The sequence below is a fragment of the Nicotiana tomentosiformis genome, chromosome 12, assembly GCF_000390325.3.
Source record: "Nicotiana tomentosiformis chromosome 12, ASM39032v3, whole genome shotgun sequence".
In the NCBI taxonomy this organism is placed as follows: domain Eukaryota; kingdom Viridiplantae; phylum Streptophyta; class Magnoliopsida; order Solanales; family Solanaceae; genus Nicotiana; species Nicotiana tomentosiformis.
This window is the reverse complement of record NC_090823.1, coordinates 12,009,343-12,153,521: the sequence shown is the minus strand read 5'-3', so window position 1 is coordinate 12,153,521 and position 144,179 is coordinate 12,009,343. Positions and strand designations below refer to the sequence as shown.

General features: G+C 36.9%; 3 protein-coding genes, 2 long non-coding RNA genes and 8 pseudogenes across 5 annotated transcripts; all 13 read right to left on the bottom strand.

Moving 5' to 3' along the window:
• Positions 1-2,390: 2,390 nt before the first annotated feature.
• LOC104117053 (mitogen-activated protein kinase kinase kinase 20-like) lies at positions 2,391-9,840 on the bottom strand (annotated as a pseudogene).
• Positions 9,841-25,699: 15,859 nt separating this feature from the next.
• On the bottom strand, positions 25,700-26,639 carry LOC138903523 (mitogen-activated protein kinase kinase kinase 20-like). The gene has a single exon (XM_070191787.1). It carries the CDS (start codon positions 26,611-26,613, stop codon positions 25,702-25,704), a length of 912 nt encoding a protein of 303 aa, XP_070047888.1. The 5' UTR covers positions 26,614-26,639; the 3' UTR covers positions 25,700-25,701.
• Positions 26,640-37,726: 11,087 nt separating this feature from the next.
• Positions 37,727-38,089, bottom strand: LOC104118021 (mitogen-activated protein kinase kinase kinase 20). The gene has a single exon (XM_009629182.2). The coding sequence runs from the start codon at positions 38,087-38,089 to the stop codon at positions 37,727-37,729; it is 363 nt and encodes a 120-aa protein (XP_009627477.2).
• A 10,130-nt stretch (positions 38,090-48,219) lies between these two features.
• Positions 48,220-54,926, bottom strand: LOC138903735 (mitogen-activated protein kinase kinase kinase 20-like; annotated as a pseudogene).
• On the bottom strand, positions 48,567-53,743 carry LOC138903631 (phosphoribulokinase, chloroplastic-like; annotated as a pseudogene).
• Positions 54,927-66,263: 11,337 nt separating the features above from the next.
• On the bottom strand, positions 66,264-72,904 carry LOC138903515 (mitogen-activated protein kinase kinase kinase 20-like; annotated as a pseudogene).
• On the bottom strand, positions 66,445-71,716 carry LOC138903630 (phosphoribulokinase, chloroplastic-like; annotated as a pseudogene).
• Positions 72,905-84,238: 11,334 nt separating the features above from the next.
• On the bottom strand, positions 84,239-90,874 carry LOC138903514 (mitogen-activated protein kinase kinase kinase 20-like; annotated as a pseudogene).
• On the bottom strand, positions 84,420-89,691 carry LOC138903629 (phosphoribulokinase, chloroplastic-like; annotated as a pseudogene).
• A 15,191-nt stretch (positions 90,875-106,065) lies between the features above and the next one.
• On the bottom strand, positions 106,066-107,488 carry LOC108946806 (uncharacterized). The gene is made up of 3 exons (XR_001971163.3): positions 107,233-107,488; positions 106,385-106,434; positions 106,066-106,295 (listed from the first exon to the last, which is right to left on the bottom strand). It is a non-coding gene; the product is annotated as an uncharacterized lncRNA (long non-coding RNA).
• Positions 107,489-108,188: 700 nt separating this feature from the next.
• LOC104105978 (mitogen-activated protein kinase kinase kinase 20-like) lies at positions 108,189-109,921 on the bottom strand (annotated as a pseudogene).
• A 609-nt stretch (positions 109,922-110,530) lies between these two features.
• LOC138903697 (uncharacterized) lies at positions 110,531-111,403 on the bottom strand. The gene is made up of 2 exons (XR_011413038.1): positions 110,860-111,403; positions 110,531-110,770 (listed from the first exon to the last, which is right to left on the bottom strand). It is a non-coding gene; the product is annotated as an uncharacterized lncRNA (long non-coding RNA).
• Positions 111,404-112,020: 617 nt separating this feature from the next.
• On the bottom strand, positions 112,021-112,932 carry LOC138902238 (mitogen-activated protein kinase kinase kinase 20-like). Its single transcript, XM_070190084.1, has one exon. The coding sequence runs from the start codon at positions 112,930-112,932 to the stop codon at positions 112,021-112,023; it is 912 nt and encodes a 303-aa protein (XP_070046185.1).
• Between the last annotated feature and the right edge of the window lie 31,247 nt (positions 112,933-144,179).

Here is a 144,179-nt window from a genome sequence, read left to right as displayed (position 1 = left end):
TTTCATATCACAACTGCACGGACAATTCACGTGTCAATTATCATTATCATTTCATCACAGCACCTCGTGAGATTTAAAATAATACTTGCTTTGCCATTTTGACATGAAACATGTGATGTGAATACCTTTGTTTGCTAGTAAGTCCCAAACAAAGGATAAAAGGACATGAATTATATATTTTTTTTCTATTCAGAAGGGACTTACGTTGAATCTAGTGAAAGTTCTATTTTTTTTGTCCGATTTCTGTAGCGCCAAAAGCTTTATCAAATATGCATCATTGTCATGCCGATTGATAGTTGAGAAATACTATTTCCCGGACAGACCTTTATACGTTAGGCCTATTTTTCACTATTGAAAGACATGGTTTAATGTACCATATGAATTTTTCTATCATTTAGTTAATTATGCAAAAATAAAACAAATTGGGTCAAGTCTCAAGCATCAATTGGAGAAAGAATTACAAGAAAATACACGTGACTTCATACCATAACAAAAAATGGCCCATGTTTTTAAGTTTTACCCGACCTAGCCCATATTGTACATATTTTAAAAGCATTAGCAAATTCAAAATCTGTGTTCTTACAACCATTGCTTCTTAAAGCTATGGAGTTAAATCTATGTTCTCACAATCATTGCTTTCACTCTCTCTCTCTTCTTCTCACATCTTCTACATATGCTATAAGGGGCCATGTATTTTGTGCCTCCCTCGTTGTGTCACCTGGTTGCAATGTAAGAAAACTGAAGAGTAGAAGTCCATCATTAAAGGCAATTCAAAGCTTTGCTTTCGAAAATATTTTTTGAGTTTGTTAGTTGTTTGGATTGGATGTTGTTCCAATTGATTGAAAATGTCAAAAGGAGTTCAAAATTTAAATTTGAAGTGATTTGGAGTAGATTTGAGCAATATTTGAGTTAAATTTCAAAAAAGACACAAGGAAGAAGACGAAGTCAATTTTTTGTATAATTATGTATAATCTTGTATAATAGTGTATATGATTATATAAACACATCTTATACACTATTATACACTTTTATATACCTTTATACAAGCGTCTATAGACAAACTTCTTCCACGATTTTCAATTGCAATTCTTGTTCAAAACCAGTCCAAATCTCCATTAAGTGACTTCAAATTTTATATACAACCTCCATTTTTGCTTTATTTTTATCATGTGGGGCCCACTTTCTTCTTCTCCAATCAAGGCATAGTCACCGGCACTCTTCCGCCATCATCACAAACTCATCACCACCCTCATGCTATCACCCCAACAAGAACAACACCAAATACACCATTCAATAACCCATAAAATTAAACAGTATTATGATTTTTATGGCAGCCATGAAAATATAGGATAAGCGAATAAAAGAGGCATTATTGTTTTCGATTCTAATATCCGATCAAATTAGACAAGCGGGTGATTGAATCGTCACCAATGTTTCCATGAATATGACCGGGCCTTAACCCTAGTTTGCAATCGTTGAGCCATAAGTGTAATCTGTCAAAACTTGGACGGATTGGATTGTCAATCTAGGAAAAGCACAAATTAACATAACTTAAGGTTGGGTCATTTTAAACTTATACATATAGTCCAAATTAATCAATAAGAAAAATTTGTCGAGTGAATTCAAAGTTGTTCAGTCTACATAATCTCATCAAACATAGAAGGTAGAAACTCTACCCTAAGCAAGGTCAATAGCTGCAGTGAAAACTCCATTTTTAGAAGGTAGAAACTCCCTTATAAGCCATCCAACTTGTGATCCAAAATAAAAAAGAAAGAAAAATAATGCCTTGGAGTGCGAGATAGATATTCGAAGCCAACTTTGAGTCTCTTTATGTATTTTGCCTATTTTTAATATCATGATACTTTTTTTTCTTTTCTAATCTATGTTGTCACTCACAATACACAATACAATAAATCATATAGATTGGTTGTGGTCACTATACAATTCTACCACGATGGCTAACTTTGGCAGCAGCTGTAGTTTGGTGTAGAAAGTGCTAGATAAACTTTGGCTTCAGGATCCTATTGCTAGAGGAAAAGCCACTATATATAGGTTTGAGCCATTGTGCTAATGCAGATGGAAAATATGTTACCATCTAGCCTCCATCAGAGAATGATCGTTGCTTTTATAAATCTGCAAGATATGTTGAAATAAAAATGTACTCACTGTTAGCAAAAATCTGCCTTTTTATACAGATTGTTCAATACTACAGAAAATATAAACACAAAATTATTTTTGTTTAATACAAGGGGCTGCACCTGATTTCTCGTTTTCTCACAGGTTGCCTACGTACCCCGGGCTAAGCTTCTATGGGGATCAAGCCCTAACGTAGTTCTTTATATTACTATAATTCTTTACATTTGTATACTCATTCTAATCAAAACTGATAATCAGCATCCTTCTAGTAGCTTTCTTCTTTTGTCGGATCTGCAATTCAACAACTTCATTGGTTTTAGCTTATCCATCTCCGTTACAGAAATTGACAATCAAAGGATCACTTTCACCGGCACAGATGTCGAATAAACAAAAACGGGTTGAGTTCCTTTTTCCTTGTATGCTCACGAACAACAACATTATCATTAGATGAAAGAAATGGATGCTTTCATAGCATATCAGCAGTCCATCGCGATCTCGGCTCCTTAACAAGACACTTTTTCAGAAAATCTTCATCCTCTTTTGACAGTCTTTTGTTCTGCAAATCCGGTGATCCCATTCCAATTTTGCACAATAGATAAACAACGTTGTTAGCTTCACTGCAATCCCATACTGTCTTCCCTGTAACCATCTCAAAAACAGTGCATCCGAAAGCCCAAATATCAGCTTCAGGTCCGTATTCGTTATCAAGAACTGATTCTGGCGCCATGTACATAGGTGTTCCTTTGAGTCCGTGCTTTCTTTTCTGACTCTTTACTCCTCCAACCTTCTTCGCGAACCCGAAATCAGCAATTTTGGCAACTTTATCAGTACCAACAAGAAGAATGTTATCTGGTTTAATGTCACGGTGAACAAAACCTCTTCCATGAATATGACTAAGCCCCAATAGAATCGATTTCGCGTACTGTTTTACCTCAAAATCTTGCAACCCGTGCCTTGAATTTTGACCAATCCGATCAGCTAAACTTCCAGCAGACGTACGGAAGATTGATAAGTCTAAGTAAATAATTCGTGAAATTAGTATTCTTTGTTCTAGCTCTCCTAGGAATATTCTACCTTGCCAAAAAGAAAAAAGACACTATAAACAAAAATATTGCTAGGGTATACTATAAACTATGCATTTTGTTATAGTATTTTTTATGAAATAGTTATTTATTTATTTATTCAATTCAATAAAATTTTATTTTAAATAGATCATGTATTTGTTGTGTGTGCTTTGCATATATAGTAGATGATTTAGTGTATATAATTGAGCTTATACACGGAAGATTAAATCATCGGTTCTTATTAGTCATAAAGTTTAATGTCACAATTTATTGACAAAGTTGCACAAACCGTCGGAATGGCATTGTAGCACAAGATTAAATATAATTTATCTTGATTATGAGAATGATTTAATTCCAACTTCTTGTACTTATACTCTAAATCTTGATATAATTATTATTAGTTGTGCATGTTATTTATTGTTTTGATTTATTAAAAGCAAGATTCTTTAACAAGCCTGATAAATTGGACAATAGTAATATAGGGAGAAATTCAAAAATAGTCAGATTTACAAGTGGTCATTCAAAAATAGCCACAATTTCAAAAGTAATCGAAATTTAGCCACTTTTCATGTAAAGATAATATACTGGAACTCCAGTATATTATACTGGAGGTCCAGCATAAGTATACCCTAACTCTAGTATATTTATACTGGAGTTCCAGTATAATATACTGGACTTCCAGCATAATATACTGGAGTTCCAGTATAATATACCGATCCAGCATAATATGCTAAAAGTTTATACACAGTTGCTCCAATCTCCAGTATATCATACTGGAACTTTCCGCGTGTTGGAGTTCCAGCATAAAATGATGGAAGTTCATACACAGGTACATCGATCTCCAGTATATTATGCTGAAACTTTCCGTGTTACAGCAAAATAGTGACTAATTTTCAATGACTTTGCAAACGCTGGCTATTTTTGAATAACCAGTCCAAAAACTGGCTAACCCGTGCTATTTTTACTAGCAATATACTTACATTGACAAAATAATAATTAGTTGATAGAATCCATATCTTGACTTTGAGATTGATAATATACCTTTTTGAAAGCTTATAAAGTTTTATGGATAAACCCGCCCAGTGAATTTTGTATCCAGGGCATAAAATAGGCTAATCAAATGTCTAAAGGTAGCAATCGATATATAAATTAAATTGTCAGTAATTTAAATTGATTGATTAATATCTGAATCTTAACACGAGGAGTTAAATGAGATTTTATGAAAGAATTTTGAAATTAAACTAAGGAGTACAATTACGAATTTTTAGTGAAATAATTCACAATTTACTACGGTTGAAGTTAATTTCAAATTTTCAAAATTAATTCCATAATAGGGAGCCTTGTTAATTAAATTCTATGGTCCCTACTGTTTTGACCTTGTGCGTGTATATATACATGGGTTTTTCTGCCGCAGGGATGGCCGAATTTTTGGTGCTTTTTTTCCTCAAATTTCGCTCATACTAAATTTATTCTTTCCAGATACTATTTGAGTAATACAGTAGAAGACTACGAGACGTTAGGAGATTGTGATCGTGTTGGTCATGGCATTTTGATTAAGTTGTTCTGGAATTGGAGGCTAACGTAAAAGACGTACTTAGTTCACGCTTCAAGAGGTAACTCGTGTAAACTCCATATGTGCTAATTGTTCAATTTACACGTGAACTTTCTAACGGGATCAAGCCAAAACGTAGTTCTTTACATTTGTATAATTCCAATCAAAATTGATAATCAGCATCCTTCCGGTAACTTTCTTCTTTTGTTGGATCTGCAATTCAACAACTTCATTGGTTTTAGCTTATCCATCTCCGTACTATTGCGAAAATCATCAATCAATCGATCACTTCCTCTAGCAATTTCTATAAACAAAAGTGGGTTGAGTTTCTTTTTTCTTGTCTGCTCAGATGAAAGGAAAGGATGCTTCAATAGCATATCAGCAGTCCATAGCGATCTCGGCTCCTTAACAAGATACTTTTTTTAAAAATCTTCAACTTCTTTTGACAAACCTTTGTTCTTCAAATCCGGTGATCCCATTCAAATTTTGCACAATAGATAAACAACGTCGTCAGCTTCACTTCAATCCGACATTGTCTTCCCTGTAACCATCTCAAAGCCAGTGCACCCAAAAGCCCAAATATCGGCTTCAGGTCCGTACTCGTTATGAAGAACTGATTATGGTGCTATGTACATAGGTGTTCCCTTGAGTCCGCTCTTTATTTTCTGACTCCTCACTCCAACCTTCTTCGTGAACCCAAAATCAACAATTTTGGCAACTTCGCGAATGTTATCCCGTTTAATATCAAGGTGAACGAAACCTCTCCCGTGAATATCACCAAGCCCCAAGAGAATCGATTTCACGTACTGCCTTACCTCAAAATCATGCAACCCTTTACCTGAATTTGATTGTCATTTTGTGCGGAAGAAGCTTGAGATGGTTTGATTTCTCTTCATTTCATCTCCTCTTCATCTCAACTGGCCGATATTTTCACTAAATCCTTGTCTGGTGTTCCACACAATCTTGTTGGAAGTTCTCTCACCCCAAAGCTTGAGGGGGTGTTAGCATAGATGGCACAATTGATAGACGTGCTGAAGTCCCAACATAGTAGCAATCCCAATATGTAAAGGCCCACTGTTTATTTGGTTGTATTCTTTTTGTATAAGGACCGGGTATTACACTTGTACAAATACCTTTTTAATAATGAATGAAGCTCATATTTCTTTCCAGATATTTCTCTCTCGAACATTCTAGGGTTCGTCTAACCGAAATCCTTCAATTTCTCTCTTTTCATTTGCAAATCTCACATGGTATCAGAGCGAACGTTGTTGGTTCACTACAAGAAAATAAGGCTATGACGATATTTTAAAAATGTCACCATAGATCACATAAATGTCACAAAATGCTTAACTGACATTTATTTTACACTTAAAACAAATGTCGGAAATTTCGATGTCGGGAATTTTTCGACATTTAAATTAGTGTCGTAAACTAATTAGTGACATTTGTTTTACGACATGTTGTCAAATGTCAATGAGATGTACTCTCGACTCATCTTGCTTGCGACATAAAATAGAAATGTCGGAAAATATGTCTCGTCAATAGTTTTTCTGTTTTTGGTTTCTATATTAAAATAATATAATGAATTTTAAAATTTTTCATGATGAAATAATCATTTGATATTTCAGAACACCATACACCACAAAAATAAAACAAATAGCCACTTCTGCATACTCTTTTTGTAATGAACTACAAACTGTAATTATCAAAATATTGTAAGCAACATAGTAATACATAATTGTTCTCAAACAAATGTAAATTTTTTTTGGGATATTGTCGTCGCCTTGCGGAAGGCCGCTCTATCGTTTCAAGTTAAGTATCAATAATACCTAAGGTTTTGAAATATGGCATTTATTGTTACGACGATTCGTGCGTTGTTATCGCACAGTGTTTATGTAATAGTAGAATGCCTGTCTATGTGTCTGGGCAGTAAAACGACAAGAAAGAAGGTTTTCTCAGTACATGATTCAGAGGTTCCGTGTTTTAATGCGAGCGGAGAAAAGGCAATCGGACTATGAATGTTTAGGTTTGGGGTTGATGGAGTAACGAGCTTGATATTTTTGAGTATGGTAGAGTTCTCAATTTTGATGTGGTGTCATCGCCTTGTAACAGATGGAACTAGCTAGTGGGTGTTATTAGTAGGGGTTTTATTTTGGGGGTTTGACTAAACTCCGTAATTTGATGCAATTTATAGAGGTTCGAGTAACCTCCTCAGTATAACTGCCACAAATTAAACCTTTTTTTGTAGTGGTTTTGGAAATTGAAATAGCTCCATTACGTCATTTATGACTTGTGTGCAAAATTTGAAGTCATTCCGGATTGATTTGATACGTTTCAGCGCAAATATATAGAAGTTGGAAGATTTGAAAACTCATAATTCGATTCGAGGCGCAATTCATTATTTCGGCATTTTTTTATGTGATTTGAAGCCTCGACTAAGTTTGTATCACGTTTTGGGACATGTTGGTATGATTTGACGGGGTCCCAAGGGATTTGGGTGTATTTTTGGATCATTGGTTGAGAGACTAGTAAAGTTAAGAAATTTGAGAGTTTGACCATGGTCAATATCGGGTTAAGATGACCTTTTTTCAGTATTTGGAGTGCGCAAGAAGGTCCGTAGCATGTTTTATGATTGAAATTCATATATGATTTGTGTCCGGGAGATTCCGGATGAGTTTCGGGGTGGTTTCGGATCATTTCGATGAAGTTTGCGTTTATTGATTTATGGTGAGGTACTGTTCATTCGCAATTGCGAACGCTTTATCGCAATTGCGATGATTTTGGATTTTAGTGAAGTTCACAATTGCGAACAATTTATCGATTTTATTGAAGTTCGCAATTGCGAGCACTCTTCATTCGCAAAAGCGAATTTTTGTTCGCAAATGCGAACTTGGGCAGAAACTTAAGGATTGAAAATCTGTCATTTCTTCATTTTCGATTGGGATTTTTGGAGCTCCGTTTTTGGGCGATTTTAAGGATTTCTTCATGACCTCGACCGGGGTAAGTGTTCTATACCAGAAAGTGATTATATGTAACGACCCAACCTGTCGTTTCGACTTTAAGAACCCCGTTCCCTTAAATAAAACTCCCTGAATCTCTAAAATAAGTTAAGATCGTCTATAGTCTAGGCGAATAATAATCAGCAATAGGGGACAAGATCTATTTCTAAACTTAGTTTCAAGCATTTTTTATCTTGCTCGTGCCGTGTTGGAGAATATTACTCAAAACCAAATCTTCCATAATAACCGACTTTCCGTCATAACACTGGAACAACATCGAAAGGGGTTCTTGATTGATCGGCTAGCTAGAAGCCTTCCTTGAAACAGATCGTTACCCAAGTTGTGTATCCAGTAGCACAATCTAGGTCACTGATCTATAAATCCAAACTTGTTGAACCTGTAACTCGTTAAAACATAAACAAACAAAAAGATAAATAATACCCCCCTCTTGTGAAAAAAGATAGCTAACAAGTTGATAATAATCCTAAAATTCAGAATACCTTGTTATGTCCTTCCCCAATTTCATATTTTTTTGGCTTTTGCAAATGGAAATCTGGATGTTTTCAAGGAATCCCAAATCAATCGTGAGAAAGGGTTGAGGAAAGGTGAGAGGCGGTTAGGGTTTTGAAAGAAAAGAATTAGAGTGAGGCCTTTATTAAGAGTTCCTAATTTGTTTTTCAGTAATAGTCTTAAAATTTTCTTAATATCCATCTATCACATTTAAGTTACAAATGCGGTAAATTTTTCATTTTTAGTTCTAAATGTCACTAAATTGTACTTTATTGTGATTTAAGATCAAAATCAAAATTATTATTTTTGTTATCATTTTTTTACACAATTCTATCATTATTGTTATGTCAATATTTTAAACAAGCTTTTTATCGACATTTACTATCACTAATTAAATATAAAAAATGACTTTTTTTCTTGTACAAAGTACGATTTAACAATTAAAAAATATAGTAAAATTTTCAACATTAGATGTTGTATACGGTCGAAATCGGGCATGTCAGATATCTTAGGCACGAGGAGCTGCCCCGAGGGTAAGCTCGCAATAAACCAGGCTCGAGCTCAATGGCAAAGTACGGATCACGAAGTTCGAAGTGCTCGCTGAAGATTGAGACCGAGCATAATCGACTTCGAGTAAGGCATAATAACGGAATGATGAGATATTAGCAACCGACCGAAGATCTCGGAATAAATCCTGGAACAAATCAAATCAAGCGGTTATTGACGCCAATCATATGATTTGTTTTCGTTATTATATTTGTACCTTATTTAGGAGTCCTCTACTATATAAAGAGGGACCACATTTATTTATAAGGGGCATTGATTCACTGATAAAGATATATAAAAATACTACTCTCTATTTTACTTACTATCCATTACTGTTCATCATTGTTTATCCTCTATTCTTTACTGTTCTTCTTACCCAACCTCGAGACCATCTTGAATTGAGGTCGAAAGCATTGCTAGAACACTGGTTTAATTTATTTTACTATTCAGATTATCTATTCAATTCCTTGTTTGTCAATTGGTATTGGATTAAATCACGTATCCTTAAAACCACTAAATAAGTTTAATTGTTAATCGGAGTGGGTGGTCGATAGTGAACCGACGAGACTCGGTCTTGTTTAAAAAGTAGCGGAGGAGGATCACGATCCCCCACAACGATGGATGGATTTGCCAGAGGCACACATCATACCTCTTGCAAAAGTCTAGAATGATCGGGTCCATCAGGCCTAGTGTGAAGGGATAAGTATAAACACTTAAGTACCCCTCCACGTGGGTAGTAACGGCTTCCTCGGGCCCAAATACTACTACGTTCTTGCCTTCCCAATTGCAGTCCTTACGAACTATGAGAAGAATATCTTCAGTCACAGAACATATGTACCTCGAGACTCCTTCACCTTGGTCCTGTTTGCATGAACGCTTTCAAGGGAGGCTCGGCAGCGGGTTCATTAGCAACCACAACAAGGGAAGCCATATCGAGGGCGACCACTTCAGGGCCAACTGCTTCAGGACCAACGGGCGGTTGAGAAGATGAAGAGGCAACTTTTTGAGGAAATGTTTTCGATGGTTTGGCCATTGTCATCTGGGGGAGTGTTTGAAAATTTGAATAAAGAATGCAAAATTTCGGAAAAATGGGTTTTGAAGATGAAGAACACAATATGAAGATTTGAAGAAAATTTGGGGGAAAATCTGGAGATTACTATAGAAATTGAAGAACAAGGACGAAGATATGAAGGTTTGAAGAAGGTTTGATGATGACTGTAAAGCTCGAAGGTAGTACTTTAGTCAAAAAGTAGAAAAAGAACAAAGGAGGGAAGCTTTTATAGGGAAACAACTGACGCTGCGCATTCGAGGCAACCTGCCGATGAGTGACACGTATCCGAAATCAGAACGATGCGACTGACGGGACGGTTCAGCTCCCTCGTCGTAACGTACGAAGGAAGGAACCGGAGTCATCTGTCGTTTTCCATCGTTTTGGCAAGCCTACTCTCTAAGAAACAAGGGGATTATTTGTATACGGGTAAAACCGAGTCCAATGAGCACCCCGGTTTCCCAGTGAGGCAAACGGAGCAGGAACATGACCGTAAGGAATCGGAGTCAGAGCGAGGAGCCCCTCATATCGGAGCTCGAGCAAAACACCTGTCCTCGGGAGCATCGGGACCACATCCTCCGGGTCCGGTTCGAGCCTCAAGACTTTGGAGAGAAATACCAAATAGCTGCACCTGACTAACAAAGGTCCGTGATGTCCGTGACCAACTGGATATCACGGAGTGTACCTCGGCCCGTATCGGTAGAAAATCAGTGATTAGCAAAACGGAAGATTTTTACCTTTCTTAGAATTGTACGTAGGGTAAAACTCACCTACTATATAAAGGGAAAAGCTTATTATTCATAGAATACATTGTAACATGCATACCAAGGCAATTTACTCCTATTCTCTATGTTTCTAAAAGTTATTCAAAGTTCTTATTTTTGTTCATAAGTTCCTCATAAGTGCAAGCTCAGAACCGAAGGCAGGTTCCTCGTTGAGCCATTAACAGAGATCGGGATCACTCTTATCATTGGTTTGACCATTTATTACGTCTTTCATTTTCTTAATCTAATGTTATTAATCACTTGAATTAAATTAATTCACATATTCTTAAAACCTCATATAAATTTAATTGTTATCCGTTTTTAAGGGTAAACAATATCAATGTAAGTGAGCGATAAAACTTGAGCTCCTAAACAGGATAAAGGATAACAGTTAAGTTTCAATTGCTAGCGTTAAACATTGAGCAAATCTTAATCCCAAAGCGCATTTAGCTAGAAGTAGTGCGATACCAAAAATTAAAATAGCGATTAGGTAATGTGACTCATAAAGCGCAATCAAAAAATGCCACTCATTAATAATCACGATATATCGCAATTCGGGTACTATAAATGCAATTTCCAATTGAGACTTATACGCCGCAATCTCCTAATGCGACTTATAGGTCGCAATTGAGAATTGCGACTTATAATCCTAGCGACTTAGGAAGGTATTAACCAACCAACTGTCAGGACATACATTGGACATTCATAAACCTAAGAATTTAGTAACAACAAAAGAAGAAGAAGAAGAAGAAGAAGAAGAAGAAGAAGAAGAAGAAGAAGAAGAAGAAAAGAAGAAGAAGAAAAACAAAAAGAGATCATGGAGAAGAAGCTGATTAATGCAAATCTAATTTTTTTTCCAAAAAAAAATAAAAAAAGCCAGTCTGGTGCACAAGGTATTCTATGTTCACGCAGGGTTCGGAAAAAGGTCGTACCCAAAGGGATATGATGTAGACAACCTACCCTAATAGATACATTAGTGGTTATTTCCATGGCTCGAACCAATGACCTATAGGTCACACGGATACAACTTTACCTTTGTTCCAAAGCTCCCGTTTTATTATTTTTTTCGAATACAAATTTATTGGATAGAAGGAAAATATGACATTCTTTTTGACAATTTTACAGAATGGATTATTGCCAAGCATATGAAAACTTGTTTGAGATTTCTTAGTGAACTAATTGATTCTGACATGATCCAAGAAAATAAATAGAACATGACTCTACAATACATTGGAAATAATGTACGACAATTGCTAGCCAAATTTACTTGGCAAAAAGCTTCTTTGTACAGATTGTTCAATTATAAAGAGAACTAACACACAATTGTTTTTGTTTAATACAAGGGGCTGGACCTTATCATCTTTTGTTTCTAACAGGCTGCCTCAGTACCCCCAAACTAATCTCCTAACGGGATCAAGCCAGTTATTTGAATGCCACGTGCAATATACTATAAAGTAAAATAAAGAAAACTACAAAATATAAACGAGGAAAATAATTTTATTTGATTGCAAAGACAGTTATGTTAGGCTATGCTGCTATCATTATGGTTTATTTCTTCTTTTCTGACCACTTTTGCAATAGCTCAAGTGGGTTCAATTATAATTTTTATATAATATTTACGCTGCTTTAGTCACATTTTATACATATATATATAGTATTTTTTTTTATGAAGCGGGGTCGATTGAACCCGCTTAGCACCACGTGGGTCCTCCCTAGGTCTTAATTCCAAAGCCACACCAAAAAATTAAAATCGCGAATAAGTAATGCAACTCATGAATAATCATGATACCTATACATCTATATATCGCAGTTCGGAGACTTATAAATGCAATTGCCAACTGTGACCTATAATTGGAATCGATTGATGCAATTGACAAATGCAACTTATACCTCGTAACTGGAGAATGCATTTAACAAATGCGATTTATAAATCGCAATTGTGGCATATGCAACTTATGGCCTGTATTATTGTTGAGCACTTGCGTCTATTCTTTCCATTATGGTTTATTCTTACGTCTCATTCTCCAAATTTGGTGATTGCTTGGGCAAGTGGTTGCACATGAAATGATTGGACATTCATATCATAAATTAAGTGATTCACAAATATATATTGTACTTTAATTTGAGAAGTGTAAGCTAGTACGTGCAAAAGAAATATGCTGGGTATACCGTGTTGATTTGCCATTTTGACATGAAACATGTGATGTGAATACCTTTGTTTGCTAGTAAGTCCCAAACAAAGGATAAAAGGACATGAATTATATATATATATTTTTCTATTCAGAAGGGACTTGTGTGAAAGTTCTATTTTTTTTTCTTTTCCCATTTCTGTAGCGCCAAAAGCTTTATCAAATATGCATCATTGTCCTGTCGATTGATAGTTGAAAGACATCGTTTAATGTACCATATGAATTTTTCTCTCATTTAGTTAATTATGCAAAAATAAAACAAATTGGGTCAAGTCTCAAGCATAAATTGGAAGATTGACAAGATGAAGTAAATAATCCATTCAAGTATTCTTTGTTCTAGATGCGTGGGAGTTGTTTGGTGATAAAGGTATTCTACCTTAACAAAAAATATGTCGTTTTTGTAATCTATAACTTTGGTGATAAACAAACATTTTCTCCCTTTAATCAAATTTTAAAAATGCTTATTTTATCCTAAATATAATGATAACCCTCGACTTTCTATTTTTCTGGAAAAATATATAAAGAGACACTTAAAATTGGTTTCAAATGTCTATCTTACACTCCAACTCACTCAATGATCAAGTAGATATATTTCAACTTGGCACAAGTGTGTTTCGTGGACACCCCGAGCTGACATGGCAAAATGATTGATTTTCACACAACTTTGGATGCGTGAAAGCTCCTTAAATTATATTTTTTGCTTTATTTTTTTCATGTGGGGCCCACTTTCTTCTTCTCCAATCAAGGCATAGTCACCAGCACTCTTCTGCCATCATCACAAACTCATCACCACCCTCACGCTATCACCCCAACAAGAACAGTACCAAATACACCATTCAGTAACCCATAAAATTAAACAGTATTATGATTTTTATGGCAGCCATGGAAATAGAGGATAAGCGAATAGAAGAAGCATTATTGTTTTTTATTCTAATATCCGATCGAATTAGACAAGCAGCTGATTGAATCGTCGCTAATATTTCCATGAATCTGACCGGGCCTTAACCCCAGTTTGCAAGTGCAAGAACTGTGGAATCCTTCGTCGTATTGTCAGAATCATCAGCACCACCGATTTGTATTATGTGGTGGCGATGAAACGAGAACGGCGACGAGTAATTAGATGACGATGCAACATTTCGATGAATTATTGAAGCAAATGATGAATTTTCTAAAAATAATGAAAATGAAATTGAATAGAGATGATGAGTTTTCTATAAAAAAAAAAAAAAGAATGGAAGTGAAATTGAATAGAAAATGAGGGTTATAGTATTTGGTGGAAATTTGTGGAGAAGAAGAAAGAGGTTGGGCGGTGAAGGAGATGGCAGAGAGAATTTTCTAACGTTTTTATTTTTCTTTTTAAATTAAATGTCTTCTTCTTTTTATAAAATTACACGCATCAATTTTTTATTTGTCACTTTTCCATGTCATATGTGATTGTAAATCGCGATAAAAAATTTACGAGATGGGGGTGTCCACGAGACACGCATGTGCCAAGTTGAAGTGTACTTGATCATTGAGTAAGTTGGAGTGTGAAATAGATATATCAAGCCAACTTTAAGTGTCTCTTTATGCATGTATTTTGCCTATTTTTTAATATCATGATACTTCTTTTCTTTTCTAATCTATGTTGTCACTCACAATACACAATACAACAAATCATATAGAATGATTGTTGTCACTATACAATTCTACCACGATGGCTAACTTTGGCAGCAGCTGTAGTTTGTAATAACTATTAACTCGTGTGATGGGAGAAAATTTTGGTGTAGAAAGTGCTAGTTTAATTTTGGCTTCATGTTCCCATTGCTAGAGGAAATGCCACTATATCTAAGGTTTAAGCCATTTTGCTAATGCAATGACAAATATGTCACCATCTAGCCTACATCAGAGAATGATCATTGCTTTTGTAAACCATGTCAATTGCTTTGGATAGCTGTTTAGTAATTAGGCCTCCTTTTGTTTCCTTAGTTACAATAACTTTGTAGGAACCAATTGCTGAATTTACTTGGCAAAACTTAATCTTTTGTCGCTTGAAGAAAGAATTTTCATGTTTTGCACACATTAAAAATAGAATGTAGTCACTATTAGCAAAATTCTATTTGCAAAATAGCCTCTCCTTCAAGAGAACAAATTGATTGTTTCATGATCTAAGAAGAAGATACAACATATAAATCTGCAAGATATGTTGAAAAAGAGAATGTACTCACTGTTAGCAAATAACTGCCTTTTTGTACAGATTGTTCAATACTACCAGAAAATATAAGCACAAAATTGTTTTTGTTTAATACAAGGGGCTGCACCTGATCTCTTTTTTTCTAACAGGCTGCCTACGTACCCCGAACTAATCTCCTATTTAGAGTTGGTTTTAGCTTTAAAAGAAAGCACCGCTCATTATCTATAAATAGGACAACTTTGAAGAATTGTTCTATGCTCATTGATACAAGTCTTTGAAAGACTTAAGCACATAAGAGTGGTTTTTGAGAGAGAAGAGAGAAGAAAAGTATTTGTTTTGCTGCAGATTTGTTTATTCCGACCAGCCAATTTCAAATCATCTTTCCCGATTCGTTAACCGTTGGATCGGGCTGACATTTTGACTGAGTATTCGTAATATTTTGATCTTAGATTTGAAAGGTGGAGGTCTGAGTTGGACCCTGTAACTTATGATTTTGAGCCTCAAACAGCAGTTACTTTTTTGGGGATTCTCCTCTTTGTTCAGTTGATTTGTTATTGCTATTGTTGCTCCGTGTTTGGAACTTGTTGTGTAGTCAATTTAGAGAACTTTTGTAACCCTCTTATTGTTATAGTGCAATTTTTTGGATCTTTCTGATCCCGTGATTTTTACCTTCGATTTGAAGGGTTTTCCACGTTAAAATTTGGTATTCTTTATTTTCTTTATTTTCGGGTTTGCCTCTTCCTCGACATAATAATATCAGAGCCTTGGTTATTTATCCGAGTTTTTACGGAATGGAGCCGAATATGAGCGGATGGTATGTTTAAATATGAGAAATTATAATGTTTGGAGAAACAAGATGAAAGTTTGTTGTTCGTGAAAAAGATGTATCTACCAGATTTTGCAACTCATAAACCCGAGACTACATCTGATGAAGATTGGGATTTCAAGCACCAACAAGTATGTGGACATTAGGGGTGTACAAATCGAACCAAAAAACCGCACCAAACCGCAAAGTCAAACCAAACCGATTAAAAATTCCGACTTGGTTTGGTTTGATTTGGTTTGGTATTGAGTAAAAAAATCTGAACCAGCCCGACATATAAATATATAATTTTTATATATACTTTTAAGATTTTATATAAAATTTTCTTTAAAATATATCTAGAAATATTTGGGATTCTCTTGCGGGATATAGATTTTAATAGAATATGAAATGCTCCATATTTATTGACCTTAAATAATGGGTTGTATGATCACTTTCTTATCAAGTGTTACTGAAATGCGTCTATCTCTTTATTCTTCCATATTCATATCATATGTTAAGATCTATTAAATTCTTATATCTTTTTCGAATGTGAAGTGATTATTAATATTTATGTATCATATTGATTTTTATGTTTAATTACTAAATTCGGTTAACCTAAAAGTGTACATCAACGAAAAATTATTGTTAGACAACTAAACAAATAACTATTATGTGTTACTAATAGAATTCTCCCATAAGAATATTTTAATCGATAATATGTTTGTCAATTTTTTTTATATTTTTACTAAATATATATTTACTTATCAAATATTTAACAAAGTAAGATTGAAATAATATTTAAGTAACAAAAAAACCCGAAAACCCAAAAAACCCGACAAAACCAAACCAATCCAAACTGATATAGTTGGTTTGGTTTGGTTTTGCTAAAAATCGAACCAACCCACTCCACGTACACCCCTTGTGGACATATGCGACAATGGGTTGAATAATATTCACAACCATATTGTGAATGAGACATATGCGATATCATTGTGGAAAAAGTTTGAGACTCTTTATGTTTCAAAAACTGGGAACAACAAGTTGTTCCTACTAAAGCAATTGACGACATTTAAATACAAGGAGGGCAGTCCTATCCTTGATCATATAAATGATTTTCAGGGTGTCCTTGATCATCTGTCTGGAATGGGAGTTAACTTTGATGATGAGGTACAAGGACTTTGGCTTCTTAATACTCTGCCAGACTCTTGGGAAATTCTTCATATTTCTTTGACAAATTCAGCTCCTGGAGGTAAGGTAACCATGGAATATGCAAAGAGTGGTGTGTTGAACGAGGAAGTAAGGAGAAAATCTGAGGTTCGTCCTCACAAGCAGATATCTTGGTTACAGAAGACCGGTAGAGAGATAGAACAAGAGGTTTGAGGAATAGAGGTAAAAATAGAATTATGTCAAGGTCCAAATACCATAATATTACATGCAACCATTGTGGAAAGAAAGGACACATCAAAAGGCTTTGCTACAAGTTGAAGCAAGAGAATAATGTTTCTGCTATTGTTCGAGATGAACTTCTTTTTTCTTATGATGAAAATGTCATCAATTTGGTATCCCATGAGATGAGTTGGATAGTAGATTCTGGAGCTACATCACATGTCACACCAAGGAAAGACTTTTTCTCATCTTATACTCAAGTTGACTCTGGAGTATTAAAAATGGGCAATGCAGTGAAGTTAAGATGTTTGGTGTTGGCACAGTTTGTTTGAAAACTAATAATAGTTCAACGTTACTTTTTCAAGATGTCAAGCATGCTCCAGACTTTTCTTTTAATTTGATCTCCCCAGGAAGATTAGACAATGAAGGTTACCATAATGCCCTCTTTAATAGCCAATGAAAGCTCACCAAGGGCTCGTTAGTAGTGGCTTGAAGAGTCAAGTATTCTCATCTATATGTGACACAAGACTCTATTCTTAATCATTCCATAAATCTGGTGAAAAGTGACACTTTATCAGAATTGTGGCATAGAAGATTGAGTCATATGAGCGAGAGAGGGATAACGTGTTTGGCTAAGAAGAGTTTGCTTTCTGGGGTGAAATAAGCAAAGCTGGAAAGGTGTATCCATTGTTTAGCTGGCAAACAGAAAAGAGTTTCCTTCCATAGCCATCCTCCTTCAAGAAAGCCCGATTTATTAGAGTTAGTACACTTTGATTTGTGTGGTCCTTTTAAAGTAAAGTCAAAAGGTGGCACTTTACTTTGTGACGTTCTTTGATGATCATTCTCGCAAGCTCTAGGTGTATCCTTTAAAATAAAAAGATCAAACACTCGGCGTGTTTAAGGAATTTAAGGCCTTAGCTGAGAGACGGACGAGGAAGAAATTAAAATATATTCGCACAGACAATAGTGGTGAATATTGTGGTCCCTTTGATAACTATTACAAGGAACAAGGAAATCGTCATAAGAAAACTCCACCCAAGACGCCTCAATTGAATGGTTTGGCAGAGAGGATAAATAAAACTCTAGTTGAGAGAGTTAGATGCTTGCTTTCAGAAGTTAAACTTCCAAATACATTTTGAGCGGAAGCACTTAACACTGTTGCATATGTTATCAATTTGCCTCCTGCTGTTGCTTTGGATGGTGATGTCCTAGACAGAGTTTGGTTTGCCAAAGATCTTTATTATGATCACCTGAGAGTTTTGGGTGTAAAGCTTGTGTGCATGTTCCTAAAGATGAGAGATCGAAACTGGATTTCAAAACTAAGCATTGCATCTTTATCGGTTATGGTCAAGATGAGTTTGGGCATCATTTTTATGATCATGTTGACAATAAACTTATTACAAGTCGTGATGCAATATTCTTTGAAGACCAGACTATTGAAGATATTGACAAAGCTGAGAAGATAGATTCTCAGAGTAATGAAAGCTTAGTTGATATTGATCCAGTTTCTATTGCTAAGCAACCTATTGTACATGAAGGAACCCAAGACAATAATGAAGATAATGATCAAGATCAAAATGATCATCATGGTGTAGATATTATGGATGCTCCAGTTGATGAAGTTGTGGTTGATCAGCAATCAATTCCTGCTCAGGTAACTACTTCGAATGCTCCTGAAACCTCTCTTAGAAGATCTACAAGGGAGAAGCAAAATATTCATGAGCTATCCTCCTGATGAGTATGTACTTTTGACTGACATGGGAGAATCTGAGAATTATGATGAAGCCATGCAAGATACTCACAAAGATAAGTGGATAGAAGCCATGGAAGATAAGATGAAGTCACTCCATGAGAATGTCACATATGAGTTAGCGAAATTGCCGAAAGATAAGAAAGCTTTATCAAACAAATAGATATTTAGAGTAGGGCAGATAACCATACCTCTGCGCCCAGGTACAAGGCGAGGTTAGTTGTTAAAGGTTTTGGCCAAAAGAAGGGAGTTGACTTTGATGAAATTATCTCCCCCTATTGTGAAGATGCTTTCTATTCGTGTGGTTCTAGGCTTAGCCGCAAGTCTAGATTTAGAGGTTGAGCAGATGAATGTCAAGACTACTTTTTTTCATGGTGATTTAGATGAGGAGATTTATATGGAGCAGCCTGAGGGTTTTGTAATTAATGGAAAAGAAAACTATGTCTGCAAATTGAAAAAGAGCTTGTATGGATTGAAACAAGCTCCAAGGCAATGGTATTTGAAGTTTGAATATGTCATAGAAAAACAAGGGTACAAGAAAACTTCTTCAGACCACTATGTATTCTTCCAGAAGTTCTCTAATGATGATTTTATTATCTTATTGCTTTATGTAGATGATATGCTTATTGTTGGCAATAATAAATCCATAATTACAGTCTTTAAGAAGCAGTTGAGCAAATCGTTTGCGATGAGGGACTTGGGGCCAGCAAAAAAAACCTTGGGCACTCAAATCTACCAACACAGAGATAAAAAGGAGCTATTTTTGTCCCAAAATAAATACATTGAGAAGGTACTCAAGAGGTTCAATATGACAGATGCAAAAGTGGTTAGTACTCCTCTTGCTCTATACTTCAAATTGAGTATTAGTTAGAGTCCATCTACTGGAGAAAAAAGGATATGTCTCGTATTCCTTACTCTTCTTCCATTGGTAGCTTGATGTATGCTATGGTTTGCACTAGATCATATATTGCACATGTCGTTGGTACTGTTAGCAGATACCTTTCTAATCTTGGAAAAGAACATTAGGATGCAGTAAAATGGATACTAACTACTATAACCACCTCACTAACCAATCACGTGTATTATTAACTAACTAACTCCGTGATCGAGGGATATAGTGATGCAAATTGGATCAATGGATCATCTGAAGTTAAATCCACAAGTGGATATGTTTTCACAATTGGGGGTGGAGCAGTGTCTTGGAAATCATCCAAACAAATGTGCATCGTCCGTTTTACAATGAAATCTGAATTCATAGCTTTAGATAAGGCCGGTGAAGAAGCTGAATGGCTCCGGAATTTCTTGGAAGATATTCCATTTTGGCCCAAACCTTTGGCATCTATTTGTATACATTGTGATAGTCAAGCGGCAATAGGCAGGGCAGGGAGCATTATGTATAACGGAAAATCTTGTCATATACGACGGAGACACAATACTATTAGACAACTACTCTCTAGTGGTGTTATCACAATTGGCTACATAAAGTCAAGAGATAACGTGTCAGATTCACTTACAAAAGGCCTTTCTAGAGAGGCAGTTGAAAGATCATCAAAAGGGAATGGGGTTAAGGTCTAAGACAAGTCATCATGACGGTAACTCTACCTAGCAGACTGGAGATCCCACGAGCTAGGTTCAAATAGATCAAACAAAGTTATGAATGACAGTTCAACATTGTCAAATAACTCAACCCATTCTCGTGATGAAGACAATGCTCAGAAATCGAGGTAAAGCATTAAGGCTTTTTGATGAGTCAACAAAGCTTAAAGGTTTTTTAATAATTTGCTAAGTCTGGCAGGATATGACCAGATAGTGTGTCTATAGGATTACACGTTTAGAAATCACCTATGAGAGTGTGAAGTGTAAACCGCTTCAAGGAGAATGAAAGTAAAGGCCCATTCTCTAAGCACTCATGAAACCAGGCGGTGTTCATGGCTGAAACGAACACAACCGTGAGAACCATAGATGGTTAAGGATTGATCGTGTGACTTATGTTGTCTAGGTATACAACAAAGCTCGACGGTTCAAAGATATCAAATCTACCGATTGACCGAGTATATCCGATATAAGTTCACTACGGAAAGTTCAAAGGGAAACCTACTTATCCAGATGCAATTAATTCTTGCATGTAAAACACACATGTGTCCGTGCATTCCTTTATTTTATAGCCATTCCCCATTCATGTGGGGGATTATTGGGATTTTAAGCTTGTGTAGCTTAAAGAGGGTGGATGAAAAATGGAGGAAAAATGAAATATTTGAGTTTCCCTTGGCAAAGGGACATTGTCCCATATCGGAGAAAGAAAAGGCTTTTGATGGGTATTTATATAATTGCTCTTCTTCTAGCTCTTAAAGAGTTAAGAAGAAGGCAAGCCTCGCGCCGTCGTCGTCGTCGCTCGCTCAGCTCGGCTTCGGCTTCGGCTTCGGAATTAACGAAAAATTCAATCCGGAATAACCCGCGACCCGGTTCGGTCAGGCCCGTTTTCTTTCCCGGATTATTTTAAATACATTTTTCCGTAATATTTCAAACAACCCTGTTCCAACATCCATGGCTGTTTCTGAAAGGCTGCAAACCTTTTCAGAAACAATGCCAGCAACTCTATAAATAGAGTTTGAATCCCAGAATCTTTCCTTACGAAATTTTCTGAGGTTCTTCTTCTTCTTCTGCACAAAAAAATTTCAGTGTGTTTTACAGCCTTCGAGTGGCTTGCTGTTCACCGGTGTTTTGGTACTAACACTCCGGTGAGTTAAATCATTCTATCCTGGGAGGATATATTCCAGCACCTCGGGTACTTGAGGGGAATAATTTCCTTAAGGACACACTGTGTATTCAGTGGGCTCGATTTATTCCTATACTGTTTTTTTTTTCAGAATCTATTTCGTTAAACAAGTATTACTAACTTTCTGTTTTATTTTTTCAGAAAGTTTAATTGTTTATTACAGCAATACAAAATTATAACAAATTAACCTGCACAAAAACATATTGTCCGACAAGGCCGTGATAATTGAATAGAAGGGTCACTAAAGAACCCTCTCATTATAGTGTTCTTCACGAGAAAAAGTTTATCCCAGTTCTCTTTTTCTACATATAGTATACATAAATATATGTTTCTGCATGTATTCAAAAGAAGAAGAGGAAGAATAAAATGAATAAAGCTAGAAAGAAAAAGTGATTAATTTTTTTTTGAATCTGGGCATCCCGAAATGCATTTTCTTTACCTTTCTTTTTGATTTCCGTTTCTTCACCAAGCTATGTCTTTTTTATGCTTAACATTCTTGCTTCTATCATTTTATTTCTTTATTTTATCTGGAAAGATATACACAACAGTGTGCACTGAAAATTTTAAATCTTTTTTGCCTAAAAGTTTCTTCGTTTGCCTTTTATCGACAACTGTATGTAATATTATGACAACTCGAGCTGTCTTAACTTGGGTTTCTTCTCAATCGCAAGTGGAATTTTTTTTTTTTTAATTTTAGGGCTTGGGTTTCTGATTGAGAAAACTACCCTATGTAGCCCCTCAAAATTTTAATAGTCCATGTTTTTGCACATTGACACAAAATAGCCCTTTGGTCCAAACATATTACATCTAATAGCCCGAAATATCTATTTTGTATATTTATTGTATAGTGACAGTTTATTTTGTATATTTGTTGTATAGTGACAGTCTATTTTATATAGTGACAGTATATTTTATATAGTGACAGTATATTTTGTTTATTTTTTTGTATAGTGACAGTCTATTTAGTATATATTTTGTATAGTGACAGTTTATTTTGTATATATTTTGTATAGTGATAGTCTATTGTATATAAATTGTATAGTGGCAGTCTATTTAGTATATTTTTGTATAGTGACAGTATATTTTCTATATTGTTTGTATAGTGACAGTCTATTTTAGTATATATTTTATATAGTGACAGTCTATTTTGTACATATTTTGTATAGTGACAACCTATTGTATATAAATTGTATAGTGACAGTCTATTTCTGTATAACTTTTTGTTTCAATACTACTAATTCACTGCTAAACCAATCCTATATTTTGTATAGTGACAGTCTATTTAGTATATTTTTTATATAATGACAATTTATTTTTGTATATATTCACTATACAAATTTTTGTTTCAATACTACTAAGAACCAATTTTTTTGGTTTCAATACTACTAATTCACTTGGTTTATTTCAAAAGGACTGAATTTTTATAGGCTAAAGAGAAAATTAAATATGCAAGATCCATCAATTTATACACAAATAAAACCACAATTTCCAGAGCAAGAACACTTGAAATGTCCAAGATGTGATTCACCAAATACAAAATTCTGTTATTACAACAATTATAATCTTTCTCAGCCACGTCACTTTTGTAAGAGTTGTCGTAGGTATTGGACCAAAGGTGGTACTCTTAGGAATATTCCAGTTGGTGGTGGTTCTCGTAAGAACACAAAAATGTTCTTCTTCATCCAATAAGAAAATTTCCTCCTCAACGACGTCGTCTTCAGTTTAATCTTCAAAACCTGATCAGATAACAAATCCAAAACCAGAGCCATTTGGTATACCTGCAATTCCAGCTTTTGATCAGAACCTTAGTAGAGTGATTGGTATGACTAATGGGCAATTCAGTTCAAATGGTACACGTCAAAATGGGAGTAATACAAATGGATATTTGGGATAACAACGGCTTCTTCGGCTGAGAAAAATGCGTATGATCGCTGAGAGAAGGAAGTTATAGTTTTGAGTGGCAGTGATATTGGGCTAGCCTTTTAATTTGTTTTGGGCTGTTAATTGTATGGTTTATTTTGTGGCTAGCTATTGTCATTAGTTTTTCCCGGATGGCTACAAACACTACTAGAAATTCGGCAAAAATCGACCAAGGTTGACCGACCAACTTTGGTCTGTCAAAAAACCGACCAAAGTTGGTCGGTTTTTTAAAATATTTTTTTAAAATATTTTTTTAAAATTTTTTTTTTATGAAACCGACCAACTTTGGTCGGTTTTTTTTGGCGCAAAAATGCGGGAAACTATTTTTGAGTCCCGCGAAATTTATATTTCAAGAAACCGACCAACTTTGGTCGATTTTTCTATTAAAACAAATAAAAATTAATATTAAAAAAACCGACCAAAATTGGTCGGTTAATTCGGCGGGTCATTTAAAAAAATCAACCAACTTTGGTCGGTAATTTTACTTTTTAATAAAACCGACCAACTTTGGTGCCAATTGATACCCATTGGAGACGGGTGACAATGTATATCATACTCTATTACAAGCGTGACAACAATTTCAATTTTAGTTCTTTATAGCCTATTTCGTTTGCTAATGTTAGCCCTTGTTTGATACGGAATAGTTTTAATTTGCAGCGAGACGTAAGGCAGGCTTCATCTTGCTTGAGTGTCCGAGCATCTACTTATCTTGATCATTTCTAAAAATCTCACCAAATTAAAAGCACCATTTTCAAATTGAGTCTTGATATTACCGTGTCTTTGGAGATTCTTCCATCTTTTCTACCTTTTGGCACATCCCAAGTAGGAGCTCCAGACTGGACAAAATATATATGCCCAATAAATAATTTCACATTAGTAGAGAAGTAATATTGCTTTTCTTTTTTGGTTTGCTAGGAATGGTTTTTATGGTAATATCATGTTTATTTTTATTTGCCAGCAATGAATAGTTTAGCAATAGATATATAGAACTTACAAGAGCAACAGCATCCCTAGCAGCGAGAGCTAAAATATCAGCACAAGAGACCACTCCAGGGCACAAATCCTCAATTTGTTTCTTAACAGCGTCTATGACATAGAATGCATGCAATGAGATGTTAGGGGGTCCATCTTTTTCTGCTTTATTGTTTCTCGTTGAGTTCAGCAGCACAGAGCCATCACAACCCTATAAAACCATAAATAGTTAGTTAATATTATGCCCGTCATAACTCCTAAGTAAAGAGACAATATAAAATGTACCAATGGTCTAGTGGTAGAATAGTATCCTGCCACAGTACAGACCCCGGTTCGATTCCCAGATGGTGAATTTTTTTATTACATAATTAAAATACCGACCAACTTTGGTCGATTTTTTTTGCAATATTTTTTTTTAATTTAATTGACCGACCAAAGTTGGTCGGTAATTTCCGACCAACTTTGGTCGGTATTCCTTTCCGACCATAAAAATACCGTCCACACGTAAATGGTCGCGTTCTGATCGGTTTTTTGTCATTACCGACCAGCTGTAGTTTGTAATAACTATTAACTGGCGTGATGGGATAAAATTTTGGTGTAGAAGGTGCTAGATAAACTTTGGCTTCAGGATCCTATTGCTAGAGGAAAAGCCACTATATATAGGTTTGAGCCATTGTGCTAATGCAGATGGAAAATATGTTACCATCTAGCCTCCATCAGAGAATGATCGTTGCTTTTATAAATCTGCAAGATATGTTGAAATAAAAATGTACTCACTGTTAGCAAAAATCTGCCTTTTTATACAGATTGTTCAATACTACAGAAAATATAAACACAAAATTGTTTTTGTTTAATACAAGGGGCTGCACCTGATTTCTCATTTTCTCACAGGTTGCCTACGTACCCCGGGCTAAGCTTCTATGGGGATCAAGCCCTAACGTAGTTCTTTACATTACTATAATTCTTTACATTTGTATACTCAGTCTAATAAAAACTGATAATCAGCATCCTTCTAGTAGCTTTCTTCTTTTGTTGGATCTGCAATTCAACAACTTCATTGGTTTTAGCTTATCCATCTCCGTTGCAGAAATCGACAATCAAAGGATCACTTTCACCGGCACAGATATCGAATAAACAAAAACGGGTTGAGTTCCTTTTTCCTTGTCTGCTCACGAACAACAACATTATCATTAGATGAAAGAAATGGATGCTTTAATAGCATATCAGCAGTCCATCGCGATCTCGGCTCCTTAACAAGACACTTTTTCAGAAAATCTTCAGCCTCTTTTGACAATCTTTTGTTCTGCAAATCCGGTGATCCCATTCCAATTTTGCACAATAGATAAACAACGTTGTTAGCTTCACTGCAATCCCATACTGTCTTCCCTGTAACCATCTCAAAGACAGTGCATCCGAAAGCCCAAATATCAGCTTCAGGTCCGTATTCGTTATCAAGAACTGATTCTGGCGCCATGTACATAGGTGTTCCTTTGAGTCTGTGCTTTCTTTTCTGACTCTTTACTCGTCCAACCTTCTTCGCGAATCCGAAATCAGCAATTTTGGCAACTTTATCAGTACCAACAAGAAGAATGTTATCTGGTTTAATGTCACGGTGAACAAAACCTCTTCCATGAATATGACTAAGCCCCAATAGAATCGATTTCGCGTACTGTTTTACCTCAAAATCTTGCAACCCGTGCCTTGAATTTTGACCAATCCGATCAGCTAAACTTCCAGCAGACGCGTACTCGAGTAACATGTTGTACAATATCTTCCCATCTTCTTCAGTAACATTAGCTCCGAAACATCGAATAACGTGATCACAATCTTGAAACTCGTGTAGTAATTCTCTCTCTTTCTGTAACGACTTTGAACGCGAAAACAAGGCAGATTTTACTGCGATTGTCGACGGAATATCAATGGAGAAGTTTGTTGTTGTTGCTGAAGTGACGATACCAAAACTGCCTCTTCCGATGGTTTTGCCTCTCGTCCATATTATTGGATGATCGGTAATCGCCGCCATTGAATCAATTTTTTTCTTGCTCTCAATAGTAATTGATAACCTGATTTTTGTTTTGTTTTGGTAACTTTCTGTTACTGCTATACTTACTTATATATAAGTAGGAGTTACCTAGTTTTCCTTTTCCCTATTAACATATGATTACGTGTTTCTTGAGTTACAAGCTAGGTTTTTATTTTAGGGCCGAGAAACTAAAGTTGTAAAGTTTCCAAAATTTGTTTCTTTTCTCTTTTTCCTATATTGTAGTAATTTGTAACAAATGATTACCATTTTTCCAAGTAATCTTACTAATAGCTGTTAATTAATAGGTACAAATTTGATGAGAAGTTCACGTATCTATATAAGGAATCTTTCTAGAACACTCATACTTTAGGGCTATTGAATTTTCTTTCTCAATTGAATTTTCTTTCTCATTTATGCTTTAGCTATGCAAAAAGAAAATAAATTTGGAAACTTTACAACTTTAGTCTAAGTAAATAATTCGTGAAATTAGTATTCTTTGTTCTAGCTCTCCTAGGAATATTCTACCTTGCCAAAAAGAAAAAAGACACTATAAACAAAAAATATTGCTAGGGTATACTATAAACTATGCATTTTGTTATAGTATTTTTTATGAAATAATTATTTATTTATTTATTCAATTCAATAAAATTTTATTTTAAATAGATCATGTATTTGTTGTGTGTGCTTTGCATATATAGTAGATGATTTAGTGTATATAATTGAGCTTATACACGGAAGATTAAATCATCGGTTCTTATAAGTCATAAAGTTTATGGTCACAATTTATTGACAAAGTTGCACAAACCGTCGGAATGGCGTTGTAGCACAAGATTAAATATAATTTATCTTGATTATGAGAATGATTTAATTCCAACTTCTTGTACTTATACTCTAAATCTTGATATAATTATTATTCGCTATGTATATTATTTATTGTTTTGATTTATTAAAAGCAAGATTCTTTAACAAGCCTGGTAAATTGTACAATAGTAATATAGGGAGAAATTCAAAAATAGCCAGATTTACAAGTGGTCATTCAAAAATAGCCACAATTTCAAAAGTAATCGAAATTTAGCCACTTTTCATGTAAAGATAATATACTGGAACTCCAGTATATTATACTGGAGGTCCAGCATAAGTATACCCGAACTCCAGTATATTTATACCTGAGTTCCAGTATAATATACTGGACTTCCAGCATAATATACTGGAGTTCCAGTATAATATATCGATCTAGCATAATATGCTAGAAGTTCATACACAGGTGCTCCAATCTCCAGTATATTATACTGGAACTTTCCGCGTGTTGGAGTTCCAGCATAATATGATGGAAGTTCATATACAGGTACATCGATCTCCAGTATATTTTGCTGGAACTTTCCGTGTTATAGCAAAATAGTTACTAATTTTCAATGACTTTGAAAACGTTGACTATTTCTGAATGACCAATCCAAAAACTGGCTAGCCCGTGCTATTTTTACTAGTAATATACTTACATTGATAAAAGAATAATTAGTTGATAGAATCCATATCTCGACTTTGAGATTGATAATATATCTTTTTGAAAGCTTATAAGTTTTTATGGATAAACCCGCCCAGTGAATTTTGTATCCATGGCATAAAATAGGCTAAGCAAATGTCTAAAGGTAGTAATCGATTTATAAATTAAATTGTCAGTAATTTAAATTGATTGATTAATATCTGAATCTTAATACGAGGAGTTCAATGAGGTTTTATGAAAGAATTTTGAAATTAAACTAAGGAGTACAATTACGAATTTTTAGTGAAATAATTTACAATTTACTACGGTTGAAGTTAATTTCAAATTTTCGGAATTAATTCCATAATAGGGAGCCTTGTTAATTAAATTCTATGGTCCCTACTGTTTTGACCTTGTGCTGTGTATATATACATGGGTTTTTCTGCCGTAGGGATGGCTGAATATTTGGTGCTTTTTTTTCTCAAATTTTGCTCATACTAAATTTATTCTTTCCGGATATTATTTGAGTAATACAGTAGAAGACTACGAGACGTTAGGAGATTGTGATCGTGTTGGTCATGGCATTTTGATTAAGTTGTTCTGGAATTGGAGGCTAACGTAAAAGACGTACTTAGTTCACGCTTCAAGAGGTAACTCGTGTAAACTCCATATGTGCTAATTGTTCAATTTACACGTGAATTCGATACTGAATTGCTTTGCGTTATATAATCCATCAGCTATGCGATTTCTCTAATATTCGTGAATTGTCTTTCGCAGCAACTGTAGTTTTAACAACTGGTGTGATGAGAGAATTGTTTTGTGTGTAGAAAGTGCTAGATAAATTTTGGATTCATGTTCCTATTGCAATCCGACATTGTCTTCCCTGTAACCATCTCAAAGCCAGTGCACCCAAAAGCCCAAATATCGGTTTTAAGTTCGTACTCGTTACGAAGAACTGATTATGGTGCCATGTACATAGGTGTTCCCTTGAGTCCGCTCTTTATTTTCTGACTCCTCACTCCAACCTTCTTCGTGAACCCAAAATCAGCAATTTTGGCAACTTCGCGAATGTTATCCGGTTTAATATCAAGGTGAACGAAACCTCTCCCGTGAATATGAGTAAGCCCCAAGAGAATCGATTTCACGTACTGCTTTACCTCAAAATCACGCAACCCTTTCCCTGAATTTGACTATCATTTTGTGCGGAAGAAGCTTGCGATGGTTTGATTTCTCTTCATTTCATCTCAACTGGCCGATATTTTCACTAAATCCTTGTCTGGTGTTCCACACAATCTTGCTGGGAGTTCTCTCACCCCAAAGCTTGAGGGGGTGTTAGCATAGATAGCACAGATGGCCCAATTGATAGACGTGCTGAAGTTCCAACATAGTAGCAATCCCAATATGTAAAGGCCCACTGTTTATTTGGTTGTATTCTTTTTGTATAAGGACCGAGTATTACACTTGTACAGACACCTTTGTAATAATGAATGAAGCCCATATTTTTTAAGATATTTCTCTCTCTCTCGAACATTCTAGGGTTCGTCTAACTGAAATTCTTCAATTTCTCTCTTTTCATTTGCAAATCTCACATGGTATTAGAGCGAACGTTGCTGATTCACTACAAGAAAATAAGGCTATGACGACATTTTAAAAATGTCGCCATAGATCACATAAATGTCACAAAATGCTTAACTGGCATTTATTTTAGACTTAAAACAAATGTCGAAAATTTCGATGTCGGGAATTTTCCGACATTTAAATTAGTGTCGTAAAATAATTAATGATATTTGTTTTACGACATGTTGTCAAATGTCAATAAGATGTACTCTCGACTCATCTTGCTTGCGACATAAAATAGAAATGTCAGAAAATATGTCTCGTCAATAGTTTTTCTATTTTTGGTTTTTATATTAAAATAATTTAAAATTCTTCATGATGAAATAATCATTTGATATTTCAGAACACCATACACCACAAAAATTAAACAAATAGCCACTTCTGCATACTCTTTTTATAAAGAACTACAAAGTGTAATTATCAAAATATTGTAAGCAACGTAATAATACATAATCTGTTCTCAAACAAATGTAATTTTTTTTTATACATCTCTAAAATAAGTTAAGATCGTCTATAGTCTAGGAGAATAATAATCAGCAATAGGGGACACGATCTATCTCTAAACTTAGTTTCAAGCATTTTTTATCTTGCTCGTGCCGTGTTGGAGAATATTACTCAAAACCAAATCTTCCATAATAACCGACTTTCCTTCATAACACTGGAACAACATCGAAAGGGGTTCTTGATTGATCGGCTAGCTAGAAGCCTTCCTTGAAACAGATCGTTACCCAAGTTGTGTATCCAGTACCACAACCTAGGTCACTGATCTATAAATCCAAACTTGTTGAACCTGTAACTCGTTAAAACATAAACAAACAAAAATATAAATAATACCCCCTTCTTGAGAAAAAAGATAGCTAACAAGTTGATAATAATCCTAAAATTCAGAATACCTTGTTGATGTCCTTCCCCAATTTCATATTTTCTTGGCTTTTGCAAATGGAAATCTGGATATTTCCAAGGAATCCCAAATCAATCGTGAGAAAGGGTTGAGGAAAGGTGAGAGGCGGTTAGGGTTTTGAAAGAAAAGAATTAGAGTGAGGCCTTTATTAAGAGTTCCTAATTTTTTTTTCAGTGATAGTCTTAAAATTTCCTTAATATCCATCTATCACATTTAAGTTACAAATGCGGTAAATTTTTCATTTTTAGTTCTAAATGTCACTAAATTGTACTTTATTGTGATTTAAGATCTAAATCAAAAATATTATTTTTGTTATCGTTTTTTACACTATTCTGTCGTTATTGTTATGTCAATATTCTAAACAAGGTTTTAATCGACGTTTACTATTTACTAATTAAATATAAAAAATAACTTTTTTTCTTGTACAAAGTACGATTTAACAATTAAAAAATATAGTAAAATTTTCAACATTAGATGATGTATACGGTCAAAATCGGGCATGTCAGATATCTTAGGCACGAGGAGCTGCCCCGAGGATAAGCTCGTAATAAACCAAGTTCGAGCTCAATGGCAAAGTACGGAGCACGAAGATCGAAGTGCTCGCTGAAGATCGAGACCGAGCATAGCCGACTTCGAGTAAGGCATAATAACGGAATGGTGAGATATTAGCAACCGACCGAAGATCTCGGAAGAAATCCCGAAACAGATCAAATCAAGCAGTTATTGACGTCAATCATGGGATTTGTTTTTGTTATTATATTTGTACCTTATTTAGGATTCCACTACTATATAAAGAGAAACCACATTTATTTGTAAGGGGCATTAATTTACTGATAAAGATATACAAAAATGCTGCTCTTTATTTACTTACTGTCCATTACTGTTCATCATTGTTTATCCTCTGTTCTTTACTGTTCTTCTTACCCAACCTCGAGACCATCTCGAATCGAGGTCGAAAGCGTTGCTAGAACACTAGTTTGATTTATTTTACTATTCATATTATCTATTCAATTCCTTGTTTATCAATTGGTATTGGATTACATTACGTATCCTTAAAACCACTAAATAAGTTTAATTGTTAATCGGAGCATGTGGTCGATAGTGAACCGACGAGACTCGGTCTTGTTTAAAAAGTAGCGGAGGAGGATCACGATCCCCCACAACGATGGATGGATTTGCCAGAGGCACACATCATACCTCTTGTAAAAGTATAGAATGATCGGGTCCATCAGGCCAAGTGTGAAGGGATAAGTGTAAACACTTAAGTGCCCCTCCACGTGGGTAGTAACGGCTTCCTCGGGCCCAAAGACTACTACGTTCTTGCCTTCCCAATTGCAGTCCTTACGAACTATGAGAAGAATATCTTCAATCACGGAACATATGTACCTCGAAACTCCTTCACCCTGGTCCTGTTTGCATGAAGGCTTCTCGACTTTAAAGTCATATGCAATTGAGCATCCCCCGGGAATGAACGCTTTCAAGGAAGGCTTGGCAGCCGGTTCGTTAGCAACCACAACAAGGGAAGCCGTATCGAGGGCGACCACTTCAGGGGCAACCGCTTCAGTACCAACTGGCAGTTGAGAAGATGAAGAGGTAACCTTTTGAGGAACAGTTTTTGATGGTTTGGCCATTGTCATCTAGGGGAGTGTTTGAAAATTTGAAGAAAGAATGCAAAATTTTGGAAAAATGGGTTTTGAAGATGAAGAACACAATATGAAGATTTGAAGAAAATTTGGGAAAAAATCTGGAGATTACTATGGAAATTGAAGAACAAGGATGAATATATGAAGTTTTGAAGAAGGTTTGATGATGACTGGAAAGCTCGAAGGTAGTAATTTAGTCAAAAAGTAGAAAAAGAACAAAGGAAGGAAGCTTTTATAGGGAAACAGCTAACGCTGCGCATTTGGGGCAACCTGCCGATGAGTGACACGTGTCCGAAATCAGAACGATGCGACTGACGGGACGGTTCGGCTCCCTCGTCCTAACGTACGAAGGAAGGAACCGGAGTCATCTGTCGTTTTTCATCATTTCGGCAAGCCTACTCTCTAAGAAACAAGGGGATTATCTGTATACGGGTAAAACCGAGTCCAATGAGTACCCCGGTTTCCCAGTGAGGCAAACGGACAAGGAACGTGACCGTAAGGAATCGAAGTCAGAGCGAGGAGCCCCTCATATCGGGGCTCGAGCAAAACAACTGCCCTCGGGAGCATCGGGACCACGTCCTCCGGGTCCGGTTCGAGCCTCAAGACTTTGGAGAGAAGTACCAAACAGTTGCACACGACTAACAAAGGTCCGTAATTTCCGTGACCAACTGGATATCACGGAGTGTACCTCGGCCCGTATCGGTAGAAAATCAGTGATTAGCAAAACGAAAGATTTTTACCTTTCTTAGAATTGTACGTAGGGTAAAACTCACCTACTATATAAAGGGAAAAGCTTATTATTCATAGAATACATTGTAACATGCATACCAAGGCAATTTACTCCTATTCTTTATGTTTCTAAAAGTTATTCAAAGTTCTTATTTTTGTTCATAAGTTCCTCATAAGTGCAAGCTCAGAACCGAAGGCAGGTTCCTCGTTGAGCCATTAACAGAGATCGGGATCACTCTTATCATTGGTTTGACCATTTATTACGTTTTTTATTTTCTTAATCTAATGTTATTAATCACTTGAATTGAATTAATTCACATATTCTTAAAACCTCATATAAATTCAATTGTTATCCGTTTTTAAGGGTAAACAATATCAATGTAAGTGAGCGATAAAACTTGAGCTCCTAAACAGGATAAAGGATAACAGTTAAGTTTCAATTGCTAGCGTTAAACATTGAGCAAATCTTAATCCCAAAGCGCATTTAGCTAGAAGTAGTGCGATACCAAAAATTAAAATAGCGATTAGGTAATGTGACTCATAAAGCGCAATCAAAAAATGCCACTCATTAATAATCACGATATATCGCAATTCGGGTACTATAAATGCAATTTCCAATTGAGACTTATACGCCGCAATCTCCTAATGCGACTTATAGGTCGCAATTGAGAATTGCGACTTATAATCCTAGCGACTTAGGAAGGTATTAACCAACCAACTGTCAGGACATACATTGGACATTCATAAACCTAAGAATTTAGTAACAACAAAAGAAGAAGAAGAAGAAGAAGAAGAATAAGAAGAAGAAGAAAAGAAGAAGAAGAAAAACAAAAAGAGATCATGGAGAAGAAGCTGATTAATGCAAATCTATTTTTTTTTCCAAAAAAAAAAAAAAAGCCAGTCTGGTGCACAAGGTATTCTATGTTCACGCAGGGTTCGGGAAAAGGTCGTACCCAAAGGGATATGATGTAGACAACCTACCCTAATAGATACATTAGTGGTTATTTCCATGGCTCGAACCAATGACCTATAGGTCACACGGATACAACTTTACCTTTGTTCCAAAGCTCCCGTTTTATTATTTTTTTCGAATACAAATTTATTGCCTCAGTACCCCCAAACTAATCTCCTAACGGGATCAAGCCAGTTATTTGAATGCCACGTGCAATACACTATAAAGTAAAATAAAGAAAACTACAAAATATAAACGAGGAAAATAATTTTATTTGATTGCAAAGATAGTTATATTAGGATATGCTGCTATCATTATGGTTTATTTCTTCTTTTCTGACCACTTTTGCAAGAGCAAAAGCTTTTGTCAAGTGGGTTCAATTATAATTTTTATATAATATTTACGCTGCTTTAGTCACATTTTATACATATATATTAGTATTATTTTTTTATGAAGCGGGGTCGATTGAACCCGCTTAGCACCACGTGGGTCCGCCCCAGGTCTTAATCCCAAAGCCACACCAAAAAATTAAAATCGCGAATAAGTAATGCAACTCATGAATAATCATGATACCTATACATCTATATATCGCAGTTCGGAGACTTATAAATGCAATTGCTAACTGTGCCCTATAATTGGAATCGATTGATGCAATTGACAAATGCAACTTATACCTCGTAACTGGAGAATACATTTGACAAATGCGATTTATAAGTTGCAATTCACAAATGCGATTTATAAATAGCAATTGTGGCATATGCAACTTATGGCCTGTATTATTGTTGAGCACTTGCGTCTATTCTTTCCATTATGGTTTATTCTTACGTCTCATTCTCCAAATTTGGTGATTGCTTGGGCAAGTGGTTGCACATGAAATGATTGGACATTCATATCATAAATTAAGTGATTCGCAAATATATATTGTACTTTAATTTGAGAAGTGTAAGCTAGTACGTGCAAAAGAAATATGCTGGGTATACCGTGTTGCTTTGCCACATGTGTTGTGAATACCTTTGTTTGCTAGTACGTCCCAAACAAAGGATAAAAGGACATGAATTATATATATTTTTTCTATTCAGAAGGGACTTACGTTGAATCTAGTGAAAGTTCTATTTTTTTTGTCCGATTTCTGTGGCGCCAAAAGCTTTATCAAATATGCATCATTGTCATGTCGATTGATAGTTGAGAAATACTATTTTCCGGACAGACCGGACATACCTTTATATGTTAGGCCTATTTTTCACTATTGAAAGACATGGTTTAATGTACCATATGAATTTTTCTCTCATTTAGTTAATTATGCAAAAATAAAACAAATTGGGTCAAGTCTCAAGCATAAATTGGAGAAAGAATTACGAGAAAATACACGTGACTTCACACCATAACAAAAAATGGCCCATGTTTTTAAGTTTTACCCGACCTAGCCCATATTGTACATATTTTGAAAGCACTAGCAAATTCAAAATCTGTGTTCTTATAACCATTGCTTCTAAAAGCTATGGAGTTAAATCTGTGTTTTCACAATCATTGCTTTCACTCTCTCTCTTCTTCTCACATCTTCTACATATGCTTCAAGGGGCCATGTATTTTCTGCTTCCCTCGTTGTGTCACCGGGTTGCAATGTAAGAAAATTGAAGAGTAGAAGTCCATCATTAAAGGCCATTCAAAGCTTTGCTTTCGAAAATATGATTTTTTGAGTTTGTTAGTTGTTTGGATTGGGTGTTGTTCCAATTGATTGAAAATGTCAAAAGAAGTTCAAAATTTAAATTTGAAGTGATTTGGAGTAGATTTGAGCAATATTTGAGTTAAATTTCAAAAAATATGCAAGGAAGAAGACGAAGTCAATTTTTTGTATAATTATGTATAATAGTGTATATGAGTGTATAAACACATCTTATACACTATTATACACATTTATACAAGCGTCTATAGACGAACTTCTTCCATGATTTTCAATTGCATTTCTTGTTCAAAACTAGTCCAAATCTCTATTAAATGACTTCAAATTTTATATACAACCTCCTTATACTATTTATAACAAGTCTAAATAACACCCACTCCAAATTTCTCACAAAATCAAATTCGGAATTTAAACTCACATATTTAAGCTTGTTAAAAATCTAATTTTCACCACCCAAATGAATTTGGTTTGTTGAACTAATATTTGAGTCACAGTTACTGATTAAAAAATTAACATAAAAGCTTGAGCAATCCTTTTTAAAAATTAAAAAGTAATTTTGAGAACCTATTGGAGTTGGATGTTGAATCTTAGCCCATTATTTTTGGAATAGTTGGTTGTAAATTGAAATATGGGCAACAAAATTGAAAAGTAGGGAGCCCAATTGTTCTTATGTGAAATTTTCCCAAAATTGGAAGATTGACAAGATGAAGTAAATAATCCATTCAAGTATTCTTTGTTCTAGCTCTCATGAGAATATGCGTGGGAGTTGTTTGGTGATAAAGGTATTCTACCTTGTCAAAAGAAACGATAAACAAAAAATATGTCGTTTTTCTAATCTATAACTTTGGTGATAAACAAACACTTTCTCCCTTTAATCAAATTTTAAAAATGCTTATTTTATACTAAATATAATGATAACCCTCGACTTTCTATTTTTCTGGCAAAATATATAAAGAGACACTTAAAATTATCTTCAAATGTCTACCTCACACTCCAGCTAACTCAATGATCAAGTAGATATATTTCTACTTGGCACAAATGTGTTTCGTGGACACCCCAAGCTAACATGGCAAAATGATTGATTTTCACACAACTTTGGATGCGTGAAAGCTCGTAAAATTATATTTTTGCTTTATTTTTATCATGTGGGGCCCACTTTCTTCTTCTCCAATCAAGGCATAGTCACCGGCACTCTTCCGCTATCATCACAAACTCATCACCACCCTCACGCTATCACCCCAACAAGAATAACACCAAATACCATTCAATAACCCATAAAATTAAACAGTATTATGATTTTTATGGCAGCCATGAATATAGAAGATAAGCGTATAAAAGGGGCATTATTGTTTTCGATTCTAATATCCGATCAAATTAAACAAGCAGCTAATTGAATCGTCACCAATGTTTCCATGAATATGACCGGGCATTAACCCTAGTTTGCAATCGTTGAGCCATAAGTGTAACCTGATCTTTTTTCTTCTTGAAGAAAGAACTGGACCAATATGTGAAGGATCAAATCATAGAGAGAGCGGATCTTAAGAGGCGGAGGAAGAAAGGAACCTTCGCGACCCAGAGATCACGGAGTCCGCGCCAGTGACGAAAATGAAGAAGCTTTCCTCTCCTTTCAGTGGAGCACGCCCGCCCTTTAGCAAACATTGTGTTTAATTTTACATACAAAGGAAGCGTGTTATGTTATCTGTTCTTACTCTAATATATATATGATACAACATATATATAAATCTGCAAGATACGTTAAAATAAAAATGTACTCATTGTTAGCAAAAATCTGCCTTTTTATACAGATTGTACAATACTCCAGAAAATATAAACACAAAATTATTTTTGTTTAATACAAGGGGCTGCACCTGATCTCTCGTTTTCTCACAGGTTGCCTACGTACCCCGGGCTAAGCTTCTATGAGGATCAAGCCCTAACGTAGTTCTTTACATTACTATAATTCTTTATATTTGTATACTCATTCTAATCAAAACTAATAATCAACATCCTTATAGTAGCTTTCTTCTTTTGTTGGATCTGCAATTCAACAACTTCATTGGTTTTACCTTATCCATCTCCGTTGCAGAAATCGTCAATCAAAGGATCACTTTCACCAGCACAGATGTCGAAGAAACAAAAACGGGTTGAGTTTCTTTTTCCTTGTCTGCTCACGAACAACAACATTATCATCGGATGAAAGAAATGGATGCTTTAATAGCATATCAGCACTCCATCGCGATCTCGGCTCCTTAACAAGACACTTTTTCAGAAAATCTTCAGCCTCTTTTGACAATCTTTTGTTCTGTAAATCCGGTGATCCCATTCCAATTTTGCACAAAATATAAACAACGTTGTCAGCTTCACTGCAATCCCACATTGTCTTCCCTGTAACCATCTCAAAGACAGTGCATCCGAAAGCCCAAATATCAGCTTCAGGTCCGTACCCGTTATCAAAAACTGATTCTGGCGCCATATACATAGGTGTTCCTTTGAGTCCATGCTTTCTTTTCTGACTCCTCACTCCAACCTTCTTCGCGAACCCAAAATCAGCAATTTTGGCAACTTCGCGAATGTTATCCGGTTTAATATCAAGGTGAACGAAACCTCTCCCGTGAATATCACTAAGCCCCAAGAGAATCAATTTCGCGTACTGCTTTACCTCAAAATCACGCAACCCTTTCCCTGAATTTAATTGTCATTTTATGCGGAAGAAGCTTGAGATGGTTTGATTTCTCTTTATTTCATATCCTCTTCATCTCAACTGCCCGATATTTTTACCAAATCCTTGTCTAGTGTTCCACACAATCTTCTCCTAGGCAAGCTGGGAGTTCTCTCACCCCAAATCTTGAGGGGGGGTGTTAGCATAGATGGCCCAATTGATAGACTTGTTGAAGTCCCAACATAGTAGCAATCCCAATATGTAAAGGCCCACTATTTATTTGGTTGTATTCTTTTTTAATAAGGACTCGGTATTACACTTGTACAGACACATTTTTAATAATGGATGAAGCTCATATTTCTTCTCAGATATTTCTCTCTCTCTCAAACATTCTAGGGTTCGTCAAACTGAAATCCTTCAATTTCTCTCTTTTCATTTGCAAATCTCACATGGTATCAGAGCAAACGTGGTTGGTTTCATCATTTTATATGATTCTATCGGTTCAATTTTTTATTTTGATCAACTTTCACTTCGGTGATTCTTCGTGGTCTTCGCGTTTTGGTTATCGATGTTGATTCCTTAGTGATTGAACAAGTTCAGCCACAAATTTGGAGTTTGTATAGACGATTGAGGTAGCGATTCATTGGTTGCTGGTCTTCCGCGATTTTCCTACAATCTAGGATTTGCTTTCTCATATTTGGTGGTATTTATCTATACTTTGTTAATTTGCATTGTTTCTGGTACAATTTCATACAATTTCGATTGTTCATTTGCATCCTCTTTGATTTGAAATAACTATGGCTGTTGATTCTTCCCTTCCCACTTCATCTGAGACTCCAGAAATTAGTCCTAACCCTAGTGTTGATCATTTCCATCCCATGTACCTTCACCCCTCAGATACTCCAGGGACAGTATTGGTTTCAGTCCTATTCGCTGGAATAGGATATGGTGAATCGAGAGAGGGAATGATCATATCTCTTTCGGTAAATAATAAACTCCAACTCATAAATGGGTCTTTCACCAAACTTGACTCCAATTCTAGGCTTTACCCTTAGTGGGATAGGTGTAACAATATGGTGAAAGATTGGATTATGAATGCCCTTTCCAAGGAAAGATCTAAAATTATCCTCTATTACAAAACAGCCAAGGAAGCTTGGGATAACCTAGAAGAGCGTTATGGAGTTGCCAACACTTCTCAATACTATAGTTTTCAAAGGGCTATAGCTGCCACTACTTAAGGGTCTTCTGACATAGCTACCTATTTCACAAGGTTGAAAGGTTACTGGGATAAGCTTGGTACTAGAACGTTTGGCAGACCATGCACATGTGGTGCTCTTCCTGAGTTTATTGACGGCCAATAGCTCATTCAATTTCTTTCTAGGTTAAATGATACATATTTTACTGTTCGAAGTAACATTCCAATGATGAGTCTTGTACCATATGTTGGAAAGGCATATTCTCTACTGATTAGGGATAAAATCTAATGCTCTAATATTTTCTTCTAATTCAGCTTCTTTTCTTGCCAACTCACAATCTGCTCATGCACCTCCACAATAAAACAACCCTAGAAATTATACTCAACGAGTTAATTTTGATCCTAAGAAATCCTTAATATCTTGCAAGTATTGTAAGAAGACTAGACATACAGTGAACAAATGTTACAAGCTCCATGGGTTTCCTACAAATTTCAAATTCTTCAAAAATAGACCTCCACATGAAAGGAAAGTTGTTGCTTGTGCACAATAGGAGACATCTTCTGAGACTTCCATGGCTCCTGACACACAGAATGCTAATGTCTCTCCACATGGGTTCTCAAAGTAACAGTATGCTCACCTCTTATCCCTTTTCTAACCGGCACAACTCACTTCTCATCCACAGCATTCATCCTCAACTGTTTATGCCGACTTTGCAGGTATGGTCAACAATACTGTTTTTAATAAAGATGGTTCTTTTGCATGCAAAGCTTCTAAAATAGATTTAGTTTCTTGGATTTTGGATTCTGGTACCACTAATCACATGACACCACATAAATACCTATTGCACAATATTCAACCTCTGTTGACACCTTCTCTCATAAAATTGCCTAATGATTACAAGGTTAAAGTCACATCCATTGGTTCTCTTTCACTGTCTTCTACTATCATTTTAACCAATGTCTTATTAGTGCCTTCCTTTCAGTTCAATTTGATTTCTATACATCAACTCCTTACTCATATCAATTGTTATGTTATTCTTACTACTGTATCTCTTTTCCTACAGGGTCCTTCTCTGAAGAGGTCATTGGAAATTGGTAAAGTGGATCATGGTCTCTACATTCTTCACATGCCTTCTACTGCATCTATTATTGTCCCTTTGCCTTTTGATCAATCAGTAACTACTATAGTACCTATTGCTTCTGCTTTTCCATCAGTTTCTCTAAATGTTTCAAATAATGATGTGTCACCTAGTGTATGTTCTTTACATATTAGTGTTAATGATGTTTCTCCATCTTCTGTGTTTCCGACCTCATGTAATTCTACAACTATTAATAAAAATGATGTTTTGTGGCATCAACGAATGTGTCACATTCCTTTTGTGAAAATGGTTTCTATCTGACATTTGCCTTCTAAATTTTCAGCAAAACAATCTTTTACTTGTCCAATATGTCCCATGGCAAGACAACAGAGAACTCCTTTTCCTGATAGCACCACTCATTCTTCCAGAATTTTCCAACTAGTTCACATTAACCTATAGGGACCCTACCATATTGTTACCTACAATAGTTTTAAATATTTTTTAACCATTGTAGATGACTATAATAAGGTAACCTGGACTCATTTACTTTCATGTAAAATAAATATCTTTTCTCTTATCAAGGCTTTCATAAACATGGTCTCCACTCACTATGGTACCACTGTCCAGACTATAAGAACTGATAATGCTTTTGAACTAGGATCTTGTACTTCCTATGCTGAATACCTTTCTTCCATTGGGGTTTATCACTAAACTACTTGCTCACACACTCCATAATAAAATGGTGTGTAAGGAAGTACAAGCACTTATTGGAAACTGCTAGAGCCCTCTTGTTTCAGTCTAAACTGCCCACCGAATATTGGGGGGAGTGCATTATTACAACCACTTACCTAGTTAACAAATTTCCATCTACTGTTATTTCCAATAAAACTCCATATAAAGTGTTAAATGGTCAACCTCCCTCTTATATCTTAGATCTTTTGGTTGTTTGACCTATGCTTATGTTCCCGTTCCTCACAGGGATAAGTTATAGCCCAGAGTTGTCCCTTGCATATTTATGGGATATACCTTTGGGAAGAAGGGATATAAACTGCTCCACCTATATACCAAATCCATTTTCTATTCCAAAGATGTCTCTTTTGTTGAGAACATTTTTCCCTCCAACTCTTCTCCTTCGGTGTATTTTCCTACTTCCTATCAACCTTCATCTGAATCTTTTGATGCCACTTCCTTATCTTTTCCTTCTCATTCTTCACCCAGTACTTTTGCTTCCTCTCCTACTTTCCCTGTTCTGGCTTCACCCATTATTCCTCCTTTACCCTCTCCTTCTTCCCTGCCTCCTCTTAGAAGATCTTCTAGGCCTTCTAATCCTCCAGTGCATTTGAAGGATTATGTGTGCAACTCTGCTCCACACTTGGTCCCTTCTTTACCCTATCCAGTTCCTTCATCCAGTTCCCAACATATATGCAAGAATCTCAACATTATCAATATGCTATATCAAATCTTGCCTGGAAGGAAGCTATGCTCAAGGAGTTTCAAGCCCTTGAGGCTAATCTGACTTGGGACATTATTCTCCTTCCTCCTGGAAAGAAAGCCATTCCATGCAAATAGGTCTACAAAATTAAATAAAAATCTGATGGTAGCACTGAAAGATATAACGCCAGGCTTATCATTAGAGGTGATACTCAAACAGCTGGAATTAACTACAATGAAACTTTCTCTCCTTTTATCAAATTCATTACTATCAAGTGCCTCATTGCTATTGCAGCCAAAAGGTCTTGGATTATTTACCAACTTGATGTAAACAATTCCTTCTTACATGGGGATCTTTCAGAAGAAGTTTATATGAAAGTCCCCCTTGGGTTATCTGTTTCTGATCCTGCCAATGCTCCTTCTGGGTCTCCTCTTGTGTGCAGACTCAATAAGTCCCTTTATAGGCTTAAGCAAGCATCAAGACAATGGTTTGCCAAACTCTCTTCTCCTCTTATCTCCTAGCGATATCATTCTAGCCTCAATGATTATTCATTTTTCATTAGATCTTCATCAGCCTCTACAGTTGTTCTTGAAGTTTATGTGGATGACATATTATTGGTTGGGGATGATGTTGAGGAATTTGATTCTCTTAAGTCTTTCTTGGATGATCAATTCAAGATCAAGGACCTTGGTGATTTGCACTACTTCTTGGGTCTTGAAGTTTTTAGAGTTCCCCAAGGCTTTCTGTTGAATCAGCACAAATACACTAAGGAGTTACTTGCTGAATTTCACTGTTCAGATTGCTCTCCTGTTGTGCCTCCATTGGACTTGAATTGTAAACTTAACAATGAACTGGGGTGTTGCTCTCTGATCCTTCTCCTTTTATGAGATTAGTGGGAAAATTGAATTTCCTTCAGCATACAAGACCTGACTAAGCCTTCTTCGTTCAACATTTGAATACATTTTTGAATGCTCCCAGGTCTACTCCTATGCAGGCTGCTATACACGTCCTTCGTTATCTGTTGAATGACCTTGCTAAGGGTATTCTTCTTAAAGGCTTACTCATATTCGAATTGGACCGCTTGCTATAATTCTAGGAAGTCTTTGGGTGGCAGCGCTGTTTGTTGTAAGTCTAAGAAACAACCTATTGTTTACCTCTCTTCTACAGAGGCTGAATGTCGAGCCTTGCACAAAATAGTGGCTGAATTGACTTGGCTTGTGCGTCTATTACATGATCTTGGTGTCTCTGTTTCCATTCTTGTTCATGTTTACTGTGATAATCAAGCAGCCCTCACCATTTCTAAGAATCATGTCCAACACGAGCGGACCAAACATATAGAACTTGATTGTCACTTTGTACGGGAGAAGCTTGCAGATGGTTTGATTTCTCTTCATTTCATCTCCTCTTCATCTCAACTGGCCAATATTTTCATTAAATCCTTATCTGGTGTTCCACACAATCTTTTCCTGGGCAAGCTGGGAGTTCTTTCACTCCACAGCTTGAGGGAGGGTGTTAGCATAGATAACATAGATGGCCCAATTGATAGACTTGCTGAAGGCACAACATATTAGCAGGCCCAATATGTAAGCGCCCACTATTTATTTATTTGGTTGTATTCTTTTTGTATAAGGACCGGGTATTACACTTGTACATATACTTTTTAATAATGAATGAAACTCATATTTCTTCTCAAATATTTCTCTCTCTCTCTCTCTCTCTTGAATATTCTAGGGTTCGTCTAACTGAAATCCTTCAATCTCTTTCGTTTCATTTGCAAATCTCACAGAGACATAGGAGAGCGCTCTTTTTCTCCCCCTATTCAGAAGGGACTTACGTTGACTCTTGTGAAAGCATCTTTTTTTTTTTGGATTGCTGTGGCGCCAAAAGCTTTATCAAGTATGCATCATTGTCATGTCAATTGATAGTTTAGAAATACTAATAGACCCTTACACTTTAGGCCTATTTTTAACTATTGACGAACATGGTTCAATGTGCCGATTGAATATTTCTCTCATTTAATTATGCAACAATAAAACAAATCGGGTCAAGTCTCAAGCATAAATTGGAAGATTGACAAGATTAAGTAAGTAATTCATTTAAGTATTCTTTGTAGGAATGTGAGTGGGAGATGTTTGGTGATAAAAGTATTCTACCTTGCCAAAAACAAAACAAAAAATATGTCATCTTTTCCAATATGTAACTTTGGAATTTTATCCTAAATGATAACCCTCAGCTATATAATTATACTTTTTTCTTTTCTAATCCACATTTTCATTCATGGTATAATAAATCAGACTTTATATTTTAGAGTAAAAAAGTAACTAATTAAATCAATCAAATATATGTAGTTAATACTTTAAATAATAAAAGAACTTCGAGTAAAAAAAATATAATTTTAATATATAATATAAATTTGCTCATATCAGTAATTTATATATTATTAAAAGAAGTAAGAAAATATATACGTTATATTAAAAGGAGAGTAGAGAAGCTGATAAAATGTCATATTAGCAATGAAGTAATACTGAATAGTGGATCATGTAATAACAAAAAATAAGAAACAAAATAGTTAATTGTTATTAATACATTGAATTTGTGTATGTCCAACAACTCATCCATGAACCATTTTAGATATACATGAATATGTTTATTACATTCATTTAATATCTTGTAACTCTCAAGTAAATTGTACACTATATATACGGTATTTCTAATTCTACAAAAGAAATTAATAAGATAGACTTGAATACAACTTGATAGAAGAAAAATTTTATCAATATTTTTTGGCTTATATTACTATAATTTTATAATACGTTATCAACACGAGTCGCTAACCAATTGAAGTTATCTGCTTCGTCCGGGTTTTATCTTCTTCCTAAAGAGTAAGCTTTAATTTTACATTGTCATGCCGGTATGTCTAGTTCTAAGTTTACTTTTATGAAATAGAACAGTATGCTATCAATTCTTTGCCATGATATTAAAAGAACCTTGTGATATTATGCTTTTGAACGAGTTCCATTTAATATGGTAGATAATCATATAGAGTAAGGAATATTTCCGGTCTATGTTAGAGCTATTATTTGGTTAGAAATATGAACTTTGAACACTATCAATTACATATTGATGTGTTTTTTGCTGGAAATTAGAAATAGCGATATCATTAAGATTTATGCCTAACTACACTATTGAGAGATATAATAAGTGTCGGAACATGATATACTTACTTTAATTTTATAACTCTTTGATTATTGTCTATTGAGTAAACGTATTTGGCTTCTCAAGTATACAAAGGGTAATGATTGTGTGCTAATTTACAGTCAAGCATGATATAGTAACATTGCATTGCATGTAATTATTTTTTTATTTTTACAAGCTTGTATACACGATATTAGTACACGATTATGTATTGCACTGAATTGATAATAATTCTTGTCATTCTAATTCACTTATTTCTATGATAGTTTTCACTATGTCGAATTTGTCAAAGCTTGAATTTATGGCACTTGACATCTCTGGGAATAACTATTTGCCATGGGTACTTGATGATGAAATTCACCTTGACGCTAAAGGTCTTGGTGACACTATTAAAGAATGAAATGAAGCATCAAGTCAGGATAAGGCGAAAGCCATGATTTTCCTTCGCCATCATCTCGATGAAGAGTTAAAAAGTGAATATTTAACCTTGAAAAATCCATTTCAATTATGGACTAGTTTGAAGGAACGATATGATCACCTAAAGGCCACAATATTGCCAAGAGCTCGTCGTGAATGGATGCACTTACGGCTACAAGATTATAAGACCATAAGTGAATATAATTCTGCTGTATATAGAATAATTTTCCAACTAAAATTATGTGGGGAACCTATGAATGATGAGGACATGCTGAAAAAGACTCTTTCCACTTTTCATGCCTCAAATATGGTATTACAGCAGCAATACCGTGAAAAGGGATTTAAGAAATATTATGAGTTAATTTTATGCCTTTTGGTGGTTGAACAACATAATGCCTTTTTAATGAAAAATTATGAAGCCCGCCCCACTGGATCAACTCCATGTCCAGAAGTGAATCTGGGAACGATAGATCCAAAGTCTGAAAAAAGACAAAATAATTATCGTGGTCGCACACCATATTAAAAGATAAGAGATATTTCTCTTATTTAATTATGAAAGAAGACAATATCATAACAATATCTGGTAGTATAAAATTAATTGAGGGCTCTGGAAGAGCGACTGTATTACTACCAGGAGGAACTATATTGGCTGTTAATGATGCATTATATTGTAGTAGGCCTCAAAGAAACTTGTTGAGTTTCAAAGATATTCGCCAAAATGGCTATCATATTGAGACCACCAATGAAGGAAAGGTTGAATACCTTTATATTACTACAATAAAAGCGGAAAAGAAGTATGTACTTGAAAAGCATCCCGCATTTTCCTCCGGATTATACTACACTAATATTAGTGTAGTTGAATCACATGTCATAGTAAACAAGGAGTTTACTAATGATTTTATTATTTGGCATGACCGGTTAGGCCATCCCGGTTATAATATGATGCGTAAAATAATTGAGAGTTCACATGGTCATTCATTGAAGAACCAGAAGATTCTTCAAACAAAAGAATTCTCTTGTGCTGCATGTTCTCAAGGAAAGCTGATTATTAGACCATCTGTAATTAAAGTTGGAGTTGAATCTCCTGCATTTTTGGAATGTATACAGGGTGATATATGTGGGCTCATACGCCCTCCATGTGGACCATTCAGATATTATATAGTTTTGATAGATGCATCTACAAGATAGTCACATGTGTGCTTGTTATCAACCCGCAAATTGGCCTTTGTGAGGTTACTAGCTCAATTAATAAGAGTAAGAGCACAGTTTCCAGATTATGCAATTAAGACACTTCGTCTTGATAATACTGGTGAATTTACGTCCCAGGCCTTTAATGATTATTGCATATCAACTGGGATAACAATTGAGCATCCAGTTGCTCATGTTCATACTCAAAATGGTCTAGCGGAATCATTGATCAAACGCCTCCAATTAATTGCTAGACCAATGCTTATGAGAACAAAACTTTCCATTTCGGCATGGGGACATGCTATTTTGCATGCAACAGCTCTTGTGCGGATCAGACCCACAAGTTATCATAAAGTCTCCCCAATACAATTGCCTTTTGGTCAGGAGCCAAATATTTTCCATCTTAGAATATTTGGATGTGCAGTATATGTTCCAATTGCTCCACCACAATGCACAAATATGGGATCCCAAAGAAGATTAGGGATATATGTTGGGTATGAATCTCCTTCTATTATAAAATATTTGAAACCTATAGCTGGAGATTTATTTACGGTAAGATTTGCTGATTGTCATTTTGATGAATCAGTATACCCAATATTAGGGGGAGAAAATAAGCAGCTGCAAAAGGAGATAGATTGGAATGCATTATCACTATCTCATTTAGATCCTCGAATAAATCAATGTGAACACGAGGTTCAAAAGATAATTTATTTACAAAATATTACAAATCAACTACCTGATGCATTCACTAACCTACCAAGGGTGACTAAGTCACATATTCCAGCTGCTAATGCTCATATTCGAATTGATGTCCCGATTGGACAATCTATAAATGCAAATGAGTCTAAGCCACGCTTGAAACGTGGTAGACCAATTGGTTCCAAAGATAAAAATCCTCGAAAGTGAAAATGAGCAAATGATCTAGGAGATCATAATATGGAGGTAATTGCTCAAAAAGAGCCCTGTGACATAACAAATGATAAGACCTCAGAGGAGGTCCAGGTACCTGAAAATAATAAGAATGAGGAGATCTCAATAAGTTATGTCTCTACGGCAAAAAGGTGGAACCGAAATAATATTATTGTCGACAATATTTTTGCTTATAACGTTGTTGTTGAAATAATGCAACAAGATGAGGATCTTGAACCATGATATGTCGATGAATGTAAACAGAGAAATGATTGACAAAAATGGAAAGACGCTATCCAGGCAGAATTAGCGTCACTTGAAAAACGTGAAGTATTCAGACGTATAGTCCGAACACCTGAAGGAATAAAGCCAGTGGGATACAAATGAGTTTTTGTGCGAAAACGAAATGATAAAAATGAAGTCGTTAGACACAAAATTGTTTTTGTTTAATACAAGGGGTTGCACCTGATCTCTCTTTTTTTCACAGGTTGCCTACGTACCCCAACTAATCTCCTATGGGGATCAAGCCCGAACGTAGTTCTTTACATTAGTATAATTCTTTACATTTGTATAATCATTCTAATCAAAATTGATAATTAGCATCCTTCTAGTAGCTTTCTTCTTTTGTTGGATCTGCAATTCAACAGCTTCATTGGTTTCAGCTTTGTACTACTGCAAAAATCATCAATTAATGGATCATTTTCTCCTGCAATTTATATAAACAAAAGCGGGTTGAGTTCCTTTATCCTTGTCGGCTCACGAACAACAACATTATCATCAGATGAAAGAAATGGATGCTTTAATAGCATATGATCAGCAGTCCATCGCGATCAAGTAACTTACTTATGCTTCATTACAGCTTCATTACATTTCTCCTTTTGCTTATCTATTGTACAGTATCTCAACATAGTTCCAACTAGAAACAAATACATAATGTCCCATTTTCTCATTCATAAGAAATCATCTAACCATGAAAAATGAAAACATGAAAGATGGGAAAAGTAGTTGAAGTAAAGTTTTGGGAAGAACCAAGGGATAAATTGATGATATTTTGATGCCTAGTTGTGAATACTTGTCGACGAATTTTAGGCCTTTGCAGCTACTGGTGCTGCAGCTTTGCTAGCAACGATTTGCTCGTAAAGGTCTCTGATCTTTAATCCGACGATTGTCTGGAAAAAACCTGTTCCATTGTTGCTGCCAGGGAAATCAGCATGTTTCAACATTTGTTGAGTAACTTCACCATAGAATTTGGTGGAGAGACTGCTCAAATGGCTTTCGACATAGATGAGTTCATCTAGTCTGTCAAATTGGCCATCCATTTCCAAGACAGATACCTATTTAACAACAAAAAACAGACAGTGAGAACATGTACTGAGTAATGAAACAGACAATTTTCAGGTTTACAGAAAGGTAACATTCTAGTTGTCTTTGAAGAACCATATTATATGATTGAGGGGTGACAAAAAACAAGCCTTGAGTCGTTGTCTAATTTCACATATGATCGCTGGTAAAAGTCACAATTTTTTTATTATATTAAAGTAACTGAATTTTACTCACTAACCCGAACTTTCACCTAATTGAGGGTTCGATTCATGTAAAGTCATCTTGATGAGGTTTTACCGTTATAGTGGGTAAATTTATTGTTATAGTAGGTAACATTAAGTTACTTTAATGTGAAAATAATAGTTGTGATTTTATTGTTACAACGAGTAAAGTTTAGCGACCTTAATAATATAGTAAAAACGTTTAGTTACTTTAATGTGACAAGAAAATTTTACGACTTTATTGTTATAGTGAATAAATTCAGTGACTATACATGAAACTAACCCCTTTTGATGATCTAGACATATTAAGTGAATCATTAATCTTTCAAGCAAAACTCAAACCTTGTTGCATTTTTTTTTTGTCTTCTTGATATTATACATTATAATCAAGCATTGGGAGGTATATGGCTTGAATCCTTTAAAAATGCCACCCACCCATGTCGAGTCGAATTCTCCAATAATGCATCATATTTGGAAGACTCAACACACAGCCGACAATAATTTTTGAGGATCCGAGCAACACAAAAGGGAGCTAGATAGAGCAACATACCTCATTGCCAAAGTAGGTATCAGGACCATAGGAAAACTTGATGCCAGGGTAAGAACAAGTCAATTTCCTACCACATGGAATCCATGAAATAGTAGAGCCTTCATTATCAGTCTAACTCTCAAAATTTTGCCTTCATTATCATCAGGAATTAACTGAGTTGGGAGAACTTCAATAACTGCATCTGCATATTGTTTTTGTGGATCTGCACAAAAATATAACAAAAAAATTAATTACCCTTTAATTTCACTAATCTTATTAATCTTCATTTTCCAAAACAGATAAATTAAATTCAATTTTAAGGGAAATTAGTATATACCAATGTAAGCATCAAAATCTGGCTTCCTTGCTTCAATACTAGCCTTAATGCTTTCAAGACTGTGTCCTCTCTTAGCCATATCCCTCTGCATTAATTTTCAAGAAACAATTAGATCAAAAGTGAATTGTACATGTGTATTTGGTATGACAAGATCGAGTCATTTTTCATGGAAAATATTTTCCTCGAAAATCTTTAATAATAACAATAATAATAATAACAACAACAACAACAACAAATCAGAGATTTTATGACACCTTTTTGTATTAAAAATTGATAATAATATATCTAAGTACCAATAAGAACGATTGATATGAAGTTAAAAGTTAAGATAATCGTACAAAAAATGACTAACATCCGTAAGTCAGGGAAGTTATTTCCCCCATTTGATGGAAAATATTTTTTTGTAACTCAACACCCAAAAATGATTTTTTTCTCCGTCATACATCTTTTTTCCTCTATTTGTTTAATTTTTATAACATGTATTTTTGTTGACACCTTCCCTCTACAAGCATTGTTAATTAATCCACTTATCGGATGCCCGCCCTTTAGCTTTCCTCTTCTTTTAGTCGAGCATGCCCGCCCTTTAGCAAACATTGTGTTTAATTTTACATATATACAAAGGAGGCTTGTTATGTTATCTGTTCTTACTCTAATATATATATATATATATATATGATTCCAAGAAATAAAAGAATATAACATAACTCTGCATACATTAAAACAGAATGTGGCTAGTCACTGTTTAAAGAGTCTCTCTTTCTAGTTAACAGATTGATTCTATATATCATGATCTAAGAAAGAAGAATACAACATATATATAAATCTGCAAGATATGTTGAAATAAAAATGTACTCACGGTTAGCAAAAATCTGCCTTTTTATACAGATTGTTCAATACTACAGAAAATATAAACACAAAATTATTTTTGTTTAATACAAGGGGCTGCACCTGATCTCTCGTTTTCTCACAGGTTGCCTACGTACCCCGGGCTTAGCTCCTATGGGGATCAAGCCCTAACGTAGTTCTTTACATTACTATAATTCTTTACATTTGTATACTCATTCTAATCAAAACTGATAATCAACATCCTTCTAGTAGCTTTCTTCTTTTGTTGGATCTGCATATATTCATAGTATTTTGAGAGACTTCCAAATAATTTTTCGAATACGCTCCTAAGTCCAAAATCACCATACGGAGCTATTGGAATCATCAAAACTCCATTCCGGTATCGTTTACACATAAGTCGACATCCGGTCACTATTTTAACTTGAGCTTTAAACCTTGGAACTAAGTGTTCCAATTCATTCCAAAACCTCACCGGACCCGAACCAATCACCCCGGCGAGTCACATAACAACCGTAAAGCCTAAATCGAGCAGTAATTGTGGAAACATGATTGTAATATTCAAAACGAACGGCCGGGTTATTACATTCTCCCCCACTTAAACATACGTTCGTCCTCGACCGTGCCAGGAGTTGTTTCCAAGCCATCACATCACTATTCCACCTACCACGCACATACCTCGGGGTGATCCCATGACACCCTATCCCATATAGGCCTGACAATACCACGTAATTGAAGATCATTACTTCAACCTTAGACCATAAACCTTGTCTTCGCTTCGTGGTTTTATATTTTACTGTGTGGTAGAAACTTACCAATCTTAAATCTTGTTTTCTTACTCAACTAATATGAACCTTTTTTAACAGATAAAGGGCCTGAAGTTTGAAGAATTTTTCACAAAGATAGTTCCGAGCAAGTTGAAGCAGCTAGAATTGTTGAAGAACAAGGGAAATCTATTTTGTTTTATTAGGAGTTGTAGTCGTCATCTGTACAAACTACTATTTTACTTTCTCTTTAATTTTTTGTTTTCTTTAAGGAATTGAAAACAAGGATCATGCAATTTGGATGTAATATTATTGCCACTTTGATTAGTTCTCTATAATTAAAAAAGATGTTTTATGTCAATATTGACTTCATTCTTTGTATGATTTCGAATGCGTGTAATATAATTATTACTTATAATTTCACATTAGCGAAGGGAAATTTTGGTTTTTAAAAAGTATGTCGTTGAAAGTACATACAATTAACGAATGGAATTTCGGTCGCCAAATACTAACAACGACTGAAAATTAGTTACTGTTAGTGAAGTTTTAACGACTGGGACGACATATAACGATGGAAAAATCCCCTCGCTAATCTTGGTATAACGACTGGATTCCTTGCCATCGTTAAAAGAGTTTTTACGACGGAATCAAAATCCGGTCGTTTACCTTTAACGACGGAGGCACTAACGACCGGCGACGATCGGTTTTTATCCCATCGTAATTGACTGATAACGACCGAATTTGGAGTTTTAACGACCGAATTTCCCATCGCTAAAGACCTATTTTCCTGTAGTGACTACTGCGAATGAGAATCAGTCTCAAAATCACAAAACACGGCAAAGTTAATTCAGAAATATCCTTAAGCACAGTACAATTTACTTTGCCTAAGCATATATAGTACCACAGAATGCAGGGAATTTTCCTCCACCAAACATGACAGATAAACATGAGTATAAAACTCGTAGTTTACTCGCTAGTGTCATGACTCACTGGACGAGCCTTTCTATTTGTACCAGTTGAGTGCGTCTGCCCATATTTTTTAATTTGAAGGAATATAAATTCATGAATGCAACAAAAATAGCAATAAAACAGAAATGACTATATAAAAATCAACAAAAAAAATTAAAAAGCAGAGTATATTGTTACTAACTTGGTCAGCAGTGATCATTCAGTTGAAACGAGCGATGTCGTAGGCGAGACATGTGATTGTTGAGCAGCAAGGAATTCCTTTATTTTCTTCATTTCTTTCATCTCATCTTGTAAGGTAGACAAGCGATCATGTAAGGATTTGTTTTCCTCACTTAAAGATTTGTTTTTCTATCTAGTTGAACGTAGAGCGGACAGTAATTCAGCCTTTGAAGAAGTGCCACCTTTCAAGTCTTTCGCCATTACTCCACCCCCATATTTGGCATGCAAGTGTCCTCTCCATTTGTTCCATAACTCTTTCATCCATCCCAATATATGATCAATCATGTCAACACTCTCAAATTTATCCTACAATAATCAAAATATCCATTGAGTTAATGCATTACAAGATAAATAATGCACTGTTCAACTAATATGCAAGCACTAAATTTGAGAAACTGCTCCAGACTGTTAGTTATTGTTGCATGAATACAGCTAGAGAGCAAGACGGTACTGGAAAACTCCATTTGATAAAATCTTCAAAATACTAATTTCATTGGCAGTTCAATTTCAGATTCAGTCTTTTATCTTTTTCAGCTTGTGTAAGACAGAAGTCTGCTCTACTACTAACACTTCATCCAGTGCTTTGCTTATTTTTGCATCAACCTTGCCAAATACCTCTTTTGGACCAAGAATAAGCATTGACAAAATAAATTTTTCCTGTTTCATACACAACCAAGGCGGTAAATTATAAGGAATAAGAACCACAGGCCAAATGCTATATGAAGTTTTTGAATTCCGAAATGGCTGAAATCCATCACTAGCAAGTCCAAGTCGAACATTACTAATTAAGAAAATATAAACACAAAATTGTTTTTGTTTAATACAAGGGGCTGCACCTGATCTCTCATTTTCTCACAGGTTGCCTACGCACCCCGGGCTAAGCTCCTATGGGGATCAAGCCCAAACGTAGTTCTTTTACATTAGTATAATTCTTTACATTTGTAAATTTCTAATCAAAACTGATAATCAGCATCCTTCTAGCTAGTAGGTTTCTTCTTTTGTTGGATCTGCAATTCAACAACTTCATTGGTTTTAGCTTATCCATCTCCGTTGCAGAAATCGTCAATCAAAGGATTACTTTCACCAGCACAGATGTCGAATAAACAAAAACGGGTTAAGTTCCTTTTTCCTTGTCAGCTCACAAACAACAACATTATCATCAGATGAAAGAAATGGATGCTTTAATAGCATATCAGCAGTCCATCGCGATCTCTGCTCCTTAACAAGACACTTTTTTCAGAAAATCTTCAGCCTCTTTTGACAATCTTTTGTTCTGCAAATCCGGTGATCCCATTCCAATTTTGCACAATAGATAAACAACGTTGTCAGTTTCACTGCAATCCCACACTGTCTTCCCTGTAACCATCTCAAAGACAGTGCATCCGAAAGCCCAAATATCAGCTTCAGGTACGTACTCGTTATCAAGAACTGATTCTGGCGCCATGTACATAGGTGTTCCTTTGAGTCCATGCTTTCTTTTCTGACTCTTTACTCCTCCAACCTTCTTCGCGAACCCGAAATCAGCAATTTTGGCAACTTTATCAGTACCAACAAGAAGAATGTTATCTGGTTTAATGTCACGGTGAACAAAACCTCTTCCATGAATATGACTAAGCCCCAATAGAATCGATTTCGCGTACTGTTTTACCTCAAAATCTTGCAACCCTTGCCTTGAATTTTGACCAATCCGATCAGCTAAACTTCCGGCAGACGCGTACTCGAGCAACATGTTTTACAATATATATCTTCCCATCTTCTTCAGTAACATTAGCTCCGAAACATCGAATAACATGATCACAATCTTGAAACTCGTGTAGTAATTCTCTCTCTTTCTGTAACGACTTTGAACGCGAAAACAAGGCAGATTTTACTGCGATTGTCGACGGAATATCAATGGAGAAGTTTGTTGTTGTTGCTGAAGTGACTATACCAAAACTGCCTCTTCCGATGGTTTTGCCTCTCGTCCATATTATTTGATGATCGGTAATCGCCGCCATTGAATCAATTTTTTTCTTGCTCTCAATAGTAATTGATAACCTGGTTTTTGTTTTGTTTTGGTAACTTTCTGTTATTGCTATACTTACTTATATATAAGTAGGAGTTACCTAGTTTTCCTTTCCCTATTAACATATGATTACGTGTTTCTTGAGTTACAAGCTAGGTTTTTATTTTAGGGCCGAGAAACTAAAGTTGTAAAGTTTCCAAAATTTGTTTCTTTTCTCTTTTTCCTATATTGTAGTAATTTGTAACAAATGATTACCATTTTTCCAAGTAATCTTACTAATAGCTGTTAATTAATAGGTACAAATTTGATGAGAAGTTCACGTATCTATATAAGGAATCTTTCCAGAACACTCATACTTTAGGGCTATTTTTCGCCGATGAAGGAATTGAATTTTCTTTCTCATTTATGCTTTAGCTATGCAAAAAGAAAATAAATTTGGTCAAGTCTCAAGCACGAAACGGAAGATTGACAAGTCTAAGTAAGTAATTCGTGAAATTAGTATTCTTTGTTCTAGCTCTCCTAGGAATATTCTACCTTGCCAAAAAGAAAAAAGACACTATAAACAAAAAATATTGCTAGGGTATACTATAAACTATGCATTTTGTTATAGTATTTTTTATGAAATAATTATTTATTTATTTATTTATTCAATTCAATAAAATTTTATTTTAAATAGATCATGTATTTGTTGTGTGTGCTTTGCATATATAGTAGATGATTTAGTGTATATAATTGAGTTTATACAAGGAAGATTAAATCATCGGTTCTTATAAGTCATAAAGTTTATGGTCACAATTTATTGACAAAGTTGCACAAACCGCCGGAATGGCGTTGTAGCACAAGATTAAATATAATTTATCTTGATTATGAGAATGATTTAATTCCAACTTCTTGTACTTATACTCTAAATCTTGATATAATTATTATTAGTTGTGCATGTTATTTATTGTTTTGATTTATTAAAAGCAAGATTCTTTAACAAGCCTGGTAAATTGGACAATAGTAATATAGGGAGAAATTCAAAAATAGCCAGATTTACAAGTGGTCATTCAAAAATAGCTACAATTTCAAAAGTAATCGAAATTTAGCCACTTTTCATGTAAAGATAATACAGTGAAACTCCAGTATATTATACTGGAGGTCAGCATAAGTATACCCGAACTCCAGTATATTTATACTGGAGTTCCAGTATAATATACCGATCCAACATAATATGCTGAAAGTTCATACACAGTTGCTCCAATCTCCAGTATATTATACTGGAACTTTCCGCGTGTTGGAGTTCCAGTATAAAATGATAGAAGTTCATACACAGGTACATCGATCTCCAGTATATTATGCTGGAACTTTCCGTGTTACAGCAAAATAGTGACTAATTTTTAATGACTTTGCAAACGCTGCCTTTTTTTGAATGACCAGTCCAAAAACTGGCTAACCCGTGCTATTTTTACTAGTAATATACTTACATTGACAAAATAATAATTAGTTGATAGAATCCATATCTCGACTTTGAGATTGATAATATACTTACATTGAAAGTTTATAAATTTTTATGGATAAGCCCGCCCAGTGAATTTTGTATCCAGGGCATAAAATAGGCTAAGCAAATGTCTAAAGGTAGTAATCGATATATAAATTAAATTGTCAGTAATTTAAATTGATTGATTAATATCTGAATCTTAACACGAGGAGTGAAATGAGATTTTATGAAAGAATTTTGAAATTAAACTAAGGAGTACAATTACGAATTTTTAGTGAAATAATTCGCAATTTACTACGGTTGAAGTTAATTTCAAATTTTCGAAATTAATTTCATAATAGAAAGCCTTGTTAATTAAATTCTATGGTCCCTACTGTTTTGACCTTGTGCGTGTATATATACATGTGTTTTTCTGCCGCAGGGATGGCCGAATTTTTGGTGCTTTTTTTTCCTCAAATTTCGCTCATACTAAATTTATTCTTTCCGAATATTATTTGAGTAATACAGTAGAAGACTACGAGACGTTAGTAGATTGTGATCGTGTTGGTCATGGCATTTTGATTAAGCTGTTCTGGAATTGGAGGCTAACGTAAAAGACGTACTTAGTTCACGCTTCAAGAGGTAACTCGTGTAAACTCCATATGTGCTAATTGTTCAATTTACACGTGAATTCTATACTGAATTGCTTTGCGTTATATAATCCATCAGCTATGCGATTTCTCTAATATTCGTGAATTGTCTTTCGCAGCAGCTGTAGTTTTAACAACTGGTGTGATGAGAGAAGTGCTAGCTAAATTTTTGCTTCATGTTCCTATTCCTAGAGGAAATGACACTATATCTAAGTTTTGAGCCACTGTGCTAATGCAGATGATAAATATGTTACCGTCCAGCCTACATAAGAGAATGACAGCTTTTATAGAGAATGTCAATCTTCTTTTACTTTCTTAGTTACAATAACTCTTTTAGGAACCAATTGCTAAATTAACATTGCGTTTAATTTTGCATACAAAAGAGGCTTGCTGACAACTGTTGGCTGAACTTCCAATTGTTACGTCTCACAGTCTTAACACACACACACACACACACACACACACACCAAAACCAAATCTAAAGGCCAAAGGGCATTAGGTGGACCTGGAGTTTCCAATATTTAGTTTACAGCTACATGTTTATTAAGTCAAGATCTTTGAAAACACCTTGGCATCTTGAAGATGATCAAATAAATCATCAATCCTCGGCAATGGATATTTGTTCTTGATGGTGACTTTGTTCAACTACCGATAATCTATACACATCCTCATCGATCCATCTTTCTTCTTCAAAAACAACATAGGTGCACCCAGGGCGAGACACTAGGTCTAATGAAGCCCTTATCAAGTAAATCTTGCAACTGCTCCTTCAATTCTTTCAACTCTGGCGGGGCCATGCAATATGGCGGAATGGAAATAGGCTGAGTGCCCGGAGCCAAATCAATGCAGAAATCAATATCCCTGTCGGGTGGCATCCCCGGTAGGTCTGCAGGAACCACCTCTGGAAACTCACGAACAACCTGCACCAAATCTATAGAAGGAACCTCTGCACTAGAATCGCGAACATAAGCCAAATAAGCTAGACACCGCTTCTCGACCATATGTCGAGCCTTCACATAAGAGATAACCCTGATGGCAGAATGGCCAAGATTCCTTCTCCACTCTAATCGAGGTAACCCCTGCAAGGCTAAGGTCACCGTCTTGGCGTGACAATCTAATATAGCATGATAAGGTGACAGCCAATCCATACCCAGTGTGACATCAAAATCAACCATGTCAAGAAGTAGAAGATTTGCACGAGTCTCAAGACTCCCAATGGTGACCACACACGAACGATAAACACGATCTACAACAATAGCATCTCCCACTGGTGTGGACACATACACAGGAGCACTAAAAGAATAATGGGGCACAACCAAATAAGAAGCAAAATAGGATGACACATAGGAGTAAGTAGATCCCGGATCAAATAGAACTGAAGCATCTCTACTGCAAACTGAAATAGTACATGTGATAACAGCGTCAGATGAGTCAGCCTCAGGCCTGGATAGGAAAGCATAACACCGGGGCTGGGCCCCACCACCCTGAACTATGTCCTTGGGACGGTCTCTAACTGGCTGGTCTCCACCTCTAACGACCTGACCTCTACCTCTAACAGTCTGGCCTCTACCTCTGGCTGCCTGACCCCTGCCTCTGGCTGGCTAAGCAGGTGGTGCATCAACTGGTGCCGGAACCATGGCACGAGAACTCTGATGTTGTGATCTGCCCATTGCTCGAGGGTAAAATCTAGCAATGTGCCTTGGATCACCACAAGTATAACATAACCTCGGCTGTTGTGACTGCTGGCCCTGAAACTGACCCTGTCGAAAATAACCACCCGATAACTCTGGAGTGGAGGTGCACTAATAGGAGCTGGTGGTGCACTGTAGTCTAGCTGGTCGAAATAATGCATCTGAGGGCCACGACCACCTGAGGCACCATGGGATGCCTGGAGCGCTGAATGAAATGGCATGGGAGGATGGCCTCTACCAAAAGTACCCCTGCCTCTAGATGAGGCACCGCTGAACTCACCGGAATGACGAGGTCTCTTATCAGACCCGTGACCCGTCTGGCAACATTAGCAGCAGCCTGAAAAAGAAATCTCACTCCCAGCCTCCTAAGCCATCTGCAATCTGATATGCTGAGCAAGTCCATCAATAAACCTCCTCACCCTCTCTCTCTCTCGGTGGGAAGCAGAAGAATAGAATGACGGGCCAAATCCACAAAACGGGTCTCATACTGAGTAACAGTCATACTGCCCTACTGGAGACGCTTAAATTGATGGTGACGCTCCTCTCTCAATGTGATAGGCAGAAACTTCTCTATGAAGAGCTGAGAGAAATGGTCCCAAGTAAGAGCAGGCGACCCAGCTGGTCTGGTCAACAAGTAATCTCTACACCATTTCTTGGCGGAACCAGTCATCTGAAATATAGCAAAATCGACCCCATTGGTCTCCATTATACCCATGTTCCGTAGAACCTCATGACAGCTGTCAAGATACTCCTAGGAATCCTCTGGAGGAGCACCACTGAAGTGAATAGGAAAGAGCTTGATAAACCTGTCCAATCTCCATAAAGCCTCAGAAGACATAGCTGGCCCATCTCCGACCTGTGCCGCAATAACCGGCTGAACTAATTCGACTGGCTGAGCTACTGGAGCTTGATACTGGGGAGCTATCTGCTCTAGAGTGGGAATGGAAGGAGTCTGGGCTCCTCCTCCTGCCTGAGAGACTACTGGTGCCATAGGAAATGCTCCAATCTGGGCCACACTCTCCATAAGGCCCACCAAACGAACCAAAGCGTCCTAAAGTACTGGGGTAGCAATGAACCCCTCCGGAACCTGAGCTGGTCCGGCAGGAACAGTCTGGGCTGGAACCTCCTCGTCAAGCTCTATCTGAGGCTCCACTGTTAGGGATGCTGCTCGGACTCTAGGTTGAGCCCTGCCCCTGCCTCGGCCTCGACCTCTGCCCCGCGTAGGAGCCGCCACTGGAGGCTCTGGCTGCTGCTCAGCTGAGGAAACGGTACGTGTTCTCGCCATCTACGAGAGAATATGAGTAGAAGAGTTCAATCAGTATTGAGAAAGCAAAATCGCACGACGGAGAAGAATAGAAGTGAAACTTGTTCCTAAACTTTATAGCCTCTGGAAGATAAGCACAGACGTCTCCGTACCGATCCTCCAGACTCTACTAAGGATTTGAACGTAGTTGTAGTGCCTAAAAAAGGGAACAAACTTAGAATGTGTGTGGACTATAAGGATTTGAACAAATCATGCCCCAAAGATTCCTTTCCGCTGACGAACATCGATCGCATGATCGATGCCACGGCCGGCCACGAGATCCTCACTTTTCTCAATGCGTATTTCGGGTATAATCAGATCCAGATGAACCCGTAGGACCAGGAAAAAATTTCATTTGTCACCAAATATGGAACGTATTGTTATAATGTGATGCCCTTCGGGCTAAAGAATGCAGGGGATACTTACCAACGCTTAGTAAATAAAATGTCCGAAGAACAAATAGGAAAATCAATGGAAGTTTATATTGATGACATGCTAGTTAAATCCCTACGCGTAGAGGATCATTTGACCCATTTGCAGGAAACGTTCAAAATTTTGTGCATGTTTGGTTTGGAGCCTAAGGGCTCGGGTGAGTTTCGGATAGGTTACAGGATGTTTTGGACTTTGAAAATCTGGTATTTTGCTGCAGCAGGTGTTCTAGCATGTTCTTCTTCGCGTTCGCGAAGGTACTCTCGCGAACGTGAAGAGTAAACTGGGCAGCTGGATTTTTCTTCTTCGCGAACACGAAGGCTTAGTCACGAACGTGAAGCGATGGGGGCATTAACCTTCGCGAACGCGACCATCTCCTCGCGAACGCATAGTGTTAGGCACACCTGGGGGAGGGTCGATCATTCCTTCAGCGCGAACGCGAGCTATGCCTCGCGAACGCGAAGGCTACGGGGGAAACCTTCGCGAACGCGAAAGCCACGGGCTGCTACGCATCGCGAACGTGACAGGCCCTTCGCGAACGTGAAGAAGGCCTGACCCCTGTGACTTAAAACAGAACCAAAAACGGGATTTTCCCCATTTTTCACAAACCCTCAATTATAACTCGGCTTAGGGGCGATTTCAAAGGGGTTTTTCACGATTTTGAACTGGGTAAGTATTCTTTATCATATAGTGATTGTATTTCACAAATCTATGTCTATATTCATCATTTATTTCGGATTTAGATGGAAGAAAGTGAAATTTTTGTAAAACTTTCCAAAAACGAAAATATAAGATTTGAAGGTCCATTTGGTATCGGAATTGGACAAATTTGGTATGGTTGAACTCGTATCGGAACAGGTGTTCGGATTTTGTGAGTGTTTTCGGGATTTGAGACGTGAGTCCCACTGCCGAATATTTTAATGAATTTTGGATTTTTATCCGAAAAATTTGTAAATTCATATGGAATTAATTCCTATGATTAGTATTGAATATATTGAATTGTTTGTGAATAGATTTGAAGCTTTTGGAGGCAAATTTAAAAGGAAAAGTTGTGGTTGAATAATTGATTGGAATTTACAAAGCGAGGTAAGTGTCGGGGTTAACCTTGACTTGAGGGAATAGAACCCTTAAATTATTTGTTATGTGAACTGCATGTAAACGATGTATAGGCGAGGTGACGAGTGTCTATACGTTGTCAAATTAATTGTTTGCCTGCTTACTTGAAAATTCATAAATTAATTATTATAATTATTGTTTCTCTCTTATTCTTTGCAAATATAAATTCTTGAATTCCTGCATTAATTGTTACATACTATTTGAATTATGTGCCTTAATTGTTATTTGACATTTAGCATAATAAATATTAAACTGCCTATTTGCTCCCTGATTTCCATAATAATTTGCTATTTGTCATTGTTTGCTTTATAATTAAACCATAATTATTGTATGCTGGTTGTCTTGTAATTTTATATTAATTGTTACATTTATTAAAAAAAATTCTTCTATAAGAATTGATAAATGAAAATGTTGGAGGAGTGGGTTGCACGCCGCAACATGATTGATTATAATGAATATATTGAAGGATCGGGTTGCACGCCGCAACAGACTTATTAAAAGTCTATATTGGAGGATCGGATTGCACGCCGCAACAGACTTATTAAAAGTCAATATTGGAGGATCAGGTTGCATGCCGCAACAAACTTATTAAAAGTCAATATTGGAGGATCGGGTTGCACGGCGCAACAGACTTATTAAAAGTCAATATTTGAGAATCGGGTTGCACGCCGCAATAGACTTGTTAAAAAGTTAATATTGGAGGATCGGGTTGCACGCCGCAACAGACTTGATTAAAATGAATATGTTGGAGGAGCGGGTTGCACGCCGCAACAGAACTGAATGTGGATATATTGTGAGAGCGGGTTGCACGCTGTAACAGAAATAATGGAAATGATAATTGGTTATGACTGCTGAGTTGCCTTCAATTATTATAAATGAATTACCTGATTTATTTCTATTATTGTGATTGTTACTAATATTGCGTACAGGTTAATGTAAGTGAACCGCCTTAGCCTCATCACTACTTCGTCGAGGTTAGGCTTAGCACTTACCAGTACATGGGGTCGGTTGTACTGATACTACACTCTGCACTTCTTGTACAGATTTTGGAGTTGGTCCCAGCGGCGTACCATAGCCTTGCTCAGATTTCAGCTATCAGAGGAGACTTGAGGTATAATTACATGGTGTCCGCAGTTCTGAAGTCCCCATCTATTGTACTTTAGCTGTGTGTTTATTTCCAGACAGCTTTATTCTATTCAGACCTTTATTTGTATTTATTCTAGAAGCTCGTGCACTTGTGACACCAATTCTGGGATGGTATTTAGACACCGTTATTATTATGGATTATTTCAAAATTGCTTCCGCATTTGCTTCCTTGTTATTCATAAATTTAAAAATTATTTTAAAAATGGATAATGTTATTCTAACGTTGGCTTGCCTAGCAAGTGAAATGTTAGGCGCTGTCACGGTTCGGAGGTGGGAATTTCGGGTCGTGACACAATCACTTTCAGGTATCTTATAAATTTGGCAGTCCATGAAAAACTTTATATGCGTCTAATGGATGTTGTCACAGCCTATTTGTATGGCACATTAGACAGCGAAATTTATATGAAAATCCCTGAAGGGATCAAAGTTCCTGAAACTAATACAAGTTTTTCAGAAACTTGTTAAATAAAGCTTCAAAAATCCTTATATGGATTGAAACAATCAGGGCGAATATGGTATAATCGCCTGAGTGAGTATTTGCTGAAAGTAGGGTATAAGAATGATCCAATTTGTCCTTGTGTATTTATAAGAAGGTGTGGATCTGAATTTGTTATAATCGTTGTGTATGTTGATGATCTAAATATCATTGGAACTCCTGGGGAACCTCCAAAAGCAGTAGACTGTTTGAAGAAAGAGTTTGAAATGAAAGATCTTGGAAAGACAAAATTTTGTCTTGGTCTACAAATTGAGCATATGAAAGATGTAATTTTTGTCCATCAATCAACTTATACCAAAAAGATCCTAAAGCGTTTTTATATGGATAAAGCACATCCATTGAGTACCCCGATGGTTGTGAGATCACTTGATATAAATAAAGATCCATTTCGACCTCATGAAAATGATGGAGAGCTTCTTGGTGATGAAACTCAATTTCTTAGTGCAATTGGGGCAGTAATGTATCTTGTAAATAATACTCGCCCAGATATAACTTTTGCAGTAAGTTTATTAGCAAGATTTAGTTCCTTTCCAACAATAAAACACTCGAATGGGGTTAAGCATGTTTTTAGATACCTCCGAGGGACTATTGATATGGGATTATTTTATTCTTATGAATCTGATTCACAGTTGATTGGTTATGCAGATGCAGGCTATTTGTCTGACCCACATAAAGTCCGATCTCAAACAGGCTATCTATTTACTTATGGGGGTACAGCTATTCCATGGTGTTCAACAAAACAAACTTTAGCTGCTACATCTTCCAATCATGCAGTGATAATAACTATTCATGAAGCTAGTCGAGAATGTGTATGGTTGAGATCAATGACTCAACATATTCAACAATTGTGTGGTCTTTATTTAAAAACGAAGATTCCAACGATATTGTATGAAGACAATGTTGCTTGCATAGCTCAACTTAAAGGAGGATATATCAAAGGAGACAGAACAAAGCACATTTCACCAAAGTTCTTTTTCACACACGATCTTCAGCAAAATGGTGAGATAGATGTTCAACAAATCCGTTCAAGTGACAATCTAGCAGATTTATTCACTAAGGCATTGCCAACATCAACATTTGAGAAGCTGAGACATAAGATTGGAATGCGTCGTCTCCGAGATAGCAAATAAAGCTTTCATCAGGGGGAGTATAATACGCGTTGTACTCTTTTTTTCTTAACCAAGATTTTGTCCCAATTGGGTTTTCCTGGTAAGGTTTTTAATGAGGCAACACTCAATGCGTATTACAAGATATGTGTACTCTTTTTCCTTCACTAGGCTTTTTCCCACTGGGTTTTCCTAATAAGGTTTTAACGAGGCACATTATCTGTTATGAATACATTGAATTTGTGAATGTCCAACAACTCATCCATGAACCATTTTAGATATACACGAATATGTTTATTACATTCATTTAATATCCTGTAACTCTCAAGTAAATTGTACACTATATATACGGTATTTCTAATTCTACAAAAGACATCAATAAGATAGACTTGAATACAACTTGATAGAAGAAAAATTTTATCTATATTTCTTGGCTTATATTACTATAATTTTATAATATTAATCGATAACTATATGATTCGTTTTCTTTAGTTTCACTTTTGTTATTGAGTTTATTGCACTGAGACACAAGTTGGAACTTTGTTAAAGCAATATGTATGATCTAATGTGTTTAAAAAGCCAGATCACAATTTGACGTGACTAATATTTTTTTTTTCTCCATTAGTGTTCCAAATAGATGAGGGTGATATAAATTGTCCTTTAATCATGTTTGTTGCTTTTCACAAATTGCAGAGTATTTCTTGCAAACAAGTATAGTTCTTTCAGCTTTTGTCGATATCCTGGAGGAAGAAAGAATTGGAAAGACAATTGTAAATCTTTGATGATTTAGTGGAGATTCGTCTTCTAATGCTATTTATTAGAAACATATGAATGAAAGAAGAAATGGACTTTACTTATGTCGAGTGTCCTCTACACGTTTCACTGTTTTGATGGGAAGATACATCTTTTTCCATTGGATATATATTCTATCAGAGCTATTCTTTGATATCGAATAGGCTCCATGTGCCACCAACAGCTTTTGTGGTTACAAGATTCTTAGCAAACTCTAGCCTTCAATAGAGCATACTATAATCAGGTTATTCTTATCCAATTTAACCCCTGATAATTGAGGTACTTGAAAACTCTAATGATGATAATTCAGGTAAGTTCGCCGATTTATTTGATCAACTAATGTAGAAGCATACTTTCAGTCCTTATGGATTTGTAGGAGTATTTTTTGGTCTCTCTTTAATTTCCTTTTTGTTGTTAGGTACGTTGGACGACTTTTTGTAAAAGGAAGGACATGATCTTACTGTTACTACTTCTTATTGGACTTATTAATATCTCTGTTACATTTTCTTGATGATGATTTCAATACTTGAATACTTCATTTGGATAACCATTTTTGTAAAAATAATAAACATCTCAACTTGTAGGCTTAAAATCGAAAATCTAAAATATCCAAATGACTAGTCCAAAACCAAACTTAAAAAACCCGATCAAATCCGACATTATTTGGATAATGTTATTTTGTGGCTTGAATTATTTCCTTGTATTTTTAGGAAACTCATAATCCTTATAGGTTTAAGAAAACTCATTATCCTAAGAGATTTGGGAAAGAAAAACCTATAGTGCTTGTCAAATTGGGAAACATAACATAACTCTGCATACATTAAAACATAATGTAGTCACTGTTTAAAGAGCCTCTCTTTCTAGTTAACTGATTGATTCTATATATCATGATCTAAGAAAGAAGAATACCACATATATATAAATCTGCAAGATATGTTGAAATAAAAATGTACTCACTGTTAGCAAAACTTTCATGCAAAAAGCTTCCTTTTTGTACAGATTGTTCAATATTACAGAAAATATAAACACAAAATTGTTTTTGTTTAATACAAGGGGCTGCACCTGATCTCTCTTTTTTTCACAGGTTGCCTACGTACCCCAACTAATCTCCTATGGGGATCAAGCCCGAACGTAGTTCTTTACATTTGTATAATCATTCTAATCAAAATTGATAATTAGCATCCTTCTAGTAGCTTTCTTCTCTTGTTGGATCTGCAATTCAACAGCTTCATTGGTTTCAGCTTTGTACTACTGCAAAAATCATCAATTAATGGATCATTTTTTCCTGCAATTTCTATAAACAAAAGCGGGTTGAGTTCCTTTATCCTTGTTTGCTCACGAACAACAACATTATCATCAGATGAAAGAAATGGATGCTTTAATAGCATATCAGCAGTACATCGCGATCAAGTGACTTACTTATGCTTCATTACAGCTTCATTACATCTCTCCTTTTGCTTATCTATTGTACAGTATCTCAACATAGTTCCAACTAGAAACAAATACATAATGTCCCATTTTCTCATTCATAAGAAATCATCTAACCATGAAAAATGAAAACATGAAAGATGGGAAAAGTAGTTGAAGTAAAGTTTTGGGAAGAACCAAGGGATAAATTGATGATATTTTGATGCCTAGTTGTGAATACTTGTCGACGAATTTTAGGCCTTTGCAGCTACTGGTGCTGCAGCTTTGCTAGCAACGATTTGCTCGTAAAGGTCTCTGATCTTTAATCCGACGATTGTCTGGAAAAAACCTGTTCCATTGTTGCTGCCAGGGAAATCAGCATGTTTCAACATTTGTTGAGTAACTTCACCATAGAATTTGGTGGAGAGACTGCTCAAATGGCTTTCGACATAGATGAGTTCATCTAGTCTGTCAAATTGGCCATCCATTTCCAAGACAGATACCTATTTAACAACAAAAAACAGACAGTGAGAACATGTACTGAGTAATGAAACAGACAATTTTCAGGTTTACAGAAAGGTAACATTCTAGTTGTCTTTGAAGAACCATATTATATGATTGAGGGGTGACAAAAAACAAGCCTTGAGTCGTTGTCTAATTTCACATATGATCGCTGGTAAAAGTCACAATTTTTTTATTATATTAAAGTAACTGAATTTTACTCACTAACCCGAACTTTCACCTAATTGAGGGTTCGATTCATGTAAAGTCATCTTGATGAGGTTTTACCGTTATAGTGGGTAAATTTATTGTTATAGTAGGTAACATTAAGTTACTTTAATGTGAAAATAATAGTTGTGATTTTATTGTTACAACGAGTAAAGTTTAGCGACCTTAATAATATAGTAAAAACGTTTAGTTACTTTAATGTGACAAGAAAATTTTACGACTTTATTGTTATAGTGAATAAATTCAGTGACTATACATGAAACTAACCCCTTTTGATGATCTAGACATATTAAGTGAATCATTAATCTTTCAAGCAAAACTCAAACCTTGTTGCATTTTTTTTTGTCTTCTTGATATTATACATTATAATCAAGCATTGGGAGGTATATGGCTTGAATCCTTTAAAAATGCCACCCACCCATGTCGAGTCGAATTCTCCAATAATGCATCATATTTGGAAGACTCAACACACAGCCGACAATAATTTTTGAGGATCCGAGCAACACAAAAGGGAGCTAGATAGAGCAACATACCTCATTGCCAAAGTAGGTATCAGGACCATAGGAAAACTTGATGCCAGGGTAAGAACAAGTCAATTTCCTACCACATGGAATCCATGAAATAGTAGAGCCTTCATTATCAGTCTAACTCTCAAAATTTTGCCTTCATTATCATCAGGAATTAACTGAGTTGGGAGAACTTCAATAACTGCATCTGCATATTGTTTTTGTGGATCTGCACAAAAATATAACAAAAAAATTAATTACCCTTTAATTTCACTAATCTTATTAATCTTCATTTTCCAAAACAGATAAATTAAATTCAATTTTAAGGGAAATTAGTATATACCAATGTAAGCATCAAAATCTGGCTTCCTTGCTTCAATACTAGCCTTAATGCTTTCAAGACTGTGTCCTCTCTTAGCCATATCCCTCTGCATTAATTTTCAAGAAACAATTAGATCAAAAGTGAATTGTACATGTGTATTTGGTATGACAAGATCGAGTCATTTTTCATGGAAAATATTTTCCTCGAAAATCTTTAATAATAACAATAATAATAATAACAACAACAACAACAACAAATCAGAGATTTTATGACACCTTTTTGTATTAAAAATTGATAATAATATATCTAAGTACCAATAAGAACGATTGATATGAAGTTAAAAGTTAAGATAATCGTACAAAAAATGACTAACATCCGTAAGTCAGGGAAGTTATTTCCCCCATTTGATGGAAAATATTTTTTTGTAACTCAACACCCAAAAATGATTTTTTTCTCCGTCATACATCTTTTTTCCTCTATTTGTTTAATTTTTATAACATGTATTTTTGTTGACACCTTCCCTCTACAAGCATTGTTAATTAATCCACTTATCGGATGCCCGCCCTTTAGCTTTCCTCTTCTTTTAGTCGAGCATGCCCGCCCTTTAGCAAACATTGTGTTTAATTTTACATATATACAAAGGAGGCTTGTTATGTTATCTGTTCTTACTCTAATATATATATATATATATATATGATTCCAAGAAATAAAAGAATATAACATAACTCTGCATACATTAAAACAGAATGTGGCTAGTCACTGTTTAAAGAGTCTCTCTTTCTAGTTAACAGATTGATTCTATATATCATGATCTAAGAAAGAAGAATACAACATATATATAAATCTGCAAGATATGTTGAAATAAAAATGTACTCACGGTTAGCAAAAATCTGCCTTTTTATACAGATTGTTCAATACTACAGAAAATATAAACACAAAATTATTTTTGTTTAATACAAGGGGCTGCACCTGATCTCTCGTTTTCTCACAGGTTGCCTACGTACCCCGGGCTTAGCTCCTATGGGGATCAAGCCCTAACGTAGTTCTTTACATTACTATAATTCTTTACATTTGTATACTCATTCTAATCAAAACTGATAATCAACATCCTTCTAGTAGCTTTCTTCTTTTGTTGGATCTGCATATATTCATAGTATTTTGAGAGACTTCCAAATAATTTTTCGAATACGCTCCTAAGTCCAAAATCACCATACGGAGCTATTGGAATCATCAAAACTCCATTCCGGTATCGTTTACACATAAGTCGACATCCGGTCACTATTTTAACTTGAGCTTTAAACCTTGGAACTAAGTGTTCCAATTCATTCCAAAACCTCACCGGACCCGAACCAATCACCCCGGCGAGTCACATAACAACCGTAAAGCCTAAATCGAGCAGTAATTGTGGAAACATGATTGTAATATTCAAAACGAACGGCCGGGTTATTACATTCTCCCCCACTTAAACATACGTTCGTCCTCGACCGTGCCAGGAGTTGTTTCCAAGCCATCACATCACTATTCCACCTACCACGCACATACCTCGGGGTGATCCCATGACACCCTATCCCATATAGGCCTGACAATACCACGTAATTGAAGATCATTACTTCAACCTTAGACCATAAACCTTGTCTTCGCTTCGTGGTTTTATATTTTACTGTGTGGTAGAAACTTACCAATCTTAAATCTTGTTTTCTTACTCAACTAATATGAACCTTTTTTAACAGATAAAGGGCCTGAAGTTTGAAGAATTTTCCACAAAGATAGTTCCGAGCAAGTTGAAGCAGCTAGAATTGTTGAAGAACAAGGGAAATCTATTTTGTTTTATTAGGAGTTGTAGTCGTCATCTGTACAAACTACTATTTTACTTTCTCTTTAATTTTTTGTTTTCTTTAAGGAATTGAAAACAAGGATCATGCAATTTGGATGTAATATTATTGCCACTTTGATTAGTTCTCTATAATTAAAAAAGATGTTTTATGTCAATATTGACTTCATTCTTTGTATGATTTCGAATGCGTGTAATATAATTATTACTTATAATTTCACATTAGCGAAGGGAAATTTTGGTTTTTAAAAAGTATGTCGTTGAAAGTACATACAATTAACGAATGGAATTTCGGTCGCCAAATACTAACAACGACTGAAAATTAGTTACTGTTAGTGAAGTTTTAACGACTGGGACGACATATAACGATGGAAAAATCCCCTCGCTAATCTTGGTATAACGACTGGATTCCTTGCCATCGTTAAAAGAGTTTTTACGACGGAATCAAAATCCGGTCGTTTACCTTTAACGACGGAGGCACTAACGACCGGCGACGATCGGTTTTTATCCCATCGTAATTGACTGATAACGACCGAATTTGGAGTTTTAACGACCGAATTTCCCATCGCTAAAGACCTATTTTCCTGTAGTGACTACTGCGAATGAGAATCAGTCTCAAAATCACAAAACACGGCAAAGTTAATTCAGAAATATCCTTAAGCACAGTACAATTTACTTTGCCTAAGCATATATAGTACCACAGAATGCAGGGAATTTTCCTCCACCAAACATGACAGATAAACATGAGTATAAAACTCGTAGTTTACTCGCTAGTGTCATGACTCACTGGACGAGCCTTTCTATTTGTACCAGTTGAGTGCGTCTGCCCATATTTTTTAATTTGAAGGAATATAAATTCATGAATGCAACAAAAATAGCAATAAAACAGAAATGACTATATAAAAATCAACAAAAAAAATTAAAAAGCAGAGTATATTGTTACTAACTTGGTCAGCAGTGATCATTCAGTTGAAACGAGCGATGTCGTAGGCGAGACATGTGATTGTTGAGCAGCAAGGAATTCCTTTATTTTCTTCATTTCTTTCATCTCATCTTGTAAGGTAGACAAGCGATCATGTAAGGATTTGTTTTCCTCACTTAAAGATTTGTTTTTCTATCTAGTTGAACGTAGAGCGGACAGTAATTCAGCCTTTGAAGAAGTGCCACCTTTCAAGTCTTTCGCCATTACTCCACCCCCATATTTGGCATGCAAGTGTCCTCTCCATTTGTTCCATAACTCTTTCATCCATCCCAATATATGATCAATCATGTCAACACTCTCAAATTTATCCTACAATAATCAAAATATCCATTGAGTTAATGCATTACAAGATAAATAATGCACTGTTCAACTAATATGCAAGCACTAAATTTGAGAAACTGCTCCAGACTGTTAGTTATTGTTGCATGAATACAGCTAGAGAGCAAGACGGTACTGGAAAACTCCATTTGATAAAATCTTCAAAATACTAATTTCATTGGCAGTTCAATTTCAGATTCAGTCTTTTATCTTTTTCAGCTTGTGTAAGACAGAAGTCTGCTCTACTACTAACACTTCATCCAGTGCTTTGCTTATTTTTGCATCAACCTTGCCAAATACCTCTTTTGGACCAAGAATAAGCATTGACAAAATAAATTTTTCCTGTTTCATACACAACCAAGGCGGTAAATTATAAGGAATAAGAACCACAGGCCAAATGCTATATGAAGTTTTTGAATTCCGAAATGGCTGAAATCCATCACTAGCAAGTCCAAGTCGAACATTACTAATTAAGAAAATATAAACACAAAATTGTTTTTGTTTAATACAAGGGGCTGCACCTGATCTCTCATTTTCTCACAGGTTGCCTACGCACCCCGGGCTAAGCTCCTATGGGGATCAAGCCCAAACGTAGTTCTTTTACATTAGTATAATTCTTTACATTTGTAAATTTCTAATCAAAACTGATAATCAGCATCCTTCTAGCTAGTAGGTTTCTTCTTTTGTTGGATCTGCAATTCAACAACTTCATTGGTTTTAGCTTATCCATCTCCGTTGCAGAAATCGTCAATCAAAGGATTACTTTCACCAGCACAGATGTCGAATAAACAAAAACGGGTTAAGTTCCTTTTTCCTTGTCAGCTCACAAACAACAACATTATCATCAGATGAAAGAAATGGATGCTTTAATAGCATATCAGCAGTCCATCGCGATCTCTGCTCCTTAACAAGACACTTTTTTCAGAAAATCTTCAGCCTCTTTTGACAATCTTTTGTTCTGCAAATCCGGTGATCCCATTCCAATTTTGCACAATAGATAAACAACGTTGTCAGTTTCACTGCAATCCCACACTGTCTTCCCTGTAACCATCTCAAAGACAGTGCATCCGAAAGCCCAAATATCAGCTTCAGGTACGTACTCGTTATCAAGAACTGATTCTGGCGCCATGTACATAGGTGTTCCTTTGAGTCCATGCTTTCTTTTCTGACTCTTTACTCCTCCAACCTTCTTCGCGAACCCGAAATCAGCAATTTTGGCAACTTTATCAGTACCAACAAGAAGAATGTTATCTGGTTTAATGTCACGGTGAACAAAACCTCTTCCATGAATATGACTAAGCCCCAATAGAATCGATTTCGCGTACTGTTTTACCTCAAAATCTTGCAACCCTTGCCTTGAATTTTGACCAATCCGATCAGCTAAACTTCCGGCAGACGCGTACTCGAGCAACATGTTTTACAATATATATCTTCCCATCTTCTTCAGTAACATTAGCTCCGAAACATCGAATAACATGATCACAATCTTGAAACTCGTGTAGTAATTCTCTCTCTTTCTGTAACGACTTTGAACGCGAAAACAAGGCAGATTTTACTGCGATTGTCGACGGAATATCAATGGAGAAGTTTGTTGTTGTTGCTGAAGTGACTATACCAAAACTGCCTCTTCCGATGGTTTTGCCTCTCGTCCATATTATTTGATGATCGGTAATCGCCGCCATTGAATCAATTTTTTTCTTGCTCTCAATAGTAATTGATAACCTGGTTTTTGTTTTGTTTTGGTAACTTTCTGTTATTGCTATACTTACTTATATATAAGTAGGAGTTACCTAGTTTTCCTTTCCCTATTAACATATGATTACGTGTTTCTTGAGTTACAAGCTAGGTTTTTATTTTAGGGCCGAGAAACTAAAGTTGTAAAGTTTCCAAAATTTGTTTCTTTTCTCTTTTTCCTATATTGTAGTAATTTGTAACAAATGATTACCATTTTTCCAAGTAATCTTACTAATAGCTGTTAATTAATAGGTACAAATTTGATGAGAAGTTCACGTATCTATATAAGGAATCTTTCCAGAACACTCATACTTTAGGGCTATTTTTCGCCGATGAAGGAATTGAATTTTCTTTCTCATTTATGCTTTAGCTATGCAAAAAGAAAATAAATTTGGTCAAGTCTCAAGCACGAAACGGAAGATTGACAAGTCTAAGTAAGTAATTCGTGAAATTAGTATTCTTTGTTCTAGCTCTCCTAGGAATATTCTACCTTGCCAAAAAGAAAAAAGACACTATAAACAAAAAATATTGCTAGGGTATACTATAAACTATGCATTTTGTTATAGTATTTTTTATGAAATAATTATTTATTTATTTATTTATTCAATTCAATAAAATTTTATTTTAAATAGATCATGTATTTGTTGTGTGTGCTTTGCATATATAGTAGATGATTTAGTGTATATAATTGAGTTTATACAAGGAAGATTAAATCATCGGTTCTTATAAGTCATAAAGTTTATGGTCACAATTTATTGACAAAGTTGCACAAACCGCCGGAATGGCGTTGTAGCACAAGATTAAATATAATTTATCTTGATTATGAGAATGATTTAATTCCAACTTCTTGTACTTATACTCTAAATCTTGATATAATTATTATTAGTTGTGCATGTTATTTATTGTTTTGATTTATTAAAAGCAAGATTCTTTAACAAGCCTGGTAAATTGGACAATAGTAATATAGGGAGAAATTCAAAAATAGCCAGATTTACAAGTGGTCATTCAAAAATAGCTACAATTTCAAAAGTAATCGAAATTTAGCCACTTTTCATGTAAAGATAATACAGTGAAACTCCAGTATATTATACTGGAGGTCAGCATAAGTATACCCGAACTCCAGTATATTTATACTGGAGTTCCAGTATAATATACCGATCCAACATAATATGCTGAAAGTTCATACACAGTTGCTCCAATCTCCAGTATATTATACTGGAACTTTCCGCGTGTTGGAGTTCCAGTATAAAATGATAGAAGTTCATACACAGGTACATCGATCTCCAGTATATTATGCTGGAACTTTCCGTGTTACAGCAAAATAGTGACTAATTTTTAATGACTTTGCAAACGCTGCCTTTTTTTGAATGACCAGTCCAAAAACTGGCTAACCCGTGCTATTTTTACTAGTAATATACTTACATTGACAAAATAATAATTAGTTGATAGAATCCATATCTCGACTTTGAGATTGATAATATACTTACATTGAAAGTTTATAAATTTTTATGGATAAGCCCGCCCAGTGAATTTTGTATCCAGGGCATAAAATAGGCTAAGCAAATGTCTAAAGGTAGTAATCGATATATAAATTAAATTGTCAGTAATTTAAATTGATTGATTAATATCTGAATCTTAACACGAGGAGTGAAATGAGATTTTATGAAAGAATTTTGAAATTAAACTAAGGAGTACAATTACGAATTTTTAGTGAAATAATTCGCAATTTACTACGGTTGAAGTTAATTTCAAATTTTCGAAATTAATTTCATAATAGAAAGCCTTGTTAATTAAATTCTATGGTCCCTACTGTTTTGACCTTGTGCGTGTATATATACATGTGTTTTTCTGCCGCAGGGATGGCCGAATTTTTGGTGCTTTTTTTTCCTCAAATTTCGCTCATACTAAATTTATTCTTTCCGAATATTATTTGAGTAATACAGTAGAAGACTACGAGACGTTAGTAGATTGTGATCGTGTTGGTCATGGCATTTTGATTAAGCTGTTCTGGAATTGGAGGCTAACGTAAAAGACGTACTTAGTTCACGCTTCAAGAGGTAACTCGTGTAAACTCCATATGTGCTAATTGTTCAATTTACACGTGAATTCTATACTGAATTGCTTTGCGTTATATAATCCATCAGCTATGCGATTTCTCTAATATTCGTGAATTGTCTTTCGCAGCAGCTGTAGTTTTAACAACTGGTGTGATGAGAGAAGTGCTAGCTAAATTTTTGCTTCATGTTCCTATTCCTAGAGGAAATGACACTATATCTAAGTTTTGAGCCACTGTGCTAATGCAGATGATAAATATGTTACCGTCCAGCCTACATAAGAGAATGACAGCTTTTATAGAGAATGTCAATCTTCTTTTACTTTCTTAGTTACAATAACTCTTTTAGGAACCAATTGCTAAATTAACATTGCGTTTAATTTTGCATACAAAAGAGGCTTGCTGACAACTGTTGGCTGAACTTCCAATTGTTACGTCTCACAGTCTTAACACACACACACACACACACACACACACACACCAAAACCAAATCTAAAGGCCAAAGGGCATTAGGTGGACCTGGAGTTTCCAATATTTAGTTTACAGCTACATGTTTATTAAGTCAAGATCTTTGAAAACACCTTGGCATCTTGAAGATGATCAAATAAATCATCAATCCTCGGCAATGGATATTTGTTCTTGATGGTGACTTTGTTCAACTACCGATAATCTATACACATCCTCATCGATCCATCTTTCTTCTTCAAAAACAACATAGGTGCACCCAGGGCGAGACACTAGGTCTAATGAAGCCCTTATCAAGTAAATCTTGCAACTGCTCCTTCAATTCTTTCAACTCTGGCGGGGCCATGCAATATGGCGGAATGGAAATAGGCTGAGTGCCCGGAGCCAAATCAATGCAGAAATCAATATCCCTGTCGGGTGGCATCCCCGGTAGGTCTGCAGGAACCACCTCTGGAAACTCACGAACAACCTGCACCAAATCTATAGAAGGAACCTCTGCACTAGAATCGCGAACATAAGCCAAATAAGCTAGACACCGCTTCTCGACCATATGTCGAGCCTTCACATAAGAGATAACCCTGATGGCAGAATGGCCAAGATTCCTTCTCCACTCTAATCGAGGTAACCCCTGCAAGGCTAAGGTCACCGTCTTGGCGTGACAATCTAATATAGCATGATAAGGTGACAGCCAATCCATACCCAGTGTGACATCAAAATCAACCATGTCAAGAAGTAGAAGATTTGCACGAGTCTCAAGACTCCCAATGGTGACCACACACGAACGATAAACACGATCTACAACAATAGCATCTCCCACTGGTGTGGACACATACACAGGAGCACTAAAAGAATAATGGGGCACAACCAAATAAGAAGCAAAATAGGATGACACATAGGAGTAAGTAGATCCCGGATCAAATAGAACTGAAGCATCTCTACTGCAAACTGAAATAGTACATGTGATAACAGCGTCAGATGAGTCAGCCTCAGGCCTGGATAGGAAAGCATAACACCGGGGCTGGGCCCCACCACCCTGAACTATGTCCTTGGGACGGTCTCTAACTGGCTGGTCTCCACCTCTAACGACCTGACCTCTACCTCTAACAGTCTGGCCTCTACCTCTGGCTGCCTGACCCCTGCCTCTGGCTGGCTAAGCAGGTGGTGCATCAACTGGTGCCGGAACCATGGCACGAGAACTCTGATGTTGTGATCTGCCCATTGCTCGAGGGTAAAATCTAGCAATGTGCCTTGGATCACCACAAGTATAACATAACCTCGGCTGTTGTGACTGCTGGCCCTGAAACTGACCCTGTCGAAAATAACCACCCGATAACTCTGGAGTGGAGGTGCACTAATAGGAGCTGGTGGTGCACTGTAGTCTAGCTGGTCGAAATAATGCATCTGAGGGCCACGACCACCTGAGGCACCATGGGATGCCTGGAGCGCTGAATGAAATGGCATGGGAGGATGGCCTCTACCAAAAGTACCCCTGCCTCTAGATGAGGCACCGCTGAACTCACCGGAATGACGAGGTCTCTTGTCAGACCCGTGACCCGTCTGGCAACATTAGCAGCAGCCTGAAAAAGAAATCTCACTCCCAGCCTCCTAAGCCATCTGCAATCTGATATGCTGAGCAAGTCCATCAATAAACCTCCTCACCCTCTCTCTCTCTCGGTGGGAAGCAGAAGAATAGAATGACGGGCCAAATCCACAAAACGGGTCTCATACTGAGTAACAGTCATACTGCCCTACTGGAGACGCTTAAATTGATGGTGACGCTCCTCTCTCAATGTGATAGGCAGAAACTTCTCTATGAAGAGCTGAGAGAAATGGTCCCAAGTAAGAGCAGGCGACCCAGCTGGTCTGGTCAACAAGTAATCTCTACACCATTTCTTGGCGGAACCAGTCATCTGAAATATAGCAAAATCGACCCCATTGGTCTCCATTATACCCATGTTCCGTAGAACCTCATGACAGCTGTCAAGATACTCCTAGGAATCCTCTGGAGGAGCACCACTGAAGTGAATAGGAAAGAGCTTGATAAACCTGTCCAATCTCCATAAAGCCTCAGAAGACATAGCTGGCCCATCTCCGACCTGTGCCGCAATAACCGGCTGAACTAATTCGACTGGCTGAGCTACTGGAGCTTGATACTGGGGAGCTATCTGCTCTAGAGTGGGAATGGAAGGAGTCTGGGCTCCTCCTCCTGCCTGAGAGACTACTGGTGCCATAGGAAATGCTCCAATCTGGGCCACACTCTCCATAAGGCCCACCAAACGAACCAAAGCGTCCTAAAGTACTGGGGTAGCAATGAACCCCTCCGGAACCTGAGCTGGTCCGGCAGGAACAGTCTGGGCTGGAACCTCCTCGTCAAGCTCTATCTGAGGCTCCACTGTTAGGGATGCTGCTCGGACTCTAGGTTGAGCCCTGCCCCTGCCTCGGCCTCGACCTCTGCCCCGCGTAGGAGCCGCCACTGGAGGCTCTGGCTGCTGCTCAGCTGAGGAAACGGTACGTGTTCTCGCCATCTACGAGAGAATATGAGTAGAAGAGTTCAATCAGTATTGAGAAAGCAAAATCGCACGACGGAGAAGAATAGAAGTGAAACTTGTTCCTAAACTTCATAGCCTCTGGAAGATAAGCACAGACGTCTCCGTACCGATCCTCCAGACTCTACTAAGGATTTGAACGTAGTTGTAGTGCCTAAAAAAGGGAACAAACTTAGAATGTGTGTGGACTATAAGGATTTGAACAAATCATGCCCCAAAGATTCCTTTCCGCTGACGAACATCGATCGCATGATCGATGCCACGGCCGGCCACGAGATCCTCACTTTTCTCAATGCGTATTTCGGGTATAATCAGATCCAGATGAACCCGTAGGACCAGGAAAAAATTTCATTTGTCACCAAATATGGAACGTATTATTATAATGTGATGCCCTTCGGGCTAAAGAATGCAGGGGATACTTACCAACGCTTAGTAAATAAAATGTCCGAAGAACAAATAGGAAAATCAATGGAAGTTTATATTGATGACATGCTAGTTAAATCCCTACGCGTAGAGGATCATTTGACCCATTTGCAGGAAACGTTCAAAATTTTGTGCATGTTTGGTTTGGAGCCTAAGGGCTCGGGTGAGTTTCGGATAGGTTACAGGATGTTTTGGACTTTGAAAATCTGGTATTTTGCTGCAGCAGGTGTTCTAGCATGTTCTTCTTCGCGTTCGCGAAGGTACTCTCGCGAACGTGAAGAGTAAACTGGGCAGCTGGATTTTTCTTCTTCGCGAACACGAAGGCTTAGTCACGAACGTGAAGCGATGGGGGCATTAACCTTCGCGAACGCGACCATCTCCTCGCGAACGCATAGTGTTAGGCACACCTGGGGGAGGGTCGATCATTCCTTCAGCGCGAACGCGAGCTATGCCTCGCGAACGCGAAGGCTACGGGGGAAACCTTCGCGAACGCGAAAGCCACGGGCTGCTACGCATCGCGAACGTGACAGGCCCTTCGCGAACGTGAAGAAGGCCTGACCCCTGTGACTTAAAACAGAACCAAAAACGGGATTTTCCCCATTTTTCACAAACCCTCAATTATAACTCGGCTTAGGGGCGATTTCAAAGGGGTTTTTCACGATTTTGAACTGGGTAAGTATTCTTTATCATATAGTGATTGTATTTCACAAATCTATGTCTATATTCATCATTTATTTCGGATTTAGATGGAAGAAAGTGAAATTTTTGTAAAACTTTCCAAAAACGAAAATATAAGATTTGAAGGTCCATTTGGTATCGGAATTGGACAAATTTGGTATGGTTGAACTCGTATCGGAACAGGTGTTCGGATTTTGTGAGTGTTTTCGGGATTTGAGACGTGAGTCCCACTGCCGAATATTTTAATGAATTTTGGATTTTTATCCGAAAAATTTGTAAATTCATATGGAATTAATTCCTATGATTAGTATTGAATATATTGAATTGTTTGTGAATAGATTTGAAGCTTTTGGAGGCAAATTTAAAAGGAAAAGTTGTGGTTGAATAATTGATTGGAATTTACAAAGCGAGATAAGTGTCGGGGTTAACCTTGACTTGAGGGAATAGAACCCTTAAATTATTTGTTATGTGAACTGCATGTAAACGATGTATAGGCGAGGTGACGAGTGTCTATACGTTGTCAAATTAATTGTTTGCCTGCTTACTTGAAAATTCATAAATTAATTATTATAATTATTGTTTCTCTCTTATTCTTTGCAAATATAAATTCTTGAATTCCTGCATTAATTGTTACATACTATTTGAATTATGTGCCTTAATTGTTATTTGACATTTAGCATAATAAATATTAAACTGCCTATTTGCTCCCTGATTTCCATAATAATTTGCTATTTGTCATTGTTTGCTTTATAATTAAACCATAATTATTGTATGCTGGTTGTCTTGTAATTTTATATTAATTGTTACATTTATTAAAAAAAATTCTTCTATAAGAATTGATAAATGAAAATGTTGGAGGAGTGGGTTGCACGCCGCAACATGATTGATTATAATGAATATATTGAAGGATCGGGTTGCACGCCGCAACAGACTTATTAAAAGTCTATATTGGAGGATCGGATTGCACGCCGCAACAGACTTATTAAAAGTCAATATTGGAGGATCAGGTTGCATGCCGCAACAAACTTATTAAAAGTCAATATTGGAGGATCGGGTTGCACGGCGCAACAGACTTATTAAAAGTCAATATTTGAGAATCGGGTTGCACGCCGCAATAGACTTGTTAAAAAGTTAATATTGGAGGATCGGGTTGCACGCCGCAACAGACTTGATTAAAATGAATATGTTGGAGGAGCGGGTTGCACGCCGCAACAGAACTGAATGTGGATATATTGTGAGAGCGGGTTGCACGCTGTAACAGAAATAATGGAAATGATAATTGGTTATGACTGCTGAGTTGCCTTCAATTATTATAAATGAATTACCTGATTTATTTCTATTATTGTGATTGTTACTAATATTGCGTACAGGTTAATGTAAGTGAACCGCCTTAGCCTCATCACTACTTCGTCGAGGTTAGGCTTAGCACTTACCAGTACATGGGGTCGGTTGTACTGATACTACACTCTGCACTTCTTGTACAGATTTTGGAGTTGGTCCCAGCGGCGTACCATAGCCTTGCTCAGATTTCAGCTATCAGAGGAGACTTGAGGTATAATTACATGGTGTCCGCAGTTCTGAAGTCCCCATCTATTGTACTTTAGCTGTGTGTTTATTTCCAGACAGCTTTATTCTATTCAGACCTTTATTTGTATTTATTCTAGAAGCTCGTGCACTTGTGACACCAATTCTGGGATGGTATTTAGACACCGTTATTATTATGGATTATTTCAAAATTGCTTCCGCATTTGCTTCCTTGTTATTCATAAATTTAAAAATTATTTTAAAAATGGATAATGTTATTCTAACGTTGGCTTGCCTAGCAAGTGAAATGTTAGGCGCTGTCACGGTTCGGAGGTGGGAATTTCGGGTCGTGACACAATCACTTTCAGGTATCTTATAAATTTGGCAGTCCATGAAAAACTTTATATGCGTCTAATGGATGTTGTCACAGCCTATTTGTATGGCACATTAGACAGCGAAATTTATATGAAAATCCCTGAAGGGATCAAAGTTCCTGAAACTAATACAAGTTTTTCAGAAACTTGTTAAATAAAGCTTCAAAAATCCTTATATGGATTGAAACAATCAGGGCGAATATGGTATAATCGCCTGAGTGAGTATTTGCTGAAAGTAGGGTATAAGAATGATCCAATTTGTCCTTGTGTATTTATAAGAAGGTGTGGATCTGAATTTGTTATAATCGTTGTGTATGTTGATGATCTAAATATCATTGGAACTCCTGGGGAACCTCCAAAAGCAGTAGACTGTTTGAAGAAAGAGTTTGAAATGAAAGATCTTGGAAAGACAAAATTTTGTCTTGGTCTACAAATTGAGCATATGAAAGATGTAATTTTTGTCCATCAATCAACTTATACCAAAAAGATCCTAAAGCGTTTTTATATGGATAAAGCACATCCATTGAGTACCCCGATGGTTGTGAGATCACTTGATATAAATAAAGATCCATTTCGACCTCATGAAAATGATGGAGAGCTTCTTGGTGATGAAACTCAATTTCTTAGTGCAATTGGGGCAGTAATGTATCTTGTAAATAATACTCGCCCAGATATAACTTTTGCAGTAAGTTTATTAGCAAGATTTAGTTCCTTTCCAACAATAAAACACTCGAATGGGGTTAAGCATGTTTTTAGATACCTCCGAGGGACTATTGATATGGGATTATTTTATTCTTATGAATCTGATTCACAGTTGATTGGTTATGCAGATGCAGGCTATTTGTCTGACCCACATAAAGTCCGATCTCAAACAGGCTATCTATTTACTTATGGGGGTACAGCTATTCCATGGTGTTCAACAAAACAAACTTTAGCTGCTACATCTTCCAATCATGCAGTGATAATAACTATTCATGAAGCTAGTCGAGAATGTGTATGGTTGAGATCAATGACTCAACATATTCAACAATTGTGTGGTCTTTATTTAAAAACGAAGATTCCAACGATATTGTATGAAGACAATGTTGCTTGCATAGCTCAACTTAAAGGAGGATATATCAAAGGAGACAGAACAAAGCACATTTCACCAAAGTTCTTTTTCACACACGATCTTCAGCAAAATGGTGAGATAGATGTTCAACAAATCCGTTCAAGTGACAATCTAGCAGATTTATTCACTAAGGCATTGCCAACATCAACATTTGAGAAGCTGAGACATAAGATTGGAATGCGTCGTCTCCGAGATAGCAAATAAAGCTTTCATCAGGGGGAGTATAATACGCGTTGTACTCTTTTTTTCTTAACCAAGATTTTGTCCCAATTGGGTTTTCCTGGTAAGGTTTTTAATGAGGCAACACTCAATGCGTATTACAAGATATGTGTACTCTTTTTCCTTCACTAGGCTTTTTCCCACTGGGTTTTCCTAATAAGGTTTTAACGAGGCACATTATCTGTTATGAATACATTGAATTTGTGAATGTCCAACAACTCATCCATGAACCATTTTAGATATACACGAATATGTTTATTACATTCATTTAATATCCTGTAACTCTCAAGTAAATTGTACACTATATATACGGTATTTCTAATTCTACAAAAGACATCAATAAGATAGACTTGAATACAACTTGATAGAAGAAAAATTTTATCTATATTTCTTGGCTTATATTACTATAATTTTATAATATTAATCGATAACTATATGATTCGTTTTCTTTAGTTTCACTTTTGTTATTGAGTTTATTGCACTGAGACACAAGTTGGAACTTTGTTAAAGCAATATGTATGATCTAATGTGTTTAAAAAGCCAGATCACAATTTGACGTGACTAATATTTTTTTTTTCTCCATTAGTGTTCCAAATAGATGAGGGTGATATAAATTGTCCTTTAATCACGTTTGTTGCTTTTCACAAATTGCAGAGTATTTCTTGCAAACAAGTATAGTTCTTTCAGCTTTTGTCGATATCCTGGAGGAAGAAAGAATTGGAAAGACAATTGTAAATCTTTGATGATTTAGTGGAGATTCGTCTTCTAATGCTATTTATTAGAAACATATGAATGAAAGAAGAAATGGACTTTACTTATGTCGAGTGTCCTCTACACGTTTCACTGTTTTGATGGGAAGATACATCTTTTTCCATTGGATATATATTCTATCAGAGCTATTCTTTGATATCGAATAGGCTCCATGTGCCACCAACAGCTTTTGTGGTTACAAGATTCTTAGCAAACTCTAGCCTTCAATAGAGCATACTATAATCAGGTTATTCTTATCCAATTTAACCCCTGATAATTGAGGTACTTGAAAACTCTAATGATGATAATTCAGGTAAGTTCGCCGATTTATTTGATCAACTAATGTAGAAGCATACTTTCAGTCCTTATGGATTTGTAGGAGTATTTTTTGGTCTCTCTTTAATTTCCTTTTTGTTGTTAGGTACGTTGGACGACTTTTTGTAAAAGGAAGGACATGATCTTACTGTTACTACTTCTTATTGGACTTATTAATATCTCTGTTACATTTTCTTGATGATGATTTCAATACTTGAATACTTCATTTGGATAACCATTTTTGTAAAAATAATAAACATCTCAACTTGTAGGCTTAAAATCGAAAATCTAAAATATCCAAATGACTAGTCCAAAACCAAACTTAAAAAACCCGATCAAATCCGACATTATTTGGATAATGTTATTTTGTGGCTTGAATTATTTCCTTGTATTTTTAGGAAACTCATAATCCTTATAGGTTTAAGAAAACTCATTATCCTAAGAGATTTGGGAAAGAAAAACCTATAGTGCTTGTCAAATTGGGAAACATAACATAACTCTGCATACATTAAAACATAATGTAGTCACTGTTTAAAGAGCCTCTCTTTCTAGTTAACTGATTGATTCTATATATCATGATCTAAGAAAGAAGAATACCACATATATATAAATCTGCAAGATATGTTGAAATAAAAATGTACTCACTGTTAGCAAAACTTTCATGCAAAAAGCTTCCTTTTTGTACAGATTGTTCAATATTACAGAAAATATAAACACAAAATTGTTTTTGTTTAATACAAGGGGCTGCACCTGATCTCTCTTTTTTTCACAGGTTGCCTACGTACCCCAACTAATCTCCTATGGGGATCAAGCCCGAACGTAGTTCTTTACATTTGTATAATCATTCTAATCAAAATTGATAATTAGCATCCTTCTAGTAGCTTTCTTCTCTTGTTGGATCTGCAATTCAACAGCTTCATTGGTTTCAGCTTTGTACTACTGCAAAAATCATCAATTAATGGATCATTTTTTCCTGCAATTTCTATAAACAAAAGCGGGTTGAGTTCCTTTATCCTTGTTTGCTCACGAACAACAACATTATCATCAGATGAAAGAAATGGATGCTTTAATAGCATATCAGCAGTACATCGCGATCAAGTGACTTACTTATGCTTCATTACAGCTTCATTACATCTCTCCTTTTGCTTATCTATTGTACAGTATCTCAACATAGTTCCAACTAGAAACAAATACATAATGTCCCATTTTCTCATTCATAAGAAATCATCTAACCATGAAAAATGAAAACATGAAAGATGGGAAAAGTAGTTGAAGTAAAGTTTTGGGAAGAACCAAGGGATAAATTGATGATATTTTGATGCCTAGTTGTGAATACTTGTCGACGAATTTTAGGCCTTTGCAGCTACTGGTGCTGCAGCTTTGCTAGCAACGATTTGCTCGTAAAGGTCTCTGATCTTTAATCCGACGATTGTCTGGAAAAAACCTGTTCCATTGTTGCTGCCAGGGAAATCAGCATGTTTCAACATTTGTTGAGTAACTTCACCATAGAATTTGGTGGAGAGACTGCTCAAATGGCTTTCGACATAGATGAGTTCATCTAGTCTGTCAAATTGGCCATCCATTTCCAAGACAGATACCTATTTAACAACAAAAAACAGACAGTGAGAACATGTACTGAGTAATGAAACAGACAATTTTCAGGTTTACAGAAAGGTAACATTCTAGTTGTCTTTGAAGAACCATATTATATGATTGAGGGGTGACAAAAAACAAGCCTTGAGTCGTTGTCTAATTTCACATATGATCGCTGGTAAAAGTCACAATTTTTTTATTATATTAAAGTAACTGAATTTTACTCACTAACCCGAACTTTCACCTAATTGAGGGTTCGATTCATGTAAAGTCATCTTGATGAGGTTTTACCGTTATAGTGGGTAAATTTATTGTTATAGTAGGTAACATTAAGTTACTTTAATGTGAAAATAATAGTTGTGATTTTATTGTTACAACGAGTAAAGTTTAGCGACCTTAATAATATAGTAAAAACGTTTAGTTACTTTAATGTGACAAGAAAATTTTACGACTTTATTGTTATAGTGAATAAATTCAGTGACTATACATGAAACTAACCCCTTTTGATGATCTAGACATATTAAGTGAATCATTAATCTTTCAAGCAAAACTCAAACCTTGTTGCATTTTTTTTTGTCTTCTTGATATTATACATTATAATCAAGCATTGGGAGGTATATGGCTTGAATCCTTTAAAAATGCCACCCACCCATGTCGAGTCGAATTCTCCAATAATGCATCATATTTGGAAGACTCAACACACAGCCGACAATAATTTTTGAGGATCCGAGCAACACAAAAGGGAGCTAGATAGAGCAACATACCTCATTGCCAAAGTAGGTATCAGGACCATAGGAAAACTTGATGCCAGGGTAAGAACAAGTCAATTTCCTACCACATGGAATCCATGAAATAGTAGAGCCTTCATTATCAGTCTAACTCTCAAAATTTTGCCTTCATTATCATCAGGAATTAACTGAGTTGGGAGAACTTCAATAACTGCATCTGCATATTGTTTTTGTGGATCTGCACAAAAATATAACAAAAAAATTAATTACCCTTTAATTTCACTAATCTTATTAATCTTCATTTTCCAAAACAGATAAATTAAATTCAATTTTAAGGGAAATTAGTATATACCAATGTAAGCATCAAAATCTGGCTTCCTTGCTTCAATACTAGCCTTAATGCTTTCAAGACTGTGTCCTCTCTTAGCCATATCCCTCTGCATTAATTTTCAAGAAACAATTAGATCAAAAGTGAATTGTACATGTGTATTTGGTATGACAAGATCGAGTCATTTTTCATGGAAAATATTTTCCTCGAAAATCTTTAATAATAACAATAATAATAATAACAACAACAACAACAACAAATCAGAGATTTTATGACACCTTTTTGTATTAAAAATTGATAATAATATATCTAAGTACCAATAAGAACGATTGATATGAAGTTAAAAGTTAAGATAATCGTACAAAAAATGACTAACATCCGTAAGTCAGGGAAGTTATTTCCCCCATTTGATGGAAAATATTTTTTTGTAACTCAACACCCAAAAATGATTTTTTTCTCCGTCATACATCTTTTTTCCTCTATTTGTTTAATTTTTATAACATGTATTTTTGTTGACACCTTCCCTCTACAAGCATTGTTAATTAATCCACTTATCGGATGCCCGCCCTTTAGCTTTCCTCTTCTTTTAGTCGAGCATGCCCGCCCTTTAGCAAACATTGTGTTTAATTTTACATATATACAAAGGAGGCTTGTTATGTTATCTGTTCTTACTCTAATATATATATATATATATATATGATTCCAAGAAATAAAAGAATATAACATAACTCTGCATACATTAAAACAGAATGTGGCTAGTCACTGTTTAAAGAGTCTCTCTTTCTAGTTAACAGATTGATTCTATATATCATGATCTAAGAAAGAAGAATACAACATATATATAAATCTGCAAGATATGTTGAAATAAAAATGTACTCACGGTTAGCAAAAATCTGCCTTTTTATACAGATTGTTCAATACTACAGAAAATATAAACACAAAATTATTTTTGTTTAATACAAGGGGCTGCACCTGATCTCTCGTTTTCTCACAGGTTGCCTACGTACCCCGGGCTTAGCTCCTATGGGGATCAAGCCCTAACGTAGTTCTTTACATTACTATAATTCTTTACATTTGTATACTCATTCTAATCAAAACTGATAATCAACATCCTTCTAGTAGCTTTCTTCTTTTGTTGGATCTGCATATATTCATAGTATTTTGAGAGACTTCCAAATAATTTTTCGAATACGCTCCTAAGTCCAAAATCACCATACGGAGCTATTGGAATCATCAAAACTCCATTCCGGTATCGTTTACACATAAGTCGACATCCGGTCACTATTTTAACTTGAGCTTTAAACCTTGGAACTAAGTGTTCCAATTCATTCCAAAACCTCACCGGACCCGAACCAATCACCCCGGCGAGTCACATAACAACCGTAAAGCCTAAATCGAGCAGTAATTGTGGAAACATGATTGTAATATTCAAAACGAACGGCCGGGTTATTACATTCTCCCCCACTTAAACATACGTTCGTCCTCGACCGTGCCAGGAGTTGTTTCCAAGCCATCACATCACTATTCCACCTACCACGCACATACCTCGGGGTGATCCCATGACACCCTATCCCATATAGGCCTGACAATACCACGTAATTGAAGATCATTACTTCAACCTTAGACCATAAACCTTGTCTTCGCTTCGTGGTTTTATATTTTACTGTGTGGTAGAAACTTACCAATCTTAAATCTTGTTTTCTTACTCAACTAATATGAACCTTTTTTAACAGATAAAGGGCCTGAAGTTTGAAGAATTTTCCACAAAGATAGTTCCGAGCAAGTTGAAGCAGCTAGAATTGTTGAAGAACAAGGGAAATCTATTTTGTTTTATTAGGAGTTGTAGTCGTCATCTGTACAAACTACTATTTTACTTTCTCTTTAATTTTTTGTTTTCTTTAAGGAATTGAAAACAAGGATCATGCAATTTGGATGTAATATTATTGCCACTTTGATTAGTTCTCTATAATTAAAAAAGATGTTTTATGTCAATATTGACTTCATTCTTTGTATGATTTCGAATGCGTGTAATATAATTATTACTTATAATTTCACATTAGCGAAGGGAAATTTTGGTTTTTAAAAAGTATGTCGTTGAAAGTACATACAATTAACGAATGGAATTTCGGTCGCCAAATACTAACAACGACTGAAAATTAGTTACTGTTAGTGAAGTTTTAACGACTGGGACGACATATAACGATGGAAAAATCCCCTCGCTAATCTTGGTATAACGACTGGATTCCTTGCCATCGTTAAAAGAGTTTTTACGACGGAATCAAAATCCGGTCGTTTACCTTTAACGACGGAGGCACTAACGACCGGCGACGATCGGTTTTTATCCCATCGTAATTGACTGATAACGACCGAATTTGGAGTTTTAACGACCGAATTTCCCATCGCTAAAGACCTATTTTCCTGTAGTGACTACTGCGAATGAGAATCAGTCTCAAAATCACAAAACACGGCAAAGTTAATTCAGAAATATCCTTAAGCACAGTACAATTTACTTTGCCTAAGCATATATAGTACCACAGAATGCAGGGAATTTTCCTCCACCAAACATGACAGATAAACATGAGTATAAAACTCGTAGTTTACTCGCTAGTGTCATGACTCACTGGACGAGCCTTTCTATTTGTACCAGTTGAGTGCGTCTGCCCATATTTTTTAATTTGAAGGAATATAAATTCATGAATGCAACAAAAATAGCAATAAAACAGAAATGACTATATAAAAATCAACAAAAAAAATTAAAAAGCAGAGTATATTGTTACTAACTTGGTCAGCAGTGATCATTCAGTTGAAACGAGCGATGTCGTAGGCGAGACATGTGATTGTTGAGCAGCAAGGAATTCCTTTATTTTCTTCATTTCTTTCATCTCATCTTGTAAGGTAGACAAGCGATCATGTAAGGATTTGTTTTCCTCACTTAAAGATTTGTTTTTCTATCTAGTTGAACGTAGAGCGGACAGTAATTCAGCCTTTGAAGAAGTGCCACCTTTCAAGTCTTTCGCCATTACTCCACCCCCATATTTGGCATGCAAGTGTCCTCTCCATTTGTTCCATAACTCTTTCATCCATCCCAATATATGATCAATCATGTCAACACTCTCAAATTTATCCTACAATAATCAAAATATCCATTGAGTTAATGCATTACAAGATAAATAATGCACTGTTCAACTAATATGCAAGCACTAAATTTGAGAAACTGCTCCAGACTGTTAGTTATTGTTGCATGAATACAGCTAGAGAGCAAGACGGTACTGGAAAACTCCATTTGATAAAATCTTCAAAATACTAATTTCATTGGCAGTTCAATTTCAGATTCAGTCTTTTATCTTTTTCAGCTTGTGTAAGACAGAAGTCTGCTCTACTACTAACACTTCATCCAGTGCTTTGCTTATTTTTGCATCAACCTTGCCAAATACCTCTTTTGGACCAAGAATAAGCATTGACAAAATAAATTTTTCCTGTTTCATACACAACCAAGGCGGTAAATTATAAGGAATAAGAACCACAGGCCAAATGCTATATGAAGTTTTTGAATTCCGAAATGGCTGAAATCCATCACTAGCAAGTCCAAGTCGAACATTACTAATTAAGAAAATATAAACACAAAATTGTTTTTGTTTAATACAAGGGGCTGCACCTGATCTCTCATTTTCTCACAGGTTGCCTACGCACCCCGGGCTAAGCTCCTATGGGGATCAAGCCCAAACGTAGTTCTTTTACATTAGTATAATTCTTTACATTTGTAAATTTCTAATCAAAACTGATAATCAGCATCCTTCTAGCTAGTAGGTTTCTTCTTTTGTTGGATCTGCAATTCAACAACTTCATTGGTTTTAGCTTATCCATCTCCGTTGCAGAAATCGTCAATCAAAGGATTACTTTCACCAGCACAGATGTCGAATAAACAAAAACGGGTTAAGTTCCTTTTTCCTTGTCAGCTCACAAACAACAACATTATCATCAGATGAAAGAAATGGATGCTTTAATAGCATATCAGCAGTCCATCGCGATCTCTGCTCCTTAACAAGACACTTTTTTCAGAAAATCTTCAGCCTCTTTTGACAATCTTTTGTTCTGCAAATCCGGTGATCCCATTCCAATTTTGCACAATAGATAAACAACGTTGTCAGTTTCACTGCAATCCCACACTGTCTTCCCTGTAACCATCTCAAAGACAGTGCATCCGAAAGCCCAAATATCAGCTTCAGGTACGTACTCGTTATCAAGAACTGATTCTGGCGCCATGTACATAGGTGTTCCTTTGAGTCCATGCTTTCTTTTCTGACTCTTTACTCCTCCAACCTTCTTCGCGAACCCGAAATCAGCAATTTTGGCAACTTTATCAGTACCAACAAGAAGAATGTTATCTGGTTTAATGTCACGGTGAACAAAACCTCTTCCATGAATATGACTAAGCCCCAATAGAATCGATTTCGCGTACTGTTTTACCTCAAAATCTTGCAACCCTTGCCTTGAATTTTGACCAATCCGATCAGCTAAACTTCCGGCAGACGCGTACTCGAGCAACATGTTTTACAATATATATCTTCCCATCTTCTTCAGTAACATTAGCTCCGAAACATCGAATAACATGATCACAATCTTGAAACTCGTGTAGTAATTCTCTCTCTTTCTGTAACGACTTTGAACGCGAAAACAAGGCAGATTTTACTGCGATTGTCGACGGAATATCAATGGAGAAGTTTGTTGTTGTTGCTGAAGTGACTATACCAAAACTGCCTCTTCCGATGGTTTTGCCTCTCGTCCATATTATTTGATGATCGGTAATCGCCGCCATTGAATCAATTTTTTTCTTGCTCTCAATAGTAATTGATAACCTGGTTTTTGTTTTGTTTTGGTAACTTTCTGTTATTGCTATACTTACTTATATATAAGTAGGAGTTACCTAGTTTTCCTTTCCCTATTAACATATGATTACGTGTTTCTTGAGTTACAAGCTAGGTTTTTATTTTAGGGCCGAGAAACTAAAGTTGTAAAGTTTCCAAAATTTGTTTCTTTTCTCTTTTTCCTATATTGTAGTAATTTGTAACAAATGATTACCATTTTTCCAAGTAATCTTACTAATAGCTGTTAATTAATAGGTACAAATTTGATGAGAAGTTCACGTATCTATATAAGGAATCTTTCCAGAACACTCATACTTTAGGGCTATTTTTCGCCGATGAAGGAATTGAATTTTCTTTCTCATTTATGCTTTAGCTATGCAAAAAGAAAATAAATTTGGTCAAGTCTCAAGCACGAAACGGAAGATTGACAAGTCTAAGTAAGTAATTCGTGAAATTAGTATTCTTTGTTCTAGCTCTCCTAGGAATATTCTACCTTGCCAAAAAGAAAAAAGACACTATAAACAAAAAATATTGCTAGGGTATACTATAAACTATGCATTTTGTTATAGTATTTTTTATGAAATAATTATTTATTTATTTATTTATTCAATTCAATAAAATTTTATTTTAAATAGATCATGTATTTGTTGTGTGTGCTTTGCATATATAGTAGATGATTTAGTGTATATAATTGAGTTTATACAAGGAAGATTAAATCATCGGTTCTTATAAGTCATAAAGTTTATGGTCACAATTTATTGACAAAGTTGCACAAACCGCCGGAATGGCGTTGTAGCACAAGATTAAATATAATTTATCTTGATTATGAGAATGATTTAATTCCAACTTCTTGTACTTATACTCTAAATCTTGATATAATTATTATTAGTTGTGCATGTTATTTATTGTTTTGATTTATTAAAAGCAAGATTCTTTAACAAGCCTGGTAAATTGGACAATAGTAATATAGGGAGAAATTCAAAAATAGCCAGATTTACAAGTGGTCATTCAAAAATAGCTACAATTTCAAAAGTAATCGAAATTTAGCCACTTTTCATGTAAAGATAATACAGTGAAACTCCAGTATATTATACTGGAGGTCAGCATAAGTATACCCGAACTCCAGTATATTTATACTGGAGTTCCAGTATAATATACCGATCCAACATAATATGCTGAAAGTTCATACACAGTTGCTCCAATCTCCAGTATATTATACTGGAACTTTCCGCGTGTTGGAGTTCCAGTATAAAATGATAGAAGTTCATACACAGGTACATCGATCTCCAGTATATTATGCTGGAACTTTCCGTGTTACAGCAAAATAGTGACTAATTTTTAATGACTTTGCAAACGCTGCCTTTTTTTGAATGACCAGTCCAAAAACTGGCTAACCCGTGCTATTTTTACTAGTAATATACTTACATTGACAAAATAATAATTAGTTGATAGAATCCATATCTCGACTTTGAGATTGATAATATACTTACATTGAAAGTTTATAAATTTTTATGGATAAGCCCGCCCAGTGAATTTTGTATCCAGGGCATAAAATAGGCTAAGCAAATGTCTAAAGGTAGTAATCGATATATAAATTAAATTGTCAGTAATTTAAATTGATTGATTAATATCTGAATCTTAACACGAGGAGTGAAATGAGATTTTATGAAAGAATTTTGAAATTAAACTAAGGAGTACAATTACGAATTTTTAGTGAAATAATTCGCAATTTACTACGGTTGAAGTTAATTTCAAATTTTCGAAATTAATTTCATAATAGAAAGCCTTGTTAATTAAATTCTATGGTCCCTACTGTTTTGACCTTGTGCGTGTATATATACATGTGTTTTTCTGCCGCAGGGATGGCCGAATTTTTGGTGCTTTTTTTTCCTCAAATTTCGCTCATACTAAATTTATTCTTTCCGAATATTATTTGAGTAATACAGTAGAAGACTACGAGACGTTAGTAGATTGTGATCGTGTTGGTCATGGCATTTTGATTAAGCTGTTCTGGAATTGGAGGCTAACGTAAAAGACGTACTTAGTTCACGCTTCAAGAGGTAACTCGTGTAAACTCCATATGTGCTAATTGTTCAATTTACACGTGAATTCTATACTGAATTGCTTTGCGTTATATAATCCATCAGCTATGCGATTTCTCTAATATTCGTGAATTGTCTTTCGCAGCAGCTGTAGTTTTAACAACTGGTGTGATGAGAGAAGTGCTAGCTAAATTTTTGCTTCATGTTCCTATTCCTAGAGGAAATGACACTATATCTAAGTTTTGAGCCACTGTGCTAATGCAGATGATAAATATGTTACCGTCCAGCCTACATAAGAGAATGACAGCTTTTATAGAGAATGTCAATCTTCTTTTACTTTCTTAGTTACAATAACTCTTTTAGGAACCAATTGCTAAATTAACATTGCGTTTAATTTTGCATACAAAAGAGGCTTGCTGACAACTGTTGGCTGAACTTCCAATTGTTACGTCTCACAGTCTTAACACACACACACACACACACACACACACACCAAAACCAAATCTAAAGGCCAAAGGGCATTAGGTGGACCTGGAGTTTCCAATATTTAGTTTACAGCTACATGTTTATTAAGTCAAGATCTTTGAAAACACCTTGGCATCTTGAAGATGATCAAATAAATCATCAATCCTCGGCAATGGATATTTGTTCTTGATGGTGACTTTGTTCAACTACCGATAATCTATACACATCCTCATCGATCCATCTTTCTTCTTCAAAAACAACATAGGTGCACCCAGGGCGAGACACTAGGTCTAATGAAGCCCTTATCAAGTAAATCTTGCAACTGCTCCTTCAATTCTTTCAACTCTGGCGGGGCCATGCAATATGGCGGAATGGAAATAGGCTGAGTGCCCGGAGCCAAATCAATGCAGAAATCAATATCCCTGTCGGGTGGCATCCCCGGTAGGTCTGCAGGAACCACCTCTGGAAACTCACGAACAACCTGCACCAAATCTATAGAAGGAACCTCTGCACTAGAATCGCGAACATAAGCCAAATAAGCTAGACACCGCTTCTCGACCATATGTCGAGCCTTCACATAAGAGATAACCCTGATGGCAGAATGGCCAAGATTCCTTCTCCACTCTAATCGAGGTAACCCCTGCAAGGCTAAGGTCACCGTCTTGGCATGACAATCTAATATAGCATGATAAGGTGACAGCCAATCCATACCCAGTGTGACATCAAAATCAACCATGTCAAGAAGTAGAAGATTTGCACGAGTCTCAAGACTCCCAATGGTGACCACACACGAACGATAAACACGATCTACAACAATAGCATCTCCCACTGGTGTGGACACATACACAGGAGCACTAAAAGAATAATGGGGCACAACCAAATAAGAAGCAAAATAGGATGACACATAGGAGTAAGTAGATCCCGGATCAAATAGAACTGAAGCATCTCTACTGCAAACTGAAATAGTACATGTGATAACAGCGTCAGATGAGTCAGCCTCAGGCCTGGATAGGAAAGCATAACACCGGGGCTGGGCCCCACCACCCTGAACTATGTCCTTGGGACGGTCTCTAACTGGCTGGTCTCCACCTCTAACGACCTGACCTCTACCTCTAACAGTCTGGCCTCTACCTCTGGCTGCCTGACCCCTGCCTCTGGCTGGCTAAGCAGGTGGTGCATCAACTGGTGCCGGAACCATGGCACGAGAACTCTGATGTTGTGATCTGCCCATTGCTCGAGGGTAAAATCTAGCAATGTGCCTTGGATCACCACAAGTATAACATAACCTCGGCTGTTGTGACTGCTGGCCCTGAAACTGACCCTGTCGAAAATAACCACCCGATAACTCTGGAGTGGAGGTGCACTAATAGGAGCTGGTGGTGCACTGTAGTCTAGCTGGTCGAAATAATGCATCTGAGGGCCACGACCACCTGAGGCACCATGGGATGCCTGGAGCGCTGAATGAAATGGCATGGGAGGATGGCCTCTACCAAAAGTACCCCTGCCTCTAGATGAGGCACCGCTGAACTCACCGGAATGACGAGGTCTCTTGTCAGACCCGTGACCCGTCTGGCAACATTAGCAGCAGCCTGAAAAAGAAATCTCACTCCCAGCCTCCTAAGCCATCTGCAATCTGATATGCTGAGCAAGTCCATCAATAAACCTCCTCACCCTCTCTCTCTCTCGGTGGGAAGCAGAAGAATAGAATGACGGGCCAAATCCACAAAACGGGTCTCATACTGAGTAACAGTCATACTGCCCTACTGGAGACGCTTAAATTGATGGTGACGCTCCTCTCTCAATGTGATAGGCAGAAACTTCTCTATGAAGAGCTGAGAGAAATGGTCCCAAGTAAGAGCAGGCGACCCAGCTGGTCTGGTCAACAAGTAATCTCTACACCATTTCTTGGCGGAACCAGTCATCTGAAATATAGCAAAATCGACCCCATTGGTCTCCATTATACCCATGTTCCGTAGAACCTCATGACAGCTGTCAAGATACTCCTAGGAATCCTCTGGAGGAGCACCACTGAAGTGAATAGGAAAGAGCTTGATAAACCTGTCCAATCTCCATAAAGCCTCAGAAGACATAGCTGGCCCATCTCCGACCTGTGCCGCAATAACCGGCTGAACTAATTCGACTGGCTGAGCTACTGGAGCTTGATACTGGGGAGCTATCTGCTCTAGAGTGGGAATGGAAGGAGTCTGGGCTCCTCCTCCTGCCTGAGAGACTACTGGTGCCATAGGAAATGCTCCAATCTGGGCCACACTCTCCATAAGGCCCACCAAACGAACCAAAGCGTCCTAAAGTACTGGGGTAGCAATGAACCCCTCCGGAACCTGAGCTGGTCCGGCAGGAACAGTCTGGGCTGGAACCTCCTCGTCAAGCTCTATCTGAGGCTCCACTGTTAGGGATGCTGCTCGGACTCTAGGTTGAGCCCTGCCCCTGCCTCGGCCTCGACCTCTGCCCCGCGTAGGAGCCGCCACTGGAGGCTCTGGCTGCTGCTCAGCTGAGGAAACGGTACGTGTTCTCGCCATCTACGAGAGAATATGAGTAGAAGAGTTCAATCAGTATTGAGAAAGCAAAATCGCACGACGGAGAAGAATAGAAGTGAAACTTGTTCCTAAACTTCATAGCCTCTGGAAGATAAGCACAGACGTCTCCGTACCGATCCTCCAGACTCTACTAAGCTTGCTCATGAATCGTGAGACCTAGGAAACTTAGTGCTCTAATACCAACTGTCACGACCCGAAATTTCCCACCGACGGGACCGTGATGGCGCCTAACATTTCACTTACTAGGCAAGCAACGTTAGAAAATCATTGAACCAATTCCTTATTTCCATTCAGTAAATAACAATAATTAACTAAGATGAAATATAATAAGTACAGAACATTATAAAACGGTATTAATTACTACCACCCAGATCTGGAGTCACAATTCACGAGCATTCTAGAATTTACTACAAGTAATAGTCTAAAAGAAATACAAATGTCTGAATGAAAGAAAACAACAGTGACATAAAAGGTAGATGGGGAATTGAAGATCTGTGAACGCCGACAAATCTACCTTGAGTCTCCGGACAGCGGACCAATAGCAAAATCTCGATCAACCTGAGCCGGTATCAAAGTCTGCACAGAAAGTGCAGAGTGCAGCATCAGTACAACCGACCCCATGTACTGGTAAGTATCGAGCCTAACCTCGGCAAAGTAGTGACGAGGCTAGGACAAGACACCCACATATAACTTGAACAGTATAATCATGCTAGTGGCAACAATAGTAAATAAAGAAATAACGCAGAAATAATGGGAAGAGAACATACAGTGGGGGAATACAACACAAAGAGTGAGAATAATGAAAAAACAGAATTAAATCAAAAATCCTTAAACAGATTAAACAATTAAAATAGCAAGAAAAACTGCACAGCATCACCCTTCGTGCTTTTACTCTCAACCTCACTAAATAAATAAATAAAACGGCACGGTATCACCCTTCGTGCATTTACTCTCAACCTCACCCAGTAAATAAATAGAACGGCACGGCATCACCCTTCGTGCATTAAACCTCTCATAATATACACGGCATCACCCTTCGTGCTTTAAACCTCTCATAATATACACGGCATCACCCTTCGTGCTTTACACTCCTCTCACCAATAACAGAATCAATAACAATGGATAGATAAGAGTATCACAAAGAAACCAGTATTTTACCCATAATCAATAGCACAATGTAATCTCAACCTTGGATCAATATTCGAAAGTTACCAAATCTCAGTGAAACCAGATATGAGTCACCCAACATTTCAAATAACCCGCTAAGCATGGATAGTAGAATTTAAGGCTACAAAATAGACAAGAATAGAATTTAACTGGCATGCTATGACTCGACAACAATGCATATATGCTCGTCCCCTCAACTACACATCGTATTTAACAACCAAACACGTAGCAAATGAACACATAATACCTATTCCCTCAAGCCAAAGTTAGACACAACATTTACCTCGCTCCGAAGGCCACTTAATTCTCAATCACAGCTTTTCCTTTGGAATTCACCTCCAAACCACTCGTAACTATTCAAAAATGACTCAATAATATCAAATACTGCTAAAGGAATCAATTATATTGCATAAATTAAATTTCCCAAATTTTCCTCCAAAAAGTCGGAAAATCGACCCCGGGCCCGCTTGGTCAAAACCCGAGGTTCGGACCAAAATCCATTTACTCATTCATCCCCCAGCCCGAATATATAATTGGTTTTGGAATCCGACCTCAAATTGAGGTCTAAATCCCCAAATTTCCGAAATTCCTAGTTTCTACCCTAACCCCTAATTCTACCATGAAAACTCTAGATTTTAGGTTGATAATTCAAGAAATGTAATGGGTAATTGAAAGAAAATAGTTTAGAATCACTTACCAACACTTTGGGGAAGAAAATGACTCTTGAAAATCGCCTCTACCCGTTTGGTTATTGAAAAATATTGAAGAAATGGCTTAAACCCGTGTTTGATTTTGTTTTATGCACTGGGCGACAATGTGCATCGCGTTCGCGAGGCAACTGTCGCATTCGCAAAGGGTACTAGCTGCCAAGCCTTCGCGTTCGCGAGACTATGCTCGCGTTCGCAATGGTTACTCCCCCTGACCTTCAATACCTCGCATTCGCGATGAAGGAACGGCCAACCCTCCCCCAGGTGTGCCTAGCACTATGTGTTCATGAGGAGCTAGTCGCGTTCGTGAAGGGTAACGCCCCCCATCGCTTCGTGTTCGCGACAAATCCTTCGCGTTCTCGAAGAAGAAAACTTCAGCTGCCCAGTTTACTCTTCGCGTTCGCGAGAGTACCTTCGCGAACGAGAAGAAGGACATGCCAGAACACCTGCTGCAGCAAAATACCAGATTTTCAAAGTCCAAAACATCCCTTGGCCTATCTGAAACTCACCCGAGCCCTCGGGGCTCCAAACCAAACATGCACGCAAGTCTAAAAACATCATACGATCTTGATCGCGCAATCAAGTCGCCAAAATAACACCTAGAACTATGAATTTAGCACCAAATCAAATGAAATTCTCAAGAACACTTTAAAATTCAAATCTTCTCAAGTGGACGTCCGAATCACGTCAAATCAACTCCGTTTCTCACCAAATTTCACTGACAAATCTTAAATATCTTAATGAACCTGTACCAGACTTCGAAACCAGAATACGGACCCGGCACTAACAATGCCAAACATCAATCAATTCTTAAAAAAATATTAATTTTCAGACTTTTAATTTTCATCAAAAATTCATAACTTGAGCTAGGGACATTTGAATTCGATTCCGGGCATAAGCCCAGGTCCCATAATTCGATACGGACCCACCGGGATCGTCAAAATATGGATCCGGGCCCGTTTACCAAAAAATGTTGACCAAAATCAACTAAAATCAACTTTTAAGGCATAAATTCTTGTTTTTATCAATTTTCAACATAAAAGCTTTTCGGAAACCTGCCCGGATTGCGTACGCAAGTCGAAGAGGGTAAAATGAGATTTTGAAGGATTAAGAGCATAGATTCGAGTTCTAAAACATAAGATGAGCTTTTGGGTCATCACATTATAACCCCTACTTCTTCAAGAAGGCATGGCACATATTGGGTGATGAGGTTACTGCAACAGTAATGGAAATGCTGAAATGTGCAAAGCCATCAACTGCACCACTATTACTTTGATCCCAAAAGTCAAGAACCCAACTAACATCAAGGAATTTAGGCATATTTCCTGCTGCACAATGCTATACAAGATAATATCAAAAATCTTAACAGCAAGATTACAGGAAGATATGACAGACCTAATAGATAACTGCTAAACAACCTTTGTACCAGGCAGAATGATCAATGATAACACCATTATAAGCCTTGAATTGGTAAAAGGCTATGGGAGGAAGAACATATCATTGGAAAAAGTCTGAGTATCCCATGAGCTGCTGATGCTTCGGCTTTTGGCCTACCAGGAAAGTTCTTTAACCCTCTTGTTATTTATGGTGTGTATTGGGGACAATGCACAATTTGAAGTATGGGGTGAGGATATTATCTGGGTAATTTTCTATGATATTTTAGTTGTGTTAGTTTAACTAAAAACAATTCTTTGGACTTTTCCTGACGATGGATCTCTTGGACAACTTTCTTGAGGGATTAAGGTCCAATAAATAAAATCCACAAATATTTTTTTAGTCGTAGGTAGATACTAATCCCCCTTGGTTTTTCTTTTGGCATCGGTTCTTTTCTAGGGGATGTAACTTGAACCGGGTAATTTTTTTTTTTTTTTTTTAGGAAATCGAGGAAAGAAAACTTGAGTGTTGTTATGTGCCTTATGACCTGTTTGATGCTATCATAGTTAAGCCTTAGCATGCAAATTACCTTCCTAACATGTTTTGATGAAAAGTGATGCCATGAAAAATTGAATAGTCGATCTGTGACGCTTTCTCTCAGTTACTTGACTCATTGTTCATGTAGTGCTTTATTGCTTAATACTTCTTGATTTTGTGATTACTTGCCTAAACTTGAGAGTTGGAATGGAACCGTCCCTATTGGGGTCATGTGCATTGTGTGATGTGAGATGTTGATTACATTTTGTGCTATCATGTGTATGTCTAGAACTTGTCTTGTATGTTAGTCGAAGCGAAACAAGTAAGCTTTGTGAGTCTAGGAGATGATGTAGGCATTTCTTTGATTGTCCATTGAGCTATTATGCCACCATAAATAAAATTATCCATAGACAGCCCATTTGAGCCTATAAGCTTTTTCTTTGGCATCCACATTACAAGTCGATTCTCATTTTGTTCTTAATTAAATCTTTACCTCTAAAAGCACTTGAGTCGCTAGAAGAGTAAAGTGGGAGTTGGGGTAGCTTTTGAGTGGAATCATAGAAAATTCAAAAAGGTGCACATATGTTTGATAGATCATTACCTGGGCAACCTAAATTTAGGGAAAGTGTTGAAGAAAAAAAAAGAGAAAAAAATATATATAGAAAATACACCTCCTATTCATCGTGATCCGGGCTAGTGAATGCAAGTTATGCTTAAAGAAGAAGAGCCAAATTGTATATGGTTTCATGGCATTGTTTGAATTGGTCATGAAAAGTGTGTATTTGAAAGTTAAGTGTAGTGTATTAAATTGCTTAGCAGGGTTAGTCACTATACCCAAAATATATCCTACCCCTCCCTAATTAGCCTACATTACAACCCGTAAAGATCTAATTGATCTTGGACTTTGCGAGCTTAGATTAGTGGAGATATACACTACGGGGAAGCCTATGGTACAACCACGGAATGCACATGAATTTATTTGTGAGAGTGAGTGGTTCTTTTTTCATATATGTGATGTCCTTAAATTATATTTGAATGCATATGTCACGACCCAAATTCCTACCACAGGCGTCGTGATGGCACCTAGTCTCTAAGACTAGGTAAACCGATTTTTATTACCTTTTGAAGCCATTTTTTTTTAAAACTAATAGCGGAAATAATTACAATAGACAACCTCCCAAGACTGGTAGTACTGAGTCAAGAACTCTAACTGAATACATGAAATGATCATGAGAACCGAACATACAATATTGTTTTATTACAAATTAACAGTACAATGAAATGAAAAGACTCCAAGGGACTGTGACGGCCAAGCAGCTCTACCTTGAATCCTTACGATCCCGCTATAACTCTGCTCAAGTCCGATATCTCCAATACCTGGCTCTGCACAAAAATGTGCAGAAATGTAGTATGAGTACACCACGGTCGGTACCCAGCAAGTATCAAGACTAACCTCAATGGAGTAGAGACGAGGTATAGTCAAGACACTCACTAGTCTAATAACCTGTGCAATATAATATACAAAATAATAGGAAACAAATAATAATAGGACAACATGAGACAACCAGTGATATTCATAGCAGACAACAAGAATACCATTAATATCACTCAACAATTAATAAACACAAGTACACCCAATTAAATCAAGTCCTTCAAATAAGTGTCTTTCACATATAATTCTTCCAGATAACTCTCTTTCAAATATGATTTTCTCAAATAATTATTTTTCAAATATAATTCTTTCAATAAATAATTTCAAATATAATTTCCTCTAATAAATATCTTTCAAATAAAATTCTTTCATATAATACTTTCTAAGTAAAAATCCTTCCAAATAAATATTTTGATTATAATTCTTTCAATTAAAAAATCACCATGTGACACCTTATATCGAAATCATAAAAATACGGGTCTCAGCCCATTTTCATATTTTCACGGCACCTCGTGCCCATAATTAAATCATCATATTTCTCCGGCACCTCATGCCCTCATTTCATATCACAACTGCACGGACAATTCACGTGCCAATTATCATTATCATTTCATCACAGCACCTCGTGCCCACATTTCATATCACAACTGCACGTACAATTCACGTGCCAAATATTCTCATTATTTACTCACGGCACCTCGTACCCATATTTTATTTTATAATCCGCCTGGCAATAGCCACAGGCTCTCAATTTCAACATAAATCAGATTGTTATCAATTTACCAACAACAAGACAAGATGCACAAGGTAAAGAAATAAACATAAGAAAATCACAACATCACATGAAAATTATCAACACCACAACCCCACATCATCACATATCGTCCCTGACAATAGCCACCCTTATCGCTCCTATTGCCACCCTTATCACTCCTATAGCCACCCTTATCACTCCTATAGCCACCCTTATCGCTCTGCCCAGACAATATCAATAGATACCCTTATCGCTCCTATTGCCACCCTTATCGCTCCTATTGCCACCTTTATCGCTCCACCCAGACAATATCCCAACAAACACAACAGTGAAATGCCAACCTTATAACCACATAATATCAATGGTGAAATGCCACCCTTATCTCCACAAAATAACAATTCACACAACACAATAATTTACACGGAAAATTATCACAGCAACATAATAAAATTAATTCATATCACAATTTGCCCAATGGCCACAACCAAATTCTAAAGATATAACGAAATCAATTAATTTCACAACAAATAGCCCAAGGCTCCACAAAAATGTATATAACACCCCAAAGACAATCAACAGAGATAGAAAATACTCAGCATAAAGCAAAACCTTTATTAATCCAAATTTAGATAATTATATAAATACCTTTTCTTAAGCTCATTTAATTAATTATTTGCAAAGGGAAAAATTCATAATGAAATTAAATTCCAATAATTATCAAACCATCAAATTCATGGAATTGCATAAATAATAGAGTAACAATCATATCCAATTGTCATAAAAAAACAAATTCAACAATAAGTATTTAGGCAAGGCAAACAGATGGTTTAATAATTTTCCATAATTTCCCAATTTATTACACAATAATGCCTAAGACTTTAATTCAATGAATTTTGCACGTATAAGCCCGAGTACGTACTCGTCAACTCGCGTACATGGCTTTTCACATTTCACAAACGGCACATAAGACTCAATGCCTAAGGGGTAATTCCCTCACTCGAGGTTAAGCAAGACACTTAACTTTTGGAAATTAGGCCGATATTCCAAAATAGCCTTCTTGCTTGAATTGACCTCCGGACAGCTCAAATCTATCCAAATTAATTGTATAACTTCATTAAAATTCATCGGAAACAATTCCGGATAATAATACTTCGACTTAAAAATTTATTCCAAAAACGTCAACAAAAGTCAACGCGGGGCCCGCCCCTCGGAACCCGACATAATTTTCATGAAATCCAAACACCCATTCCGATACGAGTTCAACCATACCAATTTCATCGAATTCCAATAGCAACTCGACCTGCAAATCTTAAATTTTTGGTTTTGGAAGATTTTACTCAACTAAGTTGACTTTGGTCAACATTTTGAGCAAACGGACCCGGATCAGTGTCTTAAAAATTCTGGTAGGTCCGTATCGTGATTTGAGACTTGGGCGTATGCCCAGAATCGAATTCCGAGGTCCCTAGCCCGAGTTATAGAATTTTGATAAAACATTAAAAGCTTGAAAGCTTAATGATTTCTAAGAAATTACTGGTGTAGGATTTATTGACCTCGGGTCCGTATTTTGGTTTCGGAGCCCGGTACAAGTCCACTATAATATTTATGACGTGTCTTCCCAATTTGGTGAGAATCGGAGTTGATTTGACGTGATTCGGACGTCCGGTTGTAAAAATATAAGTTTTAAAGTTATTTTTTGAAAACTTCCTTTGATTTGGTGACCGATTCGTAGTTCTAGGTGTTATTTTGGCGATTCGATCGCGTAAGCAAGTTCGTATGATATTTTAGGACTTGGGTGCATGTTTGCTTTGGAGCCCTGAGGGTTCGGGTTGATTTCGGGTGGTTAACGGACCATTTTTGGACTTGGAAAAAACTGCAAAAATCTACTTCTGGTATCCTTCTTCGCGTTCGCGAGAGGTGGCTCACGTTCGCGAAGAAGAAAATGGAGGCAGGTGAAATTTACTCTTCGCGTTTGTGAAGAGGGGGACGCATTCACGAAGGGAAGAGGGCAATGTTCATCACGAGCGGGTGGAAGCGTTCGCGTTCGCGTAGAAGGCGAGGCCTGGCCGGGCACCAAGCGTTAAAGCTTTGTGTTCGCGTACGGTGTATCGCGTTCGCGAAGGCTAAATTTGGCAAGGCTTCGCGTTCGTGACATTGCCTTCGCGTTCGCAAAGAGCAAAGTTTTGGCAGCACAAAATGTGCTTCACGAACGTGAGGCACTGACCGCGTTCGCGAAGGGTAAAAGTCCTAGAAACAGAACTTAAGTTATGGAAATGAGGTTTCGACCCATTTTCAATTCTTTTCCATTTTTTGAGCTCGGGTAAGGCGATTTTTGGGCGATATTTACGGAAAAACATTGGGGTGTGTGTTCTTTATCCTATATTGATTATATTTCATGATTTCATACTCATTTATATAATGAATCCGTGAATTTATAGAAGAAAAATCAGATTTTTATAAAATCTTCCAAAAACGAAGATTTAAGATTTGAAGGTCCATTTGATATAGAATTGGACAAATTTGGTATGGTTGAACTCGTATCGAAACGGCTGTTCGGATTTCGCAATTTTTTCCGGGATTTGAGACATGGGTCCCACTGCCGAATATTTTAATAAATTTCGGATTTTTATCCGAAAAATTTGTAAATTCATATGGAATTAATTCCTATGATTCGTATTGAATATATCGAATTGTTTGTGAATAGATTTGAAGCTTTCGGAGGCAAATTTAAAAGGAAAAATTATGGTTGAATAATTGATTGGAATTTGCGAAGCGAGGTAAGTGTCGGGGTTAACCTTGACTTGAGGGAATAGAACCCTTAAATTAATTGTTATGTGAATTTCATGTGAACGACGTATAGGCGAGGTGACGAGTGTCTATACGTCGTCAAATTAATTGTTTGCCTACTTAATTAAAAAATCATAAATTATTTTTAATCATAAATTAATTATTCTAATAATTGTTTCTCTTATTCTTTGTCAAAATATTAATTCTTGAATTCCTGCATTAATTGTTACATGCTATTTGAATTATGTGTTTTAATTGTTATTTGAATTTAGCATATTAAACTGCCTATTTTCTCCCTGATTTCTATAATAAATTGCTAATTATCATTGTTTGTTTCATAATTAAATTATAATTATTGTATGCTTGTTGTCTTATGATTTTATATTAATTGTTGCGTTTATTGGGGAATATCTTCTATAAGAATTGATTGAAATGAAAATATTGGAGGATCGGGTTGCACGCCGCAACAGACTTGTTAAAAAGTTAATATTGGAGGATCGGGTTGCACGCCGCAACAGACTTGTTAAAAAGTTAATATTTATTTAAAAATCTATATATATACTTGATCGAAATAAATATATAATAGAACTGAATGAGAATATATTGTTAGAGCGGGTTGCACGCTGCAACAGAATTGAATGTGAATATATTGTTAGAGTGGGTTGCACGCTGCAACAAAATTAATGGAAATGATAATTGGTTATGACTGTTGAGTTGTCTTCAATTATTATAAATGAATTACCTGATTTATTTCTATTATTGTTGTTGTTACTAATACTGCGTACAGGTTAATGTAAGTGAACCGCCTTAGCCTCGTCACTACTTCGTCGAGGTTAGGCTCAGCACTTACCAGTACATGGGGTCGGTTGTACTGATACTATACTCTGCACTTCTTGTGCAGATTTTGGAGTTGGTCCCAGCGGCGTACCATAGACTTGCTCGGATTTCAGCTACCAAAGGAGACTTGAGGTATAACTGCATGGTGTCCGCAGTTCTGAAGTCCCCCTCTATTTTACTTTAGCTGTGTGTTTATTCCCAGACAACTTTATTTTATTCAGACCTTATTTGTATTTATTCTAGAAGCTCGTGCACTTGTGACACAAATTCTGGGATGGTATTTAGACACCGTTGTTTTTATGAATTATTCACTATATTTCAAACTTTGCTTCCGTTTTTGTTTCCTTGATTATTAATAATTTAAAAATTATTTAAAAATTGGTTAATATTATTCTAACATTGGCTTGCCTAGCAAGTGAAATGTTAGGCGCCATCACGGTCCGAATGAGAGAATTTCGGGTCGTGACAAACAACCATATTTCTTGTCAAGTAGTCCTAAAGCTCGATGTCACAAAACATTAATTTTTATCAATAAATGTCAAATTGCTATATAAAAAGTTATTAATTACAATATTAACATCCCATGATGTTAGTTTCAATATTTGCTCAACACCTTAGCAAAAAAACTTTGCTAACATCCTGAGCTAGACTATGCATGAAATCATGTTTTACATAACATTCCTAGCAAAATAATAATGAGCTTGTGTTTCTTCTAAACTTGTATCTTGGCTTGTAGCTTCAATCTTCAAAACCTGTAAGTACAAAATTTTGAAAAGACTATAAATAACTATTGGTAAAATAATATATGTAAATTTATACTAGAAATGGTTAAACCGCTTACCCCAAAAGCAGTCTAAATTCATCAGGTGTTATCCAGCAACATCAACAATGCTACAAGAATATAAGAAAATTAATTAGAAAAATTTTGGAACGGTAAATTAAACTTCGGTTCGATAAAAGAAGAGGAGAAGGTTTATTTTGTTATTTTGTATAAGTCCAGCTGCTTTCACCAGAACATATCATGTGTCGCGGAATGTTTTGTGCCAGTTACTTTGCTGCAAGGAATTGCAAATTTGCTTTGAACTTTACGAGATTACTCATGTATTCCCCTCTTGTCTTACATTATCTTTATGTAAGAAGGTGAAGGGCTTCCCCACTCCAAATTCCTTGCTTTTAAGAAGCTGGCTCCTACTCCTCTTCATGACCTCCCGTAGTGGTCCTTGCTTTTAAGAAAGCAGAGCGGGGCTAATTTCTCGTACTTGCTCAGTGTACCCCACTTTCTTCGCGACTACAAGAAAAATGGCCTTTAACGAAGGGAAATCTGGTCTAGTTAATACTACTACGAATGAGAATCAGTCTCAAAATCACAAAACATGGCAAAGTTAATTCAGAAATATCCTTAAGCACAGTACAATTTACTTTGCTTAAGCATATATAGTACCACAGAATGCAGGGGATTTTCCTCCACCAAACATGACAGATAAACATGAGTATAAAACTCGTAGTTTACACGCTAGTGTCATGACTCACTGGACGAGCCTTTCTATTTGTACCAGTTGAGTGTGTCTGCCCATATTTTTTAATTTGAAGGAATATAAATTCATGAATGCAACAGAAATAGCAATAAGACAGAAATGACTATATAAAAATCAACAAAAAAATTAAAAAGCAGAGTATATTGTTACTAACTTGGTCAGCAGACAAAAATAGTGATCATTCAGTTGAAACGAGCGATGTCGTAGGCGAGACATGTGATTGTTGAGCAGCAAGGAATTCCTTTATTTTCTTCATTTCTTTAATCTCATCTTGTGAGGTAGACAAGCGATCATGTAAGGATTTGTTTTCCTCACTTAAAGATTTGTTTTCCTATCTAGTTGAACGTAGAGCGGACAGTAATTCAGCCTTTGAAGAAGTGTCACCTTTCAAGTCTTTCGCCATTACTCCACCCCCATATTTGGCATGCAAGTGTCCTCTCCATTTGTTCCATAACTCTTTCATCCATCCCAATATATGATCAATCATGTCTACACTCTCAAATTTATCCTACAATAATCAAAATATCCATTGAGTTAATGCATTACAAGATAAATAATGCACTGTTCAAATATGATCATAGAAATTTTTTGATGTGGAAAAATAATGCACTGTTCAACTAATATGCAAGCACTAAATTTGATAAACTGCTCCAGACTGTTAGTTATTGTTGCATGAATACAGCTAGAGGGCAAGACGGTACTGGAAAACTCCATTTGATAAAATCTTCAAAATACTAATTTCATTGGCAGTTCAATTTCAGATTCAGTCTTTTATCTTTTTCAGCTTGTGTAAGACAGAAGTCTGCTCTACTACTAACACTTCATCCAGTGCTTTGCTTATTTTTGCATCAACCTTGCTAAATACCTCTTTCTGGACCAGGAATAAGCATTGAAAAAATAAAATTTTCCTGTTTCATACACAACCAAGGCGGTAAATTATAAGGAATAAGAACCACAGGCCAAATGCTATATGAAGTTTTTGAATACTGAAATGGCTGTAATCCATCACTAGCAAGTCCAAGTCGAACATTACTATTTAAGAAAATATAAACACAAAATTGTTTTTGTTTAATACAAGGGGCTGCACCTGATCTCACGTTTTCTCACAGGTTGCCTACGTACCCCGGGCTAAGCTCCTATGGGGATCAAGCCCAAACGTAGTTCTTTACATTAGTATAATTCTTTACATTTGTAAATTTCTAATCAAAACTGATAATCAGCATCCTTCTAGCTAGTAGCTTTCTTCTTTTGTTGGATCTGCAATTCAACAACTTCATTGGTTTTAGCATATCCATCTCCGTTGCAGAAATCGTCAATCAAAGGATTACTTTCACCAGCACAGATGTCGAATAAACAAAAACGAGTTGAGTTCCTTTTTCCTTTTCTGCTCACGAACAACAACATTATTATTAGATGAAAGAAATGGATGCTTTAATAGCATATCAGCAGTCCATCGCGATCTCGGCTCCTTAACAAGACACTTTTTCAGAAAATCTTCAGCCTCTTTTGACAATCTTTTGTTCTGCAAATCCGGTGATCCCATTCCAATTTTGCACAATAGATAAACAACGTTGTCAGCTTTACTGCAATCCCACACTGTCTTCCCTGTAACCATATCAAAGACAGTGCATCCGAAAGCCCAAACATCAGGTTCAGGTCCGTACTCGTTATCAAGAACTGATTCTGGCGCCATGTACATAGGTGTTCCTTTGAGTCCGTGCTTTCTTTTCTGACTCTTTACTCCTCCAACCTTCTTCGCGAACCCGAAATCAACAATTTTGGCAACTTTATCAGTACCAACAAGAAGAATGTTATCTGGTTTAATGCCACGGTGAACGAAACCTCTTCCATGAATATGACTAATCCCGAATAAAATCGATTTCGCGTACTATTTTACCTCAAAATCTTGCAACCCTTGCCTTGAATTTTGACCAATCCGATAAGCTAAACTTCCAGCAGACGCGTACTCGAGCAACATGTTGTACAATATCTTCCCATCTTCATCAGTAACATTAGCTCCGAAACATCGAATAACATGATCACAATCTTGAAACTCGTGTAGTAATTCTCTTTCTTTCTGTAACAACTTTGAACGCGAAAACAAGACAGATTTTACTGCGATTGTCGACGGAATATCAATGGAGAAGTTTGTTGTTGTTGCTGAATTGACGATACCAAAACTGCCTCTTCCGATGGTTTTGCCTCTCGTCCATATTATTGGATGATCGGTAATCGCCGCCAAAATTTGAGCTCCTAGCAGGATAAAGGATGACAGTTCAGTTTGAATTGCTAGGGTTAAACATAGATCAAGTCTTAATCCCAAAGCGACATCGAAAAATTAAAATCACGATTAAGTTGCGACTCATAATTTTCCAAATGCGTCTTGTAAGTCGCAATTGCAATGAAAAATCGCAATTGCCAAATCGCAACTGCCAAATGCGTCTTATAAATCGCAATTATGGATATGCAACTTATGCCATGTATTATTATTGAGGACTTGCGTCTATTCTTTCCATTATGAGTCTCATTCTATAATTGTATTTTGCATATATCTGGTATTCCTTTAAAAACAACACACCACTAGAATTCCTTTAAAAACAACACACCAAATGAAATATGTTGTCAATACCATGTTGCTTTGCCATTTTGACATGAAACGTGTGATGTGAATACCTTTGTTTGCTAGGGAACCCCAAACAAAGGATAAAAAGACATTAGAGGCATATCACTCTTTTTTGTTTCCCCTCCTATTCAGAAGGGACTACGTTGACTATTGCAAAAGCGCTTTTTTTTTTAGTATTTTGGTGGCGCCAAAAACTTTATCAAGTATACATCATTGTCATATCGATTGAACCCCTAAAGCTGGCTCCTACTCCTCTTCATGACCTCCCGTAGTGGTCCTTGCTTTTAAGAAAGCGGAGCGGGGCTAATTTCTCGTACTTGCTCAGTGTGCCCCACTTTCTTCGCACTACAAGAAAAACGGCCTTTAACTAAGGGAAATCTGGTCCCTAAAGATCAAATTCTGGTCCTAATAGAGCAATTGCGACGGGAAAAAACCGGTCGCCACCCATCATAATAGCTTCCGCCGCTAAAGCTCAACAATGATCGGTTCAGAAACCTGGTCGTTAAATGTTTTTAGAGACGGAAAAAAAATCTAGTCGTTAAATACCTTCAGAGACTACATATCTCGTCCCAGTAAACAATTAATATATTGTAAAACTGTATATATTTGCCCGTCGTTAAACAATTTTAGCGACCAGCCTTCTCCTCCCTAATAGTCGATAAATATATTATGGAAAATATATATTTTCCGGTCGTTAACCAGTTTTAGCGACCAATCTTTAACTGGTCGTAGATTATCTTTTAGAGACGAGCAACACTAGTCGCTATTTAAAATAATTGTAGTAACTATAACGACCATATTTCTTGTCAAGTAGTCCTAAAGCTCAATGTCACAAAACATTAATTTTTATCAATAAATGTCAAATTGCTATATAAAAAGTTATTAATTACAATGTTAACATCCCATGATGTTAGTTTCAATATTTGCTCAACACCTTAGCAAAACAACTTTGCTAACATCCTGAGCTAGACTATGAAATCATGTTTTACATAACATTCCTAGCAAAATAATAATGAGCTTGTGTTTCTTCTAAACTTGTATCTTGGCTTGTAGCTTCAGTCTTCCAAACCTGTAAGTACAAAATTTTGAAAAGACGATAAATAACTATTGGTAAAATAATATATGTAAATTTATACTAGAAATGGTTAAACCGCTTACCCCAAAAGCAGTCTAAATTCATCAGGTGTTATCCAACAACATCAACAAGGCTACAAGAATATAAGAAAATTAATTAGAAAAGTTTTGGAACGGTAAATTAAACTTCGGTTCGATAAAAGAAGAGGAGAAGGTTTATTTTGTTATTTTGTATAAGTCCAGTTGCTTTCACCAGAACATATCATGTGTCGCCGCAAGTGCAACTAATTGAATATTTTCTCCTTCTTCCTTCTTATTTTGCTATGTATGTTTTTTTGCCTTTTCCAAAGTCAAAGTCTACATTCTTCATCGAAATTTGCTGGAATTGGCAATTTAGGCTCTTAGAGTAACAAGTCACACATGAAACTTGAAACAAGAAACAACTAATTATTTGTACATGAACCTACTCAAGGACTTAAAATCAATGGCAGAAGCAAAAAAAGGCAGACGAAGTAATTGCAATTCAAAAATATTTGCTTGATTATATGACTGCTATAGACACTTGTAGGGAAGAATTCTGAGGCATGATGTATCTTAGTTTTTCTCTAGACATCTTATGGTGGCAAACATTATATAATCATTTTTACAATAAGGTGGAAAATTGAAGTAGGTGTATGGTTTGAGAGATACATGCAGAAGGTAGTTTCTAACATTCCTGATAATGAAAATATATCATGGTAAGGCAATGAAACTTCCATGATATATAACTGGTATGACACAAATTATCAAAAAATATGTCAAATAATTTCTTCTGTGAACATAGAACATATTACGATACTTAGCTAACCTCTTTTTACCACTAAGAACATTACAGTTCAATACTATATGAAGTTTTTGAATTCTGAAATGGCTGAAATACATCACTAGCAAGTCCAAGTCTAACATTACTAATTAAGAAAATATAAACACAAAATTGTTTTTGTTTAATACAAGGGGCTGCACCTGATCTCTTGTTTTCTCACAGGCTGCCTACGTACCCCGGGCTAAGCTCCTATGGGGATCAAGCCCAAACGTAGTTCTTTACATTAATATAATTCTTTACATTTGTAAATTTCTAATCAAAACTGATAATCAGCATCCTTCTAGCTAGTAGGTTTCTTCTTTTGTTGGATCTGCAATTCAACAACTTCATTGGTTTTAGCTTATCCATCTCCGTTGCAGAAATCGTCAATCAAAGGATTACTTTCACCAGCACAGATGTCGAATAAACAAAAACGGGTTAAGTTCCTTTTTCCTTGTCAGCTCACGAACAACAACATTATCATCAGATGAAAGAAATGGATGCTTTAATAGCATATCAGCAGTCCATCGCGATCTCGGCTCCTTAACAAGACACTTTTTCAGAAAATCTTCAGCCTCTTTTGACAATCTTTTGTTCTGCAAATCCGGTGATCCCATTCCAATTTTGCACAATAGATAAACAACGTTGTTAGCTTCACTGCAATCCCACACTGTCTTCCCTGTAACCATCTCAAAGACAGTGCATCCGAAAGCCCAAACATCAGCTTCAGGTCCGTACTCGTTATCAAGAACTGATTCTGGCGCCATGTACATAGGTGTTCCTTTGAGTCCGTGCTTTATTTTTTGACTCTTTACTCCTCCAACCTTCTTCGCGAACCCGAAATCAGCAATTTTGGCAACTTTATCAGTACCAACAAGAAGAATGTTATCTGGTTTAATGTCACGGTGAACAAAACCTCTTCCATGAATATGACTAAGCCCCAATAGAATCGATTTCGCGTACTGTTTTACCTCAAAATCTTGCAACCCTTGCCTTGAATTTTGACCAATCCGATCAGCTAAACTTCCGGCAGACGCGTACTCGAGCAACATGTTGTACAATATCGTCCCATCTTCTTCAGTAACATTAGCTCCGAAACATCGAATAACATGATCACAATCTTGAAACTCGTGTAGTAATTCTCTCTCTTTCTGTAATGACTTTGAACGCGAAAACAAGGCAGATTTTACTGCGATTGTCGACGGAATATCAATGGAGAAGTTTGTTGTTGTTGCTGAAGTGACGATACCAAAACTGCCTCTTCCGATGGTTTTGCCTCTCGTCCATATTATTGGATGATCGGTAATCGCCGTCATTGAATCAATATTTTTCTTGCTCTCAATAGTAACTGATAACCTGGTTTTTGTTTTGTTTTGGTAACTTTCTGTTATTGCTATACTTACTTATATATAAGTAGGAGTTACCTAGTTTTCCTTTTTCCTATTAACATATGATTACGTGTTTCTTGAGTTACAAGCTAGGTTTTTATTTTAGGGCCGAGAAACTAAAGTTGTAAAGTTTCCAAAATTTGTTTCTTTTCGCTTTTTCCTATATTGTAGTAATTTGTAACAAATGGTTACCATTTTTACAAGTAATCTTACTAATAGCTGTTAATTAATTTGATGAGAAGTTCACGTATCTATATAAGGAATCTTTCCAGAACACTCATACTTTAGGGCTATTTTTCGCCGATGAAGGTCATGGTTCAATGTAGCAATTGAATTTTCTTTCTCATTTATGCTTTAGCTATGCAAAAAGAAAATAAATTTGGAAACTTTACAACTTTAGTCTAAGTAAATAATTCGTGAAATTAGTATTCTTTGTTCTAGCTCTCCTAGGAATATTCTACCTTGCCAAAAAGAAAAAAGACACTATAAACAAAAAATATTGCTAGGGTATACTATAAACTATGCATTTTGTTATAGTATTTTTTATGAAATAATTATTTATTTATTTATTTATTCAATTCAATAAAATTTTATTTTAAATAGATCATGTATTTGTTGTGTGTGCTTTGCATATATAGTAGATGATTTAGTGTATATAATTGAGCTTATACACGAAGATTAAATCATCGGTTCTTATAAGTCATAAAGTTTATGGTCACAATTTATTGACAAAGTTGCACAAACCGCCGGAATGGCGTTGTAGCACAAGATTAAATATAATTTATCTTGATTATGAGAATGATTTAATTCCAACTTCTTGTACTTATACTCTAAATCTTGATATAATTATTATTCGCTATGTATATTATTTATTGTTTTGATTTATTTAAAGCAAGATTCTTTAACAAGCCTGGTAAATTGTACAATAGTAATATAGGGAGAAATTCAAAAATAGCCAGATTTACAAGTGGTCATTCAAAAATAGCCACAATTTCAAAAGTAATCGAAATTTAGCCACTTTTCATGTAAAGATAATATACTGAAACTCCAGTATATTATACTGGAGGTCCAGCATAAGTATACCCGAACTCCAGTATATTTATACCTGAGTTCCAGTATAATATACTAGACTTCCAGCATAATATACTGGAGTTCCAGTATAATATATCGATCTAGCATAATATGCTAGAAGTTCATACACAGGTGCTCCAATCTCTAGTATATTATACTGGAACTTTCCGTGTGTTGGAGTTCCAGCATAATATGATGGAAGTTCATATACAGGTACATCGATCTCCAGTATATTTTGCTGGAACTTTCCGTGTTATAGCAAAATAGTTACTAATTTTTAATGACTTTGAAAACGTTGACTATTTCTGAATGACCAATCCAAAAACTGGCTAGCCCGTGCTATTTTTACTAGTAATATACTTACATTGACAAAAGAATAATTAGTTGATAGAATCCATATCTCGACTTTGAGATTGATAATATATCTTTTTGAAAGCTTATAAGTTTTTATGGATAAGCTCGCCTAGTGAATTTTGTATCCAGGGCATAAAATAGGCTTAGCAAATGTCTAAAGGTAGTAATCGATATATAAATTAAATTGTCAGTAATTTAAATTGATTGATTAATATCTGAATCTAAACACGAGGAGTGAAATGAGATTTTATGAAAAATTTTTGAAATTAAACTAAGGAGTACAATTACGAATTTTTAGTGAAATAATTCGCAATTTACTACGGTTGAAGTTAATTTCAAATTTTCGAAATTAATTCCATAATAGAAAGCCTTGTTAATTAAATTCTATGGTCCCTAATGTTTTGACCTTGTGCGTGTATATATACATGGGTTTTTCTGCCGCAGGGATAGCCGAATTTTCGGTGCTTTTTTTTCTCAAATTTCGCTCATACTAAATTTATTCTTTTCGGATATTATTTGAGTAATACAGTAGAAGACTACGAGACGTTAGGACATTGTGATCGTGTTGGTCATGGCATTTTGATTAAGTTGTTCTTGAATTGGAGGCTAACGTAAAAGACGTACTTAGTTCACGCTTCAAGAGGTAACTCGTGTAAACTCCATATGTGCTAATTGTTCAATTTACACGTGAATTCGATATTGAATTGCTTTGCGTTATATAATTCATCAGCTATGCGATTTCTCTAATATTGTGTGTAGAAAGTGCTAGCTAAATTTTGGCTTCATGTTCCTATTGCTAGAGGAAATGGCACTATATCTAAGGTTTGAGCTAATGTGCTAATGCAGATGATAAATATGTTACCGTCCAGCCTACATAAGAGAATGACAGCTTTTATAGAGAATGTCAATCTTCTTTTACTTTCTTAGTTACAATAACTCTTTTAGGAACCAATTGCTAAATTAACATTTCGTTTAATTTTGCATACAAAAGAGGCCAGCCCCCTCACACACACACACACACATACACACCAAAACCAAATCTAAAGGCCAAAGGGCATTAGGTGGACCTGCAGTTTTCAATATTTAGTTTACAGCTACATGTTGTTTATTAAGTCAAGTGTGCTGTGCTTTAAACATTTTTTGAAAAGAATGATTGATTAATGCAAATTAATCTATTGTTTTTTAAAATACAAATTTATTGGATGGAATGAAAATATGACATTCTTTTTGACAATTTTACAGAATGCATTCTTGCCAAGCATATGAAAACTTGTTTGAGATTTCTTAGTGAACTAATTGATTCTGACATGATCCAAGAAAAAGATTAAACATAACTCTGCAATACATTGGAAAGAATACACAACAACTATTGCTAGCCAAATTTACTTGGCAAAAAAGCCTCTTTGTACAGATTCTTCAATTATAAAGAGAACCAAACACAGAATTGTTTTTGTTTAATAAATACAAGGGGCTCGACCTGATCATCTTTTTTTCTAACAGGCTGCCTACGTACCCCAAATTAATCTCCTAAGGGGATCAAGCCAAAACGTAGTTCTTTACATTTGTATAATTCCAATCAAAATTGATAATCAGCATCCTTCCAGTAACTTTCTTCTTTTGTTGGATATGCAATTCAACAACTTCATTGGTTTTAGCTTATCCATATCCGTACTATTGCGAAAATCATCAATCAATCGATCACTTCCTCTTGCAATTTCTATAAACAAAAGTGGGTTGAGTTTCCTTTTTCCTTGTCTGCTCAGATGAAAGGAAAGGATGCTTCAATAGCATATCAGCAGTCCATCGCGATCTTGGCTCCTTAACAAGACGCTTTTTCAAAAAATCTTCAGCTTCTTTTGACAAACCTTTGTTCTGCAAATCCGGTGATCCCATTCCAATTTTGCACAATAGATAAACAATGTCGTCAGCTTCAATGCAATCCCACATTGTCTTCCCTGTAACCATCTCAAAGGCAGTGCACCCAAAAGCCCAAATATCGGCTTCAGGTCCGTATCGTTACCAAGAACTGATTATGGCGCCATGTACATAGGTATTCCCTTGAGTCTGCTCTTCCTTTTCTGACTCCTTACTCCAACCTTCTTCGCGAACCCAAAATCAGCAATTTTGCCAATTTCGCGAATGTTATCCGGTTTTATATCAAGGTGAACGAAACCTCTCCCGTGAATATCACTAAGCCCCAAGAGAATCGATTTCGCGTACTGCTTTACCTCAAAATCACGCAACCCTTTCCCTGAATTTGATTGTCATTTTGTGCGGAAGAAGCTTGAGATGGTTTGATTTCTCTTTATTTCATCTCCTCTTCATCTCAACTGGCCGATATTTTCATTAAATCCTTGTCTAGTGTTCCACACAATTTTCTCCTGGGCAAGCTGGGAGTTCTCTCACCCCAAATCTTGAGGGGGTGTTAGCATAGATAGCATAGATGGCCCAATTGATAGACTTGCTGAAGTCCCAACATAGTAGCAATCCCAATATGTAAAGGCCTACTATTTATTTGGTTGTATTCTTTTTGTATAAGGACTCGGTATTACACTTGTACAGACACCTTTTTAATAATGAATGAAGCTCATATTTCTTCTCAGATATTTCTCTCTCTCTCGAACATTCTAGGGTTCGTCAAACTGAAATCCTTCAATTTCTCTCTTTTCATTTGCAAATCTCACATGGTATCAGAGCGAACGTGGTTGGTTTCATCATTTTATATGATTCTATCGGTTCAATTTTTGATTTTGATCAACTTTCACATCAGTGATTCTTTGTGGTCTTCGGGTTTTGGTTATCGATGTTGATTCCTTAGTGATTGAACAAGTTCAGCCACAAATTTGGAGTTTGTATAGACGATTGAGGTAGCGATTCATTGGTTACTGGTCTTCCGCGATTTTCCTACAATCTAGGGTTTGATGTATTTCTCTATACTTTGTTAATTTGCATTGTTTCTGGTACAATTTCATACAATTTCGATTGTTCATTTGCATCCTCTTTGATTTGGATAACTATGGCTGTTGATTCTGCCCTTCCCACTTCATCTGAGACTCCAGAAATTAGTCCCAACCCTAGTGTTGATCCTTTCCATCCCATGTACCTTCACCCCTCAGATATTCCAGGGACAATATTAGTTTCAGTCCCATTCGCTGGAATAGGATATGGTGAATGGAGAGAGGGAATGATCATATCTCTTTCGGTAAAGAATAAACTCCAACTCATAAATGGGTCTTTCACCAAACCTGACTCCAATTCTAGGCTTTACCCTTAGTGGGAGAGGTGTAACAATATGGTGAAAGCTTGGATTATGAATGCCCTTCCCAAGAAAAGATCTAAAATTGTCCTCTATTACAAAACAGCCAAGGAAGCTTGGGATAACCTAGAAGAGCATTATGGAGTTACCAACACTTCTTAATACTATAGTTTTCAAAGAGCTAGAGCTGGGGTCTTCTGGCATAGCTACCTATTTCACAAGGTAGAAAGGTTACTGGGATAAGCTTGGTACTTGAACCTTTGGCAGACCATGCACATGTGATGCTCTTCCTGAGTTTATTGACGGCTAATAGCTCATTCAATTTCTTTCTAGGTTAAATGATACATATTCTACTGTTCGAAGTAACATTCTAATGATGAGTCATGTACCATATGTTGGAAAGGCATATTCTCTACTTATTAGGGATAAAATCTAATGCTCCAATTTTTTCTTCTAATTCAGCTTCGTTTCTTGCCAACTCACAATCTGCTCATGCACCTCTATAATAAAACAACCCTAGAAATTATACTCAACGAGTTAATTTTGCTCCTAAGAAGTCCTTAATATCTTGCAAGTATTATAAGAAGACTGGACATACAGTGGACAAATGTTACAAGCTCCATGGGTTTCCTCCAAATTTCAAATTCACCAAAAACAGACCTCCACATGAAAGGAAAGTTGCTGCTTGTGCACAATTGAAGACATCTTCTAATACTTCTATGGCTCCTGACACTCAGAATGTTGATGTCTCTCCACATGGGTTCTCAAAGTAACACTATGCTCACCTCTTATCCCTTTTCCAACAGGCACAACTCACTTCTCATCCACAACCTTCATCCCCAACTGCTTATGCAGACTTTGCAGGTATGGTCAACAATACTGTTTTCTATAAAGATGCTTCTTTTGCATGCAAAGCTTCTAAACTAGATTTAGTTTCTTGGATTTTGGATTATGGTGCCACTAATCACATGACACCACATAAATACCTATCGCACAATATTCAACCTCTGTTGTCACCTTCTCTCATAAAATTACCTATTGGTTACAAGGTTAAAGTCACATCCATTGGTTCTCTTTCACTGTCTTCTACTATCATTTTAACCAATGTCTTAGTAGTGCCTTCCTTTAAGTTTAATTTGATTTCTATGCATCAACTCCTTACTCAAATCAATTGTTATGTTATTCTTATTACTATATCTCTTTTCTTATAGGGCCCTTCTCTGAAGAGGCCATTGGAAATTGGTAAAGTGGATTATGGTCTCTACATTTTTCACATGCCTTCTACTGCATCTATTATTGTCCCTTTGTCTTTTGATCAATCAGTAACTACTATAGCACCTATTGCTTCTGCTTTTCCATCAATTTCTCTAAATGTTTCAAATAATGATGTGTCACCTAGTGCATGTTCTTTACATACTAGTGTTAATGATGTTTCTCCATCTTCTGTGTTTCCGACCTCATGTAATTCTACAACTATTAATAAAAATAATATTTTGTGGCATCAACGAATGTATAACATTCCTTTTGTGAAAATGGTTTCTATCCCACATATGCCTTCTAAATTTTCAACAAACAATCTTTTACTTGTCCAATATGTCCCATGGCAAGACAACAGAGAACTTCTTTTCCTGATAGCATCACTCATTCTTCCAGAATTTTCCAACTAGTTCACATTAACCTATAGGGACCCTACCATATTGCTACCTACAATAGTTTTAAATATTTTTTAACCATTGTAGATGACTATTAAGGTAACATGGACTCATTTACTTTCATGTAAAAGAAATATCTTTTCTATTATCAAGGCTTTCATAAACATGGTCTCCACTCACTATGGTACCACTGTCCAGACTATAAGAACTGATAATGCTTTTGAACTAGGATCTTGTACTTCCTATGCTGAATACCTTTCTTCCATTGGGTTTTCTCACTAAACTACTTGCTCACACACTCTATAACAAAATGGTGTGGAAGGAAGCACAAACACTTATTGGAAGCTGCTAGAGCCCTCTTGTTTCAGTCTAAACTGCCCATCAAATATTGGGGGGAGTTCATTCTTACAACCACTTACCTAGTTAACAAATTTCCATCTACTGTTATTTCCAATAAAACTCTATATGAAGTGTTAAATGGTCAACCTCCCTCTTATATCTTAGATCTTTTGGTTGTTTGACCTATGCTTCTGTTCCCGTTCCTCACAGGGATAAGTTATAGCCCATAGTTGTCCCTTGCATATTTATGGGATATACCTTTGGGAAGAAGGGATATAAACTGCTCCACCTATATACCAAATCCATTTTCTATTCCAAAGATGTCTCTTTTGTTGAGCACATTTTTCCCTCCAACTCTTCTCCGTCTATGTATTTTTCTACTTCCTCTCAACCTTCATCTGAATCTTTTGATGTCACTTCCTTATCTTTTCCTTCTCATTCTTCACCCACTACTTTTGCTTCCTCTCCTACTTTCCCTATTCCTGCTTCACCCATTATTCCTCCTTCACCCTCTCCTTCTTCCCTGCCTCTTCTTAGAAGATCTTCTAGGCCTTTTAATCCTCCAGTGCATTTGAAGGATTATGTGTGCAACTCTGCTCCACACTCGGTCCCTTCTTTACCCTATCCAGTTCCTTCATCCAGTTCCCAGCATATATGCAAGAATCTCAACATTATCAATAGGCTATATCAAACCCTGCCTGGAAGGAGGCTATGCTCAAGGAGTTTCAAGCCCTTGAGGCTAATCTGACTTGGGACATTATTCTCCTTCTTCCTGGAAAGAAAGTCATTCCATGCAAATAGGTCTACAAAATTAAATAAAAATTTGATGGTAGCATTGAAAGATATAACGCCAGGCTTGTCATTAGAGGTGATACTCAAACAGCTGGAATTAACTACAATGAAACTTTCTCTACTTTTATCAAATTAACTACTATCATGTGCCTCCTTGCTATTGCAGCCAAAAGGTCTTGGATTATTTACCAACTTGATGTAAACAATGCCTTCTTACATGGGGATCTTTCAGAAGAAGTTTATATGAAAGTCCCCCTTGGGTTGTCTGTTTTTTATCTTGCCAATGCTCCTTCTGGGTCTCCTCTTGTGTGCAGACTCAAAAAGTCCCTTTATGGGCTTAAGCAAGCATCAAGATAGTGGTTTGCCAAACTCTCTTCTGCTCTTATCTCCTGGGGATATCATTCTAGCCTCAATGATTATTCACTTTTCATTAGATCTTCATCAGCTTCTACAGTTGTTCTTGCAGTTTATGTGGATGACATATTATTGGTTGGGGATGATGTTGAGGAATTGGATTCTCTTAAGTCTTTATTGGATGATGAATTCAAGATCAAGGACCTTGGTGATTTGCACTACTTCTTGGGTATTGAAGTTTCTAGAGTTCCCCAAGGCTTTCTGTTGAATCAGCACAAATACACTAAAGAGTTACTTGCTGAATTTCACTGTTCAGATTGCTCTCCTGTTGTGGCTCCATTGGACTTGAATTGTAAACTTAACAATGAACTGGGGTGTTGCTCTCTAATCCTTATCCTTTTAGGAGATTAGTGGAAAAATTGAATTTCCTTCAGCATACAAGACCTGACTAAGCCTTCTTCATTCAACATTTGAGTCAATTTTTGCTTGCTCCCAGGTCTACTCATATGCAGGCTGCTATACACGTCCTTCGTTATCTGTTGAATGACCCTGCTAAGGGTATTCTTCTTAAAGGCTTACTCAGATTCAAATTGGGTTGCTTGCTATAATTCTAGGAAGTCTGTTACTGGGTATGTTATCTCTTTGGGTGGCAGCCCTGTTTGTTGGACCTCCTCTTGAAGGTCTACCTGAGGTTCTTCAACAGGTGCAGTTGCTCGAGCTCTGGATTGAGCTCTACCTCGACCTCTAGCACGACCTCGGCCTCGACCTCTACCCCTGGCCATAGTTGCCACCGAGGTTTCTGGTCCCTGTCCATCGGTAGAGGTATTACGCGTTATCACCATCTAGGAGTGAATAAGAGTAGAATGGTTCGATCATCGATGATAGAATAAAATCGCACGACAGAATAAGAAAGAAGCGATATTGTTCCTAAACTTCATAGCCTCTGAGAGATAAGTACAGATGTCTCCGTACCGATCCTTCAAACTCTACTAAGCTTGCTCGTGGCTCGTGAGACCTATGTAACCTAGTGCTCTGATACCAACTGTCACGGCCCGAAATTCCCACCTTCGGACCGTGATGGCGCCTAATATTTCACTTGCTAGGCAAGCCAACGTTAAAATAATATTAGCCATTTTTAAACAATTTTTAAATTTATTAATAATAAAAAAACAAATGCGGAAGTAAGGTCTGAAATATAGTGAATAATCCATAAAAATAACGGCATCTAAATACCATCCCAGAATTGGTGTCACAAGTGCACGAGCTTCTAAAATAATAAAAATAAAGGTCTTAATAAAATAAAGCTGTCTGGAAATAAACACACAGCTAAGGTACAATAGACGAAAACTTCAGAACTGCGAACGCCGTGCAGTTATACCTCAAGTCTCCTCTGAGTAGCTGAAATCCTAGCAAGTTTATGGTACGCCGCTGGGACCAACTCCAAAATCTGCACAAGAAGTGCAGAGTGTAGTATCAGTACAACTGACCCCATGTACTGGTAAGTGCTGAGCCTAACCTCGACGAAGTAGTGACGAGGCTAAGGCGGTTCACTTACATTAACCTGTACGCAATATTAGTAACAACATCAATAATAGAAATAAAACAGGTAACTCATTTATAATGGTTGAAGCCAACTCAGCAGTTATAACCAATTATCATTTCCATAAATTCTGTTGCAGTGTCCAACCCGCTCTCACTATATATTCACATTCAATTCAGTTGCAGCGTGCAACCCGCTCTCCTAATATTTTCCTTTTAATCAAGAATGTCATATATTTATTTCAGTCAAGTATATATATAGACTTTTAAATAAGTCTATTGCGGCGTGCAATCCGATCCCCCAATATTGACTTTTCAATAAGTTTATTGCGGCGTGCAACCCGATCCTCCAATATTAACTTTTTAACAAGTCTGTTGCGGCGTGCAACCCGATCCTCCAATATGGACTTTTAAACAAGTCTCTTGCGGCGTGCAACCCAATCCTCCAATATGAACTTTTAAACAAGTCCGTTGCGGCGCGCAACCCGATCCTCCAATATATTCGTTTCAATCAACTCTGTTGCGGCGCGCAACCCGCTCCTCCAATATATTCATTTACCCATTTCTTATAGAATAAATTGCCCCAATAAATACAAAAATTAATATAAAATTTTAAAACAACAAGCATTCAATAGTTATGATTTAATTATGAAACAAGCAATGACAATTAGCAATTTATTATAAAAATCGGGGAGAAAATAGACAGTTTAATATTTAATATGCTAAATGTCAAGTAGCAATTAATACACATAAATCAAATAGCATGTAACAATTATTGCAGGAATTCAAGAATTAATATTTGTCAATGAATAGGAAAGAAATAATTATTGTAACAATTAATTCGTGTCTTGGAACAATTTATGATTTTCAAATAATTATGCAAATAATTAATTTGACGACGTATAGACACTCGTCACCTCGCCTATACGTCGTTCACATGCATTTCACATAACAAATAATTTAAGGGTTCTATTCCCTCAAGTCAAGGTTAAACACGACACTTACCTCGCTATGCAAATTCCAATAAATTACTCGACCACAGCTTTTCCTTTTAAATTTTTCTCCAAAATCTTCAAATCTATTCACAAATAATTCGATATACTCAATACAAATCGTAGGAATTAATTCCATATGAATTTACTAATTTTACGGATAAAAATCCGAAATTCACTTTAAAAATTGACAGTGGGGCCCACATCTCAAATCTCAGAAAAACTTATGAAATCCAAACACCCATTCTGAGACGAGTCCAACCATACAAAAATTATCAAATTTCGACATCGGATTGACCTTCGAATCTTCGTTTTACATTTTTGGAAGGTTTTGTAAAAATCTGATTTTTCTTCCATAAATTCATGGATTCATGATGTAAATGAGTATGGAATCATGAAATATAATCAATATAGGATAAGGAACACTTAACCCAATTTTTCCCCGTGAAAATCGCCCAAAAATCGCCTAAATCGAGCTCCCCAAACTCAAAAATGAGTAAAATGGCTAAACTCCCCGTTTTATGGGGTTTCTGGCATTTTTGAGCGCCACAGGTAGCGTGGGGCGCTGACTGTGGCGCACTTTCCAGAACACCAATAATTCCCAGCGCCAGGGCTAGCGCCCCACGCTACCCTGGGCGCTGGCGGCTACGAAAAATCTTTTCCGACACAAAAATGGGCATAACTCTCTCATACGATGTCCGAATTCGACGATTCTTTTTGCTATAGCTCCAAAATTTCAATACGGATCTAATGCTTCCATCAAAACTGAATTTGGAATTCATTTGCTTAATGGGATACCACTTATATTCTTGAAGAAACGACATCGAACGTTCTTGAAATGCCAAAATTAAATTCCGTTGACCACCCGAAATCCACCCGAGGCCCTCGGGATCTCAACCAAATATACCAACAAGTCCTAAAACATTATACGGACTTACTCAAGGTCTCATATCACGTCAAACGATGCTTAAATTATAATTCACACATCGATTCGATCTTTTTAGTTTCCAAACTTTTCAATTTACAAATCTTGTGCTAAAACATGTTAAATGAATCCGGAATGACTTTAAATTTGGCACACAAGTCATAAATGACATAACGGAGCTATTCCAATTTTCTGAATTGGATTCCGACCCCGATATCAAAGAGTCAACCCCGTGGTCAAACTTGGAAATCTTTAACCTTTAAATTGCTAGTTCCGTTAAATGGTCATAACTTAAGCTAGGGACCTCCAAATTAAATTCCGGGCATACGCCCAAGTCCCAAATCACGATACGAAGCTACCGGACTTGTCAAAACACTAATCAGGGTCTGTTTGCTAAAAATGTTGACCAAAGTCAACTCACGTGAATTTTAAAGCTCTATTTCACATTTTAATTCATATTTCACATAAAAACTTTCCAGAAAATTTTATGGATTGTGCACGTAAGTCGAGGAAGGATAAATGGTGCTTTTCAAGGTCTTAGAACATAGATTTACTTATTAAATTTAAAGAGAACATTTTGGGTCATCACAAAATAAAACTGAGGTATCTCTTTGGCATACTGAGACAATACCTGTAATCACAGCATCTGAAGAAATAGCATCCGGTCTGGCAGGGAGAGCATAGAAATGGGCCTGTCCACCCCCTGATCTGCGTCCCCCTCTAGGGAGACCCCTAGCTGACTGACCTCCACCCCGAGCTGACTGGGCGGATGGTGAGGTAGCTGGGGCTATAGTCGGAGGCTGACTCCTCTGCTGAGATAGACCTCCATGACGACGAGGACACTGCCTCCACATATGCCTAAGCTCCCCACACTCAAAAAAAATCCCTGGTGCTGGTGGCGGAGACTGAACGGAACCCCTAGCACCGGGATGACTGGTAGAAGAACCTGGCATGGAAGAGCCCTGAACAGGTGGAGCACGGGACAAACTCTGAACTGGAAGGGCACTAAGTGATGAGTGGCCCTGATGAGAACTGTGAGAACCATGGCCAGATGATGCACCCCGATGAAATGGCCGAGCTGACTGAGCCTGTCTGAAATGACGACCTCTACCTTGCTGGAATTGACCCCCAAAAGGAGCACCGCTGAATCCACCCAGACCACGAGGCCTCTTGGCCTCCCGCTCAACCCTCTCCTGACCGCGAACCATCTCAATCTGCCGAGCAATGTCGACAATCTCATCAAAGGTAGCACCCGAAACTCGCTCCCTGGTCATGAACAACTGTAGCTGATAAGTGAGGCCATCAATAAACCTCATGATCCTCTCTCTATCCGTGGGAACCAACTAGATAGCATGACGGGCCAACTCGGAGAAATGCATCTCATACTGCGTCACAGACATATCACCCTGGCGTAGCCGCTCAAACTGTCTATGCAGCTCCTCTCTGCGGGATCGAGGCACGAACTTCTCCAAAAAGACCACGAAGAACTTCTGCCAAGTAAGTGGTGTTGCGCCAACAGGCCTACGCCTCTCGTAAGTCTCCCACCATCTGAGTGCAGCCCCAGAAAACTAAAAGGTAGTGAACGAGACCCCACAAGTCTCGAAAATACCAGTAGTACGGAGTATCCTCTGACACCTGTCCAAAAAGTCCTGAGCATCCTCTCTCTGTGCCACTGAAAGGTGGTGGCTGAAGTCTCCCAAACCTCTCCAACCTAAGCTGATCATCCTCAGGCATAGCAGGAAACACATAATCCAGAGCAACAATAACCGGATGGGCTGGTGGTGCCTCTGGTGTCTGAAGTCCGTGAATAACCTGCTCGGGTGTGCGAGCGATGGGAGTCTGAGTGCCTCCCCTGGCCTGAGAAGTGGTTGCGGCCGTCGAAATAGAGACCGCCTGAGCAAGGCCAGTACACATTGTCAGAATCTGAGCTAAGGCCTCCTGAAGGCCTGGAATCACAATAGGCACATGTGGTGCCTGAGCTGGTGCATCAACAACCGGAACTTGGTCCTGATCTGGGACAACCGGTGGATCTGTAGGTACTGCCCCAACTGTTGTACGGGCTGCACCTCTGCCCCTACCACGGCCTCTACCACGGCCTCGGCCTCTCGCGGCCCTGGCTGGTGGTACTAGTAGCTGGCCCTCCTGACCGGTAGCACGAGTCCTCACCATCTGTGAGAGAATGAAACAACAGATGTTTAGTTACTACAATCAATAGATTCGCACGACAAGAAATCAAGAATATGGAGTTTCCTAAAAGTTCTACAGCCTCCTGAAGATAAGTACACACGTCTCCGTACCGATCCGCAAGACTCTACTAAACCCGCTCATGTCTCGTGAGACCTATGTATCCTAGGCTCTGATACCAATCTGTCATGACCCAAAACTAACCCCCGTCATGATGGCGCATATCGTGGAACTAGGCAAGCTGACTCATTTCCAAAACAAAAACGATATTTTCATTTCAAAGAAATTTTTAAGGTTATTTAACATAAAACCTCCATTTAAAGAGTTCAAATAAAAAAAATAGGAGTGCGGAAAAGAAAAGCCCGACATCGGGGTGTCACTAGTCATGAACATCTACTATAATCTGTCTAACAATATCAAGGCTAACTCAGCCTGGAAAATAGCTAAATACTACTACAGGAAGATAAGAGGGAGAAGAGCAGGGGCTGCGATCGCCAAACAGCTACCTTGTTATCTCCAAGAAAATCTGCAACCAGAACACTCAATAACCGCTACCGTGTCCAGCCACACCTGGATCTGCACACAAGGTGCAGGGAGTAACGTGAGTACGCCAACTCAGTAAGTAACAACAATAAATAAAGACTGAGCAGTAGTAACGAGAAGTAAAGCATATAACATTCATATCAGGAAATCTCAATATAATACCACATGCTTTTAAAAATCAGGATTTGAATCATACATCTCGTTTAAACCCAGTTCCAGTAAAAATCATTTAAAGACATTTTTCCAACAGTTTTTCAAACAAAGGCTCAATGCAAAGGTGAGAAAAATGATGAAATCATAAACAGCCCCTCGGGCAAAACATCACACATATACAGCCCCTCGGGCAAACCTCACAGTCACTCTTGCCACTCGGGCATACCTCACAATCACTCTTGCCACTCGGGCATACCTCACAGTCACTCATGCCTCCCAGTCACTCAGCACTCGGCACTCGCACTCAGTAGGTACCTGCTCTCACTGGGGGTGTGTACAGACTCCGGAAGGGCTCTTTCAACCCAAGCGCTATAATCTGCACGAAAAACTCACGTGCGATAATAATAATAAAGTATGTTGCAGGCGGGCAGCCCCGATCCACACTCAACCTCACAAATCAAGCCACTCGGGCATTTCAGTAAAACAGGGCATTTGGCCCAAAACATTTATATACATCAAAATAGAGTCATAAAACTGAGTTATGCGGTAAACAAGTATAAACATGACTGAGTATAGATTTTCAATCGAAAACAATGAGAGGATGGTAAGAAACAGCCCCTAAGGGTCCAAACAGCATTGGCGCAAGGCCCAAACATGGCATTCAGCCCAATTTACATAAAATCTTTCTAAATCATATAAGTATCAATGGTTTCAACAAAGTATGCAACTTTACAGTTGCTACGGGGCGGACCAAGTCACAAATCCCCAACAGTGCACGCCCACACACCCATCACCTAGCATGTGCGTCACTAAAAATAGTAGAATGATACAAAATCCGGGGTTTCATACCCTCAAGACTAGATTTACAATCGTTACTTACCTCAAACCGGTCAAATCTCTACCCCGCAATGCTCTTGCCTCTGGACTCGGCCTCCAAATGCTCCAAATCTATTCACAATCAGTATAATACCATCAATATACGCTAATGGAATGAATTCCACAAGAAAAGCTTCAAAATTAGACCAAAACCCAAAATTGGCTCAAAAATCGCATGTGGGGCCCACGTCTCGGAACCCAACAAAAGTTATAAAATCCGAAAGCCCATCCAACCACGAGTCTACCCATACCAACTTTACCAAAATCCGACCTCAACTCGACCCTCAAATCTACAAATCTTATTTCCAAATTTCTAAGTTTCAATCTCTGATTTACACCTCAAAATCATGAAATCTAGTCGGATTACTCGATGATAATTCAATATTATGGAGTAGAAATGATCACAAGGGATTACCTCAAGTTTTCCTTGAAAATATAACAAAACTCGCATCTCCCCAAGCTCCAATTTGTCAAAAATGGCATATGGGACGAAGCTCCCATTTTTATAATTCTGCCCAAACATCCTCGGTTCTGCCTCGATCTTGGCCTTCGATCGAGGTCCTCGATACTGGTTCTCGGTTATGTCTTCTTCCTAGCCTTCGACCGTGACCCTCGACCCTGGGCTCGATCATGCCTTCGATCGTGACCCTCGACCCTGGGCTCGATCATGCCTTCGATCGTGACCCTCGACCCTGGGCTCGATCATGCCTTCGATCGTGACCCTCGACCCTGGGCTCGATCGTGGCCCTCGACCTTGAGCTTGATCTGGGCTTCGATCGTGGCCATTGACCCTGAGCTCGATCTGGGCTCGATTCTGGGCAGAAGCAATTTCCAACAGAAGAAAATTGCAGTAGCTGTTCTAGTTCAATTTTTTATCCGTTAACCATCCGAAACTCACCCGAAGCCCTCGGGACCTCAACCAAATATACCAACAAGTCCTAAAACATCATACGAACTTAGTCGAATCCTCAAATCACTTCAAACAATGCTAAAACCATGAATTACACCCCAATTCAAGCCTAATGAACTTTGAAATTTTTAATTTCTACAAACAACTCCGGAACCTATCAAATCACGTCTGATTGACCTCAAATTTTGCACACAAGTCCTAAATGACCTAACATGGGTATTCCAATTTTTAGAATCAGATTCCGACCCCGATATCAAAAGGTCAACCCCCCGGTCAAACTTCTCAAAATAAAACTTTCGGCATTTCAAGCCTAATTCCTCTACAGACTTCCAATTCATATTCCGGACATGCTCCTAAGCCCAAAATCACCATACGGAGCTATTGAAATCATCAAAATTCAAATTCGAGGTCGTTTACATATAGGTCCATATCCGGTCCATTTTTCTAACTTAAAATTTTCAATTATGAGACTAAGTATCTCATTTCACCCTGAGTCCCTTCCAGACTCGAACCAACTAACCCGATATAATATAATATAGCTGAATAACACAAAAAAAGTAGGAATGGAGAAAACAGGGTTATAACTCTCGAAACGACCGGCCGGGTCATTACAGTTAATGACCCCATCGCTTCGCGTTCGTGACCAAGCCTTCGCATTCGCGAAGAAGAAAAATCCAGCTGCCCAGTTTAATCTTCGCGTTCGCGAGAGTACCTTCGCGAACGCGAAGAAGAACATGCCAGAACACCTACTGCAACAAAATACCAGATTTTCAAAGTCCAAAACATCCTGTAACCTATCCAAAACTCACCCGAGCCCTCGGGGCTCCAAACCAAACATGCACACAAGTTCTAAAACATCATACAAACTTGCTCGCACGATCGAATCGCCAAAATAACACCTAGAACTACGAATCGGACACCAAATCAAAGGAAGTTTTCAAGAAAATTTTAAAACTTATATTTTTACAACCGGACGTCCGAATCACGTCAAATCAACTCCGATTCTCACCAAATTCGGCAGACAAGTCATAAATATTATAGTGGACCTATATCGGGCTCCAAAACCAAAATACGAACCCGAGGTCAATAAATCCAACAGCAGTAATTTCTTAGAAATCATTAAGCTTTCAAACTTTTAATTTTTCATCAAAATTCCATAACTCGGGCTAGGGACTTCGGAATTTGATTCCGGGCATACGCCCAAGTCCCAAATCACGATACGGACCTACCGGAATTTTCAAAATACTGATTCGGGTCCATTTGCTCAAAATGTTGACCAAAGTCAACTTAGTTGAGTTTTAAAGCTCTATTTCCCATTTTAATCCATTTTTCACATAAACACTTTTCGAAAAAATGTACGAACTGCGCACGCAAGTCGAAGAATGATAAATGGTGCTTTTCGAGGTCTTAGAACACAAAATTACTTATTAAATTTAAAGATGACATTTTGGGTCATCACAGATTGCATCCACCACAGGAGAATATTTCTCCATATAATCAATGCCAGGTCTTTGCGAAAATCCTTGTGCCACAAGTCGTGCTTTATATCTAACGACTTCATTTTTATCATTTCGTTGTCGCACAAAAATCCATTTGTATCCCACTGGCTTTATTCCTTCAGGTGTTCGGACTATACTTCCGAATACTTCACATTTTTCAAGTGACACTAATTCTGCCTGGATAGCGTCTTTTCATTTTTGCCAATCATTTCTCTATTTACATTCATCGACAGATCTTGGTTCAAGATCCTCATCTTGTTGCATTATTTCAACAGCAACATTATAATAGAATGAGATTCATACCCAACATATATCCCCAATCTTCTTTGGGGTCCCATCTTTGTGCGTTGTGGTGGAGCAATTGGAACATATACTGCACATCCAAATATTCTAAGATGGAAAATATTTGGCTCCTGACCAAAAGCCAATTGTATTGGGGAGACTTTATGATAACTTGTGGGTCTGATCCGCACAAGAGCTGTTGCATGCAATATAGCATAGCCCCATGCCGAAATGGGAAGTTTTTTTCTCATAAGCATTGGTCTAGCAATTAATTGGAGGCGTTTGATCAATGATTCCGCTAGACCATTTTAAGTATGAACATGAGCAATTGGATGCTCAATTGTTATCCCAGTTGATATGCAATAATTATTAAAGTCCTGGGATGTAAATTCACCAGCATTATCAAGACGAAGTGTCTTAATTGCATAATCTGGAAACTATGCTCTTAATCTTATTAATTGAGCTAGTAACCTCGCAAAGGCCAAATTACGGGTTGATAACAAGCACACATGTGACCATCTTGTAGATGCATCTATCAAAACCATATAATATCTGAATGGTTCACATGGAGGGTGTATGGGCCCACATATATCACCCTGTATACGTTCCAATAATGCAGGAGATTCAACTCCAACTTTAATTACAGATGGTCTAATAATCAGTTTTCCTTGAGAACATGCAGCACAAGAGAATTCTTTTGTTTGAAGAATCTTCTGGTTCTTCAATGAATGACCATGTGAATTCTCAATTATTTTGCGCATCATATTATAATCGGGATGGCCTAACCGGTCAAGCCAAATAATAAAATCATTAGTAAACTCCTTGTTTACTATGGCATGTGATTCAACTACACTAATATTAGTGTAGTATAATCCGGAGGAAAATGCGGGAAGCTTTTCAAGCACATACTTCTTTTCCGCTTTTATTATAGTAATATAAAGGTATTCAACTTTTCCTTCATTGGTGGTCTCAATATGATAGCCATTTTTGCGAATATCTTTGAAACTCAACAAGTTTCTTTGAGACCTACTATAATATAATGCATCATTAACAACCAATATAGTTCCTCCTGGTAGTAATACAGTCGCTCTTCCAGAGACCTCAATTAATTTTGTACTACCAGATATTGTTATGATATTGACTTCTTTCATAATTAAATAAGAGAAATATCTCTTATCTTTTAATATGGTGTGCGTCGTAACACTATCCAGAAGACATATTTCTTCTTTATTATTCATACGCCCAACTAAAGATTGGGAAGTTTTCATATCCTTCAAGAAGAAAAAAATAATACATCATAAGTAATATTGAAAAATTTAAGAATAAAAGAAACTACATTTATGAAATTAAATACTGACAACATAAAAAGTTTTATTCAAAATATGAACTTCATAAAAATAAATACATTTATTCTTATAAGTTTTCCCAATAATAAGTCTTCAGTTATGATGCTCAAAGAAGTCTCCAGCTTCTAAATGAGTAATATCTGCAAGGCCTTCAAAAATATCATCTTTATAGGCAAGGTTTGCTTCAACTTTATCATGATTATTCATAGGGCCCGCCTCAACATCATTTTGAAAAGTCAAGTGAGTCTCAACTTTATTTTATTTTCCTTTTATAGATCCTTGATAAAGTTTGACAAAATGTTCAGGTGTACGACAATTTCGTGCCCAATGATTTTTCATACCACATCGGTAGCAAACATTAACTTTGCCTTTTAAAGGATTATTCTGAGAACCCTTATTGTTCTCTTGTTTATAACGACCACCACCATGGCGATTATTATTTCGCTCCTTGCCACGCCCACGTATATTTATACGGCCACGATAATTATTTTGTCTTTTTTTAAACTTTGGATCTATCGTTCCCAGATTCGCTTTTGGAAATAGAGCTGATCCAGTGGGGCGGACTTCATGATTTTTCATTAAAAGGGCATTATGTTGTTCAGCTACCAAAAGGCATGAAATTAACTCAGAATATTTCTTAAAGCCCCTTTTCACGATATTGCTATTGTAACACCATATTTGAGGCATGAAAAGTGGAAAGAGTCTTTTCCAACATGTCCTCATCATTCATAGGTTCCCCACATAATTTTAGCTGGGAAATTATTCTATATACAACAGAATTATTTTCACTTATGGTCTTATAATCTTGTAGCCGTAAGTGCATCCACTCACGATGAGCTCTTGGCAATACCGTGGTCTTTAGGTAGTCATATCGTTCCTTCAAACTAGTCCATAATTGAAATGGATCTTTCAAGGTTAAATATTCACTTTTTAACCCTTCATCGAGATGAAGGCGAAGGAAAATCATGGCTTTCGCATTATCCTGACTTGATGCTTCATTTCCTTCTTTAATAGTGTCACCAAGACCTTTAGCATCAAGGTGAATTTCAGCATCAAGTACCCATGACAAATAGTTATTCCCAGAGATGTCAAGTGCCATAAATTCAAGTTTTGACAAATTCAACATAGTAAAAACTATCATAGAAATAAGTGAATTAGAATGACAAGAATTATTATCAATTCAGTGCAGTACATAATCGTGTACTAATATCGTGTATACAAGCTTGTAAAAATAAAAAAATAATTACATGCAATGCAATGTTACTATATCATGCTTGACTGTAAATTAGCACACAATCATTACCCTATGTATACATAAGAATCCAAATACGTTTACTCAATAGACAATAATCAGAGAGTTATAAAATTAAAGTAAGTATATCATGTTCCGACATTTATTATATCTCTCAATAGTGTAGTTAGGCATAAATCTTAATGATATCGCTATTTCTAATTTCCAGCAAACAATACGTCAATATGTAATTGATAGTTTTCAAAGTTCATATTTCTAACCAAATAATAGCTCTAACATAGACAGGAAATATTCCTTACTCTATACGATTATCTACCATATTAAATGGAACTCGTTCCAAAGCATAATATCACAAGGTTCTTTTAATTTCATGGCAAAGAATTGATAGCATACTGTTCTATTTCATAAAAGTAAACTTAGAACTAGACATACCGGCATGACAACGTAAAATTAAAGCTTACTCTTTAGGAAGAAGATAAAACTCGGACGAAGCAGATAACTTCAATTGGTTAGAGACTCGTGTTGATAACGTATTATAAAATTATAGTAATATAAGCCAAGAAATATAGATAAAAATTTTCTTCTATCAAGTTGTATTCAAGTCTATCTTATTGATGTCTTTTGTAGAATTAGAAATACCGTATATATAGTGTACAATTTACTTGACAGTTACAAGATATTAAATGAATGTAATAAACATATACATGTATATCTAAAATGGTTCATGGATGAGTTGTTGGACATTCACAAATTCAATGTATTCATAACAATTAACTATTTTGTTTCTTATTTTTCGTTATTACATGATACACTATTCAGTATTACTTCATTGCTAATATGACATTTTATCAGTTTCACTACTCTCCTTTTAATATAACGTATATATTTTCTTACTCCTTTTAATAATATATAAATTACTGATATGAGCAACTTTATTTATATATTAAAATTATATTTTTTTTACTCGAAGTTCTTTTATTATTTAAAGTATTAACTACATATATTTGATTGATTTAATTAGTTACTTTTTTACTCTAAAATATAAAGTCTGATTTATTATACCGTGAATGAAAATGTGGAATAGAAAATAAAAAAAGTATAATTATATAGCTGAGGGTTAACATTTAGGATAAAATTCCAAAGTTATAGATCGGAAAAGATGACATATTTTTTGTTTTTTTTTTGGCAAGGTAGAATACTTTTATCACCAAACATCTCTCACTCACATTCCTACAAAGAATACTTAAATGAATTATTTACTTAATCTTTTCGATCTTCCAATTTATGCTTGAGACTTGACCCGATTTGTTTTATTGTTGCATAATTAAATGAGAGAAATATTCAATCGGTACATTGAACCATGTTCGTCAACAGTGAAAAATAGGCCTAAAGTGTAAGGGTCTATTAGTATTTCTCAACTATCAATTGACATGACAATGATGCATACTTGATAAAGCTTTTGGCGCCACAGCAATCCAAAAAAAAAAGATGCTTTCACAAGAGTCAACGTAAGTCCCTTCTGAATAGGGGGAGAAAAAGAGTGCTCTCCTATGTCTCTGTGAGATTTGCAAATGAAACGAAAGAGATTGAAGGATTTCAGTTAGACGAACCCTAGAATGTTCAAGAGAGAGAGTTCAAGAGAGAAATATTTGAGAAGAAATATGAGCTTCATTCAATATTAAAAAAGTTTCTGTACAAGTGTAATACTCGGTCCTTATACAAAAAGAATACAACCAAATAAATAGTGGGTGCTTATATATTGGGCCTGCTACTATGTTGTGCCTTCAGCAAGTCTATCAATTGGGCCATCTATGCTATCTATGCTAACACCCTCCCTCAAGATGTGGGGTAAAAGAACTCCCAGCTTGCCCAGGAGAAGATTATGTGGAACACCAGACAAGGATTCAGTGAAAATATCGGCCAGTTGAGATGAAGAGGAGATAAAGTGAAGAGAAATCAAACCATCTGCAAGCTTCTCCCGTACAAAGTGACAATCAAGTTCTATATGTTTGATCCGCTCGTGTTGGACAGGTTTCTTAGCAATGTTGAGGGCTGCTTTATTATCACAGTAAACAGGAATAGGGCTGGAAACAGAGACACCAAGATCATGTAATAGACGCGCACAAGCCAAGTCAATTCAGCCACTTTTTTGTGCAAGACTCGACATTCAGCCTCTGCAGAAGAGAGGTAAACAGTAGGTTGGCTCAGGTCCCGGAAGGATTCATAGCCACTCCAGTGCTTCAGGATGCTCTAGTCCGATTGGTGAGTCTTATGGAGGGTGTGACTCAGAATGGTACATTTCTAGTGGCACCGGTCGTCTCACAGGCTGGGGGAGGAGCACAAACTCCCAATACTCCCGCCCCGGAGCAGATGGCTCCCCAAAATAGGCTCCAGCAGACCCGCCAGTTGGGGTAGTTCAGCCAGTTATTGCGGCACAGACCAGTGATAGGCCCACCATGTCTTTTGAGGCCTTATTGAGACTGGATAAGTTTACTAAGCTCTTTCCAGTTCGCTTCAGTGGTACACCTTCTGAGGACCCATAGGATTATCTTGAACGCTGCCACGAGGTGCTGCGAAACATGGGTATAGTTAAGACCAATGGAGTTAATTTTGCCGTATTCTAGATGACGGGATCTGCCAAGAGGTGGTGGAGAGATTATACATTGACCCGACTAGTCAGATCACCTACACTTACCTGGGAGCAGTTCTCTCAGCTATTTCTGGAGAAGTTCCTCCCTATCACACTGAGAGAGGAATTTCGCAAGCAATTTGAGCGTCTACAGCAGGGCAGTATGACTGTTACTCAATATGAGTCCCGTTTTGTGGATTTGGCCCGTCATGCTCTCTTTTTACTACCTACGGAGGGAGAGAGAGTGAGGAGGTTCATTGAGGGACTCACTCACCCTATCAGACTTCAGATGGCTAAGGAGACCGGAAGTGAGATTTCTTTCCAGGCGGCTGCTAATGTCGCAAGGAGGATCGAGATGGTCTTTGCACAGGAAAGAGGGCAGAGGTCCTATAAGAGGCCTCGTCAGTTCGGTGGTTACAGTGGTGCCTCATCTAGAGGCAGGGGTAATTTTGGTAGGGGTCATCCTCCCAGACCATTTCATTCAGCACTCCATGTATCTCCCGGTGCTTCATGGAGTAACGGTCCTATTATGCTTTACTCTGGGCAGCCAGTATTCAGTGCACATTCAGCTCCTATCAGTGCACCACACTCAATAGTTACTACAGTGGTTATCTACCCCATATGGGTCAGCTTTAGCTTCAGTAGCCACGACATCAGGATGGGTGTTATGAGTGTGGGAACATTGGTCACATCAGGAGGTATTGCCCTAGATTGGCGAGTAATAGATCTCGGCAAAATTCTCGTGCCATCATACCGGCACCGGTTGCTTCACAGTCTGTTCAGTCAGCTAGAGGTAGGGGTCAGACAGTTAGAGGTGGAGGTCATGCCATTAGAGGTGGAGGTCAGGCCATTAGAGGTGGAGGTCAGACCGTTAGAGGTGGAGGCCAGCCAGTTAGAGGCCGTCCGAGAGATGCAGTTCAGAGTGTTGGGGCCCAGCCCCGATTTTATGCTTTTCCAGCTAGGCCTGAGGCCGAGTCATCTGATGCTGTGATCACAGGTATTATTTCAGTTTGCCATAGACATGCTTCAGTTCTATTTGATCCAGGATCTACTTATTCCTATATGTCCTCCTATTTTGCTTCATATTTGGTTGGGCCTTGTCATTCTCTGAGTTTTTCTATGTGTGTATCTACACCGTTGGGAGACTCTGTGGTAGTAAATCATGTCTACCGTTCGTGTGTGGTTACTATTGGTAATCTCGAAACTAGTGTGGATCTTCTACTTCTTGATATGGTAGATTTTGATATCATCTTGGTTATGGATTGGTTGTCTCCTTATCATGCTATATTGGACTGTCATGCCAAGACAGTGACCCTAGCTATGCCGGGGTTACCTCGATTAGAGTGGAAAGGAACTCCTGGCCATTCTTCCAGTAGGGTTATTTCTTATATGAAAGCTCGACGTATGGTAGAGAAAGGGTGTCTAGCCTATTTGGCTTATATTCGCGATCCTAGTGCGGATGTCCCTTCTATGGACTCAGTACCAGTTGTTCATGAATATTCGGAAGTATTTCCTGCAGATCTACCGGGGATGCCACCCGACAGAGATATTGACTTCTGTATTGATTTGGCTCCGGGCACTCAGCCCATTTCTATTCCACCATACCGTATGGCCCCGTCAGAGTTGAAAGAATTGAAAGAGCAGTTACAAGCCTTGCTTGATCAGGGATTCATTAGACCCAGTGTCTCACCCTGGGGTGCACCAGTATTATTTGTAAAAAAGAAAGATGGCTCGATGCGGATGTGTATAGATTATCGGTAGTTGAACAAGGCCACTATCAAAAACAAATATCCGCCGCCAAGAATTGATGACTTATTTGATCAGCTTCAGGGTGCCAAGGTATTTTCGAAAATTGATTTGAGATCTGGTTACCATCAGTTGAAGATTAGAGCATCTGATGTCCCTAAGATATCTTTTCGGACTCGGTATGGGCATTACGAGTTCCTAGTGATGTCATTTGGGTTAACAAATGCTCCAGCAGCATTTATGGATTTGATGAATCAGGTGTTCAAGCCTTATTTGGATTCTTTTGTGGTTGTATTCATTGATGGTATCTTGATTTACTCCAGCAGTTGAGAGGAGCATGAGCGGCATCTTCGAAGTATGCTTCACACCTTGAAGAATAATCAGTTATATGCCAAATTTTCAAAATGTGAGTTTTGGTTAAACTCAGTTACCTTTTTGGGACATGTTGTATCGGCAGAAGGCATAAAGGTGGATCCTAAGAAGATTGAGGCTATTCAGAAATGGCCTAGACCTGCGTCGGTTACAGAGATCCAGAGTTTCTTAGGTTTGGCAAGTTATTATCGTCAGTTCGTGGAAGGATTTTCATCTATAGCAAGTACCTTGACCAGACTAACCCAGAAGGGTGTTCCATTCAGATGGTCAGACGAGTGTGAGTTGAGCTTTTAGAAGCTCAAGACCGCTTTGACTACGGCGCCAGTATTGGTATTACCCACTGGTTCAGGATTGTATATGGTATATTGTGACGCATCTCACATTGGGCTTGGTGCAGTATTAATGCAAGATGGCAAGGTAATTGCATATGCGTCACGGCAGTTGAAAGTTCACGAGAAGAATTATCCTGTTCATGACTTAGAATTGGCAGCCATTGTTCATGCGCTGAAAATTTGGAGGCATTACCTCTACGGTATCTCGTATGAGGTATTTACTGATCATCGCAGCCTTCAGTACCTGTTCAAACAAAAGGATTTTAATTTGAGGCAAAGAAGATGGATGGAGTTGTTGAAAGACTATGATATCACCATTTTGTATCACCCCGGAAAGGCCAATGTGGTGGCCGATGCTTTGAGTAGAAAGGCTATGAGTATGGGCAGTCTTGCGTATTTTCCGATTGGTGAGAGGACATTAGCTGCAGATGTTCAAACTTTGGCTAATTAGTTCGTAAGCTTAGATGTTTCAGAACCCAGTAGGGTTCTAGCTTGTATAGTCGCTCGGTCTTCTTTACATGAGCGCATCAGAGAGAGGCAGTATGATGATCCTCACTTATTTGTCCTTAAGGACACGGTGTGGCACGGTGATGCCAAACGAGTTGCTGTGGGGGAAGATGGAATTCTGTGAATGCAGGGCCGTATTTGTGTGCCTAATGTGGATAGGTTTCGTGAATTAATTCTTGAAGAGGCACATATTTCTAGGCATTCTATTCATCTAGGTGCCGCAAAAATGTATCAAGATATGCGGCAACATTATTGGTGGAGGAGAATGAAAAAGGATATAGTTGTACATGTAACTCGGTGTCTGAATTATCAGCAAGTTAAGTACAAGCATCAGAGACCTGGTGGTTTGTTTCAGAAGTTAGAAATTCCTGAGTGGTAGTGGGAGCGTATCACAATGGATTTTGTTGTTGGGCTCCAACGGACTCAGAGAAAATTTGACGCAGTTTGGGTCATTCTGGACAGGTTGACCAAGTCAGCCCATTTCATTCCAGTGGCAGTTACCTATTCTTCAGAGAGGTTAGCTGAAATTTACATTGGTGAGATTGTCCGCCTTCACGGTGTGCCCGTGTCTATTATTTCAGATCGAGGTACGCAGTTTACCTCACATTTTTGGAGGGCTGTACAGCGTGAGTTAGGCACGCGGGTGGAGTTGAGTACAGCATTTCATCCACAGACAGACGGACAGTCAGAGCGCACTATTTAGATATTGGAAGATATGCCTCGCGCTTGTGTTATAGACTTTGAAGGTTCTTGGGATCATTTCTTGCCACTTGCGGAGTTTGCTTATAATAACAGCTACCAGTCGAGCATTCAGATGGCTCCATATGAGGCATTATACGGAAGGCGATGCCGATCGCCAGTTGGTTGGTTTGAACATGGAGAGGCTCGGTTGTTGGGTACCAATTTGGTACAGGATGCCTTGGATAAGGTCAAGATTATTCAGGATCGACTTCGCACAGCTCAGTCTAGGCAAAAGAGTTATGCCGACCGTAAAGTTTGTGATATTGTATTCATGGTTGGAGAACGAATATTGCTTCGGGTTTCACCTATGAAAGGTGTAATGAGGTTCGGAAATAAGGGCAAGTTGAGCCCTAGGTATATCGGACCCTTTGAAATTCTTGAAAGGGTGGGTGAAGTAGCCTACAGGCTGGCATTACCACCTAGTTTATCAGCGGTTCATCCGGTGTTCCATGTGTCTATGCTCTGGAAATATCATGGTGATCCGTCCCATGTGTTAGATTTCAACTCAGTCCAATTGGACAAAGATTTGACTTATGAGGAGGAGCCGGTGGCTATTCTAGCCCGGCAGGTCCGACAATTGAGGTCTAAGAGTTATCCTTCAGTTCTAGCGCAATGGAGAGGTCAGTCGGTAGAGGCATCTACCTGGGAGTCCGAGGTGGAAATGCGGAGTAAATATCCACACCTTTTCTCCAGCTCAGGTATTTGTTTTTTCTAACTCCGTTCGAGGACGAACGTTTGTTTTAGAGGTGGAGAATGTGATGACCCAAAATATCATCTTTAAATTTAATAAGTAATTCTATGTTCTAAGACCTTGAAAAGCACCATTTATCCTTCCTCGACTTGCGTGCACAATCAGTAAAATTTTCTGAAAAGTTTTTATGTGAAATATGAATTAAAATGTGAAATAGAGCGTTAAAATTCAAGTGAGTTGACTTTGGTCAACATTTTTAGCAAGCGGATCCTGATTAGTGTTTTGACAGTTCCGGTAGCTCTGTATCGTGATTTGGGACTTGGGCGTATGACCGAAATTTAATTTGGAGGTCTCTAGTTTAAGTTATGACCATTTAACGGAACTAGCAATTTAAAGGCTAAAGATTTTCAAGTTTGACCACGGGGTTGACTCTTTGATATCGGGGTCGGAATCCGATTCAGAAAATTGAAATAGCTTCGTTATGTCATTTATGACTTGTGTGCCAAATTTAAAGTCATTCCGGATTATTTAACATGTTTTGGCACAAGATTTGTAAATTGAAAAGTTTGGAAACTCAAAAGATCGAATCGATGTGTGAATTATAATTTCAGCATCATTTGACGTGATATGAGACCTTGAGTAAGTCCGTATAATGTTTTAGAACTTGTTGGTATATTTGGTTGAGATCCCGAGGGCCTCGGGTGGATTTCGGGTGGTCAACGGAATTTAATTTTGGCATTTCAAGAACGTTCGACGTCGTTTCTTCAAGAATAAGTTGTATCCCATTAAGAAAATGAATTCCAAATTCAGTTTTGATGGAAGCTTTAGATCCGTATTGAAATTTTGGAGCCATAGCAAAAAGAATCGTCGAATTCAGACATCGTATGAGAGAGTTATGCCCATTTTCGTGTCGGAAAAGATTTTTCGTAGCCGCCAGCGCCCAGGGTAGCGTGGGGTGCTAGCCCTGGCACTGGAAATTATTGGTGTTCTGGAAAGTGCCCCACAGGCAGCGCCCCACGCTACCTGTGGCGCTCAAAAACGCCAGAAACCTCATAAAACGGGGAGTTTAGCCATTTTACTCATTTTTAAGTTTGGAGAGCTCGATTTAGGCGATTTTTGGGCGATTTTCACGGGAAAAAATTGGGGTAAGTGTTCCTTATCCTATATTGATTATATTTCATGATTCCATACTCATTTATATCATGAATCCATGAATTTATGGAAGAAAAATTAGATTTTTACAAAACCTTCCAAAAATGTAAAACGAAGATCCGATGTCGGAATTTGATAATTTTTGTATGGTTGGACTCGTCTCGGAATGGGTGTTTGGATTTCGTAAGTTTTTCCGAGATTTGAGATGTGGGCCCCACTTTCAATTTTTAAAGTGAATTTCGGATTTTTATTCGGAAAATTAGTAAATTCATATGGAATTAATTCCTACGATTTGTATTGAGTATATCGAATTATTTGTGAATAGATTTGAATCTTTTGGAGACAAATTTAAAAGGAAAAGCTGTGGTCGAGTAATTTATTGAAATTTGCATAGCGAGGTAAGTGTCGTGTTTGACCTTGACTAGTATTGGAATTTGCATAGCGAGGGAATTTGCATAGCGAGGGAATAGAACCATTAAATTATTTGTTATGTGAAATGCATGTGAACGACGTATAGGCGAGGTGACGAGTGTCTATACGTCGTCAAATTAATTATTTGCATAATTATTTAAAAATCATAAATTGTTCTAAGATACGAATTAATTGTTATAATAATTATTTCTTTCCTATTCCTTGACAAATATTAATTCTTGAATTCCTGCAATAATTGTTACATGCTATTTGATTTATGTGTATTAATTGCTACTTGACATTTAGCATATTAAATATTAAATTGTCTATTTTCTCCCCGATTTTTATAATAAATTGCTAATTGTCATTGTTTGTTTCATAATTAAATCATAACTATTGAATGCTTGTTGTTTTAAAATTTTATATTAATTGTTGCATTTATTGGGGCAATTTATTCTATAAGAAATGGGTAAATGAATATATTGGAGGAGCGGGTTGCGCGCCACAACAAAGTTGATTGAAATGAATATATTGGAGGATCGGATTGCACGCCACAACAGACTTGTTTAAAAGTCCATATTGAAGGATCGGGTTGCACGCCGCAACAGACTTGTTAAAAAGTTAATATTGGAGGATCGTGTTGCACGCCGTAATAGACTTATTGAAAAGTCAATATTGGGGGATCGGATTGCACGCCGCAACAGACTTATTTAAAAGTCTATATATATACTTGACTGAAATAAATATATGACATACTTGATTAAAAGGAAAATATTGGGAGAGCGGGTTGCACGCTGCAACAAAATTGAATGTGAATATATTGTGAGAGCGGGTAGCACGCTGCAACAGAATTTATGAAAATGATAATTGGTTATAACTGCTGAGTTGGCTTCAACCATTATAAATGAGTTACCTGATTTATTTCTATTATTGATGTTGTTACTAATATTGCATACAGGTTAATGTAAGTGAACCGCCTTAACCTCGTCACTACTTTGTCGAGGTTAGGCTCAGCACTTACCAGTACATGGGGTCGGTTGTACTGATACTACACTCTGCACTTCTTGTGCAGATTTTGGAGTTGGTCCCAGCGGCGTACCATAGACTTGCTCGGATTTCAGCTACTCAGAGGAGACTTGAGGTATAACTGCACGGCGTTCGCAGTTCTGAAGTTCCCGTCTATTGTACCTTAGCTGGGTGTTTATTTTCAGACAGCTTTATTTTATTCAGACCTTTATTTTTATTATTTTAGAAGCTCGTGCACTTGTGACACCAATTCTGGGATGGTATTTAGACGCCGTTATTTTTATGGATTATTCACTATATTTCAGACCTTACTTCCGTATTTGTTTCTTTATTATTAATAAATTTAAAAAAAATTTAAAAATGGCTAATATTATTTTAACGTTGGCTTGCCTAGCAAGTAAAATGTTAGGCGCCATCACGGTCCGAAGGTGGGAATTTCGGGCCGTGACATATTTGACCCTGGTTCCACGTATTCATATGTTTCCTCGTATTTCGCCCATTTTCTGGATATGCCCCGTGAGTCCTTAGTTTCATCTGTACATGTATCTACTCCTGTGGGCAATACTATTATTGTGGACCGCGTATATCGGTCATGTGTGGTGATTATTGGGGGTCTGGAGACCCGAGTAGATCTATTGTTGCTCAGTATGGTTGACTTTGATGTGATATTGGGTATGGATTGGTTATCTCCATGTCATGCTATTCTAGATTGTCACGCTAAGACGGTGACGTTGGCTAAGCCGGGAATTCCGAGGGTTGAGTGGATTGGTTCTATAGATTATGTACCAAGTAGGGTGATTTCATATTGGAAGGCTCAGCGCATGGTTGAGAAGGGTTGCCTATCTTATTTGGCTTTTGTGAGGGATGTTAGTGTAGAGACTCCTGTCATTTATTCTGTTCCGGTGGTACGTGATTTTCCGGATGTGTTTCCTGCAGACCTACCGGGCATGCCGCCTGACAGGGATATTGACTTTGGTATTGATTTGGTGCTGGGCACTCAGACCATTTCTATTCCACCGTATCGTATGGCACCGGCGGAGTTGAAGGAATTGAAAGAACAGCTTCAGGAACTCCTTGATAAGGGGTTTATTCGGCCTAGTGTGTCACCTTGGGGTGCACCGGTTCTATTTGTGAAAAAGAAGGATGGTTCCATGAGAATGTGTATTGATTACAGGCAGTTGAACAAGGTCACAATCAAGAACAAGTATCCCTTGCCTCGTATTGATGATTTATTCGACCAGCTTCAAGG

Bases quoted from the DNA above. Each gene is read 5' to 3' on its own strand.
- LOC138903523 (XM_070191787.1), bottom strand. From the start codon at position 26,613: ATGGCGGCGATTACCGATCATCCAATAATATGGACGAGAGGCAAAACC.
- LOC104118021 (XM_009629182.2), bottom strand. From the start codon at position 38,089: ATGGCGCCAGAATCAGTTTTTGATAACGGGTACGGACCTGAAGCTGAT.
- LOC138902238 (XM_070190084.1), bottom strand. From the start codon at position 112,932: ATGACGGCGATTACCGATCATCCAATAATATGGACGAGAGGCAAAACC.